The sequence below is a fragment of the Anabrus simplex genome, chromosome 3, assembly GCF_040414725.1.
Source record: "Anabrus simplex isolate iqAnaSimp1 chromosome 3, ASM4041472v1, whole genome shotgun sequence".
Taxonomy (NCBI): Eukaryota; Metazoa; Arthropoda; class Insecta; order Orthoptera; family Tettigoniidae; genus Anabrus; species Anabrus simplex.
The window spans coordinates 510,456,934-510,601,112 of NC_090267.1; the positions used below are offsets into that span (position 1 = coordinate 510,456,934).

The following is a 144,179-nucleotide window of genomic DNA, read 5'->3' on the forward strand; positions in this document are numbered from 1 at the left end:
GCTCACAGCTGCGCGCTCCTAACCGCACGGCCAACTCGCCCAGTAATTAAAAGTTCTGACATAAGTGTCCTCTCCAAACTTAATTCTAAACGCTTTACCAATATTTTTCTTTGCCACACTGTGCGTCTGCGCTTTTCTCTAATTGCACTAGTTAAAATAATGAAAGCGGCAGCTGTAGGTGTTTTCTTCTTCCTGACCCTATCTATTGTAACCTCACAAACAGTTTTTGGTGTGGACACAATGTTAAAGAAGTTTGTTAACAAAAGTTTATTGACATATTGAGAAATGTTTTCGTTAACATCGTTTATTAACTTTGGTGGTAGTTAACATTACCATTTTAAGAATTGCTTGATTTCTAATTTTTGGAAATACGAACTGATCATTATATCATTTGTAACCATTTTAAGAACTCAACCTTTTGATAATGAATCACAGAAGAGGAAACACAAAATTTTGTGGTCAAAATCTCTGAACTAAAGGCTAAATATCCATTCATTCCGGCCATAGAGCAGCCGAAGGTTTCAGAGCAGCAAAGCACTGTGGGGGTGGGGCTGCTTGCGCATCATCGTCATCTAGGTAGGTAATGAAACGAAATAATTTATCTTCTTTATAACAGGAAAGTTGATCTAGAAAAGTGTTAATGTGCCCCCCCCCCCTGGAAAATATCCTGCGGGCGCCCATGCCAGTTTAGATACGAAATTACGTTTTTTATATACTTGTTTCTTGTAACGATTAGACATGAAATATTATTTCTTTCTCAAAGTAAATATAATATTAGAGTAGTTTAGATATTAGATTATTAGACTGATTCGAAACATTGAAAAATAAACATATGTTAACAATTGCAACTGTAATGGGGATTAGAAATCCTGTAGTGCGCAATAAATAAATAAATATTAATTAATAATTAATTAATTAAATTCTCCCGTACCACTGCCGAGGGCCGGCTACCCACAAGCAAAAATAATAGTATACCTGAGTGAAAATCAATAAATGTCATTTTTAGAAATTGTCGGCAAAATTATCCGCACTCCCATACAGTTTGTATCCGCCAAAGCACTAACTTAGCGGATTTCCGCGGATAAATCCCTGTATATCCGCATCAGTGCATGTACGTTCATCGAAGTACTAGCTTCCCGCATTTTAGCTCGATCGGCCGAATAATTTCTTCGTGAAAGAAAGTTAGACAGAAAAACAGACCAAACCCAAATCCAAACCCTGTGGCGCAATAATACCTTTGCTGGCAGGACCTAGTGTTTACAATGCACTGTGTCTTCTGGTATAGGCTAGAGCAATTTTGTTACTTTCATAGACCTGTCTCTGTCTTATCCTTGGCTTTGACAATATGAAAGTGACTGACGTATGAGCGATGCTAATAATGCCAATCCTTTTGCAGCCAGTCCCTGCTATGAATGGTGTGAAAATGTTGCTCATAGGGTCAGTTGGTGTATGCATTTCAGTGGACTTGGGAGACTGATATGTAATAACAACTTCTGGCTCGGTGAGGAAAACAACGCGAAACTACCTCACTCCTCATTTCCCTAGTACGCCTCTTCAGTGATGCCTAGGCCATCTATGACAGCTGATGGCAGAGCTTTTGAGGATCCCACCAGCGTTAGCGCTGACGGACTGAACATACATACATGGCGCAATAGCCCCGAAGGTCTATGACCTATCAAGCGACGGCTGCGCAGTGGGTGTTCTGTGATTTGGCAGGACGAATACTCTCGGCCATTATTCTTGGCTTTCGAAACCGAGTTCACAGTTGTTATCACGTCGGCTTAGTGGACCTCGAACCAGCCCTCAGGTCCATTTAAAAATCCCTGACCTGACCGAGAATCGAACCCGGGGCCCTCGGGTAAGAGGTGGGGCCAGCTAGGGAAACAGACCAACATTCAGATTTGTATGCCGTGTTAATAACCAATGTAATACTGGTAACATGCTGGATATTAAAGTAATACCAGTACCAAAACATAAGAACTAACAGCATTTTCACAATAATATATCGTCATTTTCACGGTGAGTCACACAGCGGCAATGTAACTGGGAATCTTTGTGTAAGATAAGGCTGATAAGATAGTATGAGGGAGTCTGTAGGACCAAGTTCGCCGGGCCTTTTATTGCGTGCCAGTTCAGACATGGCTCCAGCAGCCGAAAGAGCCAACGGTACGAGACAGCGAGGGCTGCAACTTGACAATGTCGTCGGTTCTCAGCCCGAACTGGGTCCTGCGCCACCCGATGGCGGATACGGATGGATCATCGTCATAGGCGTAGTACTATTGCGAGTAAGTAGGCTGATAAATATCTAATCTCTGGAAGCAGGGAAATAGAGTGTCTTGAAAGTTTTCTAGTCTTCTGTTTACTATTTATCCTGACAGCTGTAATGGTCGTAGGCATCACAGTATTTTGCCAACAAAAATCCCTTTCTAAGTGATAGGGTACTTTTTAAAATGTGAAGGAGAAAATTTCAGTATTATTCGACTTTGAAACTGTTATTGAGTGGATATCGTATTGAAGGATGTTGCTGCTTTTAGATGCACGGGTGGTCTAACATAATCTAAATGCTCTAATATTATTCTCAGTGTTACTTTATGTTAACCATGGGATGGTTGGAAAATAATACAATCATTATTTATTAAATTTTCTTTTGTTTGCTCAAACTGATGTACGTCACAGTAATGAAACATGTCCATTATCAGTCAGTTCAGACGCTGTCAGTTTCCAAGTGAAGGGACATCAATTATTAGTGAAAAAGAAACAAGGACACGTTTCGTTCTTGAAAGAACATCATCGGATTCTATCAAATCTTTCTTTCCTCTTTCTTTCTTTCTTTCTTAATCCGTTTCTCCGGGATTGGTTTTCCCTCCGACTCAGTGAGGGATCCCACCTCTACTGCCTCAAGGATAGTGTCCTGGAGCGTGAGACTTTGCGTCGGGTGGATACAACTGGGGAGGATGACCTGTACCTCGCCCAGGCGGCCTCAGCTACTATGCTGAACAAGGGCCTTGTGGGGGATTGGAAGATTGGAAGGGATAGACAAGAAAGAGGAAGAAAGCGGCCGTGGCCTTAAGTTAGGTACCATCCCGGCATTTGACTGGAGAAGTGGGAAACCACGGAAAACCCCTTGGAGGATGGCTGAAGTGGGAACCGAACCTCCCTCTTTCTACCAAATCGCACTCAAGAATACTTACAAACGTACGCACATTGATGTACGTTTCCGTTTAAATCCTTAAAATATATAATCTAGAAGTTATCCACGTGGAGGTATAAATCTGTTACCATGCTTTGTTTTTCACATAGTTTAGAAAGGTATTTATTGAAAATTAGTTTTGGCAGGCTGAAGAACCTAAGATTTATAAATTAACTGAGTCGAAACTCAAAACAGAAAAAAAAAGTTCTGCAAAGTACAGTATAATTTCGTACACATTAACCGTACGAAGAAGGATAACGGGGACACTTGCGATTGTTAGTCTACATTATTCACAAACTTTCAACTGTCTTCCGAAATATTAGTTATCTCTAAAAGTGCACATAACAAAATAAAAAGAAACAAAACTACAATTTCCATTCCTTTGGAGTACAGTCGAACGAAGTCAGAAAATGGAGGAAATATTAGATTAGGAAAGTCTTTTTTCTTGCTTGTTGCTTTACGTCGCATCGACACAGATAGGTGTTATGGAGACGATGGGACAGGAAAGAGCTAGGAGTGGGAAAGAAGCGGCCGTGGCTTTAATTAAGGAACAACCCCAGCATTTGCCTGGTGAAATAGGAAACCCCGGAAAACCATCTTCAGTGGTGCCGACAGTGGAATTCTCTCGAATACTTGATACTGGCCACACTTAACCGACTGCAGCTATCGAACTCGGTGGACTGATGACTCAAATAACAAGAAATTATTTAAAGCATTTTTGCCATACGAGCTATAATAGCGGAGATATTCACGAATTTGTTGTTGTTTTTTTCTTTTTTGCTAGTTGCTTTACGTCGCGCCGACACAGATAGGTCTTATGGCGAAGATGGGTCTAGGAATGGGAAGGAAGCAGCCGTGGCCTTAATTAAGGTACAGCCCCAGCATTTTCCTGGTGTGAAAATGAGAAACCACGGAAAACCATCTTCAGGGCTGCCGACAGTGGGATTCGAATTCACTATCTCCCGGATGCGAGCTCACAGCTGCGTACCCCTAACCACACGGCCAACTCGTCGTATTATTATTATTATTATTATCATTATTATTATTATTAATTATTATTATTATTATTATCATACAGGTAGGTCTTATGGCGACGATGGGACAGGAAAGGGCTAGGAGTGGTAAGGAAGCGGCCGTGGCCTTAATTAAGGTACAGCCCCAGCATTTCCCTCGGAAACCACGGAAAACCATCTTCAGGAGTTCGAGCCCACTATCTCCCGAATGCGCCCCTAAACGCACGGCCAACTCTCTGGGCAATTAAGATTTTAAATTCCGGATCCATCAATGGCGACTTCATGGTAACAATGAACTGGCGATGGTGATTGTGTTTATAAACATGGTCATTAACCCCTGGTAATGAGGAAGATAAGGAAGGTGACTGTCGAAGTGAGAAGAAACACACGAAGGAGCGACCCGAAGAACAGGAGAAGAATGAATCATGATATAAGTGGGGAGAGGATGAAAGGCCAGATTTTTATCGTCAAGCCGGAAGAAAATCGATTGTAGGTAGTGGTGTAGTGTAATGCAAGCCCACTCATTCGTTTTTCATGTGATCGGAATAAAATATCGTGCAAGTTAGTGAAAAACCCTATGGCTCATTCCACGTTAAGAAAACAGTATTGCTCTTATGGGCCTAAAAGGAGTGAACACACCCCCTCTGAGACACCCATAATTTCTCGTGATTAAGGAATATTACACTGTACTTTGTAATGTATTACGAAAGATAAAAAGATGATGGATTTTTACCAGTGTGTTATTATTAAAATAATTACATAACATTTCCTTTCTTCATAAAGATATTCGTAGGGAGGAAGCGCAATGGCAGGAACAGCTATCGCTTCGTTGCCTTCCTTCATTTTCCTCTTCCTGTGTTGCTCTGGCACAAGCATCGTGTAGTCCCTCACTCGTGAACCGCCGGCAGCTCACTTCTGTAGTGAAGTCATCTAACATTATTACGTGTGCAAAAAATCTAACTCACTACTTCGTCCACAAAGTGAGTTCCAGTCAGTGTTGATAACCCTTGTTGAGGACAAGACCACGAGAGTCCCGGGGCAAAAAACTATGTCCCTCTATGCATCTGTTTCTAGGAATGCCAATGAGTCGGGAAAAGTCTCTGTGCTACACTGGAGGAGGAAAAGCGATCTCGCTGAGAGGCGTGATTTGCCTCTTGTCAGAAATGAAACCCGCTCTTCTCTTGTGGAGAAAAATCAAATTTTGAGTCAGAGAGCTATGCTTTACCGGTACGGGAAGAATTCTTTCTTAACAAACGGCACCTTTCAAGGGTTTATTTTTGAGGTATTTAATGAGAGGAGTAATTTTTGGTTTGGAAAAGGCCAAAACATGAGCTTATTTCAAATTAAAACAGATCGTAAGTAGTAGAGATATATTTATTACCTAGCAGAGGTTATCATGGAGTACTAAGACTGGTTGTTGTCTTTGTCTCTTGTTGTCAATAGCAATGGCAAGCCGTCTTAGCTTGTCACTATACACAGCAGAGGTAATCGTTACGTTTTTTGGAAGTGTCAGGAATGAAGCAGTTGCTGAAAGAACAGCACAAAAATGGTTTTCCCGCTTTCGAGCAGGATGGTTTGACTTGTCTGATGATCCACGTTCTGGAAGACCTTCAGATTTTGACGAAAATCACTTGAATGAGTTGCTTCATGAGAATCCTCGTCAAACAACGCGAGAAATGGCACAAGTTTTTGAATGTGATCAGTCAACTGCTGTACGCCATTTTCATGCGATGGGTAAGGTATAGAACTTGGGTATATGGATACCACGTGTGCTAAGTGACAGTAACAAGAATCAACGAGTAAAGATATGTTCGTCATTGCTTGCCCGGCACCAGTTGGCTTGTGATAGGCACGAAGCATTCTTTTTGAACATTGTCACCGGTGACGAGAAATGGTGCCTGTATGTCAACATGAAGAAGAGGAAAGAATGGCTCAGCCCATCAAAAAAAAAAAAAAAAAACCTCCCCGTATCAAGGATAGTGCCCATCTGCAGAAAATCATGTTGTGTGTTTGGTGGAACAAAGATGACATTTTTCATCATGAAATTGTTCTCGCAGCTCCTGCTGCTCTGGATCCTTGGTTAAACTCAAAGAGTAAAATGTGGTCCGCCTCTGTGGTGTAGCAGTTAGTGTGATTAGCTGCCACCCCCGGAGGCCCGGGTTCGATTCCCGGCTCTGCCACGAAATTTGAAAAGTGGTACATAGGCTGGAACAGGGTCCACTCAGCCTCGGGAAGTCAAATGAGTAGAGGTGGGTTCGGTTCCCACCTCAGCCATCCTGGAAGTGGTTTTCCGTGGTTTCCCAGTTCTCCTCCAGGCAAATGCCAGGATGGTAGGCCTACATAACTTAAGGCCACGGCCGCTTCCTTCCTTCTTCCTTGTCTACAATATCCCTTCCAATCTTCCCATCCCCCTACAAGGCCCCTGTTCAGCATAGCAGGTGATGCCGCAGGGCGAGATACTGGTCATTCTCCCCAGTTGTATCCTCCGACCCAAAGCCTGAAGCTCCAGGACACTGCCCTTGAGGCGGTAGAGGTGGGATCCCTTGCTGAGTCCGAGGGAAAAACCAACCTCGGAGGGTAAACACATTAAGAAGAGTAAAATGTGTCGGAAATGCTTACTTTTCTCAACTTGACATTCCATATCCGTTTGTCTGAAATATACACAAATAATACATTCAAACCAAGATAACCTGTGTTTCACAACACACAAACTCCAAACTCAGTTAAAACAATGGAATAACGGTAAGCAGTCCCTTCACGCTGCATTGTTGCCAACCCAAAAGAATACCGCACGAACTTATGCATTGACCCTGTAGTTTTTAGATAATTATTTCGTTTTTCGTTTCCATTTTCGCATTGAGGAGATTCCGCATTATACAAAAGTAAGAACATTATGATGCCGTAAGTTTCGCCGGGACCGAGAAAATATTCTGTAGTGGACAATTTTCCGTTTTATTCAAGTTCCCCTTTGAGCACGTTTTACTGTATTCACTATTACTTGTTTCTGTTGTGGTTGGTAGTGTGTTGTTTTGTGTGTGAATGAAGAAAAGTGCATGGGGACAAATACAAACACCCAGTCCTCAAGTCCGACCTGGCCCCGAATACAATTTGAGACACTCTGAGCCTCAGCGTTGACCATTCAGCCAAGGAGAAACATTTCTCTTCACATGAAACCCTTTGCTTTTTGCATTTTGTCTCTAGATTAAGTCAAATTCACAAATCACTACATTTTCAACAGTACCTAGCAAACTAAAATGAAAATCCACAGCCTGTTTCCAGTCATTCGACCGGGTCAGGAATGGAATGAATGAAGCCCCCATCTAGCGGCGAGGAAAGGAATTGTGCCGGTTGCCAAAGCCTGTCGCTCTCTTCTGGGGCAATGATTAATGACTGACAGATGAAATGAAATGATACTGAAGAGTGTTGATGGATTGAAAGATGACAGGAAAAACCGGACTACCGAGAGAAAGCTTGTCCCCCCTCTGCTTTGTCCAGTACAAATCTCGCATGGAATGACCGGGATTTGAACCACAGAATCCAGCGGTGGAAGGCCAGCGCGCTGCCGTCTAAGCCACGGTATAGACCTTAAATAGAATAGAATATGAAGTCTTGCGAAGAATACGAAATCTTGTGAAGCAGAAGTGAGGAATGACGAGGTGACTCGAAGAGAGCGGAAGCACACACAGAAGCATATAATGTTTCGAGTTTGAATACGAATGTACAGCGCCATCGGTTCTAAAGCACCCTTCGATTATGGAGACACGGCTGAATGGATCCCTCGCTGAACTCCTTATACCGGCCTTGACAATCGCTTGTGAAGCCCAGCCACTGCCTGCTCGATCTGCATCCAAAGCCATTGGGTGCATAGCGAGCAGGCAGTGAGCCCAGCATAAAGCTCTAGTTGGAAAGTTTCACCATAATGCCGCTGGAGCGCTGGCCTCCTAGTCACTGACAGGAAGCTGTATACAGCAAATTAACACATTTCCAGTTTTATTTATATTGTTTTGCTGTCTTAATTGTTGGCAATATGTTCACAATGAGGTGCTTGTTGGCTTGATATTGAGAGCTGATAGTTATGCGCTAGTGAGTTTAATTTTTTTATTGTGTAGTGTGGCAATTATATTTTTAAAAATTATGTTTACAAATCTTGGGATTTGTGACATTATTGTGCGCCTTTTTGTACTTCGAGCAGAAATTTTCTGCAAACAAGAACAAATGTAATGAGTGGCTCAAAGTGATTTCTTTCTGTAATTTCGTCCTAAACAAGAATTTTAATTTATGTGCTAATTCATTTTTTTAAATAGTGTAGTGATTTGCTTTCCTTTAACTGTGTTTGGAAATATTTGAATATGTATTGCTGTGTATCTTTTTGTATTTTGAACAGGAAAAAAAAGAGCAAAGGGACACTATTATTTCATGAATTCTCTGTAGACCAAGACAAAACTACGGAGTGGCTCAAAGCAGTTAGCACTTTCATCTTATTTTTCCGGTTCTATTTTGGGTATTCTTCCTTCTTTCTTTCTCTCTTAATCTATTTATCCCTCCAGGGTTGGCTTTTCCCTCGGACTCAGCGAGGGATCCCACCTCTACCGCCTCAAGGGCAGTGTCCTGGAGCGTGAGATGTTGGGTCGAGGGATATAACTGGGAAGGACGACCAGTACCTTGCCCCGGTGGCCGCAACTGCTATGCTGAACAGGGGCCTTGTCTTGGGGATGGGAAGATTGGAAGGGTTAGACAAGGAAGAGGGAAGGAAGCGGCCGTGGCCTTAAGGTAGGTACCATCCATGCATTTGCTTGGAGAGAAGTGGGAAACTATGGAAAACCACTTCGAGGATGGCTGAGGTGGGAATCGATCCCCCTCTACTCAGTTGACCTCCCAAGGCTGAGTGACCCTGGTCCAGCCCTCGCACCACTTTTGAAATTTTGTGGCAGGGCCAGGAATCGAATCCGGACCTCCGGGTGTGGCAACTAATCACGTTAATCGGGTATTTTTAACCTCGAAATTTTCTTTCACTGAATAATCCTTTAGGCGGAGTCGTATATGCCATACGACAGCAACACAACACATTTTTATCCGAGATAATCTGAACTTTAACATTTAAACACTGACAAGTAAGAACCATTACTGTTTTTTTTTGCTAGTGCCTTTACGTCGAACCAGCAGGAAAGGGCTAGGAGTTGGAAAGAAGTGGCCGTGGCCTTAATAAAAGTACAGCCCCAGCATTTGCCTGGTGTGAAAATGGGAAACCATGGAAAACAATCTTCAGGGCTGCCGACAGTGGGATTCCAACCCACTATCTCCCGGATGCAAGCTCACAGCCGCGCGCCCCTAACCGCAGGGCCAACTCACCCGGTATTTAAAAATTCTAGTGCAAGGTATGAATGAAATGTAATCTGAAACTATAAGTATTGCAATTAAAAATTTACACATGTTTGAGTCAAAATATTTATGTTATCCATACAACGAATATAGAAAAAAGTAAGACTTTTATGTTTTGTCCAGCCCCCTTCCTGAGAGCAGCACTTGAAGAATATTAAAACTCTAACTGAACAATAACTCTTAATCTCAAGATTAACATTAGAAGACAAAAGTATTTTGGTAAGTTCTGCTATGTATCTAAATGCCATGATAATAAAATCAATGACTATTATTCCTCACAATTAAGGAACGTCAGTTGGACTACTCCATCTCTCCGCAGTTTAATTTCATGACGTTATTTTGGCACATATCTATGAAAGTAGCCTTTAGGATTAATCATTTTAACAGTATTAGTCAATGTAACATACTATTTTATTCCCTAAATTACAATAAATCGGCAATCAGAGTCAATATCAGAACGTCAGCTGGACTTCTCCATCTCTCGGTAGTAGTTTCATTTCACGACATTATTTTGGCAAATATCAATGAAAGTAACCTTTAGGGTTAATCATTTTAAGCATTTTAAGAGTATTAACCTATGTAACATTCTCCATAAATCTAAATTACGATAAATTGACAATCAAATTCAATATCTTTTCCATAACGAATTAGGTATTTCTACTGCAAATAGTTAGGCTGCCAGCGCCACGTGTCGAACTGTGTAACTACTCCGATTACAGTGCATGGACCCGATTGTAAGGAGCTGGCTAGAGCGACGCATCAAGTCGGACGTGATGGAGACTAAAGTTGGCTGAAAAAAAGTACACATTAGATTCCAGCACATGCTTATGTCAGCAGCTCCCATACAGTCACAGCGATGCACTGAGACCTCTTTCCATTAGCCTGTGCTAAAAGACAGATGAAAAAATGCCGTGTCAGTCAAGACCACGTCTTTCATCGACCTCACTGTTATTGGGCATCTCCAATCTCTACAACTTCTCCTGTTATATTTGCTCGGCCGGGTGGCTAATCATTTTTACCTACAACTCCCGCCGACTTCAAGCAAGCATATAGGCTGACTCGGGACTGGCAGTTGGCCTCCCCATTTACGATCCTTTCTTTTCCTACCAAAATGATCACTACTATCACCACGACCTCCGTCCGCATCTCTCCTTTTGTTTCTCTCACCTCGTCTACGTCTTCACATCCTTCTCCGATCATGTCCTCCTTTCTCTTAATGCCACTGGACCGCCCCATTCATCTTCAACCGCTTCAAGACGAACCTGCCAGACCACCGGTTATGACTGCCAACGTACATCTACCTTCAACACCCAGTCATCTTCAACATCAGCCACTTCAAGACGCACCTGCCACACCACCAGTTATGACTGCCGACGCAACTCTACCTTCGACACCAGGCATGTATATCTGCGTCATCCTTCCATTTCTGTATCAGCCATACTACGAGAACTCAACACTGCACGCATCCCAACACGCAGAGCTTTTCGCATCAAGAACCCCACTGGACCCACATTCTTGGTTCGACTTCACCTAGCTACAGAAGCAGACATCCACCATCCTCTCATCAACAGAGTATATCTCTTCAGGCATCGACATCGAGTTGAACCCTCACGCTCCCCTCCTCGAACATCACCTAGGCCCACACGATGTCGCACCTGTCCAACCCCTCCTCCTCAATATATATATATTCTGTTTGCCCACCCCCTCCCTCCATTTGTTCCTTCTTCCCACCACATCTGCAAGCTGCCCTTCTTACACTCTTCACCACTTCGTTAAGCCAGATCGCTGCCACACTCCTCTCCAATCAACTGCACCTTGACACTCTTGAATAATCTTCCTCATTTTCTATGCATCCTCCTTGCAAATCCCCTCTCATTCTTTCCTCCAAACTTAAAATCTTCACATCGCTCTACCCACCTCCCACATCTCCACACACCAATGTTTTCATCACAGCTCCGGCCCAGGGTGTTTGCGGCAGTGTTTTGAAACATAGTGAAGATCACAGTTCACTGAATTGTTCCACTCAATTACAGCTGGGAAATATATCCCCGAGTACTTCTAACTTGCTTCAGAGCATCTTTGGGGGTTGGTATCCCTGATGGTCCTTGGGTGAGCCCAGGAGCGTCACCTCGTGCTGCGCTCTGTAGGTACCTACACCAAACAGTACAAGTCCTGGGTGATACCGCACGAGAGGCCGCTCAGTCCACCTGTCTGATAGCAGCTTAAGCCCCTTTGAGGAGCCGCGTCAGCTTGTGGTGCAGGTGCCCTCGTTGGACGTAGAGAGATTCGTTGAGGCCACTGCGTTGGCTACTTGGAGCCACCAGCAGTGCCAATGCACTATGAACGACTTTGTCTCATTACCAAAAATTGATGCCTGCCTGGTCATCAGATGATACAGATGTTGATTCCCACAGGGAACCTGAAATATTTGTCCCGAAAGAGTAAATTTATAATACCAATAAAAATGGTCCATTACTGGACATTATAAATTTTCCAGCTAACTCATTCCTGGTTGCCAGCATTTCATCCCAAGATGCTTCTAAAAGGTGCTGAGTTTAAATGCACACAGAGGGTGTACCTCCGGTACAGTAATATCACCCCCACCACCTCAGACATTGTAGTTAAATAAAGTGCTGGTTGAAAATGTTCTCACAACTGTGGTCATAACACAAAGAGTAAATTTGGTGGAGTTGAAATGAAAGGATAAAACAACACATTCAGAAAATTAAACACATTGTTGGGGAGAGAATTGCTAGAGTTAGGATGTGTTGCACATCAAGTGCAATACGGTCAACCAGTGATTGCTTGCCCATTGATGTTGGAGCTGTGATAACATCAACAGTCAGGGTGGAAGAAGTAAAAGAATTCTGTGCATTTGTGGATGTTGAACATAAACAAATGCTAGGGTACCGGTACAGCAGAACAAGGTGTTTGTCTCTCATGCCTACAGTAAACGGAATCTCAGATGTATATCCAGGCTTACAATCCTACTTTCTCAGTCAAGAAAAAGTGCTCTTCGTTAAGGAGAAGTTTTCTCAAGAATTCTGTCTCTGAACTGTGGCTAAACTTCTTTTATGCACATGCTGCCACATTTCATAATGTTGTTTTGAAAGTAGAGGGTGATAAGAACATCAGCAATTAAATTGATTGATGCAATGAGTTACATAGAAGAAAATCACATTGGTTTATTCCTAATAAAGAAGAGTGACTTCAACTTCACTGGAAGAAAAAGGTTTGGTTAGAAAACAAAGAAAACAGGAAACTCCTCTGATATTTTATTAAAACTGTGTTCAATATTTAAACCAGTAGTTTAAAAACTTCAAGTACTTAGAGATTTTTTCTACTGGGATTCACTGAAGCATGTTCCTGTGTTGTCTTAGAATAAAAAGAGTGTTGAATTCAAAGCCAGATAAGGATTCTTTGAAATGGATAAAGATATTGAATTATTTTATGAGTGTTCCTATTTAACAAAGTATGTAATAGCAGGAGGAAAAAAATCTGGAATAGCTTGGATAATCCTGTAGGTGTAGATAAATGGTGGACAGAAATCTTTGGACCCATCCATCCTTCATCAGCCATTTAGTACATCCTTCTTCTCTACCAAGTTGAAAGGCTATTTTCCCAAGTAAACGGAACTTGGTCAATGCAAACATCTCAATTAAAAGTAAAAATTCTAAGAGCTTTTATGATGATCAAGAATAATTTCCAGCAAACTCGTAATGAGTTCTTGAACTTTCTGAAGTAACCTTCACCCATTTATTAAGGAAAACAGCATAATCTAAAAAGTATAATAAACAGTAACATCACTGTTAAAGAGTCCTAATGACTTACAGAATAAGTAATGTAATAATAGGCTTACTTCGAACATTCATTGAATTCTGCGAGACATTCCACCTGCCAAAAGCTTTGATTATTGACATTGTACTTTCTGCCTTGAAATCATCAATAAGTTCTTTAAGAAACCATCTTCGGTGATTTTCTTTAAAATTCAATATACTTTTATTTACTTTTCCATTACACAATATTACCTGGTGTTAAGTATACTTTGTCTTTTAAGCCTCTAAATTGAGGAAGTTGATATACAGTATATATACTAGCTGATGTACCCATGCTTCGCTATGGAATTCTACATTGTATACAGGATTCTAGGTTTGTGAGTAAGATTGTATTAAATTGCATAGCTCTTAATGTTACCCTAGAAACATGATGGGAAAGTCACCAAACGTCTTTTCTTATGTGAAGGCTGGCTTAGATTCATTGTAATGGTAGGCCCTTTCTCCTACCATCAGTTACAATCAAGTTGGGGAGTTTTCGTTATAATGGCAGACACTCATTCTACTCCTGCTTTTTTTACATCCTCAGAAAGACTGTCTTAGTGGTTTTCCCAACTGAAATCAACATAGGTCATTACAATGATGTCAGTCAGAATCTTGCGATTACAAGCAATGCTATCATATAAAATACTTGATCAAATGAAAAACCGCACATTTTTTTACTTTTAATGAACAGTACTATATTGCCGATCTAACAGTCCAAAGTTCCAGAGCTGGAATGACCAGGACGCAGCCGTGAATACTCTTTGATTTCAGGGGGAAGGGGAGGGGAGAGAACTATAGAATCTCAGGGCAAAAACTATGCCATTTTACTCATCTGAGTAGTCGATGGGTCAGAAAATTTTAATTTACTACACTGGCAGGGGGAAAACTATCTCACTTGGATGCGAATTTTTCTTCCAAGCCAGAGGAGAAACCCCCTCTTTGCTGCTAATTTGGAATAAAGTGAATGTAGAATTTTATAACAGAGAAGAGGAAGAAGCTTTTCTTAAGAAACGGCTCTTTTCAGGATTGAATTTTGAGTTATTTAGTGAATAGTGAGCTATAATTTGGAATAGGCCAAAATTGTAATTTTAGACCAGGTCATAAGAGAGCCTCTGCCATTATTCCGTTAAGTGTGCGCACTGATTATTCCAATCAGTGCATTAGAGTAGGGTTTGAATAGCTGGAATACTATGATGAACCACAGCAGTATCAGAATATGTATCAACCAGAGGAATGGCATGTTAAAGAATAAAGTTATCTAACTTCCCAGTTATTTACTGCTAATATTCAGGCAGGCTGTTATACTCGGTATGCAGCAGTTATCCCATCTATTGGAGATGAGTAGTAGTATAAGAGACAAGGAATACCACAACAAACATTGGTCAATATAATGTTATTGTTGATCAGTTTTATGAGCTTTCGATATTGTAGGCCTTCACAATTGAAGTGTGATACGGACCATGAAACTGATTTTATGTAATTGTAGGCCTTCACGTTTAGTTCTCTTCCGACTCTGAGATACCACTCTTATCATAACTGGTACGGTAAAACTGAATAAAGCAAATGATCAGAAATTGTATTCTCTAGAACTTCTGTTATGTACGGTAGTACTTTTTGACAGTTATTTAAAAATTAAATATTAGGCGCCTTCCCCTAAACTATCATTTCATCCAAGGTGAATAAAATTGTTTATGGCTTAGACTGTAGTTTTGTATTCCCCAAATCTTTATACCGATTTTGATTAAATTCTGTTTACCCATTTTCTCGTGACTCAGCGTTAATATGGACTTGGCAACAAAAAAACAAATTCATGAATATCTCTGATGAATATATCATAGACGTTATGGTAAAAATGTATGTATATGACAAAAGATTGGAAATTTAATTCTGTATAAATTTCATTATGCAGTATTTATGAATAACACTACTATTACCAATATAAATGGTCTGTTATTGGACTACTAATAACAAATATTTGAGAATTAAATTTCAGACCTTCCCCTAAACTACCATTTTACTCAGCATAATAAAATTATTTATAGCCTAGATTGTAGTGGCTCATTCCTCACCTTTACATAACGATTTTCATTAAATTCACTTCAGCCGTTTTGTCGCGATGGGCGTACGTACATACATACAGACATTTTCTTTGCTAGTGGCTTTACGTCGCACCGACCTACACTTCTATCAAAAACTAACTGAACAAGTCCTGGGTGTCTTTCTACCATACTATCTCTTCTTCTTGTCAAATTTAGCCAAATCATTCTCTTTTCACCAATTCAATTCAGTATCTCTTCATTCGTGATTTGATTTATTCATCACAGCTTCAGCATTCTTCTGTAATGCCATATTTCAAAAGCTTCTACTCTCTTTCTTTCCGAGCTAGTTATCATCCATGCTTCACTTCCATACGATGCCACACTCCAGAAGAAAGTCTTCAAAAACATCTTTAAATTCCTATATCAATGTTCGAAGTGAGCAAATTTCTTTTCTTTAACGAGACTGAAACAAAAAAAGTCAAATTGCCTCAGAATCAAAGAATGCATCAGGCAGCATTCAACTGTATATTTGATTTTGCTGTGCACCATTCCACAGGCCAGTAAACCAAGGAAACATGAGTAGCTCTGATGTCACTGTGCTGTAAGCGCTGGGTGTTACAATACGCGCTGCCACTCTCGTTTATTTGAAGTGTTGTTTATTATAATCAAGTGTGATGAATGTTTGTTAAAATACCTACCTGTAGTGTGTATGGCTGTAAAAATCCAACTAGCAGAAATCAAAAGTTCAGAGAGAAAGAAATGCATTTCCATAGATTTCCAAATCAAAGTAAGTCACCACGTAGGTTCAGCAGTTGACCGCAATTTTTCAAGAGGAAACATTTTTCTCCTGGTTAGGGAGTTACTATGTGTTCAGTGCATTTAAAAAATACAGACTATGATGAAACAAAACTTTTAAAAATGAAGTTGATGCCTATGGAAAAGGTACAAGGTCCAAAGTTGAAGCCAGGGGCTGTTCCTTCAACAGGATGTCTGACGCTCACAGATGGATATACTTCTCATGCAGGAATGTTAATTGATATGGAAGCCATTTCATAAAATACACTGTGGGAGTACTTGTCAGTAACTAAAAAGCAGGCTAGAAAGATTTTTTTTTTTTTAACGGTCTGTTTTACGCCACACTGACACAGATAGGTCTTATGGCGACAATGGAACAGGAAAGGACTAGGAGTGGGAAGGAAGCAACCGTGGCCTTCACATTGTCTAATTCACAACAGCATTTGCCTGGTGGGAAATCATGGAAATTCATCTTCAGGACTGCCAACTGCAGGTTTCGAACCCACTATCTCCCAAATAATGCAAGGTGATAAATACATGATCCAAACCACAGAGCCACTTGCTCGGTGGACGGAAAGGTACAAGACTAAAAGATGAAGGGAGTTTGTTGACACTGTATCAGACAAAAGTGATAATGATAAAGATGTAGCCTACACGACGTTCAGAAATATATGAGTGAAAATATATTTTACCAGAGAGACACGAATGTAGTTTAGAAAAGCAGCCCAGCCCTGAACAGTGGGCAATCACAGTTCATCAATTTACCCAGGAAGTGAACTGTTCTTAACAAATTAAATGCCAAGTTCTGTTGGTTGGATTTAAAACTGTCGGTCAACGTTTCTTTGCCGTGTTCATTGTTTCTAAGCTCATGCTATGCCTTGTCATTGTCAACATTTCACAATCTAAAATAAGTCTTGTAAATGAGGGATTTCTTGTTATACACATAAATTCCTCTCAATTCACTGTTTTACATTGTCTAATTCATAATAGCATACAATTTCTTCATTTGTAACCATGACGGTACACTCATAACATTTACACCAAATTCGCGGGCCGAATACACCTGTGCTGTTTAATATATCCATGTCAAGATCGCTATCTGAATAGGCATCCATAAATGTCGTACCTTCTGGCTCAGACTCATGTGGGCAAATATTATTTATATCCACTATAAGTGTCTTTTTTTTTTTTTTTGCTATTTGTTTTACGTCGCACCGACACAGATACGTCTTACGGCGACGATAGGATAGGAAAGGCCTAGGAAGTGGAAGGAAGCGGCCGTGGCCTTAATTAAGGTACAGCCCCAGCATTTGCCTGGTGTAAAAATGGGAAACCATGGAAAACCATCTTCAGGGCTGCCGACAGTGGGGCTCGAACCCACTCTCTCCCGATTACTGGATACTGGCCGCACTTAAGCAGCTGCAGCTATCGAGCTCGGTACTATAAGTGTCAAAATAATCCCACTAATAATGGCAACAAAAGAACACGGCAACAGCAGATGGAGTGCGGGAAAAGACCGCTCGAGTTTATGCTCAGCGTCAGGGCTGCCAGGTAGATTCGACAGCACCATGATGTCACAAGCATGTAATATGGGGTGGACGTAGAGGCACCAGATTAACGGCATTGTTATAAAATGCCCATATTACATATTTAGAAATGAATAAGGAAATACATGTTTTTGTGTTGTGTTCTCCTTTAAGAAAAGTCTTCCTTGCTTGTACTAGTCTACATTTTTAAGTCCTCTTTACTTCGGCTATCCTTAGTTATTCTACTACCCAGGTAACAATATACATCTACTTCCTTTAAGAATTCATTTCCTAATCTAATATTTCCTGCATGACCTCACTTCATTTAATTGCAGTCCATTACTTTTGTTTTGGGCTTGTTTTTTTCATCCTGTACTTCTTCCCGAAGGCTACGTCCATACCATCCAGCAATTTCTCCAGACCTACTGCAGACTCAGATAAAATAACGAATCATCATCTTCATTTCCCATTTCCAGCTTCCTGGATCGGGTTGTGAATCAAGGACCTTCATCGCTGCCTGTCTCTCCAACACTCTCCTGCTTTTTTAACTACATCTTCTGGTTTTCTTCCCCTCTTCTCTATGCACTCCCACACTGCATCTGTCCAACCCTTTTGGGGCCTTCCTCATGGTCTTTTTCCTGTTAACTTATCTGAAAAAGCACTTCTTTTTTTTTTTTTGGCACTCCTATTCTCATCAAATGCCCATACCACTTTAGCTTTGTTGTTTTGATCCTGTCTTGAAGCTCCAAGATTCCTGTACTTTTCCTTATCTCTTCATTTCTAATTCTATCCTTTCTGGTCTTGCCCTGGATACCTCTTTCAGATTTTATCTCCGCTGCCTGTATTCTACTCTCCTCCCGTTTTGTTGTAGTCCACGATCCAGCTGCATAAGTTAATATGGGTTCAAAATAGGTTGAATGTAATACTTTCTTACACTTCTTCAGGACATCTTGGTTCCACAGACTACCCCCTTACACTCCGGTAGGAGCTGTTTGCTTGTTGTATTCTTTTCCCAATTTCCTCGGTTATCTTTCCATCTTCTGTGATCATACTTCCCAAGTACTTGAAACTTTTAAGCACTTCCAGAATTTTACCATTCAGTTTTATCTTTCCTCTTCCTTCCTTCCTTCCCCCTGTCATCACTATTGTTTTACTTTTCTCTGTGCTTACTTTCATCCCAAATTTTTCTATCTCTTGATTCCATACATCTACTTAGTTTTCACTTCTGTTTCATCCTCACCCCATATCACTATATCATCTGCAAACAACATGGCTTTTGTTGCCTGTCTTCCCAATCTCTGTTTAATGTTCTTATGAATTTCATCCATGACTATGATGAATAGTGTGGGGGATAGTACACTTCCCTGTCAGAGACCAGTTTCAACTTTAAGCTGTTTTGTTTTTCCTATACTAGTCTTCACACTACTAACACAACTTTTGTACATAGTTTTTATCATGTGCACTTCCACTCTTTTTACTTGTTTTTTCCTTAAAGTGTCCCATACCAACTGTCATAAGCATTCTCGATATCAATAAATGTCCGCACTATTTTTTTTCCAAACTCCCATCTTTTTTTCCATCATATGTCTTAATGTAAAGGTCAGGTCAAATGTTGATCTGTCTTTCATAAAACCATACTGTTCTTCTTCCATTTCTCCTTCTAGCTTCCTCCTCAGTCTTCCTTCTAATTTACATTCCTTTTTATCACCTTTTTAAAATATCAGGATAATTAAATCCTTTCCCCACTCTTCTGGGATCTCTTTCCCTCCAGATTATTGTAAATAATCTATAAAGCCACTGTATCCCTATTGGTCCTGCTGCTTTTATCATTTCCGTAGTTACCTCATCCATTCCTGCTTCTTTACCGCTCCGCATCTTCTGCATGCCTTCTTCTATTTCTAACATCGATATCTCCTTTTCTTGTTCTTCTTTCCCCATTATTTTTTCTTGCTCCTTCTCCTCTACCAGTTCACTGTATTTAATATTTAGCAATTCTGAGAAGTATTCTTCCCATCTTTTTAGTATGTTGTCTTTTTGTGTCAGTATCTGCCCGGTTTCAGTTTTACAAATTTTGTATCTTCCCTATTTTGTAAACTATTCTTCACCAAACTATACAAAACCTTTTTCCTTCCCTTTATATCCTCCTGTTTCTCTTCTTGTACTATTTTCTTACATACCTTTTTGGCTTCTTTATATTTCTGCCAATTCTCTGTACTATTGCTGCCTATCACTTCCTTCAAGCTATTTGTTTCACTTTAACTGCTTCCTTTACCCTGCTGTTCCACCAAGGAGTCTCCTTTTCCTTTTTCCTCCCTTATAGTCTTCCACAGGTGTTTACTGCACACTTTACTAATCCATTTCTGAAACATGTCCATTCCTCTTCCACACTGTTCACGTCTTTGGGAATTTCTTTCTTCAGATCCTCCGGAAAATTTTCTTTTATTTTTTTCTCTTTTAACTTCCATCCCTTTATTTTTCTTTCTCTTTTTCCTATTAACTCTGTAATTTTACCAAGTCTTAATTTGGCTACCACCACTTTATGGTCTCCTTCGATATCTGCTCTTGGCATTACTGTCACATCTTCCAGTTGTCTACGTTTCTCCTTCTCCACCAGAACAAGATCAATCATTGTCTTTGTCTTTCTGTCTCCCCAACCACATCTAGTTCTTTTTTTCTAAACCACATATTGCCAACAATTAATCCATTCCTTCTACAAACACCTATCTTCTTCATCTTAGTTTCCATAACTATAGTGGCCAATTATCGCTTCTTTTCCCTGTCTGTTCCAACATGTGCATTCATGTCTCCCATTATTAAGTATAACTTCTTTGTCTTCAATACAACTTTCCCATCATCAGCAAGGCTTGTACAGGTTCACTGGCTTCATTCACCTTCGTTATAAGTATACCATAGGACACCAGTATCATCGGCAAATTTCAGAGTTCTGATTTCCTCTCCTTGAATTGTGATTCTTTTTCCATAGGAGACAGGACAAACTGCAGCCTTTCCTAACTCCTCTCTGAATTGCTGCTTCTTTTTCATAGCCTTTGATTCTTATCACTGAAGACTGACTTTTGTACAGATTATAGATAATTCTTCTTTCTCAGTATCTGATTCAGATCACCTTCAGAATCACATATACCATATGTTGACTAATGACAGCATCTGAGTTTAAAAGCTATCAGTACATATTGTACGGATGATGTTATTCTATGTAGAGTAATAAATAAGTTACAAGATTGTGAAAAACTGCAGAATGACCTCGATAATGTTGTGAGATGGGCAGTAAGCAATGGTATGATGATAAACGGGGTTAAAAGTCGGGTTGTGAGTTTCACAAATAGGAATAGTCCTCTCAGTTTTAATTAGTGCATTGATGGGGTAAAAGTTCCTTTTGGAGATCATTATAAGTACCTAGGTGTTAATATAAAGAAAGATCTTCATTGGGGTAATCACATAAAGGGGATTGTAAATAAAGGGTACAGATCTCTGCACATGGTTATGAGGGTATTTAGGGGTTGTAGTAAGGATGTATAGGAGAGAGTATGTAAGTCTCTGGTAAGACTACAGTACAGTTCCAGTGTATGGGACCTCACCAGGATTACTTGATTCAAAATTGGAAAAAATCCACAAAAAAATAAAGCAGCTCAATTTGTTCTCGGAAATTTCTGACAATAATAATAATAATCATATGGCCTCAGCTGCCGGGTGCAGATATTTCAATTTGATGCCGTCAGGCTGTCCGCTCGTCAATTTCAACGTTCTGTTTTACTCTAGGCCCACTAGATGGCAGACCAAGTAAACCGAAAATCTCTTGGGCATCTATGGCCGAGATTTAATGAATTTTGTCGGGTAAACACCAAAGATCTTTTACATGCCGACATCGAACAACATGGAGTGTTGAATGAACTTTCTTTTGCCCTTCAAAAATCCGAATACCTCTGCCGGCTTTGAACCCGCTATCTTGAGATCCGGAGGCTGACACTCTACCACTGATCCACAGAGGCAGCTGATTTGTGACAAAAGAGTAGTGTTACAAAAATGTTGCAAACTTTGGGCTGGGAAGACTTGGGAGAAAGGAGACGAGCTGCTTGACTAAGTGGTATGTTCTGAGCTGTCAGTGGAGAGATGGCATGTAATCATATTAGGAGATGAATAAGTTTGAGAGATGTCTTTATAAGTAGGAATGATCATAATATGAAGATAAAGTTGGAATTCAAGAGGACAAATTGGGGCAGTTAATCATTTACAGGAAGGGGAGTTAGGCATTGGAATAACTTACCAAGGGAGATGTTCAATAAATTTCCAATTTCTTTGCAATCATTTAAGAAAATGCTCGGAAAACAACAGATAAGGAATCTGCCACATGGGTGACTGCCCTAAATGCAGGTCAGTAATGATTGTATTGAGCAACTTCCATTTTCTTTGCCAACAGCTCACTCTTCCAAGCCTTCTACTGGTATCCTATGGTATATTTATAATGAAGGCGAATGAAGCCCGTGAACCTGTACAAGCCTTGCTGACGATGGGACAACCATTATGGAATGGAGTGAGCTTGTGGGTCCCTGTTCTCTTCAGTGCCATCTGGAGCTTCACAGGTAACAAATGCCATTTGTGTAAGATTAACATTTATATTCTATCTACAAGAAAAAATTTTGATTTTATTACTCTGTGTAATGTTCATCAACATCATCAGTTGACCGTTTCCAGCTTTAGCTAGGTCGGGATGATAACCTCTCCACTCCAGTGAAGCAAAAGTAAAATGGCTTGCCGTGCCACTGTATGGAATACTTTCCACTCTGCGCTATCTCACTTGCATTTGTTCATGTTGTTAAGACTCGACAGGTTGACTATTTTAAAAAATATATACAGGGTTATTCAGCTCATTTGCTCACCTCAAATACCAGGTGTAGGCCTATGCATAAGTCTTTTCTGGTTTCACTAAGAGATGGTGCCAGCGAATAGTATGCAGCACATGAATTTGGAACATCTGTTTGTTCGTCTGACATTAACCTAGCACACGCAAGTTGAGTTCACCAAACACTAGCATCTGTGTTGTATTGTTCAGTGATCATGTCAACATTTGTGCCTGAAAAATAACATTTATGGTATGCATTGCTTTTCTTCTTTAATCAAAAGCAAAAGGCTATGGAAAGTCATTGTTTGCTGGTAGAAACATATGGTTGAATGCACTCCATTGATTAGAAGTGTGAGACATGGTTTCGTCAATTTAAACGTTGTGATTTCAATGTAAAAGACAGTGCGCGCTCTGATAGACCACAAAAGTGCAAAGACGAGCAATTGCAAGCGTTACTGGATGATGACCCAACTCAAACTCAACAGCAATTGGCACAAGCATTAAATTTGTCACAAGAAACAATCAGCAGACGTTTACAAGCAATGGAGAAGATCAGTAAAATCAGTAAAGGGGTCCCACACAATTTGAATTAACAGCAAATGGAAAATCTCAAAACTCTTGAAGCCTGGCAAACCTATTAATGAACAATGCTATCGCCAACAAATGATTAATTTAAATCATGCATTGAACGAAAGACAACCGGAATGGACCAGAAGACATGGCAAAGTGATTTTGTTACACACAATGCGCCATCTCACACAGCAAAACCAGTGAAAGACACCTTGAAATCGCTTGGATGGGACATCCCTCTGCACCCGCCGTACTGTCCCGACCTGGCGCCATCTGACTATCACCTCTTCGCATCAATGAGGCACGCGCTCAGAGAACAGCACTTCAGCAATTTCGAGGAAATTGGAAAATGGCTCATCGAATGGTTTGCTGCAAAAGACAATCAGTTTTTCTGGTGTGGTATTCATAACTTACCTGAAATATGGGTGAAGTGTGTATAAGCTGATGGCCAGTACTTTGATTAAACAAAAAATTAAATTCCCTTGAAAATTATGTGTTTCCTTTACCACAAAAACCAGCAAAAACTTATTCATACACCTGGTATCTTCTGATCCGTTGAAGATATAGACAATCTGTTTCCAAATTCGAAAATTGTGTTAAGGGGCTCATAAAATACTGCCCAATTTGTCTCCATAACACATAATTACCAAGAAACTGGTAGATTTTTTTTTTTTTAATGGGACTATAAGAATTTCACGCAACAGAACAACTAAGAAATGAGCGACAATTTCAGTGATGTGCTTATTTTACAAATCTGACAAGTACTTCTGGAGATATTAAAGTGAAGGCATTAGACACTTGCTGTAATATTGCATGCTCACCCTTTGTTGATAAACAGACATACCCTAACCACTGACTGTACATTTCCCGGTGTGATGGAAGTGGTTGATAACGAAATATTGCTCATAAAAAGAAAAATACCTGAACCATATTGTCTAAACAGCAGTGTATGTTAGCATACCAACGTAATTTATTCTCAACTCGGCTACTGCCTGCTGCAAGTACAACGATCTTAAATGTTGACTTTGAGGAGGACAAAAGAGCCCAACAATAATGTTCTCCATTAATTTTTTATGCATTATTTTTCCAGTGACCATGTCATTCACTGGATTTTGAAACTGTTGATTTCATTTCATGTACTGTGTACTCATGAGAAATACAGCAGTTTCACTTTGATCTCTTTCTGATTCAGCATCAACAAAACAAAAGTAATTACATCATTTTTTTTAAATACCTATTTTAAAAACAATTATGATATGCATACTGTCAGATCTATATCAACTGGTAATAGTCTATAACACTGCATATGTGTCTTACGCATACTGGCCATCATTTTGAAACTATAATGTTTTTCCCCTCTCCTGAAAAGTTGCAATAAGTGACATAATGCCTTTTAGCTCCAACTGATTCAGTTGTTTTTGAAAAAAAAAAAAAGTATCTATGATGAACTTCTTTAACACCATACACTTTTATTTAGGGACTGTACAAAAATACAGGATTGAAGCAGACAAGCTGTGATTTACAACTTTTTGGATATAAATAACAGAATTTCTACTCAGAAAAGTAAAATCCCTATTATGCATTCAGTAAAAATACAGTACATAATTCAAAAGGTTTTATGCTTGTGCAGTGTTCTAGTATTTTATGACTTTTCCTGTTTGTTGAGTTTTTGAAAATACCAGATGTATGCATAAGTCTTTTCCAGTTTCACTAAGAGATGGTACCAGCGAACAGTACTCAGCGTATGAATTTGACACATACGTCAGTTTGTTTGTCTGCCATTAATCTACCAACACATAAAAGTTGAGTCACCAAACACTAGCGTCTGTGTTGTATCGTTCTGTGATCACGTCGACATTTGTGCCTGAAAAAGAACATTTGTGGCACGCATTGCTTTTCTTATTTAATCAAGAGAAAAAGGCTGTGGAAATTCATCGTTTGCCGGTAGAAACATGTGGTGAACACGCTCCATTAATTAGAATATGTGGTACATGGTTTCGACAATTTAAACATGGTGATTTCAATGTGGAGGACCAAAGCGCTGTTGTGTATTATGAATTCTAGAAGCCCGGCGAAACCATTAATGCACAACACCATCACCAACAAATGATTAATTTAAATCGTGCATTGAATGAAAGACGACCAGAATGGCCCAAAAGACATGGCAAAGTGATTTTGTTACACAAGAATGTGCTGTCTCACACAGCAAAACCAGTGAAAAGCACCTTGAAGTCACTTGGTTGGGACATCCTTCCTCACCCGCCGTACTTCCCCGACCTGGTGCTATCTGACTATCACATCTTCACATCAACGGGACACGCACTCAGAGAACAGCACTTCAGCAATTTCAAGGAAGTTGGAAAATGACTTTACGAATGGTTTGCCGCAAAAGACAAGCAGTTTTTCTGGCATGGTATTCATAACTTACCTGAAAGATGGGCGAAGTCGATGGCCAATATTTTGAATAACCAAAAAATAATTTCCTTTGAAAATGATGTGTTTTCTTTACCACAAAAACTGGAAAAAACTTACGCATATTTCTGGTGGTATTTAAAATCTATCTTGAGCTATTTTTACTTGAACATCCCCTATAACATCATGAAAATGAGCATGTTTTGCTTTGTACTTTCTGAAATAAAAATCTGCTCTCATAGTAGGCGTTTGCCATGGTCCACTATTAGCACAAGTTCTCTCTGCAGTGAAATTACGCAAGCCCCTTTCTTTTTTTATTAGTTTCTGCCACCATTTTGAACACGGGTATCGCCACAGTGATCGAGTCTGACTGGCAGGCCTTCACCTGGCATTGACATTATTGTGGCTGAAACATACGCTCATCACCTGCCTGCCCACTTACCATATTTTTTGGACCATAAGACACTGCAGACCATAAGAATCACCCTGACATTTTGATGGAAATTTAAGGAAAAATATGATTTCACTCTATTTTCAAACAAAACTTTACAGAAATACATTTTATTTGCATATAAAAACAATACTGTCACTGTAACAAGCAGGTACTGCCCTATTACCATGTAAGTTTGTGAATTCCACAACTTTTAATTTAAAGGCTATGTTGTAAGAAAACCTCTTCTGTACAACTGACATTGTGTACGGTAAGTTGCCACTGCTGGAACTTGCTACTGATTATAATGTGAAAGATTTTATTTCCAACCTTCCTTGAAGGTTACTTGAAATGGTAGTCAAGGTCACAGCTCTCTGTGTTTGCCTGGTACGATCAGGAGACGGGTAGGGAGAGAGTTGCGAGCCGTCTTGTTAGGAATTCCCTGACAACACACATTCCTGCCAGACAAATGCATGTATATGATAGCTGCAGTTATAAAGGGGGTCAACTACTGAGAATATTGTAAGGAAGTTTTTGAGCCATGGTATAGCTAATCACATATACTCATTGTCCAAGTATGACAGACTTTTGGACCATAAGGTGGAGCCATGTTTTAGACATATTTTTAACAAAAAATGATCTATGTTCAGAAAAATATGGTACAATGCTGTGGGCCAGCAGGATGAAAGCCCTGCATGAGCATCTCTGGTATAGAGAAATCAACAATATGATCATTTAGAGTAGATAAAAGCTCCAATAGTAGTGTAGAAATGAAACAATACAGGAGGAGTTGCATGGAAGGCTGCACCAAAGAACAACAACATTGTCACCACCCGTAAAAAGATATTACGTTAAATTAATAAACTTCATTGTTTGTCCGTATTGAACCAAGATTACAACTTTCATTATAATTTGGGACCACCTTATTCAATACATAAAAAGTTGTTGCTTAGATATAATTACAACATATATTTCAATCAGAACTAGTTTCGACGCCCCTCTGCGTCATCATCAGCTGATATAAGTTTATCACCATCAACTTGATCACAATTTAAAAACATACTAACAACATGAAACTGTGTTAAAATTCTACAAGTCCAAGACTTGCAAGTCTTGTGCCGTAAACTGATTAAAACATATGCAAACCGGTTTGCTCACTTATGAAATAACGTGGATTTGAAAGAACAACAACTTAAAAATAAAATAGTCTCGAAGTACTATGTGCTGAATAAGGTGGACCCAAATTATAATAAAAGTTGTAAAAGATATTTCCTCAATAAATCTAATTATTTCCAAATAATAGTCTAAAACTGGATCAATTTGACAGCTCAGTAGTCTTTATGTTCTAGATCCTTGGAGTCGCACACTGGCTGCCATCACAAGCATTCGGTTCACAGCAATTTGTGGTGTTCTTCTGACTTCAGTGGGATTGATAGCAACTAGATTTGTTATCAAGTTGCAAGATCCGACACGCTTCTACCTCTGTTGCTTGACGTCAGGTTTTATGGCAGGTAAGCAGTAAAGTTATCTTCCATATTTTATGTCAAAAATTCAATTCTGTGAAGTATCTCGTGCAGTCTTGTGAAGGTTAAGATTAAGCCTACAAACTTTCTTGGTGTCCAGTACTCATAATATGACTGATCTACAGGATGTATCTGTGATGATAATACAAACTTTCAGGGATGATGAAGGATGGCAAATGGATCAATTTGAGATAAAGAATCATATTCCGGAAACAATCGAGCCAAATGTTATTAATAAACCAAGTTGTTTAACGTCCATTCATTTTTAACAGACGCCTGGGTGTTTGAATTTCATCCTGCAGTAGTTTTTAACATGCCAGAAGCCAACAATGTGGGGTTAAAAGCCACCTCCGACTGTACTGAACACTACATGTGCTAAGAAATCCTCTTTAGTCTCAACAGATGTCTCATACACAAGGCAAGAAGTCTCACTGCCTGCGACGCTGTTCAAACGGGTACGACAGAACTTTGTGCGATGATGCCGTGCCTGCATTGACGCGGGGTGATGCCATTTGTTGTAAATGGAGCAGCTTGTGAAACTTGTGCAGGTAAACGGACTTAATGGGTAGAATTTTGCTTAACTTTTGACTCGATTGTTTCCAGAATTTGGTTCTTTATCCCAAATTGATCGATTTGCTGTCCCCTATCATCCCCAAAAGTTTTAACATCATCATGGATACATCCTTTATTATTACAAGAGGAAACTGTTTAAAAGAAAGGGAATCTTTCCAGTGCTCACTGTACAGATATCAAAGAGTATCTCCAATAGGACCTTTTCCTACTATAATTTATGTAAATGTCCATAACACTCAAGAGCAGAGGTTTTCAACTTGTAAGGACTCGAGGGCCACCTTGGAAAGCTTAGGAATGCCTATGGGCCGCACTTTAATAATAGGCTAATTTTCATAAAATTCTGCAAATAGAACTGTGGTACCAACATAGTTCAATAGAAACAAACACTTTCAACACTATGCCCACACGGGATATGAGCGATTTGCTTTCCTGGTTGTGGACGGCGCCCGTATGGTATATTGGGAAGTTCAAACTGAAACAATAAAAAGGCAAGTTTCTCCTTGCCCTTCACTCTACCGACGCACTCGATGTGCTGGGTGCTTAGGGCGCCAAATCTGTCATGCTGTGAGCTGTTACTGTACAAACGTGTCCTCACACCAGCTCAATGATAGTGATATCTCGGGTATTTTATAGGGAGTAGTGGGTTCAGAAATAGATGACAGTGATGAAGATTCTGCTTACGAACCAGATAACATATCAAGTGATAGTTCGAGAAAGACTTTTATTTGTTACTTCATTTTCTAGTGCAAGTTTTTGGCTGCTTATTTTACTCCAAATTCAAACGTTAGAAATACTTAATTTCTCCAGAAATTAGGGCTTATTTTTTCGTTGAGATAAAGAGACGCTGGCTGATGATTCCCCTGTACCTGTACCTGGTGGTGCAAGGAGCGTAAGTTCGGACTGTGCATTGTGCATTGCCCAATGTTTTCAGAGCTACCATTCCAAAATAGGTCAATTTTGTATTTCAAATGTAATTGAGTTTATCTGTGGCTTAACTAGCCACAGTAAATAATTCATTTTTATTGTTTGGGTAGGCTTATTGGTATACTTTGAATCATAGGATATAAACTTCATGGTTTTGAACCATATTGGATTGTGATCACAATAATAATTAAACTTTTCAATACTATAGTATGCAATCTTTGAATTACATTTCTAAACTAGGAACTAGCTTCGGCCTCGCCTGGCCATCATCAGCCTTAATGCAATACTCTGCAAACATATCTAGTAACTGAAACAAATGTACGAACACACACAAATATGACAACATTAAATTCTTAGATGTGTTGCATCATGTTAAAATGTTCCTATAGTGCTAGTTGTTAAAATCTTGCTGAAAATGCTGTTGGACATTGTCACCACGGCACACGAAGATATGGTTAAAACTGGCACATTCTTAATTTGTGGTTGGTAGACATTTGCAATTCAATGCGGTGTCCATCAAGTTAACCTGAATAAATTATATATAAAATGAATGAACTGAAGGAGAGAGTATGTTAATCAAATGGCATAGGTTACATGAGACTTACCTCTCTCGTTGTGGCCTATTGTTGTGTGCCTCATACTAACGGCTGTGAGAATCAAAGAAAAGGGGAGTAGGCTTGGCAAGGAGAGAGGGCGGGGCAAGGGGAGGGGTTGGGGAAAGGAAAAAGGAGACGGAGACAAGGGGGGGGGTGGGGTGAAGGGGGATTAAGTTGGTGCCGAAGGATGTGGAAAAACAGATGGCTGTTGAGGAAAAGTGCTGTGAATAGTATGAAAAACTGAATTATGATTTGTTGGTTTGATGTTTCTAAAAATGAGAATTAGAAGATCGAATAGGATATTTGGTTTTTCATAAATGTCATTAAGATTATGATTCAGGTTACAATATTGATCTATATGTATTGTACCAGGAATGCCTACGGGCTGGAATATTGTGTTTTTAATTCACAAATTATTTGCGACATGAAGACGCAAACACTTGAATACAGCGTGCAAGGAGCTGCAAGCTATGTGTGTGTGTCACAGGCAGGAAGCATGCAGGATGATGTAATCTCCACGTGCAGCCGCCTCACTAGTCTAGAATGTTCTAGAAAGTTTTTTATACCTTCTAAACTCGTTCAGATACAAAATAGTAAAGTAGATCACTGTGCAGCCCATAATTTAAATGTAACCTTGCCAAAATTTCAAGTAAATTGGCCTTTGGATTCTCAAGATGTTGTTGTTTGAGTCATCGGTCCACAGACTGGTTTGATGCAGCTCTCCATGCTACCCTATCCTTGCTAACCTTTTCATTTCTACATAACTAATGTATCCTACATCTGCTCTAATCTGCTTGTCATATTCATACCTTGGTCTTCCCCTACCGTTCTTACCACCTACACTTCCTTCAAAAACCAACTGCCCAAGTCCTCGGTGTCTTAAGATGTGTCCTATCATTCTATCTCTTCTTCTCGTCAAATTTAGCCAAATCGATCTCCTCTTGCCAATTCGATTCAGTACCTCTTCATTTGTGATTTGATCTATCCATCTCACCTTCAGCATTCTTCTGTAACACCACATTTCAAAAGCTTCTATTCTCTTTCTTTCTGAGCTAGTTATCGTCCATGTTTCACTTCCATACAATGCCACACTCCAGAAAAAGTCTTCAAAAACATCTTTCTAATTCCTATATCAATGTTTGAAGTGAGCAAATTTCTTTTCTTAAGAAAGCTCTTCCTTGCTTGTGCTAATCTGCATTTCATGTCTTCCTTACTTCTGCCATCGTTGGTTATTTTACTACCCAAGTAACAATATTCATCTACTTCCTTTAAGACTTCATTTCCTAATCTAATATTTCCTGTATCACCTGCCTTCGTTCGACTGCACTCCATTACTTTTGTTTTAGACTTATTTATTTTCATCTTGTACTCCTTGCCCAAGACTTCGTCCATACCATTCAGCAGCTTCTCAAGAACTTCTGCAGTCTCAGATAAAATAACAATATCATCGGCAAATCTCAAGGTTTTGATTTCCTCTCCTTGGATTGTGATTCCCTTTCCAAATTCCTCTTTGATTTCCTTTACTGCCTGTTCTATGTAAACATTGAAAAGGAGGGGAGACAAACTGCAGCCTTGCCTCACTCCTTTCTGGATTGCTGCTTCTTTTTCAAAGCCCTCGATCCTTATCACTGCAGACTGATTTTTATACAGATTGTAGATAATTCTTCATTCTCGGTATCTGATCCCAATCACCTTAAGAATCTTAAATAGCTTGGTCCAATCAACATTATCGAATGCCTTTTCTAGATCTACGAATGCCATGTATGTGGGCTTGTCCTTCTTGATTCGATCCTCTAAGGTCAGACGTAAAGTCAGGATTGCTTCACGTGCTCCTACATTTTTTCTCAAGCCAAATTGATCATCTCCCAACTCAGCTTCAACTTGTTTTTCCATTCTTCTGTAAAAAATACGTGTTAAAATTTTGCAGGCATGAGATACTAAACTAATGGTGCGATAGTTTTCATACCTGTCAGCACCGGCTTTCTTGGGAATAGGTATAACATCATTCTGAAGAAAATCGGATGGGACTTCTCCTGTCTCATACATCTTACACACTAAATGGAATAACCTTGCCATGCTGTTTCTCCTAAGGCAATCAATAATTCAGAGCGAATGTCATCAATTCCAGGTGCCTTGTTCCTGTTTAGGTCGTTCAAGGCTCTGTCAAACTCTGACCTCAAAATTGGGTCTCCCATTTCATCAGCGTCAACAGCCTCTTCTTGTTCCAGAACCAAATTATCTACACCTTCACCTTGATACAACTGTTGGATATGTTCCTGCCATCTTTCTGCTTTGTTTTCTTTCCCTAGAAGTGGCTTTCCTTCTGAGCTCTTAATATTCATGCACCTAGATTTCCTTTCTCCAAATGTTTCCTTGATTTTCCTGTATGCAGCATCTACCTTTCCTAGGACCATACAACCTTCGACATCCTTGCACTTCTCCTTCAGCCAGTCTTCCTTAGTTACCTTGCACTTTCTATCTACTTTATTCTTTAATCGCCTGTATTCTTTTCTGCCCTCTTAATTTCTAGCATTCTTGTATTTTTGTCGTTCATCAATCAGGTCTAGTATCTCCTGAGTTATCCACTGATTCTTAGTTGATCTTTTCTTCCTTCCTAACATTTCTTCAGCAGCCCAGCTAACTTCATTTTTCATGACTATCCACTCTTCCTCTATTGTGTTTCTTTCAGCCTTTTCATTTAGTCCTTGTGCAACATGTTCCTTGAAACAATCCGTCACGCTCTTTTCTTTCATCTTGTCTAGATCCCATCTTTTTGCATTCTTTCCTTTCTTCAATTTCTTCAGCTTCAGATACCATTTCATGACCAACAAGTTGTGGTCAGAGTCCACGTCTGCTCCTGGGAAATTTTGCAATCCAACACCTGGTTTCTGAATCTCTGCCTAATCATAATGAAGTCTATTTGATACCTTCCATTGTCTCCAGGTCTCGTCCACGTATACAGCCATCGTTTGTGGTGTTTGAACCAAGTATTGGCAAGGACTAAATTATGATCAGTGCAGAATTCAACCAGCCGAGTTCCTCTTTCATTCCTTTGTCCCAATCCAAATTCTCCTACTGTATTACCTTCTCTTCCTTGGCCTACCACTGCATTCCAGTCTCCCATCACAATTAGATTCTCATCACCTTTTACATATTGTATTAAATCTTCTATCTCTTCATATGTTCTTTTGATTTCCTCATTATCCACTGAGCTAGTAGGCATATAAACCTGCACTATTCTGGTGGGCATTGGTTTGGTGTCTATTTTGACGACAATAATTCTTTCACTATGCTGGTCATAGTAGCTTACCCGCTGCCCTATTTTCTTATTCATTATTAAACCAACTCCTGCATTTCCTCTGGTTGATTTTGTGTTGATAATTCGGTAGTCGCCTGACCAAAAATCCTGTTCTTCCTGCCAACGTACTTCACTTATACCAACTACATCTAACTTTAGCCTATCCATCTCCCTTTTCAGGTTCTCTAATCTACCACAACGATTCAAACTTCTAACATTCCACGCTCAGACTCGCAGAATGTCAGTATCCATCTTCCTGTTGATCACCCCCTCTCGTGTAGTCCCCACCCGGAGATCCGAATGGGGGACTAGTTTACCTCCGGAATATTTTACCCAGGAGGAAGCTGTCATCAGTACATCATTCATACAGAGAGAGCTGCATGACCTCGGGATTCAAAGTGCAATTCCAAGTATTGTTTACTAGTGATTGACTAATATTCACTTGATTATATTATGCTATTTCAACACTCACAATTTACCGTCAATTGAACTTTCTCATGTCTTCATGGTTAATAAATGACACCAGAAATCTTGACCGAGTGTTTAACCCTCATATCAACCTAACTCCTGACTCGACGTGGGAGATGGAACTTGGTACAGCGTGGGAGTGAACACGGTACAGCGTGGGAAATGGTATGTGGTACAACGTGGTGCTCATGACATCGAAGGAGTTCCAGATGCTGTTCGTGGAACCGCACCCCCCACTTCCACATCATGAACATTCAGGTGATATGAGTGCATTTAATATTAAACTTTTTGAACTGTTATGGGCAGTGCTTACTTTCAAATCATTCATAGCACTAGACAATTATGACCTTCATGAAAGTCACTTTATTCTTTTCAAGTGCTAATTTAATTTCAAGTGCTAAGTTAAACAGACTTTAGGAAATTTAAAGTAACATTATTTGAGAAAGATATGTTGACGACATATTTGTTATAATGGATGAAGAAATCAAGAATGCGACCTCTACCCTGCAAGAACTAAACAATATTGACCCCCACATCAAATTTACACTTGAGTCCGAAAATAATAAAGTAATTAATTTTCTGGATTTAAGTATTCTCAGAAATCCATCTGCTCTTTCATATAGAATTTTCAGAAAACAGACACAAACTGCCAATACTATTCGTCAAGATTCCATACATCCTCAAACACATAAACGTGCAGCGTATAATAGCATGGTTCATCGTGCATTCATGATACCTATGTCTAAAAAAGACCTCAATAGCGAACTCAACACTATAAGAGCAATCGCCAAATTCAACGGTTACAGCAGATCATTTATAGAACAGATAATCAATAAATTTAGACACCGGCCCAAGACTACTCTCACTAAAGAAAAACCTATCACTAACGTTTCATCTATTTTTACATTCATCAACGGTATCCATCAAATCACCAATGTTTTTCGAAAACATAACGTAAAAATCTTCTTCAGAACTAATAATAGGACCTCAGAAATTATACATAATTCAACATCAGTCAACACCTCTAACAGATTTTCCAAATCTGGAATCTATAGATTCAAGTGTATCGACTGCAGCACCTCCTACGTGGGACAAACAGGACGCAACTTCATAACCAGATATTCAGAGCACGTCAACGTGGTAAGATATAACAAGTTTTCTGCTATAGGCCAACACATTCACGACTCAAATCATAAGTTTACTGATATAGAACATGATTTTGAAATACTTCAAATAGCAAACAAAGGGCCAATTATGAACATCGTCGAAAATTGTTTCATTCATTGCGATCAATATTTCAACCCTGACTATAATTTAAATTAAATTTCTGAGAAAACTAATATTCTTTATGATCTCTTAATTAAATGGCTAAGAAATATTAGACCACCTAAAAACAATTCGATCTTTCAAACCATACGCAGTACATATCCACATCATTTACCCCCACTACCACATCCTTCCGCTCCACCTTAGCTCCGTGACAGTTGCTCCGCCTCTACCCCTCCCCTCTCCTCCCTTACGCCTCGCCCCTTAACCTTATAATTGCATCCATCAGTCCAGCTCTGTCCGCCGATCACTCAGGCTGCTCGAGGTGAGTTCGTTTCTAGTATTCTCTGGGTTTTTCTAGACTTTTCTTTTTGATCTTTCCTTCCGATCTTTTGCCTAATTCGACTTCTAATTTCTTCCCCAGGTTCCTCAACCCATATTGAAGTGGGAATTAATTCTTTGGATCTTACCAAGTTCATGTTTACGTTTATTTTCCGGAACCAAACTACAGAACACACATAGTGTCAACTTCATATGACAATAAACCTCGCAGCATAATTTAACAGTTTTAGAAAACTAAAGTTATATATAAGCTGGACAAACCGCCATGGGTGTACAACAACGGAGTCATCATTTTAACGGATTTTAAAATGGAATGCAACTTCATCTACCATATTTTATTTTATATTCATCTTTGCAAATGTTATAGTGTGTTTTTAAAGTTGTTTTAAAGTTATATTTCATATTCATCCATGCAGATGTTATAGTGTGTATAAAGTTGTTTTAGGGTTTTATTGTGTTTGCCCGATTTGACTTTGTGGCTGATGATGGCACATATCTGGTGCCGAAACTAGTACCTCATTTGAACGATATGTGATTCTTTCACATTAATAAATATCTTTGTATTGAATAGGAGGAACACTCTTAATTTTTAAATATTGTAATCCCACTTCAATACGGATCATGAAATTCCTAAATATTAATAAAGACTGTAGGCACTACAAGTGAATAATCTAGAAAGACTGTAGGCACTACAAGTGAATAATCTAGAAAGACTGTAGGCACTACAAGTGAATAATCTAGAAAGAGGCATTACAAGTGAATAATCTAGAAAGATTGTAGGCACTACAAGTGATTATTCTAGAAAATTCTAGAGAATTGTGAAGCTATATTTACTTTAAAAAATTAATGAAAGAAATTAAGTTTATTTTCAACTTTCATTCATTGCAAGAATTTATCAGGATTCGCAATATTTTTTGAAACATTCAAGAATAAACCTAACAGAGGATATTTCCAATTAATTTCTAATTTCCAAGGCGAGATAATGATGAAGTTATTTATGCGTCAAGCCAGTTGAATAAATTTAAGTTTTGCAAGATAACATCTATTAATTTGCTCTGCGAACTCCTTTCTCTGTACCGGCTCCTAAGAACTGAACACCGGGCGAGTTGGCCGTGCGCGTAGAGGCGCGCGGCTGTCAGCTTGCATCCGGGAGATAGTAGGTTCGAATCCCACTATCGGCAGCCCTGAAAATGGTTTTCCGTGGTTTCCCATTTTCACACCAGGCAAATGCTGGGGCTGTACCTTAATTAAGGCCACGGCCGCTTCCTTCCAACTCCTAGGCCTTTCCCCTCCCATCGTCGCCATAAGACCTATCTGTGTCGGTGCGACGTAAAGCCCCTAGCAAAAAAAAAAAAAAGAACTGAGCACTACCTAAGACCTCCCTCATGCTCCTTATTCCTGCATCTTTTCCTGGTACAGCATGAAGCAGCTTTCCGTAATGTTAAGGAGGGGTCCTTTGTTGATGGTTTTGAGAATTTCCATATCTTGTTTTATGTCTGTGAATTTGTGATTATAGTCATGCATATGCTGTCCTACAGCTGAAAATTTATTGTACTTCAGGGCATTAACGTGTTTTGAGTACCTTATATTAAAATTCCTCCTGGTCTGTCTGACTTAAGAAGAAATACAACTGTTGCAGATAATCCTGTATACTTCTAATTTCGAAAAACTATTGAACTTGTTTGTGGATGTGGCATTATGTAAGACTTCTGCATTCCTATGATTGGTTTTGAAAACTACTTTTACATCATGCTTTTTAAAAATGTTGGTGACTTTGTATTGAGTAAGTACAGGCTATCTATACATCGGTCTTCTTCCTTGGACGGTGATGTCACTGGCACACAAACACAATGAGAGGATCTGACTTGATTATAATTGTGTTAAATGACGACACATTATAATTGCTACGATCAGAGAAACTCATATACTCATATACTCGACCTCTCTAATCAAGCAGCGGTATTGTTCCTGTTGCCCGCTACTTCATCCTCATTTGCCTCATTTGCCTGTCTAATCCAATCTTGGCGGTTTAGGCCCCTAAATTACACATGTCTGTGATTTCACTGTCACTGGGTGTCTGAGCTATAATCACAAACAGAGTTTTAAGTTGGCCTAATTCAGCACTAGTTTTTAGGGAATACAGATTAACTTCTGCGCTTGGGTTTGTTTAGCCGATACCGCCCAGGTCAGATACATTTTCAATGAGCCATTCTTTGCTCCTATGCTATTCCCTTAGCCTTAATAAGTTCATGTATTGAGTTACAGGATCGCGCAGCCTACTAGCATTCGATTCACATTTATTTCGCTCACGTATAGTTTACTCAATCATTTCACATGTCGCATAATTGTCATAATTAAGATTCAGAAGCTGTCCTCTGCTAATATCGACAAACTTTCATGTCCACTACTATATAATTATTTCACTGACAGTATTTCAACTTCGTAGCCACTGATAAATAATTACTGATTTGCCACTTACTTCGTAGCACTGTAACAGAGAATGCTATTACTGAAGAGTCATTAACAGCATGTACCACCTCACAATGCAACTGGAAGAATCGAAGTACGATACTTGCTTCGGTCTGCATCCCATTAAATAGCAAAACCATGCTAGACTCGAGGGAGAGGGTAAAACTCCTCCTCCTTGTGAAATTCACTCCATTAATTGGAGGTTCTCAGGATCAGTTAAGGTGTCAAATTAAAGCTTGATTACCCCAATTTCCACTGATCGATTCCCATCAAGATCGCTTCGTGCATTTTGCTACAATCTGGAAAGCATCCCTTGGTAGCCCAGTGAGGGAGGGCCCATGGCTCGGGGTACTTTTAACTTCACTCCCGCTGTCGACCTTCACCAGATGGTATGCACCTGCCTGGATGTTTATTTGCTGTTTATTTGATCTCATTGCAATTATGTAAAACACTTCTTGGTGTCAAAAATCACCATAAAATTTGCTGCTTCTAATGAACCTCGAGTCATGGAAATCCGTCTTGTATTACGCAAATTATGTTATTTAGTTCTTGAAAACAGATGAAGACTGTGGATTGGTACTCGTAAGTTTGCAGGGGAAAAGTGAAGAAATAACGTTTTCAGGGTTGAGCGCAGGGCTCCATGACTTACTTCGCTCACTGAGCTCAGCGTGGGTGTCCTCTTCTCTGTCGCACAAGTGAGAGCGCTTTTTCAATTGGAGGCGAAAGTATGACTCGTAGGCATAGGCTACTTGGAGCCACCAGCAGTGCCAATACGCAGTGGCCTCCACGGTATGCACTAGCCATGCGTCTTGGTAGGTGTGCTATGTACCAACTGATGAGCCCAACTTAGCACACTGGGGCAAAACACTAGGCAACCGGGAATGAGTTAGCTGGAAAATTTATAATGTCCAATAATGGACCATTTATATTGGTATTATAAATTTACTCATTTGGGACAAATATTTCAGGTTCCCTATGGGAATCAACATCTACAGCATATGTGGCATATTTCGAGCTGTCAGTGGTGAGTTGGCGTGGAGTGACATAAGTGGAATAATAAGCTTGAGTGGAGCTTTGATCACAATATGAGGACAGATTGGGGCAGATATTCATTTATAAGATGAGGAGTAAAGGATTGGAATAATATTATCTAGGGAAATGTTTGATAAATTTGCAAGTTCGTTGAAAATATTTAGGTAAAGAATTATAAATAAATGTAAATATGACCTAACAATTGATAAAGAATATGTCACCTGGGCATCCGCCCTAAGTGCAGATCATTGATTGATTGACTGATTTAAAAAAATGTGATTCCTTTTCTTGTCTGATCCAAATCCAAAGATCTTCTTTGTGCAGAGAACATTGATATTCATTTGCAAGAGCGTAAAATCCCAGCAGTGTACTTCCAAGAGTATTTCTCTGAAAATTCCTTTTAAAGTGTAGCAGAAGTACTACCAACAAGAGAAGAATGAAGAACTGAAACTGCCTTTTTATTTTTGGTATTCACTGTATGCTTGGTTGCATAAAATTTCCCTGACAGGTTGGTATGGAGTTCAGTATTTGGAATAGATCCCATGGCCATTTTTATAATGGTTGACACCTAATACTGAAATCAGTGAGGGCTCATTTTCCTCCAAATCTTGGGTTTAAATTCTGAAAATCAGTCAAATATACTTTATTTAGATCAAGTGAATATATAAACATAGGAAGTAATGTTAAAGAATGAATTAGTTCTCACTTGGGTGTATGATGGGCATGAAAATTAATACATTTTTCAAAGAACTATGAAATTTTCATAATTTTCTTCATACTTCTTCTCAAAAAGCTTTTGTAGGCCTCATGAACCAGTTGAAAACCCCTGCTCAAGTATGTTCCATTGTACGGAAAGTCCAAACTGGATATATCATCGTAATACTATTGCCAAAAGTGAACAGTGGTCAAAATGTCCTCAAATTTGAATCATTTTTGAAAGCAGTTTAGGAAAACATAAATATTTATTTACTAAGGTTTATAAGAAAGCATAATTGTTCACAAAGATTTAGTCACTTGCAGTCTTGTAGAATGTCAGCGAGAGAATAATCACGCTTATTGTCAATTGGAATGAATAGAAGCTGCACATATTACAGATATATTCACCATAGGTGGGTTGCTCAGAGACAATCTTGCTCATGTGAATTCCTGCAGACTATGAGTCAAGGACTTAGCATAGAATTTAAATGCTGAGGTGAAGGAGCGTCCATTATTTTTGTTCTTCCAGCAAGTGCGGAATGCATCGTCTTATTGGCTTGAATCAGTGAGGCAACAGTTGTCCTTAAGATCTGAAAATGGATCAACAGTTAGAATCTTACCCTACGTAGATATTTTTGGAGGTATCATGACCCTTTGTAATGATAATTCTATGTTCAGGATGAACTCCACATCTATGAATACAGGTTACAATGAAAAGCTTATTCATACACTTATATAGAGGGGGTCTGAGATTGCTCTTGGTAAACTGTCAGAGTGTAGTAAATAAACAATTAAAATTTGGTACATTGATGGAATCTTATGAGACTGATGTGGTGATAGGAGTGGAATCGTGGTTGAGAGAAGGGGTCGATAATAGAGAAGTATTTCCAGAAGGGTAGACAGTCTATCGTAGAGACCGAGAAGATAAAAAGGGAGGGGGGGGGGTGTTTATTCTGGTGAAGGAAACTTATTGTTCACATGAATGGTTTACCGATGAAAGGGATGAAATATTAGGGATAAAATTAATTTGTGATAATATGAAGGAGGTGGGAATTATAGGAACATACAGGCCAGGAAGAGAGGAAAGAGACATGGAAATTTTTGAGAAACTAATAGATTATACTCATAAAAACAATAATAATGATGTAATAATTGGGGGAGATCTAAACTTGCCGGAAGTTGAATGGAATGGAGCTGCAAGTGAAGCCCATGAACAGAAACTCGCAAATAAGTTAATTTGGGAGGGAGGATTTACACAAGTAGTACAAGAACCGAATCGTCTCAATAACTTACTAGATGTGTTCTTGGTTAAACATGGGGAAATTGTTGATAAAACTGAGGTACCGGTAATTGAAAGAATAGGTGACCATAAGGCTGTAATAATGGATGTAGGACTCATACCAAAAAGGCTTAATAAGAGGGTTATACAAGACAAGAAATTGTACAGGAAAACTAAAGTTGATGAATTTGGGACTTACCTTAAATCACAATTCAGTTGTTGGATAAGTGAAGGGAGTAACGTGGATACACTTTGGGCTAAATTTAAAGGAATCATTTGGAAAGGAGAGAAGAGATTTGTACCTGTTAAGAAGGGTAAAATGACCTCAGACCCTGTTTATTATACAAGGGAAATAAGAAAATTAAAAAGAAAATGTAGAATAGTAAACAGGAAAATCAAAGAGGGTAGGGAGAGTAGAGAAACTAGAAAACAGCGAATGAGGGAACTGAATAGAGTGAAAAAGGAAGCAAAAGAGAATTATATGAATGGCATACTTCAAGAGGGTAATGACCACAAAGGGAAATGGAAAAAGCTGTATTCATATATCAGGAATCAAAAAGGAAAAGGAATCCAAATTCCTACAATGGTGGAAGAAGGAGGTGAACACTATTTAACAGATATTGAGAAAGCAAACCTCTTTAATAGGGAATTCAGAGATTCATTAGAAGATTGTCAGGAGTTGAAAACCAAAACAGAAGATAGAGAGGGAGAGAGACAGATGGAAACAAGAAGCTTCTCATTCACAAACGAAGATATTTTCAGAGAAATCCAACTGCTCCAGCAAGGAAAAGCAGCAGGAAGTGATCAAATTACTGGGGAGGTGTTAAAGGCAATGGGGTGGTACATAGTGCCTTATTTAAAATTTCTCTTTGACTATGTCATAAATAATAGTGTAATACCAAAGGAATGGAAGGAATCTATAATAATACCAATTTATAAAGGAAAGGGTGATAAAAGGAAACCAGAGAACTACAGACCAATCAGCCTGACCAGTATAGTTTGTAAAATACTGGAGAGTTTAATATCAAAGTCCATCAGAGGGATATGTGATGATAAAAATTGGTTCATGAGGAGCCAGTATGGATTTAGAAAGAAATTTTCTTGTGAGGCACAACTGGTGGGATTTCAGCAGGACATATCAGATCAGTTGGATTCAGGAGGTCAGTTAGATTGCATAGCCATAGATCTTTCCAAAGCCTTTGATAGAGTGGAACATGGAATATTATTAAAGAAATTGGAGGGAATAGAATTGGACGTAAGGGTTACATGTTGGGTAAAAACATTTCTAAATTCAAGGGTTCAGAAAGTCAAAGTAGGAAATAACGTATCATAGGAAGAGAAAGTTTGAAAGGGAATTGCACAGGGTAGTATAATCGGTCCGTTACTTTTCTTAATATACGTAAATGATTTAGGGAACAATATAACATCAAAAATAAGATTGTATGCAGATGACATAATTGTTTATAGGGGAATAAATACCATTGAGGATTGTTCAGAATTACAAAGGGACCTTGAAAGTATCCAACAACGGGTTGAAGAAAATAATTTGAAGGTTAATGGGGGCAAATCAACTGTTACAACATTTACAAACAGGAGTTTTAAAACTGAATTTGAATATACTTTGGATGGGGTAGTTATCCCTAAAGATGGCAAGTGCAAATACTTAGGTGTAAGATTTGAAAGTAATTTGCACTGGAAGGGTCATGTGGATGACACTGTTGGGAAAGCGTACAGATCGTTACATGTCATAATGAGGGTACTTAAAGGATGCAACAAAGAATTAAAAGAGAAAAGTTACCTAAGTATGGTTCGTCCATTTTTGGAATATGCAAATAGTGTTTGGGATCCTCACCAAGAATACCTAATAAAAGAAATAGATAGTGTGCAGAGGAAAGCAGCAAGATTTGTAACAAGGGATTTCAGGAGAAATAGTAGTGTATCAGAAATGTTAAAGGAACTAGGGTGGGAAACTTTAAGTAAGAGAAGGGAGAAAACTAGACTTATAGGATTATATAGAGCCTATACAGGAGAAGCAGCATGGGGAGATATCCGTGAGAGGCTTCAGTTGGAAAATAATTATATCGGCAGGACTGACCACAAATATAAAATTAGAAGGAATTTTAGCAGAAGCGATTGGGGTAAATTTTCATTCATTGGGAAGGGTGTGAAGGAGTGGAACAGTTTACCAGGGGTAGTGTTTGATCCTTTTCCAAAATCTGTACAGATATTCAAGAAGAGAATAAACAGCAACAGAGAAAATAAATGAAATGTTAGAGGACATTCGAGCAGTGCAGGTTAATATAAAAAAATGTGTGTGAATAAATTAATTCCATCCCCTGGTCTAAGGAGTTGGACAGCCAAAGTAGGGGACTGCCTGTAGGGATGAAGTACAGTGGGGACTTCGAGGGCCCTAGGACCGCTACGGTAGCTGTGAAGAACCTTCAGGAACTCTGAAAAGTGGTGGCAAAAGGGGCTCTGGTTAAGACGCAGCAGGTCGTTATGCCACTTAGGTTCCAGAATGGGTAAAGGAAAAAAAAAAAAGTAAATAAATGCAATGTAAATTTTAATCTTACACCAGTTGTACAGTATCATTTGAAGTAATTCCACATACTGTATATCAGTTGACTATATTTGTAAGTAGTACAGGAGATATTATAAGTAGAATTTTGTAAACAATATAAATTTATTAAGGATGAGCTGTGTGTTTAATAGAAAAAATTGTTAGTGTAAATTGTATAATATTGTATTATAGGAAAATTTTCTTCTCTTGTTAATTTAATATTTAGTGCTTGACAATAATGTATTTTAGTGTACCATTTGCCACCGAGGTAGACACCTCATTTGCAAATAAAGAGATTTTGATTTGATTTGATTTAGAGAAAGTGGATATAATTTTTATTAATAATCGCTGCTGCACTGGGGCGAAACACTGATAATTTCACAACTGAAAAAGCCTAAAGACTTAAGAGCTTGAATGTTTTAACATTCGCATTTGATGAAATTAAATTATGGTTTCCTTCTAGGAACCTTTTTTTTGAATATATAATTTTATCTATTCCAATGACCAGTATATTGATATGTTTCCCATTTATAAAGAAACAGGACAGAACTTATTACAGTTGCAATGCCATACCATAGCAGTTCTCTGAGTACACTACAGCCAAAATTCTGGAACCTTGAGCGACACTTGTATACAACTGGGGCACTTAGAAAGGACACTTCTTTTTGGTACAAAGGCACAGTGTCATCAAAATTTGACCTCTATCCAACTCAGAGAGACCACCTGCTTTTCCCAATCTGACATGGGAGACAACACAACTATCAGCGAGCCCTATATACATCATGCTGTCAGTGTGTCCCATGTACCTCTCCGTGCTTCAGGTGCAATCTGATCTGGATGGTATCTCAATCCTCAAGAGAACCAGATTCTTCAATTATATCATATAATTTTCAAATTCAATGGTCCATGGAGAATAGAGATCTCTAACATTATAGTTTATTATTTTCATGTCCGTATTGATGGATCTCACAATTATGTAATGGGGATAATTCCACCTAATCAATCTTCTTGTTACAAGTACAATGTATTTAAATTAAAAATACACCTTCTGCAGGACTGATTTTGCTCTACAATCGATCATTCTCAGCTGCTTGAGAACATAAGATAAAATAACATATACAAATCATTGAACACCGCTTAATCTAAGGATGTAGTTAAAAAAATATAGTAAAGAACATTGGTAACAGGTTAAAATCAATACTATGTTTTATCTTTCTGATATATTGCCCAACTCTTTGGCTGAATGGTCAGCATTGAGGCCTTCGGTTCAGAGGGTCCCGGGTTTGATTCCAGGCCTGGCTTGGGGACTGGGTGTTTGTGTATGTCCCAACACTCTCCTCTTCATATTCAGACAACACACCACACTACCAGGTGCCACAGAAACACGCAGTAGTGATTACATCCCCCCATATAGGGTTGCCATCAGGAAGGGCATCCGGCCGTAAAACAGGGCCAAATCCACATACATACATACATACATACATACATACATACATATATATATATATATGTGTGTGACACAGTTCGCACCCACAACCCCACAACTGTGGGAGAACCAGTAGAAGAAGAAGATGACGTTTGCGATGTTATTGCGATGTTTCTTCATTTACAGAGCGCGTTGGAACTTGTTAGCTTGATGATTGTTTTCCTTTCTTCTTCTCCTCCCAAAATCTCTTCATGAACTAGCTATGCTGTTTCTTGCGTTCTTCCATCCATTGTTTCTCTGTGGTTCTTTTAGCCTTTTCCGTGAACGTGTGCTTTGCAACCACATTCCCAAAAGCCTTGCGATCCCTGATGATGTCTTCTGTGATGTTCATTTCTTTTAAGTCCTGCTTTATTTCCTCTATTATGACCTTCTTTGAATTAATTATACCAAGCAGTTTTCTTGCATATCTAGTGTCGTCCATTCTACAGATGTGACCATAGAATTTCAATTGTCTCCTGCGTACTGTATCGGTGAACTTGTCGATTGCTTTGTACAAATCTACAGTTTTCCTTTTGATCCATATACCATTTACATGAACGGGGCCATATATTTTCCTAAGAATTTTTCGTTCTTGTTTTTCAATTTCATCAATTTTAGAGTGGCCTCCTAGAGATGTGGTTTTTGAGGCATACAAGGCTTCCAGAAGAAGAACAACAGTCTTGTAATGCCAAAGTTTTGCATTTTGTGACATCACTCTTTTATTGTAGTGGTTCTGTGTTATTCGGTATGCTTTCAGGAGTTTGGCAGCTCTTTCTAAATTATTATTATTATTATTATTATTATTATTATTATTATTATTATTATCGTATGGCATTTACAAGCATAATGTGCAAAAATATACAATGAACACATAAGTTAAAATAGAGAAACAATTAAACTAGAATGTCGAGCTTCGACAACCAGTCCACTGCACTTGGTGTCAATTCATACAGAGTCCGTAAACCGTCCTTAAATGCTGACAGTGGACAGCTCTCAACAACATAAGCAATGTCTGCTTCTTAGCAGCACACTCACACGCAGCACTTTCACAATATCCCCACTTTTTCATCATATATCAGCACCTGCCATGGCCTGTTCAGAAACGGTTGAGTTTTGAGCACTCACGTCGAGGAAAATCGAAGCCTGGCACTTTTTTCGTAGGGTCTTTAATCACAAAGACGTTGGTGGGTGGACATTGTTCCTATTGCTGTCTCCATTCTGCTGTTACACTGAATTTTCCATGGGAGTGTAGATCAGTCCAGAGTGGATTCCGGGATTTTAACCTCATCACAGCTGGATCTTGTAAGATTTTGAACAAGAGTGAGTTCCTATGTGCTAATGTCTTCTTGAGCAACTGTACTTTCACTGCTTTTCTCCTCAGATCTGCAGGAGCAAAGTTTGCTAAAACAGGCAGTCACTGTGTAGGAGTGGACCTCAGTATACCAGTAACAACTCTCATGGTTTCATTGAGCTGTACGTCAATCTTGCTCGAATGTACGCTGTTTTTCCACATAGAAGCGCAGTACTCACCAGCCGAGTATGCTAGAGAAACTCAAGCAGTGCGAAGAGTGTTTGCATCTACACCCCAGTTGCTGCCCGCTGGTTTATGTAGCAGATTTACTCTTGTACTCAGCTTCTTTGACATATATATACAGTATTGATATACCGATCAGCTTATATTGTTCTCGAAGATGGGCCTATATAACGATTCTACGGACTACAATATTTTGCTAGTCATTCATCAGATGTCATGCTTTGTTATACAGAAATAATAAGGAAAAGGCAAAGATGAACTATGCATGCTACTTTTAGTTAACATTAGATTTAATAAAGTATTAAATATTCAATTTATGAAGAAGAGTCCAGTATATTACAATGTTTTACAATGTTTTTTAACTACATTCTTAGATTAAGTGATGTTCAATGATTTGTGTATGTTATTTTATCTTATGTTTTCAAACAGCTGAGGATGATTAGATCAAAACAGTCCTGCAGAAGGTGTATTTTTAATGTAAATACATTGTACTTGTAACAAGTAGTACTGATTAGGTGGAATTATCCCCACTGTATAACCCTAATATTATGTACCAGCAGCAACTACCTGATGATGAAAAATTGTGTTTGGTATACTGTGTAATGAAGGTGCATCATTGGATTACAGTACCATCCAGCAGGACTGGGCGACATGCCACATGTCTCTCATATCCCTGCAGTCAGTCCATGATGTATTTCCTGAAGAATGAACAATTTGCAAAATTTGTGGCTACCATGTTCTCCTGACCTTTCAATCTGTGATTATTCTCTGTGGGGACACTTAAAGAAGAGCAAGGTGTATCAAACAAACTGGCACACAAAATACGGGAGCTGAAAAAGAACACCATCTATGAAATCACTGTCATCCATAACAATACTTTACACCAGGTGTACCTAAACAACATTCTATCTCCAGTAGATCATTTCCTTTATCTAGGAACTATTCTCTCTAGTAAATGCTCAACGCAGAAGGACATGGAGAACAGAATACACTTCGGACGTCTTACACATCGGGTCTTCCTGAATAAAGATCTAAGAATATATATAAAAATAGCTGATGTACCTGTGTTTCGCTACAGAATTCTCAGAAAGACTGTCTTTGTGGTTTTCCCAATTGAACCAGTGTGTTATGTACCAGTAGTATCAGAAAATTTATGAACCAGAGGAATGGCATGCTAAAGAAGAGAAAGTTCTAACTCCCCAGCTACTTCCCGCCAACATTCAGGCAGGCTGTTATACTTGGTACGCATCAGTAATCCCTTTCTATTTAAATCTAAGAATTTCATTTTTGTCCGTATTGAACCGAGATGAATGGCAGCAGAAGACAAAAAGCACATCGCATCACATAACAACAAACAGTGGTCAGTGTAATGTTACTGTTGATCAATTTTATGAGCTTTCTATATTGTAGGCCTTCACATCTAGTTTTCTTCTGACTCTGTGCTATTAGAGCATTTAAGAAAATTATATATAGCACAGACTGTAGTTCCTTATTCCCTGACTTTACATACCAATTTTCATTAAACCTTTTTCTTCTGACTCGGTGCTATAATGGACTTGCAACAAAAATCCAAATTCATTAATATCTCTGTTATCATAGCCGGTATGGTAAAAATGTATAAGACGTAAATGATCGGAAATTTAATACTATAAAACTTTAGTTGTGTAATATTTATTGATAGGACCATTAATAACATAAATATTTGAGAATTAATATTTAAGGCCTTCCCCTAAACTACCATTTCACTCAGCGTGAATAAAATTATTTATGACCTAGATTGTAGTGACTTATTTCCCAACTTTACATACCGATTTTCATTTAATTCTCTTTGGCCGTTTTCTCGTGATGTGCAGACAGACAGACAGACAGACAGACAGACAGACAGACAGACAGACAGACAGACAGACAGACAGACAGACAGAAATTATGGAAAATTAAAAAGTGCATGTCCTGGTTACTATGGACATGACTGATAGAGAAATACCATTCTTTTTAAATTCTGAGCAATGTACAGACAAAACTGTTATTTTATATATATATAGACTGATCATGTATCAAGCAGTCATCATCTTTACCCTGCTCTATGGATGTGAAACCTGCACACTACAGGGTGTATCCGTGATGATGTTAAAAACTTTTGGAGGTGATGGAGGATGGCAAGTGGATCAATTTGAGATAAATACCATATTCTGGAAATGATCAAGTCAAAAGTTAAGCAAAATTCTACTCATTTAAGTCTGTTTACCTGCACATGCTTTACAAGCTGCTCCATTCAGAACAAATGTTCGAAATGGCGACCCCCCCCCCCCTACATCAATTCAGGCACAGCATCATTGCACAAAGTTCTGTCATACCTGTTCGATTTTTCCGGGTGTTGTTTGAACAGCGTCGCAGGCAGCGAGAATTCTTGGCAAGAGATCCTCTTCAATCTTGACATATGTCTCATACATAAGGATTTTCATATGGCCTCCAAGAAGAAATGAAGTGGGGTGAGATCAGGTGAATGAGCAGGCCACAAAACAGGACCTCCTCTTCCTGTCCACTTTGCAGGGAATGTCTGATCCACGAACCCTCAGTCCAGAGTGAGATGGGGCTCCGGCACGTGTACACTTCACAACTGTAGCGTGGGATTCTCATCGGCCCAAACATGACTATTGTGACTATTTAGCATTCTGTCTCTGGTGAAACAGGCTTCATCTGTGAAAAGCACATACGCAGGGACGTGAGGATCGACTGCAAGGCGCTCCAAGACTCACTGGGTGAACATGACTCGAGGTGTGAAGTCAGCAGAACTCAAAGCCTGCACTTTCTGTGGACGTTAGGGGTTTAGCTGCATTTCACGTAATACTCGCCACACAGTCATATGCGAAACCTTCATTTCACGTGCAACTGCTTGCAGGTGCCCCATCCACATGAGCAAGCACTGCATATTCTACCAATTTCCCTGTTTCACTTAATCATTGGAACAGTCACGGAAACATGGTGAGTTGGATGTCTCCTACATGGATATTTGGTCCTGAACAACCGTTCAGCTTCGCTGCTGCTTCCATTTGGATAGGGATGATCAACGTACCAGTTCAACCCGTAAATACAGACTGAAGTTTAGAGTACAGACATTGTACACCGATCACGTGAGTACACAGTATGCCATCTGCATTGGAGTCGTTGAGTTATTATCCTAGGCTCTTCTGCCCGTCGGAATTGTCTCCCCTATTGTACTCTTGCGACATGTAGCGTACAGTACAGTTGGAGTACTGCCGGCTGCAGTGGTGTAATGGTCTACTAATCCCATTTTAACGAGTTCAAACCCAACTGAGGGTGTTTAAAGGTGACAACTCCATGCCGTTGGCTTCCAACACATTAAAGAACTACTGCAGGACAAACTTCTGACACCCCAGCATCTATTAAGAATGGACGGATATTAAAAAACTTGGATTATTAATAACTTTTGACTCAAATGTTTCCGGAGTTCCTTATCTCAAATTGATCCATTGGCGTCCTCCATCATCCCTGAAAGGTTATGACATCATCACGGATAAACCCTGTATATCGCCGTGATATGAAGAAAGTAGAATGCTTCCATGAAGTGAAGCTCAGATATATGATGAATTATGAACAACAAATGGGACGACTACATTCCAAACACAACATTTTTTTTTTTTTTTGCTAGGGTCTTTACGTCGCACCGACACAGATAGGTCTTATGGCGACGATGGGATAAGAAAGGCCTAGGAGTTGGAAGGAAGCGGCCATGGCCTTAATTAAGGTACAGCCCCAGCATTTGCCTGGTGTGAAAATGGGAAACCACGGAAAACCATTTTCAGGGCTGCCAATAGTGGGATTCGAACCTACTATCTCCCGGATGCAAGCTCACAGCCGCGCGCCTCTACACGCACGGCCAACTCGCCCGGTCACAACAGTTTTACAGAGAGGGCAAAGATGAACAGCCACCATCATTGGTCACCAACTCAGATGGACTGGGCATGTCGAGCACATGAATGATGACAGACTTTCTTGAAAAATTCTTTATAGTGAAATCAGTACAGGCAGGAGACCCCATAATGCCCCCCTGAAGACCTTCAGGAGCACTGACATTGATCCAGTAGGAACTCACCTTGTTATCATCCTGCCCCTTGCTTCATTTGGATTAGAAATTTTCAGTCCTAAATTGTTCAGTTTGCCCTACATTGACTTACCAGTTCCAGCAAAGATGCTGATAACCTTGTTAAGAGTACACTAATGGAGACCATATTCCTTCCTAGTGACATTCTGGATTCTATGATTTATTCAGATTTCTATGATTTATTCAGATAAATGGTATAAAGGGTTATGTGTTTTTAGGGCAAGCCTTGCTTCAGTATGTAAACAGCTGAAATATTCTGAAACATGAGGGGAAGCATTATATTGAAGCCACTAGAAATCTAGATGGAGAAATTAATGGGTGCTTAACTGAGCTAAATGTAAATGATAAAACTCAGGATATGAAAAACAGGCACAGTGAGTACGGCACCAAGAAAGTCAGAATCTGAATTTGACCAAAAGTGCCATCTGAGAAGCAAAGGTGTGTCTGTACAAGGAGTTCCCTCCTGCAAACTGCTGGGATAGAAATCACAATGGCCTTTCTAGCATGGAGTGGAAAGACACGCTGATAGTGTTCCACCTGTAAGAGCTGCACCGGGAAGGTCCCTCGATAGTAACCACTACAGAAGACGCAGTGAGACTGAAACTTTACCTCATGTCTTGGGTTCCTATGCCTTTGGTAAAGCTCTTTGAAACACCAGACATCACATCATTAGCACAGTCACTCCATGAAAGAGGACTTCAAGTGCAAGAGGAAGTCCATGGCATTGGAGTAAATGACAGCACAAGAACGATAGACATGATCGCCATTAAAGAGAAGAAAGGATATATATTAGATCCCACCGTAACGCACTCCGACCAACCAGACATTGCCGAGCTGGACAACATACAAGTAAAGGGTCTCATGATCTCTGCGAGAGAGACAGACCCTAAGAAGGCGATAGAGCTGCAAGAAGTTCATGAACTGGGGGGGGGGGGGGGGCTGAAAGTGCTCAGGGGTTCTCTTCTGATACTCAGGCACCACTTGTATTCACCAGACTGAGACTTATAATTTACTTTTATTTTTAAATTGTTTAACAAACTTTATACATTTCCATTTACTTAGGAACAACCTCTTGTATTTACAGGCTGCTACTAAGAACAAGGTAAAATATATTAAAAAATTCTGTACAGTTCTATTAATTAAAGAAACTCTAAATTATAAAGAAACAGTATAATTAGTGCAGCATTTCAGAGCTGTAAAGCTGGTGTCTCAGGATCTTCATGGAGCCTCGGAGGACAAGAGTCACAATTTCAGGGATAAGCTTCATTGGAAATTGGAAGCGCTTCCACGTGGCGAGAAAGTGATGAGGTATGGTACTGTGAGCTCCGACCATTATCCCTATTATTTCAATTTCCTGGGGTGGTATTAGATTTGTAGTAAGGAATAGTGGGTTTGTATTTTTTAACCTTTTTTAGATTGACCTCCTCTGGCTGACCGCTATGGTGCTTGAACTTGACAGTTGGATCTAAAATGAATCCTTGAGAGCTGTTGTCTTTAAAGGCCATGATATCAGCTCTCTGCGAACTACCGTTTATGGCCAGTCTGTGTACCTCATGTACATTGAGTCCCTTCTTTCTCAGTTCTTCGGTAAGCAAGGATCTGATCTTGTGGTGCCGCATGTTTCTTAGGAACTCCCTGCAACTGCAGAATCCCAGGACATGACCGACAGAGGGTGTTGGCCAGGGATCTGCCTGGCACCGAATGCACCACTTTGTCTTACGCAGCCTCCGAGTGGACACAGGAGCTGGTTCTTCTCATGTAAAATAGAGATCATTTTGAAACATCATGAATTTCAAGCAGTTGTTTTGTTGAAGTAGCATAAACTAGAATTAGAAGGTCCAGTACCTAAGGCATTAATATATACCGGGTGGTGCACCAGCCCCTTGAGATCCAGTTTTATGCAGTTGTTACTACAATTCTGAAAGACATCGGTCCACCTCCCTAAACCAAGGTAATATAACGAGATACATGTTTACAGGATAGAAGACAGCAGGAATCCTGAGCGCCACTATTAATTCATTACGGGTACCTCGAATGAACCCGTAAAACGAGTACAGATAGCATGACATGTACTTTAAAACAGGTGGTGGATGCACAGATCGGGAGCACGGTCCTGTATAGGCTGGGAAGTGGGTGCCATAGGTCAAGTGTCGCAGTAGCTCGCATGGCTAGCACATGGTAGGATGTGTGATAGTTGACAGTGCTCGAGGGTTAGAATGTTTAAGTCCCATGCAAGTATTTTTTTAAAACTATTTGCCTGGGATGTGGTAAGATTATATACTTAATACCGGTAGTTTTCACAGGCAACTGGCTGTTAAAATAAATTCTTATGTGGGATTCGAACCTCCTACCTCGAGCACTGTCTACTGTCACATATCTCCCTGCTCGCTTGCTACTGTGACACTTGACCTACGACGCTCACTTCCCAGCTTATACAGTACCATGCTCCCGGTCTGTGCATCCACCTCCTGTTTTAAAGTATGTATTCTGTATATCTGTACTCCTTTTACGGGTTCATTCGAGGTAGCCATAATGAATTAACAGTTGCAATCACGATTCCTGCTGTCTTAAAGCCCGTAAACACACATCTGGTTGTATTGCCCCGGTTTAGTGAGAGGGACTGATGACTTTCAGAATTATAGGAAATGTGAAGGGATGCATAAAACTGGATTGCAAGGGGCGGTGGACCACCCGGTATATGCAAATATATGATAACAACATATAAATGTTTTGTTGCAGGTGTAGGTGGAAGCTTAGCCACTACTCCAGCTGATTATCTGCTGACTCGTTACTTTCGGTTGCGGTTATCAGTCGTGCAGAGTATCGTGAGGATAGGGCAGGCAGTGGGTTACTGCATCATGCCTCTTATCACATGTTTGTTACTTTTACACTACGGCTTTCCAACGACATTACTCATCCAGGCAGCAATTGTACTCCAGGGCTTACTTGGGGCTGCTTCCTTCCGGAAGCCAATCTATTTACAACCTCAGCAGGAAGGATTAACCTACACACTACTACAGGTACCGTAGTGTATAAATTTACTGCAGAAAATTTTATAGACATGTAATTTGAATGTTATGCCTGTCTTGTGGGACAATAGTACATTATGGTATGGGTGCCAGTGGCATAGATATGGGAGAATTTTCAGGACATATCCCCACCAAAATATTTTAACCCCAAAGAACCATACTCTGAAAGTAATTCCATGTATAATAATAATAATAATAATAATAATAATAATAATAATAATAATAATAATAATAATAATAATAATAATAATAATAATAATAATACCCGTGTGGGGATTTACTGGTTACCTCCATTGGGCTCGTCCCATTGGAATTGGGGAAGCTGGCTCTGCTGCCAGCAGAGTCAGAGGGTAGTAGGGAAATAAAATACCACCGTGAAAAAAATATACTGGTCCCTTGCCAGGGTTACGGCGAAGACTGGTAAATGACCAGAAGCCAGAAGACATCTTGAGGCAACCTCTAGGGCTAACAACCCTAGTTGTAAAAGGATGGGTACACGTCCAAAGCAAAGTCAAGTCAAAAAGCATGATGGCACAACATTTCAAGAAACATACCCCAGGGGGTAAATTTTCAGATAAATCCCTCGTCATGAACGCCACGGCGCACGAGTCTCGTTCGGATTCTGGGGGAGACTCGACATCATGCAAGAGACAAGTCGGAGCGTCTCGGTGTACCCCGAAGAGTCAAAAACTCAGGCCAAAATCTAAAACCTTTCTAGCAACTTTCAATATAAATTCACTTACACAAACTGGCAAGCTGAAAACCCTCACCAAAGCTCTTCATGAAAATCAGATATCCATAATGGCCCTACAGGAAACAAGGTACCGAGATGAAGAGATTTTTGAATCCGAAGGCTACCGATTTTTCAAGAGCAAAGCGCTAAGAGGAATCCTCAATAGAGCTGTGATGCTTGGAACCGCGTTTGCTGTTAGAACCAAGATCCTAAAATCGGTTGCAAATTTCAAACCTGTGAATGACAGATTGTCTATACTCACAATTAAATGCGCGAACAAAACCTACGCCCTAGTTAACGCACATGCTCCTATAAACAATAAGAACAAGTCTGATCCAGACGAAGTTGATAATTTCTGGGACCTACTGGATGAAAAATTAAATAAAATCTCCAAACACTATGTCAAGCTTCTTTTGGGTGACTTCAATGGCCAACTAGGTCGTGAACAGAAGTACAAGAAAGTTATAGGAAATTACCCTGCTCACAAAAGAACCAATCCCAATGGCAAAAGACTGGTGTCCATTTGCGAAAATCACAACCTGCAGGTCATGTCGACCCACTTTTGCCATCTACCCAGAAAGCAAATGACTTGGCATTCTCCCGTCCAACTCTCGGAGAGTTCCAAATTGATCATGTTGCAATCTCCAGGAGAAACAGCCCTGAGATTATGAATGTCAAGGTAAAGAAAGGCATCAATGTGGCCTCAGATCATTATATGTCTCTTATCAAATTCAAACCAATTCCCGCAAACACAAGGAAGACAACCAAACAGATCACACGCTTCGACAATGATAAACTTCGCCAAAGGGTCGAGGAGTTCCAGGAGAAGGCTAGACCAAATGACTGTGACTTTAACAACGCCAAAAGTCTCCTTGTTGAGGCTGCCAAAGACATTGCAGAAATCAAGAGAAGCAAAAAGCATGCCTGGTGGAATGGTACCTGCGAATCAGTCCTCCAAGAAAGACTCAATGCGTGGAAACAGTACTACTCTACGAAATCAGAAAATTATTGGGAAACCTACAAAACCCAACGTGCCCAAGCAGCTAGGGTGTTCAGAACTGAGAAACATAAATACAAAACATCTCTCATTGAAAAGATAGAACAAAACTTTAGGAAGAATGAAAACAGAGAGTACTACAGAGCCTTCAAACGCAAACTCACTGGCTATAAACCACCATCTCTATGCTTTGAGCGAAAGGATGGCACACTGGCGACGTCAAATGAAGAAAATTGCAGCATTCTGGCAGATTACTTCAAGAATTTACTTAATTGCTCTAAACCGCAAAGCGCCATTGAGACCAAGGAACCCCTACTCAGGTACCCAGATTCCAGACCACCCGACAGAGATGAAATCAAGCGCCACATTGCCCATCTCAAAAACAACAAAGCACCGGGGGAAGACTCAGTAGTAGCAGAACTATGGAAATATGCCCCAGAGGAATCACTTGAGATCTTGCAAAAGCAAATAGAAGAAATTTGGAACAAGGAGACCCTACCCGAAGATTGGAAAATAGCTTTGATCCATCCATTACACAAAAAAGGCAGCATGAAGAAAATCAACAACTACAGAGGAATATCTTTGCTACCCGTGACTTACAAAATTCTATCACTTGCCATCCTGGAGTGTTTAGAAGCACAAGTCGAACATCAAATAGGTGAATACCAAGGAGGGTTCAGAAAAGGTCGCTCAACAGCTGAACAGATCCAAAATCTCAAAACGATCATCAGATATTGTACACTAAGGTCCAAGCAGTATGTGTCTGTCTTTGTGGACTTCAAGAAAGCGTATGACTTCATTGACCGGGAAGTCCTGCTAAACATCTTAAATGAATTTGGAGTTGATTTGAAACTGCTGACATTAATTAGAGCCACCCTGACTGATACAAAATCCAAGGTGAAGTTCCACGGATGTCTCTCGCATTCCTTTGACATCAAAACAGGAGTCCGACAAGGTGATGGGCTATCCCCGATACTCTTCAACTGTGTTCTTGAAAAGATCATCAGAACCTGGCGGGTGAGATTACAGGAAACCAACTACAGTCCATTGAGAATAGGAACCAAATCCAAGGGGATCGCAACAGACTGCTTAGCATTTGCCGATGATATTGCTGTTCTCTCAAACGACATAGAAACCGCCAGAGCTCAAGTTGAAATTTTAAAGGAAATTGCCGAACAAACTGGTTTGCAGATATCGCTTGAGAAAACAGAAGTAATGACTAACATCAAAGAGGCTCCACCAAAACTCCATACAAAATTCGGGGACATCACCCGAGTAGACAAATTCAAATACCTGGGTGAGATCATCATGAAAAATGCACTGGACAAAGAAGCACTTCAGGAGCGAGTACGCAAACTGGAAATAGCCTACCAAACATCCCGCACAATCTACAACAAAAAATGCCTTTCCCAAAACACCAAGATACGTCACTATGAAATAGTTCTGAAGCCAGTAGTTCTATATGCAGCCGAAACCCTGTCTCTAAATGTCAACAAAGGACTCCTTGAAGAACTGGAGAAAAGAGAACACAAAATTGTGAGAGGAATCTTGGGATCAAAGTACAGAAATGGAATCCATCAAAAGAGATCCAACAAAGAAGTAGAAAATTACCGACACAATCAGAAAAAGACGGGCACGATTTTATGGTCATCTGAAAAGAATGGGCGGAAGAAAGTTAACCAAAGAAATCTTTCACTTTTTTGATTCAAACCCCAAAAGCACAATTCCCTGGTTTAGAAATACCAAAGAAGACCTGCAAATGCTACATATCTCAGCTGAAGACACCTTTAACAGAGATCTCTTCTGCAAGAAAATATTGATGAACGGGCTAAACCGAGACGAGCAACCGAAGAGAAGACACGGTGCCCCTTGGACAGAGGAGCGTAAGCAGGCCCACTCACAAAGAATGAGGGAAATTTGGGCACTAAAGAAGGCCAAGTTCAGTGTCAAATGCAACAAGACTTAACGTGGTCCTTGATGGCCCCAGCGAATTATATATAATAATAATAATAATAATAATAATAATAATAATAATAATAATAATAATAATAATAATAATAATAATAATAATAATACCGAGATCGATAGCTGCAGTCGCTTAAGTGCGGCCAGTATCCAGTAATCGGGAGATAATTGGTTCGAGTCCCACTGTCGGCAGCCTTGAAGATGGTTTTCCATGGTTTCCCATTTTCACACCCGTCAAATGCCGGGGCTGTACCATAATTAAGGCCACGGCTGCTTCCTTCCAACTCCTAGGCCTTTCCTATCCCATCGTCGCCATAAGACCTATCTGTGTCGGTGCAACGTAAAGCAAATAGCAAGAAAATAATAATAATAATAATAATAATAATAATAATAATAATAATAATAATAATAATAATAATAATAAACATTTATGTTTATTTGCTTACTATTTATTTGATCACTAGTATCTGTATAATTGAGACGTGACAGCTCAATGTCAACTGCTCTTATTCCGTAAATTCAGGTAATAAATACTGCACTTGGGTTTTTCCCAAGCAATGACTGCATGTTGATAAATTTGGAACTACATATACTCCATACATTACAACATTTTTTGGCACCTTTTTGCACCACAATGAAATCAACTGTCGACTACTGATCTGCATTTAGGGCAGTCGCCCAGGTGGCAGATTCCCTATCTGTTGTTTTCCTAGCGTTTTCTAAAATGACTGGAAAGAAATTGGAAATTTATTGAACATCTCCCTTGATAAGTTATTCTAATCCCTAACTGCCCTTCCTATAAATGAATATTTGCCCCAGTTTGTCGTCTTGAATTCCAACTTTATCTTCATATTGTGATCTTTCCTACTTTTAAAGACACCACTTAAACTTATTCATCTACTGATGTCATTCCACGCCATCTCTCCACTGACAGCTCGGAACATACCACTTAGACGAGCAGCTCGTCTCCTTTCTCCCAAGTCTTCCCAGCCCAAATTTTGCAACACTTATGTAACGCTACTCTTTTGTCGCAAATCAACCAGAACAAATCGAGCTGCTTTTCTTTTTTTTCCAGTTCTTGAATCTGGTAATCCTAGTGAGGGTCCCATACACTGGAACCATACTCTAGTTGGGGTCTTACCAGAGACTTATATACCCTCTCCGTTACATCCTTACTAAAACCCCTACACACCCTCATAACCATGTGCAGAGATCTGTATCCCTTATTTATAATTCCATTTATGTGATTACCCCAATGAAGATCTTTTTTTATATTAACACCTAGATACTTACAATGATCCCCATAAGGAACTCCCACCCCATCAATGCAGTAATTAAAACAGAGAGGACTTTTCCTATTTGTAAAGTAAAGTATTGTTTAATTCAAACCCTCATTATTGTAGAAGACTTCCTCATGAACAGTCAAGATTTTCTTCTGAAGACGCGGAGCAAAGAGTTTCACCTTTGACGCGACATAAGGCTATATCATGTTTATATAATTCTGTAATTAAACTTGCGTTGTTTAAACTCGCCAAATATGTGGGGGAAAAAGGAAATGGTAAGGAATATGATATTATTTCAATAATTTTAAAGAGAAATATGCAGGTTTATTTATGAAAATAATCTCATATTTGGGTTGCTCTGTACTGACTGTATAGTATAAGAAAAATATACAATTGGTCCACCTTATTCACTACACAAATCCATCTTAAAAATAAAGTATTCTGTGATATCTCTTAAAGTTTTTTTAAGACACATTTGTGTAGTGACTAAGTTGGACCAATTATGTATTTTTCTTCTTTATGAAAATGTATAAGTCAATTGTTCTTCTAAAAGCATTGAATAGACTGCGCTCTGGTGTTACGCGGTGCAGGATCAACGAGAAGAAATGGGGTTTCGAAGTGGACAGTACCTTGTGTGTATGTGGAGCCCATTTGCTGCAATGTAGTTCATGCCCATTCAGTTGCACAACAGAAGACCTGGTTAAAGCGAAGCCAAATACACTTGATGTGTTAGGTTTTGGGCTCACATAGTTTAATGTGGCTCTTCATCACTGAAGAATTTATATTATGATTTATGTTTTACGTTAGTTTGTCACATTTAATTTTAAACTTATGTATGCTTCTGACACGATATAAACATCAATAAATTATTCTAAAATGTTCATATGCTACATTCATGATGAAAACCTGCCAGTTATATGGTGGAAAACATTATGGACTTCAAGTTTTCATCAAAGGTGCTTGTGAAGAATTTTAGACTTATTTTGCCATTTTCAATCAATTAACATTTTTTGACTTATTTCAATTAAAATGTCACTTTATGGTACTTGTTTGCCCTGAGTTGCTTTACAATAACCTCAAGTCCATAATTTTTTCTGCTGCATATTTGGTGACATTACACAATGAAAGTTTGTTCCTCAACAATGTAAAGTAAGTTTCTCTCATCAGCAGGCGCGCCCAGTTTATCTGCCTCCCGTTGACTCATCACTGCCTATTGCACAGCGCAGTTCAGGTCCGTGCTTAAAGCGTGTGTTAAGAGTTGATCTGTTGCTGCAAATGTCCTCAAGTTGTGAAGTGTTACATGTCTCCACATGTGTACATGGTAGAGCAAAGGGAATGTATATATGATAATTATGTGAAAACACAGTCTTGCAGGGAAATTGTTAGGCGATTTGTAACACAATTTCCAAGTGTACGCCCTCCACATAGAAAGACCCCGTGGAAACTCGTAAAAAAATTGAGAGGAACAGGTTCTTTACTCGATAAGAAGCGAAGTTTGAAAAAATGTGTACTTAATGAGGAAAAAGTAAATGAAATTGCAGAAAGATTATAACAAATGCCTACAAAATCCCTAAGACGACTTGGACAAGACGCCAGAGTTTCACAAAGCTCAGCTTCGCAGGCTATGAAAATGCTGAGATTGAAACCATAAGGTACAAGCTTATTGTTATCTCATGTCCTTGTTGCTGAGCGGGGAGTGATGAGTCAACGGGAGAAACTCACTGTTGGTTAATTGCAGAAGCATACGAACTTCATTTTTAGTGACATATGAATCTGATGATATTATTATTGTTGTTATTATTATCGTATGGCATTTACAAGTATAATGTGCAAAAATACAGTATACAATGAACATATAAGTTAAAATATAGAAGTAATTATACTAGAATGTTCAGCTTCGACAACCAGTCCACTGCACTTGGCGTCAATTCATGCAGAGCCCGTAAACCGTCCTTAAACTCTGACAGTGGACAGCTTTCAACAACATGAAGCAATGTCTGCTTCTCAGCACCACACTCACACACAGCACTTTCACAATATCCCCACTTTTTCATAATATATCAGCACCTGCCGTGGCCTGTTCTGAAACAGTTGAGTTTTGACCACTCATGTCAAGGAAGATCAAAACCTGGCACTTTCTTCATCGGGTCTTTAATAGGAAAGACGTTCGTGGGTGGATGTTATTCCCATCGCTGTCTCCATTCTCCTGTTACACTGAATTTTTCATGGGAGTGTAGATCAGTCCAGAGTGGATTCCAGGATTTTAACCTCATCACAGGTGGATCTCGTAAGGCACTGAACAAGAGTGACCTCCTGTGTGCTAAGGTTTTCTTGAGCAACTGTACTTTTGCTGCTTTTCTCCTCAAATCTGCTGTAGCAATGGTTCCTTAAACAGGCAGCCACTGAGTAGGAATGGACCTCACTCTACCAGTAACAACTCTTATGGTTTCAGTGAGCTGTACGTCAATCTTGCTCGAATGTATGCTGTTTTCCCATACAGGAGCGCAGTATTCACCAGCCGAGTATGCAGAGAAACTCAAGCAGTGTGAAGAGTGTTTGCATCTGCACCCCAGTTGCTGCCCGCTGGTTTATACAGCAGATTTACTCTTGTACTTAGCTTCTTTGACAGATTCAGGCAATGCTGTTTGAACAACAAGGATCGATCCAGTGTGACACCCAGATATTTTGGGAAGAAGTTGTGGGAGACTTCTGTTCCGTTATAAACCACATGTAGCTTCCGATTAGCTTCCATGTTTTGAAAGTGGAATGCTGTTACTTCCGTTTTACTAGGATTTTGCTGGAGTCTCCATTTGTGGAAATAGTTACACATGGTAGCTAGGTCCTCTGTGAGTACATCCTCACAGTGTGCCAAATCTGTACTCTGAGTAATTAAAGCTAGATCGTCTGCAAACTGAATCTTCTTTGAAGTTGCTCTTGGCAGGTCATAGATGTAAATATTGAATAGAATGGGAGATAATAGTGACCCTTGAGGTAAACCATTATTTAGAGATCTCCGCCTGCTTCTTTCACTATTCAGAAATACAGCAAGCGGGCAGTTGGATAATATGTTGTTTAGTAAGCATGCTAGCTTCTGACAAGGGATGACTTGAAAAAACTTGAGCAACAGTCCCTTTATCCAGACTGTGTCATAGGCTGGTGTAAGGTCAACAAAAGCTGCAGCAGTCTTCAGTCTTTTCTGGAATCCTGCTTCAATCTCTGTTGTCAGTGTTAACACCTGATCACAATAACTCTGATTCTTTCTGAAACCCCCTTGTTCAACTGGGATGACTCTTTCTATTGCTTCCTGGATACGGTTAAGCATCATTCTTTCGAGCTAAGGAGTGAAATATTGGTCGATGGTTATGTTTTCCATTTGATAAGAATATATTAATGGATTGTTATCTTTATGAATGGTCTGTTCTCCAGAATGAGGAGGACAACTGCACTCCCAGCAAACATGAGCCACAACCTGAATCTCACCACCTGCCTCAGCCAGAAGAAGAACAAAAAGAGGAGGGATCAGATAGTCCACAACCCTTTTACGACTCAATGCCGCGGCCACTGTTCAGTGATGTGGAGCTGGCTGCGTCGGGCCATGATGTGGCATTCTTCATAGAGGATCCTACAGATGAAGATGTTGTTCTCTATGTATATGGGGACCATCTCCAAAGGAGAGTTAAGTATGTCCAAACTGCATTTTGAAATTAATAGGCGCAACTAGAATAAATAATTGAAATTATTATTTGTAGATTTGAAAGGAAATAAGTCGAAAAAGTTGATTGTTTGGAAATGGCATAATAAGTTTTAAAATCTTCCAAGCACCTTTGATGAAAATTTGCAGTCTGTAATGTTTTCATGATGAATGCATCATATTAACTTTTTAGAAGAATAGCTGACTTAAGCCATTTCAATGAATGATATATTTTTATTTCTTTTTTGCTTTTATTTTGAATTTTTCCCACATCAAAATGTAGGCTGGAGACAAGAGATGAGTATAGAGCACTAACAGAACATCTCTACTGTTCACAGGCTGACAGTTGGTGATATCATAAATTTCCAATTTCTTTGGAATTATTTAAGAAACGGCTAGGAAAACAACAGATAGAGAATCTGCCAACTGGGCGACTGCCCTAAATGCAGATCACTGATGACTGATTGATGATTGATTGTTCCTCACTCTGTCTTTCCTTGTCTTTCCTATTAAACTTCTTCAGTATTTCATTTCACTGGCTTGAATTCTACTCTCTTGCCTGCTAGTGAAAGTCCAACTCTCTGTTGCATAAGTCAGTATGGGTACATAGTACATTTTGTACATTATCTCTTTACTTTTCCTTCGTACTTCTTTGCTCCAAACAAGTTTTCTTAAAAAAACATTTAAGCTCTAGGCTTTTTCAATCATGAAATTACCAGCGTTTTGCCCCAGTGTAGCAGTGGGCTCATCGGTTTGACGCTGGCGGCTAGTGCGCCGTTGAGAAACCACTGCAAGCCTCATATGTAGGACAACGCAGTGACGGTGCACTAGGGGAAGCGTAACATTTGCAATCGATGAAATTAAATTATGGTTTCCTTCTAGGAACTTTATTTTTTTAAGTTTTCTTACACTTTGGTAGAATGCATTATTCTCCTGCTAATCTCCATGTCCACTCCAGCATTTTGCATTAATTCACTTCCTAGGTATTTAAAGTTGTCCACAATTTCCAGACATTGATTTTCAATTTTCACAGTGCCCTTTCCTTGTCTTTTTCCTCTTGATATCACCATAGTCTTGCTTTTTTCTGTACTGATTTTCATGCCATATTTCTCAATTTTTTGTTTAGTACATCTAGTTGTTGTTGCACTTCTTTTCTGTTCTTTCCTCAAATCACATCATCATCTGCAAATAGCAGTATCTTCATCTCTTTATCTCCATAGGCTTCCTTTGTTTCCTTTATGATTTTGTCCATGACCATAATAAATAGAAGAGGTGACAGCACACTCCCCTGTCTTAGTCCAGTCTCATTCCTAAACCATTCTGTCTTTCCAACTGGGGTCAGTACTCTGCTAACACAGGTCAATATGGGTGTGAAATACATTTTGTACATTATCTCTTAGTACTTCCCTACTCCAGACAAGGTTTCTTGCACTCTGGCAGGATGCATTGCCCTGTTGCTCCCTCTTGCTAATCTCCATGCCTAGCCTTGTATTCTGCATTAATTTGCTGTCTAGGTATTTGAAACTGTCAACAATTTTAAGGCGTTGACCACCAATTTTCACAATGAACTTCCCTTGTCTTTCTCCTCCTTTTATCACCACTGTCTTGATTTCCTCCGCATGGATTTTCATACCTTAATTTTCAATTTTCTTGTTCAGTGTATTGAGTTGTTCTTGTACTCTTTTTTCCCCAGAGTGCAGCATCATCTGCAAATAGTAAGAACTTCATCTCCCTATTCCCACATGCTTCCTTGTCTTCATCCTGTTTCATTTCTAAATCATTCTATCTTTTCTTTCTGTCTTGTGAGCAATCAATAAACATAGCAAACTGTAGCTCACAATTAGCCAAGTTTCTTTTTTGTGAATTATTTTATTGGTCAGAGTATACAATTACCAGTCCACAAATTGTTTTAATCTCTCTTGTGACAACTTTGATGTATTGCTTGTTTGCAGGTACACTGAAGAATTAAAGATGTTATATCGACCAATGTTTTATGCAGCTTTGTTACTTCTGGCAGCCACTAGGATAACAAACATTACGTTCTGGCTCCTGCTGCCCTCTCTGGCTCGGTCTCGCATGTCCGACATGCAGATGGATGAAGCTGCCGGGCTCATGTCTGCCGCTGGAGTGATGGATGTTCTTGTCGCTGGTGCTGGACACTGGCTGCTCTCTACATCGCCGCTAGCGAAGAAGCGCCTTACAAGTATGTCGTGCTTCTTGGCAGCTGGAGGCTTGTATGGTAAGAATTGTTAACTCTGTCTCATAATGTTGAAGTACGAGGCGTGTTGTTTAAGTAAGGGTCGTTTTGTTGTAGACACTAGTAGTTTGTCCGTGCGTCACAACGAGCATGTGCGTCGTGTTCCGGCATGCCTGGGGAACAACGGTGCTCAGTTGCAGTTCTGTTGCTAACCTGTACGGTTCTGTTCTGTGCTTGCTCAAATGCTCAAGAATATCGACTCACCCGCCCCGTGCAAGGTTCGGTCAGTGATACTGTTTTTGTCGGCAAGGAACCTGTCTGCTGCAGACATTCCAGATTGCAAAGTGTACGGTGCTAATGCTATGAGTGAAGTCAAACTGCGTAAGTAGGTACGAGTCTTCAAAGATGGCTGTGACAACGTCCATGATGAGGCCCGCTCCAGTCACCCATCTGTGATCACAGACGATTTGGTGGCTACAGCTGAAGTGAAGATTTATGTGGAGAGACGCTTCACAATAACAGCTCTCTCAAACACCTTTCCTGACGTGTCTAGGTCAGTGCTTTACAAAATTGTTTCTGAAAACCTAAACTTTAGGAAACTGTGCTCCCGTTGGATCCCTAAACTCCTAATGGAGGACCACAAAAACAAAAGATGTGAGTGTTCGATGACGTTTTTAACTCGTTATACCGAAGAAGGTGACGGCATGTTGAGTCAGACTGTAATGGGAGATGAAACACGGGTTTCACATATCACACCTGAATCGAAGCAACAGTGCATGGAATGGAGCCAAACAGACTCTGTCCCAATAATGATGACGAAGTGAAAATGGCTGTGAACTCTTGGTTATCAGAGCAGGCTGCAAGTTTCTATGAAGAGGGTATTCAAAATTTAGTTGTAAGGTATGATAAGTCTTTAAACAAACTTGGCGGCTAGAGTAAAGTATGTAGAATCTGCAAATAAATGTGGTGTTTGAAAATCGTCTTTCGTTGAGTAGTTATTTTCAAACAGCCCTTTAAAAAACACGCCTTGTATAGCATATTACGCAGGAGACATTAGGGGTGCTCTCCCTGCAAAAAATTCCACAATTAAGTTAACCTGACAATACACCAAGTACCTATGTGCATCTGTTACCTTGATTTTTCTCAGAAATCATTACAAGTTGCTTTACGTCGCGCCAACACAGATAGGTCCTATGGCGACGATGGGATAGGAAAGGGCTAGGAGTTGGAAGGAATCGGCCGTGGCCTTAATTAAGGTACAGCCCCAGCATTTGCCTGGTATGAAAATGGGAAACCACAGAAAACCATCTTCAGGGCTGCCGACAGTAGGGTTCAAACCCACTATTCCCGAATACTGGATACTGGCCACACTTAAGCGACTGCAGCTATCGAGCTCGGTACTCTCAGAAATCGACCGGACAGGGCACATCAAATCGTAACCAACACATTGTGTAGTAGTTTCTGTATAATGACATCAGTCATTCAAAATGTTTGTCAGATGACATCCACTTTGGGATAACAAGGTGTCCATGACTCTGTACAAGTTATACTTTGTGCGACATACAGTCTAGAACAGAGGTGCTCAGCTGGGCTAGCCCAGTGCGGCCGGGCTGGTGTATGTCGCAGTGACGCGAGAGAGCAAACGCACTTTGCACGAAGGGAACGGTGATGTTCGATTGTCATTACCAAGCTTTCCTCTACTACTCGGTGAAATGCTGAGTAGAGTACAGTATTTAAGGGAAAGACTCTATAATCACAAGAAAACTGAACTTTCCAAGATATTCCTGTTTGATTTATACTGCACTCCATGTAAACAGTCAGTTTTATTTTCTTATATTTATACATTCATAGGAAACTAACACATTATAATTTTTGTTTTACAGTTTATGAAGGTACATGGTTTAATCGTACAAGCTATGATTTACAATTCGTTGGATGGTAATGACAGTATATCCACTTCTTAAAAAGTAAAGTTCCTGTTATTCATTCAGCAAAAAGTAATATAATTACATAATGCAATGAGTTTTGTTAGGAAGAGAGTCTTAATTTTTATAAATTTATTTAATTAAAGGTGGCCGTTTCTGAGCCTATTTCTGATTGGTGTGTTGTTGAAAATGGTTATGCATGTAACAGTCATGTTCATCATCAAGTTATCCAAAATCAATCAAAAACATTGGCACCCAACAGTACTGCTCTCAATAACCTGAGATGTTTAATACAAGCAAGATCATGAAATGTGAAATGCAGAAATGAAAACAATGTGTTGCAATTGAGGTTAAGCAGCGAAGTAAAAATACAACACATCTCGAATTTGTGGAATCATTCACGTATATTGCATTCTCGTTCATAACGAAAATCAGACCGCTGAGGCCAACAACTTGAACGGAGTGCATCAGAAATGAGTAATAAGGCAAGTACGATTCGAGGTTACGTACATACAAAGAAGTAAAGACAAAATTTACATTCTTCTCACCGTTCTGTGCAAGAATCTCTGTGAGTCTCTTTTACATATACACCATCCTTGCTATAAATACTCTTAGATTCTTTCTCTTCCCCTTAGTACATGTTTTCGTAAAGGAGTGTCCTCTTTACAGTGATAGCGAGTGGTTACGTTGGTGTTTACTTGTGACGAGGAGTAGTGGACGGATGAAAGTTTAATACTTACTGTGTGTGTAGTGTGACAGCTAACAGTGGGGGTGAGGAGGCTCCTGACCCCTCACAGATACCAGTAGTGCAAGAAGGATTTGTTTGAATGGATACTAACAAACAATTGAATAATGAGTTACAAAACACTAACAACTCAGGTGATGTGAATAGTGATAACTCTCACAGTCCTGTGGTACAAGAAACTTACCCTAGCTCCCATTATGGCCCTTTCATTATCTTTGTTCAGTCGAATACAACTCAGAATATTGGCAATATGCACCCCATGACATTGGGATGTGCTTTCTCTGAAAGCAATATTGCAGGGATTAAATCAGTAGCTCAGCAGGGTAGAAATAGAGTTCATATTGAATTCAAGTCTGCTGTTCATGCAAATTCTTTTCTTAACACACCCAATTTTACAAGAACTTAAAGTCAAGGCTTACATACCAAGTTCAAATATCTTGTGCGTTGGTATAATACGTGGTGTCAAAATATCTTTTACTGATTCGGAAATACTCAAAAATCTTCAATCCCCTGTACCCATAAAATCAATTCAACAACTTAACCATAGAATTGTGACTCAAGAAGGTACAGAATATGTTCCAAGAGGATCGCTCAGAGTAGTGTTTAGAACACAGAACTTGCCTCAGTATGTTTCTCTATACCAAGAATATTTAGATGTGCAACCCTTTATATTTGCCCCGATTATCTGTAAAAAGTGCCTCCTGGGTATGACAGGGCAGGGTATTATAATTTGATAAGGACACCGCCTAGCACGGGAATGAATTCTCAATGTACTATGAATCAATCCTCTCTACTCACCCAGCTACCTTTGTCTACAATGGAAGCATGTGCCATACCTAGTGGTACTCCAATGGCACAATTGATTGCTAATTTTCAACGTCAACATCAACAAGATCATCTCCGAAGTGACATTCAACAAACTTCAATAACTGGGAGACAACCCACTGATAACCCACGTTTTTCTATCAGTTAAGGAATAGAGTCCATAACATTATGCAGTTTTATGATAAAAGTAACCCAATCGAATCCTAGGAATATCGTGAATAAAAGGAATGAACTACAATCAATTATTAATGAAACGGCACCACAGGAAACCTGGCTTGAACCCTCTCAACAAATATCTTATAAATATTATAATATCGAGAGACATGAAGGGCCAGGTTATGGGGGCATAGCTTTTCTGGTTCATCATACACTCACCTATAGACCTTTGCAAACCATTTATTCGATACCTCATACATATGCCATAGGTATCTATTATCGACACATTCTCTTTAAGAATATCTATTGTCCTCCGAATGTTTCTATTACAGAATGGCAATTTTTTCAACAATTTGACACAGAACAATATATTTTTCTTCTTGGTGACTATAATTTACACCATACTTTGTGGGACAGGAACTCTATCATACTTAAAGGTTTCTATCTCCTGAATGATGTAAATAAACATGCCCTATTTATCTTGAATGATGGCTCCCCTACTCGACTTACTGCGCCCGGTGTCCTTCCCAGTGCTGTCAATCTCACAATATGCCGCAGGACTATGTCACCACTTATCACCTATGTCTATTGTAATCACATTCGGCGCTGGCAAACCTAACACACCTATTAAATCCCACATTAATGTCTGCTGTTTACGGCACTTTAACACACAATTATATAATACTTATCTCGCTGAACGTCTTCATCAAATAACTATTAACATGCTAACATACCATTCTTTGTACCAGATCTTACAAGATTACATTCACCTTTATCACCCTCTATAAGAATCCATTGCACCTTCCTATCGACGTCCACAACAAATCAAATGACGAATGTCATAAATTAATTTAAACTCGTAGAAGGTTGTTTCAACAGTATCGTAAGCATCTAACACCGCAAAGTTATTTCTGCCTCAAACATTACATAGCGTATACCCGGCAAATCTTTAATAAAAAATGCTGTTTAGCTTGGAAAGAGTTTATCTCTTCATTAACCTGACAAGTATCCGCCGCACAATTGTGGAATGCTATACGTGCGTTAACACATGTTTCCCAACATATACCTCCGGCGATAATCCCCTATCAAGTTCTAAATGATTTTCTTGCTCAATTAACTCCGGACTATGTATTACCTGTATGTCTGGCGAGAGTTTTGCTTTGCTATGGTATGGAGTAGACTGTATAGCCAGCGACTCCACGCCGAGTGTTAGGCGGCAAGAAATAACCTGACACCCTCAGGGAGCCAACGGCTTTCGGCGGATGAGCTCCTTGAGGAAGGGCGGTGGTCCCTCAGTGGAGGAAATGCCACTGGAATCCACTGAAAACCTGATGTCGGGCAGCAGCGCCATCAGTACCGACTTGATGCACAGAGCAATTCATGCTCGAGATGGTTCACGAGCGGAGAGCCTGAAGCGTCACCAGAATGACTGGTTTTTCGGTTGTGGTACTGCGGTGTGGAAGAGAGAGGGACCTCACTACACTATTTGTTGCTAGGGGCTTTACGTCGCACCGACACAGATAGGTCTTATGGCGACGATGGGATAGGAAAGGGCTAGGAGTTGGAAGGAAGCGGCCGTGGCCTTAATTAAGGAACAGCCCCAGCATTTGCCTGGTGTGAAAATGGGAAACCACGGAAAACCATTTTCAGGGCTGCCGATAGTGGGATTCGAACCTACTATCTCCCGGATGCAAGCTCACAGCCGCGCGCCTCTACGCGCACGGCCAACTCGCCCGGTGACACTACACTATTATTCCCATGAACACTATCATGATACCTGCTTTAAATGGATCTAATTTGTCATGCGACCCGGATGACAACCGGCGCTTTTGCGGTTCCAGGCTGCAAAGTGTGAAATGTTTTACTGGGCATGTGCATGTAGGCAACCCGCCTGCATATGTGAAATTTGCAACTGGAAGAACAAAGCAGAGTGTGGCTACTTGAAATGTGACAGGACTTTTAGTTTCAGGAAAACTTTTCCTGATGATACAAGAGCTGGAAAGGTATAACATAGGAGTGGCTGGGCTAAGTGAAACTCACTGGAAAAACAATGGCCATTTTAAAAGTGGTAATCATTGGGTCTACTTTTCTGGAAATGAAGAAAAAAGCAGTAACGGGGTTGCAATTGTGATCAGCAACAAATTGAATGGCCAAGTGAAAGGATATAAACCTGTTAATGATCGCATTATAACACTAAGTCTCAAATGCAAGCCACTTTCAATCAACATCTTTCAGGTTTATGCCCCAACAGCGGATTGACCGCTTCTATCAAGATCTTGATGCTACTGTTTCAACTTTTCCAAGCAGATAACTAACTATTGTTATGGGAGACTTCAATGCCAAAATTGGTTCAACACAACATGATGAGCATGTCAGAACATCGGTAGGAAGATATGAAACTGGAGAAAGAAATGAACGGGGAAACAGGCTTTTTGTGTTTGCAATTCATAACAGGTTCACTATAACTAATACAGTCATGAAGCATCACATATGTCATAGCCATTCTAAAACCAGGCAAAGATAAAAATTACCCTAGGAGCTACAGGCCAATCTCATTATTATGCCATCTTTTTAAGATTCTGGAGAGACTAATCCTCAATAGGTTGACTGATAAAATCGAGCCACTTCTGATTCCACAGCAAGCTGGATTCAGGAGAGGGAAAAGCTGCACATCGCAGGTGTTGAAATTAAGTCAACACATAGAAGATGGCTTTGAAAGCCAGAAAATCACAGGAGCTGCATTTATAGATCTCTCGGCAGCATATGATACTGTTAATCACCAAATTCTCCGTGGAAAGGTATACAGCATGACAAAGGACTTCCATCTGACTTGTGCCATTAGAAACCTACTTCAAAATCAAAGTTTCTTCGTTGAGTTCCAGGGGAAAAGAAGCAGGTGGAGGATACAGAAGAATGGACTACCTCAGGGAAGCGTGTTGGCACCAATGCTTTTCAATATTTACACAAATGATCAGCCTCTTCCTGCCGGGACGAATAGTTTCATCTATGCTGATGATTGTGTCATCACATCTCAGGGGGATAACTTCGAGGCGAGTGAACAAACATTGTCCACAGCTCTAGACACTCTTGCTGGCTATTACAAGAAGAATCAATTAACACCAAACCCAACTAAGACGCAAACCTGTGTTTTCCATCTAAACAACAGAGAAGCTTCCCGAACTCTGAAGGTCACTTGGCAAGGCATAGCATTACAACACAATCCTACCCCGAAGTACCTCGGAGTCACTTTGGATCATGCCTTAACCTACAGAAAACATTGTATGAACATCAAGCAGAAAGTGGCTGCTAGAAACAATATTGTGCGGAAGCTAACTGGAACATCTTGGGGAGCACAATCAGACACAGTGAGGACATCTGCCCTTTCGCTCTGCTATTCTGCAGCTGAATATGCATGCCCAGTGTGGTACAAATCTTGCCATACCAAAGCAGTTGATGTAGCACTCAATGAAACCTGCCGCATTATTACTGGATGTTTGAGACCTACACCTTTGGAAAAAGTGTATTGCCTTGCAGGGATAGCACCTCCCGATATTCGCCGTGAAGTGGCAGCCAAGAAAGAAAAGAGAAAGGTGTTGACATCGAAAGCCCACCCTTTGTTTGGATATGAGCCACCACGCCAGCGACTTAAGTCTAGGAAAAGCTTCTTGAGAGTAACCGAAACACTTGCAGGAACAGCGCAGCAAGCAAGAATTCAAGAATAGCGCGTCAGGAGTCAACATACGAGGATCAATCAATGGATGACCCCAAAAGAGGAACTCCCTCCTGGCCATGTCACAGATTGGGTGAATTGGAGAGCACTGAACAGACTGCGCTCTGGTGTTACGCGGTGCAGGGTAAACCAGAAGAAATGGGGTTTCGAAGTGAACAGTACCTTGTGTGTATGTGGAGAAGAGCAGACCACAGCCCATTTGCTGCAATGCAGTTCATGTCCATTCAGCTGCACAACAGAAGACCTGGTTAAAGCGAAGCCAAATGCACTTGATGTTGCAAGGTTTTGGGCTCACATAGTTTAATGTGGCTCTTCGCCATTGGAATATTTATATTATGTTTTATGTTTTTCCTTATCTTTAATTTTAAATTTATGTATGCTTCTGACACGATATAAATAAAAATAACATATGGCACATGTACAGATGGACTTCGCCTGATGGTCAATATAAAAATCAGATTGACTACATCCTGATCAGTTCAAGATGGAGGTCTTCTGTAATGGACACCAAAACCTGTCCAGGTGCAGTATGTAGCATTGATCACCAGCTTCTTAGAACAGAAATAAGAATAAAACTTCAAACACCAGTTAAAAGATCACACAGGAAACCACAGATAGTTAATATGTCGTCATTCAAAGAATCATTGGCGCGAAGAGCCTCCATATTACAGGATCCAGTAATACCTGCAGAAGGGCTGTGGAATGTGACTAAAAACTGGATAGAATCCTCTTTGAATGAATCTAGAGTACCAAATACTAGAAGGCAACAGTGGATCTCTGACTTGAGCCTTCAGCTTGTAGAAGAAAGAAGGTGCCTTAAAAAATCTGGCATTAACACTAAAGAAAAAAGAGAGCAAATGTTTGATCTTGATCGAAGGATTCAGTATTCTTGTAGAAGAGAAGAATAATTTCCTTAGTAACATTTGTTCTGAGATTGAACACCATGCAAATCAAAACCACAGCAAGGATCTGTTTGATAAAATTAGAATAATCACTCGAGATTTCAAGCCATATTCCTGGATTGTACAAAACCCACAGGGTGATGATGTTATAGTTATAGAGAATGGAGAAACATGGAGATTGTACTGCCAGGATCTGTACAGTGAATGATGCAATGCATAAGACCAAGTGAAGATAGACAAACAGTCAGATCCTGAACCTGACATCCTCCGAGATGAAGTAGAAATGGTTTTGAAAATGCTGAGAACTGGAAAAGCATGTGGACCTGATGGAATAAGTGCAGAAGTCTTGAAAGCTACAGGCGAGGCTGGAATTGAAATGCTGTTGAAAATCTGCCAAGCAATATGGAATTCTAGAAGCTGGCCCGAGGAATGGGTACAATCAATCTTTGTCCCAATCCACAAGAAAGGATCGAGGGAAAAATGTGGAAATTATTGCTTAATTGCTTTGATTTCACATGCCAGTAAAGTTATGCTTCATATCCTGCATAAGAGACTCTGGGCATTCCTAGAGTATCAAATTCCTGAAGTCCAGACTGGATTCATGAAAGGAAAAGTCACTCGAGAACAGATCTTAAGCCTAAGACAAATCATAGAAAAGGCTAGAGAATTCAATGTTCCGGTATACCTGTACTTTATTGACTACCAAAAGGCCTTCAATACCATCAAATGGAACCATCTTTGGAAAATTTTAGATGTCATAGGTTTGCCACTCCATTTGATTGATTTCCTCAAGTCCTTGTACAAGGAAAATACAGCCACTGTGAAGATTCAAAACAGTCACAAAAGTTTCGTACAAGGGCTGGAGTCCATCAGGGATGGATGCTGTCACCATTACTTTTCAATCTCTATGGTGAATATGCAATGAGAACTGCATTAGATGACTGGGACAAAGGATTTTCCATTGGGGGATGCAAGATCAACAAACTTGAGATTTGCTGATGACACCACCTTGATAGCATCATCTGAAGAGGAGTTGACAGAGCTGATCAAGAGAGTAGAGGAAGCAAGCCTAGAAATTAGATTACGCCTAAATCGATAGAAAACCAAAGTCATAATTGTCGATCATAAGAACAACAACAGTCCACATATCCAACAGATTGGAGGTTGTGAAGTTGTACATCAGTATGTATATCTAGGCTCTCTGGCGGTTCCAAAGATAACATAAAACAAAGAATTGAAATAGCAAAGGTAGCAATGATCCGTCTGCGGAAGATCTGGAAAGATAATAACATCACCATCGATAAAAAAAAGAAGCTCGTTGAATCTTTAGTCTTCTCAGTCTTCTTATATGGCACAGAGACATGGATCATCCTCAAACGTGATCGTGAATGGATAGAAAGCTTTGAAATGTGGTGCTGGAGGAAAATGTTGAGGATTCCTTGGACAGCTCATCGCATGAACACATCAATCCTGAACCAACTTCAGATAAAAGTTTGTCTATCGTGTAAGGTCTCCCAGTGGATGGTACGCTACTTTGGACATATAATGCGCCGAGATGGTAGGCTTCAAAAGTTGATTGTTGAGACAAAGTCCAGGGAACCAGACAATAAGGACGAGTACCAACACGATGGATTGACATGGTGAATGTCCCCTTACAGAGTTCTCTCAGAGCAACCACATTGAAAGCTTTAGATAGGGAAGAATGGCGGAGTATGGTTCACCGGCTAGAGGGCTGAATATTATGATAGTCACGACGCCTCAGTCATGAGGCAAAACAAAGAAGAAGAAGATGAAGGACGATGAAGAAGAAGAAGAAGAAATGTATTACCTAATTTTCTATACCCTCAAACCGATCCCCATACAAAGTTTTCTGTTTTATTACAACCATGCGATTATCAGGAACTGGAAGCAGTACTCAACTCTACCCCGGGGCCTGATTACATCACGTATCAGATGATAAAACTATTACCTTTTCGAGCAAAGAAGGTATTAATAAACACTTACAACAACATCATAAGAACTTTCACGACGCCTATAAACTGGAATGAATTTGTTCTGGTTCCCATTCTCAAAGATCGACAGATACCTTCTGACCCCAACAACTATCATGGCATAGTGTTAGGCTCTTTGTAGCACAACTTTTATAAAAGTTTTCCTTATACGAGATTCACATGGGCACTGGAATATTACCATCTAATACCTACATGCCAATATGCTTTCTTCAAAGGAAGAAGCTCCCATGATGCCTTTAATATTTTTGTTGTAGATGTGTTACTGGCTAGATACAGAAAGCAAAGCACGATCGCTATATTTCTTGATATTAAACGCTACGACTCTGTACCACTGCACATTTTATGGGAAAAAACTTCCATTACAAAAAAGTCCTGAAGGATTTCTAAATATTCTACGGCAATTACTTACGCACCTAACACTGTGCCTTAAAACGACACAATACGGCATATATCCCCCCCCGACAGACATGTCATGGGTTACCTCAAGGGGATATCTTGAGTGATATCCTTTTTGCCCTATACATGAGTGAGTTTGAACAGGTCATTTTACGTTCAGCGCGTCTACTTGCATATGCAGATAATTTCGTGCTTCATTACTCACACGATAATTTACATGAATGTAGACAACATACAACAGCCACCATGCAGGAGACATTTACGTGGCTCGATGCCCATGGTCTTTCCAAATGTTATGCAATGATTTTTACACACCTCCAATGTTACGATCGCTCTCCGATCTCCTTTGACACATATGAAATCACAATAATTGGTAATCAGTATAAATACTTGAGAATAGTCTTAGATAATAAACTCAATTGGACGAAACATTTTCATACATTCACAAAAAGAGTGATAACTACACTCAAGTACTTAAATCAGTTACCCGTAGGCACTGGGCCGCTGACCCGTGCGTCACCCTATCTTTGTATAAATCAACAATACGAATGTACTTAGACTACGATTCGCTCGGCTGGGTGGCTCAGACGGTTGAGGCGCTGGTCTTCTGATCCCAGCTTGGCAGATTCGATACTGGCTCAGTCCGGTGGTATTTGAAGGTGCTGAAATACGTTAGCCTCATGTCGGGAGATTTACTGGCACATAAAAGAACTCCTGCGGGACAAAATTCCAGCACCTCAGTGTCTCCAAAAACTGAAAAAGTTGTAAGTGGGATATAAAGAAAATAACATGATTAGACTATGATTCTCATATATATGATATAGCATAGAGTACTAATCTGATGCAGCTCAATACATGCCAATATAAAGCTTTACGTATATGTATAGGGGCCCTTAAAACCATGCCCACAAATACACTCGTCGTTGAATCTGGTGAGCCTCCTTTGCATATCCGCTGTCAAAAAAAGCTGAAGCTTACTGATTTCCCAGATAGCATCGATATATATACGGATGGTTCTGAGACTGACATTGGAGTCACGAGCAGCTCATTTTGTCCCAACCTCAAATTTACAGGAGCAATTTAGATTACCCACTGAATTTTCTATATTTACTGCAGAAATATTTGCTATACGACAAGCTCTCCTTTTTATCAAAAACCATGCTTACACTAGAATTACAATATATACGGATGCCCTGAGTGCAGAGTCCTGCAGCCAGGCCCACTGCGCAGCACTTCGAACCAGCGGGCTCCGGCAGCCCAGCCCGTGCAGTGCCGTTCTCTTCTGATGCGGCCACGTACTGGCCCACAGCACTGGTCTCATACAGCCCACCGCAGTCCACCGCACTGGGCAGGCTTAGTAGAATAACCTTGAGTATTTCTCCACAATAACATGTGCGCCGTGCACAACGAAATGTTCACGTCACACTACTATTCAGATCACTCACTCTACGAATTCCCGTACACTGATAACATATTTCAAAGTGGGCTAATCGACGGTAGAGATTTCTCCTGCACTGTAATAATAACAATAATAATAAATTTTCTTTTACGAGGGAAGTGTGGGAAATCTTTCATTAGACACTTGTGAGGGTCTGCATTCCACAAGTGTGTGAGATTCCTACTCACTAAAACCCACACACCCTTTTCCCACGACGTATATCTCTGCTCCGGAACCACTCTCGCATTACTTCAGGGCGGTGTCGTGCTAATTTCTTAGGTTTCTTCTTCCTTATTTCTCCTTACTGCCATTCATGAGCATTCATATCTCTCTTTTTCTGACGCAGGATGCCTTCTGCATATAGGCCTACTGCTATCTGATCCCAAGATTCTTGATTTCGTAGCATCGCCTGCACAATAGTTTCTGGCGTCAACTCTCCTTGCTCAGTATATAAACATCTTCTCTGAGTTGACCAATGACAGCATACAAAAAATGTGTGAAATGCATCGTCTATATCATTGCAATAAATACAGGCCGAGTCGCCCGCTCTACCTACTCTATGTAGAAATTTCCAGAAGTATCCGTGACCCGTCAATAGTTGCGTAATGTAAAAGTTAACCTCGCCATGAACTCGGGCAACCCAATCAGCTAGGTGTGGTATCAGCCACTTAGTCCATTTTCCTCGAGGATCTTCCTCCCATCTTTGCTGCCTCCGCTCCATTCGTTGCCTATAAACTAGCTCCTTAGCACGCTTCTTTCCGAACTCTCCTTTAGTTCGCCAGACTTCCTATCTCTCTAAGGCAAGTAAATCAATCGGTGCTACCGCTGCTATCGTAAGGACCGGAGGTTCGGATACTGTGCGATATGCGCTTGTAATACGCAAAGCTGATCTCCGCTGTACCGCAGCTATCATTCGCCGGTATTTTTCAAACTTCAGAGATTCAGCCCAGACTTCGGCACCATATAGAAGTGTCGAGTGAACTATCGACATCAGAAGTCGTCGTTTGCTCGTTGCTCATTAATCTACTCAGCGCAATCGTTGTTTTCACCGCCTTATCTGTCACCCGTTTGATATGATCCCAAAACGTAAGTTTGGTATCAAGTGTCACTCCGAGATACTTTATACTTCTAGATGTTTCGATTTCTGTTTGTCCAATATACATTGGAATGACGGTCGTGATCCTTTTTCTTGTCAAGAGAACAATCTCTGTTTTATGATCTGCAAGCTGTAATCTGTGATTCGCCATCCAATCTTTCACCCGTCGCATTACTTGATTTAGCTTAAAGTGAGCCAACTCCAAATTTCGAGCAACTATCAAAACAGCTATATCAACAGCATAGCCCACTAGCATTGTGTCTTCCAGCATCTCTAACCTCAACAATCCATCATACATTTATGTTCCACAGATTTGGGCCAAGGATGGACCCTTGTGCTGCACCAGCTGTGAGCCGTTTCACTCTCTGCCCATCTTCTGTGTGATATACTAGAGTACGATCTTTCAAATAATTTCTCATTATGCGCATGAGATACTCCGGTAGTTTGAAAGTATTTTGAAGCGCTTCCAATATGTCTTTCCAACTTATCGAGTTGAAAGCGTTCCTAACATCCAGAGTCACAAGGAGCGTCACTTTCCGAGAGTGATGATTACCCATTTGTGCCATTTTAGCTGTATTCAACACTTCCCATACTGCATCGATTGTCGAATGCCCTCCTCGAAAACCATGTTGACGATCAGAGAGGTCCCTAGCTAGTTGAACTGCTGAAAGTATTCTTGGCTGCAAAAGTTTCTCTAATCTTTTACCAGCAGTATCCAGCATACATAAAGGCCTATAGACCCCAGATTTTCCTTTGCTTATTAAAACTAGCCGATCTGTTTTCCAGCGAACACTGAACACCCCCGATAGCAGGCAGCTATTGTACATTTTCAGCAGTAGTTGTGGACAGAAATCTGCTGTCAGCTTTAATATCTCTGCTGGAATACTATCTGGTCCTGGGCCCTTTTTATTTCTAAGGGACCTAATCGCTCTCATCAATTCTTCTCATGTAAAAAGTGGCACATCATCTATGAAGACGACATCATCATCATCATCATCATCAGCAGCAGCAGACCTCTCAGGATGATCTGGGAAGAATGTATCCACAATATCCTTCATTGCATTTGAGTCCATGATCGGGTTCGAGAAACTTCCAAGTTTCTTCATAACGATCTTGTATCCTAAACCCCATGGATCATCATCCACTTCTTTAGCCATTTTCCACCATTTGTCGACTACTCTTTTTGATAGCATTTCTCAATTCTTTCTTCGCCGACTTATACTCAGCTGTGAGTGAGGTATCTTCTTGGCTGACTCATGCTCTCTGTGCCTTCCGTCTAAGTTGCAGACAACGTCTTCTCTGATCAGCAATATCTTTGGTCCACCAGTACGCTGAATGCTTCTTGTTTCGTGATGTTTTATGAGTCATGGAAAGATGACATGCTCTCTGAATAAGCTCCATAGTGAGCTTCTTTCCTTTGTAACAACATATTTGTTCTGTTATACTATCCATTTCATTTCTTAGGATAGCAAAAAATTTTTCTTTGTCCATACTTTCTATATTACACTGCGTTGGTTCATATGATGTAATATTAATCTGTGAAGTGTCAGGAAGAATACAAAAAGTAATGTACTGGTGATCACTTCACGTTTGATTGATATTCTTCAATCACCCGCCAGTCATTGATATTCAACACAATGTCCTCAGATACAAAAGTATAATGATGATGATGATGATGATGATGATGATGATGATGATGATGATGATACCGAGCTCGATAGCTGCAGTCGCTTAAGTGCGGCCAGTATCCAGTAGGCTTTTCCCATCCCATCATCGCCATAAGACATATCTGTGTTGGTGCGACGTAAAGCAAATAGCAGGAGGAATAATAATAATAATAATAATAATTGAAAACAAACAGAAATTTTATAATAAACTAATATTCGTCTGCAATTGACATCAAGTTAACTAAAAATGAATCCAAATAACATGAAACATATTCATAGGACTTAATTCACGTTTACCTCAAAATAAAGTATAAACTGAAATGACGTGCAATATGCCAACAACAAAAACAAACCTGAACATAGCTTTTACTTAGCGTGCGCAGTTTATTGGTCATTGCGAGTGATGGTTGAATGGAATTACTGTGAATGAAAAGAAGAGCATCAACATTGTCTGGTTGTAGAAGAGACCGTCGTGCGTTGAGAATGAAGCCCGCTGAACTGAAATTTCTCTCTGAAGCTGAACTTGATGCTTGCATACATAATCTTTCTTAGCGATCTGGTGAAATTTTGGATAGTTTTGTCCATTTATTCTCCAATAGGATGCTACATCTATCTTCTTCGATTCCACAATTTTGCTTTAAATATCTTTCCAGCTCATCTGTTCAAATAGGAGCATCATGAACGTCAGTCCACGAAGAAAACTTCATTACCTTGGCAGGTTGTGGCATAGTCATGGAGTCTGATGACATGCAAACATTAGAATGGTCGTCATTCAAGCACACCTCATTCACAAGTTTTTTATCTAATCATAAAAAGACAAAAACAGTCCAACTCCTTTAATCTATACTAAAGAGAGAGTGCGAATTTTGTTAGTTTCTGTATATCTGGAGGGTAATCTCAGAAACTATTGGACCGATTCTAAAAATCCTTTTACTAATGTAAATATACATTATCCGTGAGGGACATCGGCTGTATTTTATTTTCAAAATAATTCAAGGTGGGGGGCGATGGGGGGAGATATACAAATAATAGGCTAATATAGGCGAAATATCGAATTTGTCGTGCAAGGACGAGACAAAGCTTATTTTAAGCCCCTTGACGCAAAGAACAAAACTTGGTAAGCTCTACAGTAATAATAATATAAAAGAATTTATTGGACTCCAACCTATTCAATACATTACTGGATGTTAACATTTTTAGTTAAACATCGTTAAAAATGGAGACATGTTTCGCCCTCCATGTGGGGCATCATCAGTCATATCAAAGCACCTCAAAATTAAACCAGACGTCTGGTTGGAAATTATGAGCAATATTTGTAAGAAAGAATACATTAAAAACACGTACAAAGTCCTATCCAAAACAAAATAACAACAGACTAGTTACACATAGTAAAATACGCTAGTGGTTTCTTAATATTAAAATGAGGTTATCATATGCACAGTATAAAAATGGAAGTAATCAAAGTCCGTATGATATTGAGTTCGATGGTAGTTCTGCGTAGTATATACAAATGTTGGCAAAATAAAACACAATTTATAATTACTGTACACTTATTTCTAATTGTTAAAAATGATGAGGTAAAACATTCCAATTTGACTATTTGTAATTTGGCTCCAACCAAAATAATTCGCCCTAGGATTCATGAGGTAGTCAAACTCCGTTGGTCACTCTCTATTTGAATGGAGTGCACAGTGCAAGTGAACAGCTTTTGTTGATTATAAAACGAGGCTGTGCTAAGACAGAGTTAAAACAACACCAGCTTCAAATGAAGATAGTTAAAAACATCATTAGGTTCTTCCTAGTTGACTAAAAATTTGCGTATATTTTGTTGTTGAAGTGTGGGAAGGTCAGTTGTTGGTTGAATGGGCAACGGTCGAAAAATGTTGTGCAGTGCAATCGGTGTTTGAGCTGTCCTACATGTGAGTGAAATCTGAAAATGGAGGATTTGTCTTAATTAGTTAAGTGAAATGACGGAAAAAGAAAAGAAACGGGAAATCATTGAGAAATGAAAAATGTGAAAGTTAAAAATTTACCTTGAAAGCTGTTGAGCTGTTGCCTAATTGTTAGGAGGTTTGTGGAGCACTGACTGTCGCTAATGTCCTGCTCCTCGTGTTGTACGTGTGACGTCTTAGAGGAGGGGAGTGGATTTGAGAAGGCGGCGCTGTGGGTATGTGATTGGCGCTTGGGGAGGAGTTGTGTGTATTGGAGGGAGAATAGGGGCGTGATGAGTTGAGCGGCTTAGTGGGGGTGCTTGGAGAGCTTGTTTTGAGGATGTTAACAAGTCTTTTGTCTTTCAGATTTAAACTATTGAGCGAAAATATTAATTGTTCGTAAAGAGGGCTTCGGTTGTCTATTGGATCATTTAAATTCTTATTCTTATTATATTTTTGGTCCAAAAAAATGTATAAATTTTCGAACTCGGTCATGAGCCTGCCTTTATCTAGTCTTTTTAAAATTTGGAGATCCTGTTCGATTGTGGTAAAGCTATGTCCGGTGTCTTTCATATGGATGCTCATGGCTGAGTGTTTATTGTGCTTTTGGGCATTGAAATGTTCTGCATATCTAATTGCAAAGCTCCTCCCAGTTTGACCGATATATGAACTGTTACATTCAGCACATTTCAGTCTATAAATGCCAGAGCCCGAAAATTTATTGTTGTCCGAGTTTATCTTATTGTGGTTGAAAAATAGCTTTTGATTAGAATTATGGGTCTTATAGGCTACCCTAATATCATGTTTTTTTAAAGGGGTAGCGATTTGATGTATAATGGGGTTAATGTAGGTGAATGATGCATATTTAGGCTTATTAATTTTTATTGGGGAGAGGTTTGTGGCCAATTTCAATTTCACTTTATTGATTATTTTCTGTATGATTGAGGGATTGTATCCATTGAAAACAGCTATTTCTTTTATGGTACTTATTTCTTTTTTTAAATTGACGGTTGACATGGGAATTTTTAACGCTCTGTACACTAAACTGTAAAATGAGGCTTGTTTGTGCGATTGTGGGTGAAGAGAATTTTGTTTTATGGTTGTGGGAGTGAATGAAGGTTTTCTGTGAATCTGGAAATCGAAATTGTTTAAGGTCCTGGTGATTGTAATGTCTAAAAAATTGATGATATTATTGTCCTCGTCTTCTTTAGTAAACTTGATGCAATTGTCAAGGCTGTTTAAGTAAGTTAGTATGTCTTCACTATTATTGCAGCTTTTGTCTATTATTGCTAGTGTGTCATCGACATAGCGTAGCCAAAGACACAAACCGTTAATGCTGTTTGTTATTTTACTATTTTCGAGGTTGTCCATATAAATTTCGGCGAGTATTCCCGAAATGGGATCACCCATGGCTAGACCTTCTTGTTTGTATATCTTATTATTGAACGTAAAATAATTGTTATGAAGGACGAAAGTTAGTAATTGTAAGCATTCTTCTATTTCTAACTGACTTAAGGTGCTGTGTTTAGAAAGATTAGTTCGTATGATTTCGATAGTTTTTTTAGCGGGAATGTTCGAGAACATATTGGTAATGTCAAATGAGCACATTATGTGGTTAGGCTGCAAATTAAATTTATTTAAAGTTTCGCATAATTCTATTGAGTTTTTAATAGGGTGTTTATTGTGAAATGTGAAGTGTTTCTTAAGGAATTTTTGGAGGAACTGAGAAGTTTTGTACGTTGGGCTATTTCGGCTATTTATGATGGGTCGAATGGGAACATCATTTTTATGTATTTTTGGCAGTGATCTGACGGTGGGTAATTTGGGATTCATATTGATGAGTTTTTGATGTTCGTGTTCATTAAATAAGAAAGGTGAATTTTTTAGGATTGTTTTTAAATTACGCTGAGTTTTTAAGATAGGATCTTTTGAAATTATTGAGTAAGAATTATCGGAAAAGAAATCCTCCGTTTTTTTGACGTAGTCGTGTTTATTCATTAGGACTACGGCATTGCCTTTGTCGGCTTTCGTTACTATAACATTATTGGTGTCTACCTTTTTTCTTAATTCGTGGGTTTGTTTGAGAACGGTGAAATTATTGATGTCGGAAACTTCTTTTATAAGGGTGGGTAATTTCTTTTTTATCTCATATCTCACGTCATTTTGTCTGTCGAAGGGAATTTGTTTATTTATATTGGATTCAACTTCGGCTATTGTGGTAATTATATCCTCGGCTTTATTTGGACTAGGCCAATTATATTTTAGGCCTTGGTCAAAGAAATTGATTTCATTATCCGAAAATGTGGTGTTAGATAAATTGATGGTGGTTGGAGTGTTTTTCCATGAGGGGGTGAAAGTTTCTCTATTTTTGTTTTGGTTTATGGATTTAGGTTTCTTTTCTAATAGACATGTCAACTTGTGGTCTAAGGTTTTTTGTTTTTTGTCTAATATGTTCTGCAATTTACGTGCAATGTGTCTTTGGTATGAGCTCCATTCGAGAGGTGATAATGATTGAGCAGTGATCAAATGTTCCCGGTAAAGCTGCAGGTTTAATAGAGATTTTTTTCTATACATTAGTTTAATTTCATTTCTAAGCCAGATGGTGTTGACTTTATTTTGGACGTCTTTAGATTTGAGTGTTGGAATGTTTTTCCTTTGAGTTGATTTTAAGAAATTCGGCACCAGACCTAATCTTAAACATTCTTTTAAGAATAAGATATCTTTTGAAATTTTACCGATTTTGATTTTGAGGTTTTGATATCTATTTTTATTTTTATTAGCCTGGTTGGCTTTATCATTGCAAGTAATGAAAATCATTTTATTTTCCGTATTGAAAGAATCTCAATAATAATAATATAAAAGAATTTATTGGACTCCAACCTATTCAATACATTACTGGATGTTAACATTTTTAGTTAAACATCGTTAAAAATGGAGACATGTTTCGCCCTCCATGTGGGGCATCATCAGTCATATCAAAGCACCTCAAAATTAAACCAGACGTCTGGTTGGAAATTATGAGCAATATTTGTAAGAAAGAATACATTAAAAACACGTACAAAGTCCTATCCAAAACAAAATAACAACAGACTAGTTACACATAGTAAAATACGCTAGTGGTTTCTTAATATTAAAATGAGGTTATCATATGCACAGTATAAAAATGGAAGTAATCAAAGTCCGTATGATATTGAGTTCGATGGTAGTTCTGCGTAGTACAGCTCTACAGGCCTGAAAACCATGTTTTAAGCCCTAAAACCAACTGTTATGGAGATATTGGCACCACACTAACCCTGCTCTCGGAATCGGATGAAGAAATGAACTGCCGTAACCATTGCAACATCAGATCCAGGATTCTACAGCAGCAAGATTATTCGTGTACATTTGGGCATAGCTGCCAACCAAAATTTGTACACATAATCCCTGAGCATTTCTACAATATATCTCAAAAACTTCACATGTTACAGACGTAAAGTGGTATTTATAATCTCTTTTAAAACTAAAGAGACATGTATTATTTTGTTTTCGGAGAAAATACTTAAGGGGGGCGAGGGGGTAAAAAGGAGTGAAATGTGGGTTGGCGTGAATTTTTAATATGAGCATATCTACTGTATATCTCAAACACTTCACATGTTACAGATGTGAAAACTGATATTTTTAATATTTAAAAAATAAAAAACAGGTATTATTTTGTTTTTGGAAAAACCACTTAACGTGGGAGGTAAAAGGGACTGAAAAGGGTGTTGAATTATTTTTATTAGGGTACTGATATCTCAAGAACTGAAGTTGTTACAGACATAAAAATTGGTATTTAGAGTCTCCTTTAAAAAGAAAGAAATATGTAATCTTTTGGTTTCAGAAAATCCACTTAAAGGGGGATGAAAGTTGAATTATTTGTATGAGGATACTTATATCTAAAAAAACCTAAAAATGTTACAGACATGAAAATGGGTATTTGAAATTACCTTTAAAATTAAAAAAACACTCATTTTTTGGGGGGGGGGGGTTAAATCAATCTGGCAGGGGGAAATTGAAATAGGTGTTGAATTTTTTTTATGAGGATACAAATATCTCAAAAACTGAAGATGTTACAGTCGTGACAATTGGTATTTGGCAGCTCATTTATCAATAAACACGTATTTTTTGTTTTCGGAAAACTTCTTAAGGGACTAAAAGAATTGAAAAGCAGGTGAATTTTTAAAATGAGTACCGGAATATCTACAGTGTATGTCAAAAACTTTACATGTTACAGACATGGAACTTGGTACTTGGGATGTCTTTTAAAAATAAAGAAACATGTCTCTTTTTTTGTTTTCAGAAAATCCACTTAGGTGGGGGTGGAGGAAGGGATGATAAAGGGGTTGAATTCTTTTTAAGCAGATACTTAGATCTCAAAACCTGAAGGTGTTACAGATGTGGAATATGAATTTGGAATCTCCTTTGAAAATAGAGAAACTTTTTTTATTTGAGAGAAGATGTTCTCACGTGTACAGTTCTATGTCGCATGGTCATCTAAGCCCCAAAAGGCAATACAGCAAACGTGGTTTACAAAGAGTCTCTGGGGGTAGATGAAACTCAGTTTTTCAGTGAGGTTTTATACTTTAGGGATTTTCAGACAATGTCTTAGTACAGTGCCGAGGAACGATTACTTCTATCAAATTATGAAAACTGCGCGAGATGTAGCGGGTAACTGCTAGTGTGTACATAAAGTTCACCGCAGATCGTACAGCACACAAAATTAACGTATTTTCCATCACCGTCAACTGCAGGCTTGAATACCAACCAAATACGACTTTTAAGTTTAGGATCCAGTTCAAAAGTCTTGTATTGTGCGGTTTTTAGTTTGTTTGTTTCTTTTTTTTATTTCACAGTTTTTTGCCACGGTTTCAGCAAACTTGATCGTCTCCACTCGACCGTAATGCAACGGACTCCGCTGACACGCAGTACACTGTACACATTGAAGCAGTCAGCCCATAGAACTACCACAGCGCTGTCCTTGGCTCACCAAGTACGAATGACATAGTGCTGGCCCAGACCGGCCCGTGCGATGACGTCACGGGCTTCGTATGTTCGAGCCTTTCAAAGCCCATAACGGTCTATTGTCGAAGCAGCTCATAGGTTGGGCCGCTCTGCAGGACTCTGCCTGAGTGTCTTGCAAACTTTAGCTTCATATACTCTATCTGCAAATTGGTCAAACCCCTTGAAAAATTCAGAGTTTACTTAACACTAGTGTGGGTGCCTGGACATACAGGGATTCTGGGCAATGAACAAGCCGATCATTTAGCAAAAAAGCTACTTGACTTTCAACTCCTACATTTAATATTGCAGTTCCCCCTACAGATTATATTCCCAGGATCAAAGGTGTCACTCATAATACTTGGCAAGCAGATTGGCAACATACTGCTCAAGTCAAGGGTAACTTTTATTATCAACTACAACTGAACATTATACGAAACCTTGGTATATGAGAGGATCGATCATACTCCCAAAGACACATCACACATATCATCCGTTTACGGTTTAATCATGCTCTCACCCCTCAATATAAATTCCGTTTTCATCTCACTCGAGTGCCTAACTGCTCGTGTGGTAATAGAGATGGAGACGCGAATCAGTTAATTTTTCAATGCCCGTTAACTCTGATTGCGCGTCAGATGCTTCTTCGTACGTTTCAAACATCCCCTTCCAACCAGTGTTTCCTGTCTGTTACACAATCCTAATGCTAATACGATAAACGCAATAAATAAATAAATAAATTTCTTGATGGTGCAAACATTGCATTATAATGCAATGTGCTGTTCTCATGATGGATTCTTGAATTATACTCCTGCTTCCATTGGTGTTCTTGTGTATACACGTTGAGTGAACTACAACCCTATATTACAATGCTCTAGATGTGTGAATGCATCAGTTAATAAGTGTTCCATAGCTTGGTGTTTTGATGTCTTGTGAGTGTTATGGATAAAATTAGGAATTTTCAACTGGGCACAATAATAAGAGCCCAAAACCATCAAGAAGCAGAAGAAGAAGAATAAGGAGAAGATGAAGAAGTTTTTGTAACATAAACATGCAAAATAATAATTGAAGTCCATTAATCCTCCTGTTGTCATAAATGTAAAAGATCCAGTTTCCTTTGTCATATAACCTCAATTCAGCAACACAATTCCTTTGAATTTATACATAACCTTCATGCAATCCCTTAAAACTTTCACAGCATAACTTTAATTTCAATATGTTGCAACTAACAAAATTGAAATAATCACGTGGTCGAGCAAAAGGCACGTTAACAAGAATAATGAAGTCAATTACAGCTGACATGTCAAAATCAGAGGCGAAGGTTAGAATTAAAACATGTGAAGAGCTATGGAATTCTTTTGAAGAAGTACAAATTAAAATAGAGGAAACAGAGATCACTGATGAAACAGCTGCACTACAGTTTCAAGAGGAATGTGAGGGAGAGCGAGAGCTATTTAAATCTATTTATTTCCGCGCAGCTACACAACTGCAAATGATAATAGATGAAGCAGAGGATGTTCAAAATAATTTGCTAGCTCGAATGAACACGGCCGTAAACAACACCATTCATCAACAGGAAGTTCCACAAAATCATAACAGAAGAATACAGAAATTACCAGAAATTAAATTACCAGAATTCAATGGTGAATTCACAAAATGGTTGCATTTTAAAAACAGTTTTGAGTCATCCATTCATAATGATACTCCACTAATAAACATTCAAAAATATCAGTATCTGATTGGTCTTTTGCAGGGAGAGGCACGCAAAGTCATTCAAGGTTTTACCATTTCAGAAGAAAACTACACAAGTGCGTGGAACTTGCTTGTAGATACATATGATAATCAAATGATGATAATCGAGACACATCTAGATTAAGTTTCCTACAGTTTTTAAAGAGAATAAATCTGAATCAATCAGGCAGTTACTATTTCATATTCAAGCTCACATGCCTTCATTACAAGCAGTGAAGCAACTGGTACAATATTGGGACACATTGGTTATTCATCTAGCAAAGAAGCAGCTGGATTTCATTGAGCAAAGAGACTGGCAGGAAAGGGTGAAAGGCAACACTCCAGAGAAGATGCCAACATTGGATGATTTCTTCAAATTTTTAACTGAACATTCCCAATCATATATGCTGTTAAATCACAACAAAACCAAGGCATTGAACACGAAGGCAAATCCGAAGGACAAACAACCTAGCAAAAAAGTTATTATGACGATGTCTCAGGCAATCTGTAATCTGTGTGGTGGAAGTCATCCCATTTTTACATGTCAAGAATTAATTAAGCAACCAGTTGAAGACAGAAGAAAACTGCTCTGAGAAAAAGGACAGTGTCATAACTGTTTGAAACCAGGAAATATTGCAAAAAAATTGTAGAGGATCAAAATGCAAGAAATGTGGACTTCTACACAACACACTTTTACATGCTGAGGAAGATAACAAACAAAACAAAATGTTAAAGAAAACCAAGTGCCCATAAACCTTTGTGTCGAATCTCAGCATTTACCTGCTTCTCTCAATGAGAGCTCGGCGAAAGAAATAACATCACAAATATTTTTGTCATCAGCTTTAATTGTCATCAAAGATGCTCATGGAAGAAGAATGACATGCCGAGCCTTATTGGATCCAGAATCTCAATCGAATCTAATAAAAGAAGGTCTGTATAAGAAGCTTGGTTTACCGAATGTCAAGGCAAACACACTAATCATTGGAGTAGATTGCTCCAAAGTGGAAACAAAAGGATAATACCAATATAAATGTTCCATTATTGGACATTATAAATTTTCCAGCTAACTCATTCCTGGTTGCCAGCGTTTCGCCCCCGTGTGCTAGGCTGGGCTCATCAGTTGGTATCTAGCACACCTACCCAGAGGCATGGCTAGTGCATATCGTGGAGGCCACTGTGTAGGCTAATTGTAGCCACCGGCAGTGCCAATGGACTATGAAAGACTTTGCCTCACTATCAAAAATTGATCTATATCGTCTGATGGCCAAGCGGGCAATAGTTCTTCATCCTCATTATGTAACCAAAAATGTATTTCTTCTCTTTCTGATCATGTATAACAGCCTTTCATTTTCTTCATCCTTGTGTAGATCTTTATTCCTCCTATGTCTAAACTCTCCTTTCTTCGTTTTCACTGGTCCCCAAATTTTCCTCAATATTTTCCTTTTTTCTTCTCTATCTCTTCTGTTTCACCAGTTTTCATAGAGAACATATATTCTGTGGCATACAGACTCTCTGGTTTGATTACTGTGTTGTTGAGAGATTCTTCTTCTTGCTAGTTCCAGTTCTTCATCTGTTTGCTTCCTCATCGAGTCCATTAACCTCAATTATTTCATCTAGTTATTTAAAATTATTCACCTTCTTGATTTCTCTTTTTAGTTCTGTGGGTCAATCCTATGAATATTTGACATGAATTTCGTCTTCTCAAAGGATTTCTGAAATCCAACTTTTCCTGCTGTTTCTTTCAGAAGGTTGAATTGCTTCTATGGCTGTCTCTACACTTCCAGAGAGGACTGCTATGTCATCAGCAAAGCCAGACAGTTTACACCAACCCCTTTGTGTTTTGAACCTAACATTACCTCATGATGGAGTTCCCTTCCTGTAAGTCTTTCTTCCCATACTCTTATTACCTTTTACAGGACGATATTGAAAAGAATCGGGGAAAGCCCATCTCCCTGCCTGACACCGGTTTTAATTTCAAATTCATCTGAGATCTCTCCCATAAATTTGACTCTGGACTTTGTTTCAGTCAGAGTTTGGCTAATAATATTGACTGATATTGTGTTAACTCCAAATTCGTCTAAAATATTCAGTAGCAAAGTTCTGTCTTCTGAATCGTACACTTTTTTGATGTCCACAAATCTATGACATATTTCTTGTTCTTTGTAACCCTGTCTCGTATTATAGTTTTCAGGTTTAGAATCTGTTCTGCACATCATCTGCCTTTTCTGAACTCACCTTGGTTCTCCAATTTGTTTGTCTATTATTGGTTCAATTCTATTATGAGGAGCTTTTAACAGTATTTTATATGTAACTGCTACTAGGGAGATTCCTCTGTAATTGTCCACATCTGTTTTGTCACCATTCTTATATAATGGGTATTTCAGTGTGATCTTCCAATCATCGTGGATTTGTTCCGTTCACCAGATTTCTTGTATTATGTTTGTCAGTTCCTGTCTTGCTTGACTGCCTACCTCTTTCCACAGTTCTGCAACAATCAAGTCTTCCCCTGCAGCCTTATTGTTTTTCAGACTTCGGATTATGTCATATATTTCTTTCTCATTTGGTGGGTCCGAGGGTTTAGCTTTTGTTTGTGGTTGACTGAATTCTAATCTTTCTTCAGGTTCTTCACAGTTCAGTAGTTTTTCAAAATAACGTGCCAAAATTTCACAATTGAATGGATGAAAAAAATGAGTTAAGTGCAGAATGTAACTCTGAGAGGATATATCCTTTCACCAGCAAAGAGATACAAGTGATAGCAGTAATATTCTGCGCTCTAGTGATGGGTGGTATAACTACAAACAGCTCGCTTTATATGAGTGTTAAGATGTTTAAATGCCTTTTTCTCTGAATGACCAAAATGCAACTTATACCGTTATGGTTTCCATCCATTCAATTGCCATTGTTGTTTAGTTGGATTTTTCCATTTTCACCTTTAAAACCGAGACTGGGTGGTTGATACTTTGTTATTTCCTCTTTCAATGTTGTAATTGTAGTTAATTATGTATATTATACAAATATTTGAGGTTATAGGCCTAACTCTTTATTGTATCCTGTCAAAATACATAAACTGCCATGAACATAAATAGCTTATTTCTTATAACGTAAATTGAAATTGACGTGGATTTCTGTCCTCTTTCTTTAATTATTTTCTGCCTCCATTTCAAACTCACGTATCGCAGCAGGGATCGAGAGTGACTGCAAGAACTATCGCCCAACCTTCGCGGCTTGTGACGTAGCCACAACGTCACTGTGGTTGAATAGCATACGCTCACTCATCGCCTGCCAGCCCGCCCACTTACAGTGCTGGGGCGCCTTCGGGACAGAATGCCCAGCGTGAGGACCTCTGGTTGAGCTTAACTATCCAGCAAACTTTTGCAAAATTTGGTGCCAAATGGAAAAACTAATTGTGATGTCGAGGACTTTTTATAACAATGGTGATAAAATGAAAGTTAAAATATTGTTACTCGAAAATTTTTATAAATACAATAATGAAAGCTGCCAACATTACTGTTCCAGAAGAGATATATCTCCAAAAAAAAAGGTTAAAATTCATTGAAAAATATAGATATTCAACATTTTACAAAAATGGCCACCAGGGGCGGGTACCAGAAACACTTACTCTGTTGTGAGAACCATAATTATAGATATCAACTCAACACTGAATTCAGAATATGTCAAACTATTATATAAGGTGTGTCTTAAAAGTACGGTGAATGAATCAATATCACAATGGGAACATCGTGAAACTGCGTAAATAGAGAATCATCTCGAGTATTGAACACACGGAGCTGAAGCAGGTTAGTCTGCTGTGGTCAGTGCGTGTGAAGATGCTTGTCATAGTACAATGGAGTAATGAATTAACATCAAGTTTTGTTGTATACTGTGATAAACAGTGACGCAGATGCATACGATGTTGGTGCAAGTGTATGAAACAGAAGCCGTAAGCAGAATTTGTGTTTATGGGTGGTTCAACACTTTCAGGGTGGTGTTTTCAGTGCCAAGATGGTTGCAGTTCAAGAACGGCTGTTAGTTTGATATGAAAATTAATCAATCAATACTGATCTGCATTTAGGGCAGTCGCCCAGGTGCCAGATTCCCTATCTGTTGTTTTCCTAGCCTTTTCTTAAATGATTTCAATGACATTGGAAATTTATTGAACATCTCCTTTGGTAAGTTATTCCAATCTCAAACTCCCCTTCCCATAAATGAATATTTGCCCCAATTTGTCCTCTTGTATTCCAACTTTATCTTCATATTGTGATCTTTCCTACTCTTAAAAACGCCACTCACATTTATTCGTCTACTAATGTCATTCCACACCATTTCTCTGCTGACAGCTCGAAACATACCACTCAGTCTAGCAGCTCATCTCCTTTCTCCCAGTTCTTCCCAGCCCAAACTTTGCAACATTTTTGTAACACTACTCTTTTGTCGGAAATTACCCAGAACAAATCGGGCTGCTTTTCTTTGGATTTTTTTCCAGTTCTTCAATCAAGTAATCCTAGTGAGGGTCCCATACACTGGAACCATACTCTAGTTGAGGTCTTACCAGAGACTTATAAGCCGTCTCCTTTACATCCTTACTACAACCCCTAAACACCCTCATAACCATGTACAGGGATCTGTATCCTTTATTTACAATCCCATTTATGTGATTACCCCAATGAAGACCTTTTTTTTATATTAACACCTAGATACTTACAATGATCCCCAAAAGGAACTTTCACCCCAAAATGCAGTAATTAAAACTCAGAGGACTTTTCCTATTTGTGAAACTCACAACCTCACTTTTAACCCCGCTTTATCATTGCCTGCTGTCCATCTCACCACATTATCGAGGTCATTTTGAGTTGCTCACAATCTTGTAACTTATTTATTACTCTATAGAGAATAACATCATCTGCAAAAAGCCTTACCTCTGATTCCACTCCTTTACTCATATCATTTATATATATAAGAAAACAAAAAGGTCCAATAATACTGCCTTGAGGAATTCCCCTCTTAATTATTACAAGGTCAGATATTATACAGATGATGTAAGAGTAAAGAGAGTTTTCTTTTTTTTTGTTGCAAGAATGGGAGTCTTGAAGAGATGCACAGGTAAAAGTCATTAAGAAAAACTGTGAGACAGATTCAGTCCTAATGGGGATTACATTTTTACCAAACTCATTTAACTTACTATGAGAACGTAAGAATTTTGTCAACTTATAATTTGAAAATCTTACACAAAAGAGCAATCAAAATCCTCAAACTGTCATAAGAAGTTTTTTCAGAGTCAAATATTCTGCCATTCCATAAAGAAATTGCATTTTCATCACCAGTCTTTATGTATAAGTTAGACAGGAAATTAACTCACTCTGCTGTTAAGTTCTCCCATTTTAGTGAAATTCATAGATATGAAACTAGAGGATCAATAAGAATATGTTCCTCTCACTCCAGTTCAGTAAATTATGGAGTGAAAGGCATAGAATCATCAATGTTTAGGGAATAAAATGTGTTGCCTCCTGTTATAAAGAACTCTAAATCGGTTAAATGTTTTAAGAAAAAACTGAAGGAATATACTGATATATTAATATAATGTCTATATAACTTGCTTTAAATAATACATTAATATATTGTCCATATTTAATATCGTACAGCCATGCGATATCTGAATATACTTCTGAAAAACTATTATGTTAACATGTTAAAAAACAACAACTATGTCTCAGTTATCCAAAAATGTACTTGTCACGTTATTGAAAAAGCTGTAGTATATTAAATGTAATTTTTGTGTCACCTTAAGAAAAGTATGTACTGTACTTTGAAGTCAAATCTAGTAATGAAAGTATTGTCCCCCTCAATAGACACCACCCAGCATTAGAGATTTCTTTAGATATAAATGAGCTATACAATTCCTTACCTGCTGATAGTTTTTATTTTGACTTTTTAAATGGTGACTATAAGGGAGTAAATTATTACCTGTTACAGTTCAGCTGGAAGGTGATGTTTCAAAATGTATCAACTGATAAAGCAGTAGAAACCTTCTATTCAGTACTACAATATGGCATGGAATTTTACATCTCTCTACAGAATTTTAAGACTCCCAAATTCCCAAAGTGGTATAATCATAATTTGAAGTCACTGATTATTGAAAAGAAGAAAGCACACAAGTGGTACAAAATATCAGGTCTCAATAGTGATTATCAGCATTTCTTGAAATTAAAATGAATGCAAATATAAATCCAAATCTTGCTATACAATGTATGTCTCCAACTGTGAAAAAAGTATTACTTCCAATCACAGAAATTCTGGCAATATCTAAGTTCTAAAAGGTCGTGTAATAATATTCCTTCAACGATGCATCTTAATGAAGTTACAGCAGATACTGGAGAAAATGTTGCCAATCTTTTTGCCAACCACTTTTCATCTGTTTATTCTTCTTATCAGAATAGTAGTAGTATGTCATAAGATTATCCTTTCTCTGTCAATCTGTCAGTTATAAACATTAATAAGGCAGAAATTACAACAAACTGATATCTCTGGAATTAAAGAAAAGTGAAGATATGTTTTATACACTAATTTTAGGACCTCAACATAATATTTTAGACATACAGTTGCAATATTGTACATACTGACATATATGCCAATTCACGATAAGACATGCCCCATTTGTATGTGACTAAATGCACATCATCATATAACATTCCTTTGACAATGCAATTTAATCAAAGCTTCATCATATAAATATGTATTCATGGTTCAGCCAAAGATGACCTTGTATATGGGGTCGAAACCGGTCCTGTAGCTTAATATAAGCAATAAAAAAAAACAAGTATTGATTGGTGGAAATTCTTTCCTATTTTTAATTAAAGAAAACTGTCGGACCTGATGGTGTCTCAACGTACCTGCTCAAGTACTGCTCATTTATTTTATGTGAAGCACTCTTTTATCTGTTCAACTTATCATTAAACCAAGATGTTTTTCCAGTGGAATGGAAGAAAGGATTTGTTAGTCCAGTTTTCAAAAATGATGATAAAACTGACATAAAACTATATGGACCCATTATAATTTTTTCCCATATTTCCAAAATTTTTGACTCAACAATTCTTGACAAGATCAAGATCAAGACCTCTCTTTAGAAACATCATCATTGATGAGCAACATGGATTCTTTTCAGGATGGTCAACCTGTAGCAATCTTCTTTTATACTATCAGTTCCTCTTGGATGCAAAAGAGAACCACTCTCAGGTGGACTGCACTTCTCAAAAGCTTTTGACACTGTCGACCACGATATCTTGCTGCAAAAATGAACGGGCTACGGAATTAATGGGCCTCTCCTCTCACGGTTTGAATCGTATCTTAAAAATCGCCTGCATATTGTTAAAATGGGGAACCATTTATCTGCGCCTATTATTGTTACCAGTGAAGTTCCTCCAGGGTCTCATCTTGTGCCCTTACTTTTTACGCTTTACATAAATGATATTTAAAATATACTTAAGAATTCAGAATTGCTTTTGTTTGCTGATGATGCAAAAGTTTTTATGCAAATTAATTGTCCACTTCATTGTTTAAAACTTCAAGAAGATTTACATCATTTGGAAAAGTACTGTATTCAAAATGGGTTAAAACTTAATCATGAAAAAAGTAAAATAATGTTGTTTTTTGAAAACCAGAAGAAAATATCATTTCAGTACAAATTTAGTAATAACAACATTCTAACTCCTGTTTCACAAGTTAATGACCTTGGTGTTTTATTCAGTTATAACCTATCATTTAATGAACATACTGAAAATATTTGTAAGAAAGCATTTCAAAGATTGGGTTACATTACTAGATATTCTAGAGAATTTTCAAACTTAGCTACCTATCGATTGTTGTATGTGTCTATGTTACGCCCTATACTAGAATACTGTACACCTGTATGGAACCCTTCTTTTTTTTTTTTTTTTGCTAGGGGCTTTACGTCGCACCGACACAGATAGGTCTTATGGCGACGATGGGATAGGAAAGGCCTAGGAGTTGGAAGGAAGCGGCCGTGGCCTTAATTAAGGTACAGCCCCAGCATTTGCCTGGTGTGAAAATGGGAAACCACGGAAAACCATTTTCAGGGCTGCCGATAGTGGGATTCGAACCTACTATCTCCCGGATGCAAGCTCACAGCCGCGCGCCTCTACGCGCACGGCCAACTCGCCCGGTGGAACCCTTCTCATCAGACCTCTATCCATAGATTAGATTCAGTACAACATAAATTTCTTAGTTTATATTCATTTAGAGCAGGATTCTCATATTAAAATGTTGATTATACAGCCCTACAACAGTACTTTAATCTGCATAGTCTGTCACAACGCCGTGAATTCCTGGATACACTCTTCATTTTTAAATTGCTTCATTCCTTGGTGAATTGTCCACAACTCCTTGAAAAAATTAATGTACATGTATCAGACAGATACACGAGATTCATGAATACATTGTCTACAAATTGGCATAGAACTAACTATGCATTCAATGGGCCAATTAAACGAATGTCAAGATCTCTAAACAAAATAAATATTGATATGTTTAACTGGTCATTGTCAAAATTTAGAAATCACTTACATAATCTCCAGAATTGACTATTACTTACCTGTGATTACTTGTAATATAACCTGTGTATATATCTGTACATATTTTTCTACTTATACTCCACTGAACTTTCTTTTTAGGGTGTTTTGTTTCATTTTTCACTATTGTTGTGTAAAATGGTATTACCATTAATAAAGTATTATTATTATTATTATTATTATTATTATTATTATTATTATTATTATTATTATTATTATTATTATTATTATTATCATCATGAGCCAGAGCCTCATGGGACATTTTGTCATAAATAAATAAATAAATTAATTAATTAATTGTTCCTCTGGATACACTGCTTCGAGGTAGGGCTGTAAATATCCTTCTCTTTCTTACTGTTAGCCATGTAATTCACAAGTTATCACGGCTAGCAAATACAAAAATTGTGCATGTATGTTACAGCACTGAGTTACGACAGGAAACTGTTCTGGCTGGTATGTGCTTCTGTGATTCAACGACTGGGTGCAAGTACTGCAGATATTATCAGTAAACCCATGTTGAGAGAAGAAATGGGACATCTTGAATTCAGACATGCACACAACCTGCTCGATGTGTTCACAGGACTTCTACTTTTGCTGTTTACACTAGCTCTAGGTATGTTATCAATCAATGAACGATTTGCATTTAGGGCAGATTCTCGAGTCTTTTCTTAAATGATTTCATAGAATGTGGAAATTATTCCAGTCCCTAGTTCCTCTTCCTATATATGAATAATAATAATAATAATAATAATAATAATAATAATAATAATAATAATAATAATAATAATAATACAGATGAACCTCTCTTCTGCAGACACCGAGGGTTCCGGGGAAAAATATCTGATACAAGAGGTGTCCACTCAAACAGGGTTATAAAAATTAATCAAACATTTTCAATGTTCATATACAACAGGCAGTAAAGGAAATCAAATAGGAATTTGGAAAGGGAATCAAAGTCCAAGGAGAGGAAATCAAAACCTTGAGATTTGCCGATGATATTATTATTTTATCTGAGACTGTGGAAGATGTGGAAAAATTGCTGAAAGAAATGGACGGAGTCATGGGGAAGGATATTGCATTCACAAAGACGCACACACGAGATACTGACAATTGTGTACACTGTTTTATTTACAAATTATATACACGCTAATAGCTGCACAAAAAGTGAACCACCATCTTGAGCTAAATAGAAGAAGAAGAAGAAGAAGAAGAAGAAGAAGAAGAAGAAGAAGAAGAAGAAGAAGAAGAAGAAGAAGACTGCCACATTAGCATGTCAAACAAATACAGAACACTACCAACACAATATAACCACTTCAACAGCAAAATCACAACATGATTTCACACACTTAACTTGACTAACGATTCTCACTAACAACTCAACTACCCAAGACTGCCCTTTTATATATCTTGCCTGGCCAGGCTTCCAGAAAAGTATGACACAACATGCTTTCTTGAATCTTCTCTAATCTCCAATAACTTATATACAAATGAATAGAACATTCTGTACAACTCCACTGACAAACGTGTGTTGTTCTAAACTATTATCCTGTGTTGCACAACATTATATCGTATTTATACATCATATTTACAGGTAATAATAAATTATATACTATTAATTACATGTTCTTACATTAAATAAAGTCGTATTAATAAACGTACAGCAGAAGTATCGTGACATAACCTCACATGTTCTGTAACACAAGACATCTCATACAACACACAAATAATAAATGATACGACCATGATTTATACCAAATGAAATCCGTACATAACTACGTAAATAATAATAATAATAATAATAATAATAATAATAGATGTAAACAACTTCATAGCCACACCTCACAAGTAATAATAACAACAGCAACAACACCTACTAACTGAGCTTGATATTTTCACTATTTACCCACAGGTTTAGAGCATTGTTTCCAAGTTATACTAGTCCATTACATACTTGCATCAAGGAGTACAAGATGAAAATAAATAAGACCAAAACAAAAGTAATAGGGTGCAGTCAAACAAAGACAGGTGATGCAGGAAATGTTAGATTACGAAATGAAGTCTTAAAGGAAGTAGATGAATATTGTTACTTGGGAAGTAAAACCACCAGAGATGGCAGAAATAAGGAGGATATAAAATGCAGACTAGCAAAAGCAAGGAAGGCCTCTCTTAAGAAAAGAAATTTGCTCACTTCAAACATTGTTATAGGGATTAGAAAGATGCTTTTGAAGACTTTCGTCTGGAGCGTGACATTGTATGGAAGTGAAACATGGATGAATACTAACTCAGAAAGAAAGTGAATAGAAGATTTTGAAATGTGGTGTTACAGAAGAATGCTGAAGATGAAATGGATAGCTCATATCACGAATGAAGAGATAGAATGATAGGCCACATCTTAAGACACCCAGAACTTGTGCAGTTGGTTTTTGAGGGAAGTGTAGGCTGTAAAAACAGTAGGGGTAGACCAAGGTATGAATATGACAAACATATTAGAGTAGATGTAGGATGCAGCAGTTACATAGAAATTAAAAGGTTAGCACAGGATAGGGTGGCATGCAGGGCTGCAATCAAACCAGTCTATGGACTGATGACTCAAACAACAACAACAACAACAACAACAACAACAACAACAACAACAACAACAACAACAACAACAACAACAACAACAACAACAACAACAACAACAACAACAACAACAACAACAACAACAACAACAACAACAACAACAACAACAACAACAACAACAACAACAACAACAACAACAACAACAACAACAACAACAACAACAACAACAACAACAACAACAACAACAACAACAACAACAACAACAACAACAACAACAACAACAACAACAACAACAACAACAACAACAACAACAACAACAACAACAACAACAACAACAACAACAACAACAACAACAACAACAACAACGTCATCATCATCATCATCATTTGACAGCAAAGAACATCCCCCTTATATATAAGCATGATAATAATTATTATATCTTTATTTTGATTATTCTAAATCATTTATAACTAAATATTTGCCTGGGAGATATTACAGTGGTATTATAGCCTTTATGTTCATTACAACTTTGGGAAATAATTATTCAGCTGAGTGTACAAATTTAGCACATTTTTCTTGACTGCACTATTCTCAAAAAAGGGATTAATGACCCAGTGTGGCACACAAATTCTATATTCAATTAATCTCAAATTTCAGGTTATTTGCAATTTCTCGTGCTTTGTCTTGTAATCTTGGCCCCACTCACTAACAGTTTTTTTGCTCAAACACATTGGAACCACTCATTTACCGCAACGTTCACTTCTGTGAAAACTGACTTCCACTCCATTTTCATTCATCAATTCCTATTTTCCTTCCACTCACTTAAAATCAATAGCAACAATTAAGCGATTAGCCAGCTGAAACTAGGAACTATAGGAATGATTATTTTAAAAAAACAATTTGTACAGCCCTGTTGTCGTAACAGCTGCTTCTTTCCTTTATTTTATTTAACTATTAACAAAATTATTAGCGGAAATACACACACAATATCGTTCGTTGCGGCTGACTGATTTGTATTGCACCACAGCAAGTAGCGTGCTGTGAGGAAGGATAGCAGGGATATATTTTTTGCCAAGATCATGAACACTGAGGTACAATTCACGCACCTGCCACGCAGTCTCCTTAGTGTTTGTTAGTTTCTTAGTGTGTAGTCAAATACTAAATGATTTTTAATTGTATTAATAAATTAATTTCGTGTGGCTATTTCTAGCCGGGTGCAACCCTTATAAGGCAGACCCTCTGATGAGGGTGGGCAGCATCTGCCATGTGTAGCTAACTGTGTGTTATTGTGGTGGAGGATAGTAATAATTATTAAATTAATGTCGTAATGGTCCACCTTTCAGTACTGTAATATGCAATATTCTAAGTTACATTAAGTAGGTACTAGTTTCTGTAGCACCTAACAAGATATTTGAGCATACACAAACTTAATAATAATAATAATAATAATAATAATAATAATAATAATAATAATAATAATAATAATAATAATAATAAAAATAATAATAATAATAATAATAATAATAATAACAACAACAACAACAACAACAAAAACAACAACAACAACAATAATGTTTGTGGGTTACTGTAGTCACGTCCTAATTCGTGAACCATGGGCAACGGCTGAGTGGCCTAGTAAGTGGTCTTGAGAGTCGGGATACCAGTTGCTATGGAATGGGAATGGGCATCTCGGACATATTCTGAGTCATGGCCCTCCTTGTGCTCAGGCAGCTAGGACTATACAATTCACCGGTGGTCCATTACCCGTTAGAGGAGAAATCCTCACTTGGACTATGTGCAAGTAGGGCAGCATCCTGCTTCATGAATTTACCGAGCTCAGAACGTTTTAAGCAAGCCTCGGACCTATGGGAGTAATGGAGTCCCACTCCCATTTGACAGGCGAGGGACTCCTTGGAAACAACTTGGCGAACGAAATGGAATTCGATGGGGAGCTATCAATATTAATGGGGCTTATGGAAGAAAGAAGGTAGAACTGGCTGAGTCAGCAAAGAGGATGCATCTGGATGTGCTAGGAGTAAGTGATAATCGGGTAAGGGGAGATAACGAGGAAGAGATAGGAGATTATAAAGTGTACTGGACGGGTGTTAGAAAGGGAAGGGCAGAGTCTGGGGTAGGACTCTTTATCAGGAATATCATTGTACGCAACATAGTTTCTGTTAGGCATGTAAATGAGCGAATGATGTGGGTAGATTTGTCAGTTGCAGGAATTAGGACAAGAATTGTGTCCGTGTATTCACCATGTGAGGGTGCAGATGAGGACGAAGTTGACAAGTTTTATGAAGCATTGAGTGACATCGTGGTCAGGGTCAACAGCTAGGATAGAATAGTGCTAATGGGCGATTTCATTGCGAGAGTTGGGAATAGAACTGAAGGTTATGAAAGGGTGATTGGTAAATGTGGGGAAGATATGGAAGCTAATGGGAATGGGAAGCGTTTGCTGGACTTCTGTGCTAGTATGGGTTTAGCTGTTACGAATACATTCTTCAAGCATAAGGCTATTCACCGCTACACATGGGAGGCTAGGGGTAGCAGATCCATAATAGACTATATCTTAACAGACTTTGAATTCAGGAAATCTGTTATGAATGTACAAGTTCTTCGCAGATTTTTTGATGATACAGACCACTATCTGATCTGTAGTGAGCTAAGTATCTCTAGGCCTAGGGTAGAGAAAGTGAAATCTGTCTGCAAACGAATAAGGGTAGAAAATCTCCAGGACAAGGATTATGATTTGAACGTCAATAATGGAACACTAATGAACAACCTAGAAAACATCTACATTATTCTTGATAAATTAGAAAATGGGGAACGGAATCTTAACGAAATGAATGAGCAAAAAGACCTCTTATATGAGCACATCAGTAAATACATGGAATGGGTCGACAGACAACAAATAAGACAAAAAAAGTGAAATAATCAAGCATGACGTCACGGAATCACTGCTAAGTCTCCCTCCTCCCTCAAATGACGTACTAGAAGATGACACAACTCCACTTCCCTTTTCTTCTGTGGATTGCACGAACAATCAAACCGTGTCACATCGATACTACACTAGGTCGTGCACAAAGACAGATCCTCAAGGTAGCGAGGAATAAACATCTTTCCAAGATATGATAACGTGAGGCAAGCTGCCCTAACTAGATGGCTGCCATTTTATAACAGAGAAGATACCAAAGAACTTTTACCAATCAAACAATCAAGACAGCAAATATTTTTTCCTTAACCTAAAGATTAATGCTTGTGCTTATTGTCCAATATTTTTCATCTAAGTTTTTCCTATACAGCTGATGATGACCACTAAGTGGTCGAAACATGTTCTGTGAGTGATAATGTATATTTAATTTTGCCCAATGCAAAAAATAAAGTATCGATTAGGTGGTTCTTTAATTATACTTGTTGATTATACTCATCGATACGGTCATGAAGTGGACAACTTGCAAGATGGGAAAAGGCGAACATCTTGGTGGAATGATGAAATGAGAGCAGCCTGTAAATGTAAAAAGAAGGCTTATCAGAAATGGCTCCAAACAAGGGCCGAGGCAGACAGGGATTTGTACGTAGATGAAAGAAACAGAGCGAAACAAATAGTTGTTGAATCCAAAAAGAAGTCATGGGAAGATTTTGGTAATAACCTGGGAAGGCTAGGTCAAGCAACAGGGAAATCTTTCTGGACAGTAATAAAGAATCTTAGGAAGGGAGGGAAAAAGGAAATGAACAGTGTTTTGAATAATTCAGGTGAACTCATAATAGATCCCAGGGAATCACTGGAGAGGTGGAGGGAATATTTTGAACATCTTCTCAATGTAAGAGGAAATCATCCTGGTGGTGTTGCGAACAGCCAAGCTCATGGGGAGGAGGAAAATGATGTTGGTGAAATTATGCTTGAGGAAGTGGAAAGGATGGTAAATAAACTCTGTTGTCATAAGGCAGCAGGAATAGATGAAATTAGACCTGAAATGGTGAAGTACAGTGGGAAGGCAGGGATGAAATGGCTTCATAGAGTAGTAAAATTAGCATGGAGTGTTGGTAAGGTACCTTCAGATTGGACAAAAGCAGTAATTGCACCTATCTATAAGCAAGGGAACAGGAAGGATTGCAACAACTATCGAGGTATCTCATTGATTAGTATATCAGGCAAGGTATTCACTGACATCTTGGAAGGGAGGGTGCGATCAGTCGTTGAGAGGAAGTTGGATGAAAACCAGTGTGATTTCAGACCACAGAGAGGCTGTCAGGATCAGATTGTCAGTATGCGCCAGGTGACTGAAAAATGCTACGAGAGGAATAGGCAGTTGTGTTTATGTTTCGTAGATCTAGAGAAAGCATATGACAGGGTACCGAGGGAAAAGATGTTCGCCATACTGGGGGACTATGGAATTAGAGGTAGATTATTAAAATCAATCAAAGGCATTTATGTTGACAATTGGGCTTCAGTGAGAATTGATGGTAGAATGAGTTCTTGGTTCAGGGTACTTACAGGGGTTAGACAAGGCTGTAATCTTTCACCTTTGTTGTTCGTAGTTCACATGGATCATCTGCTGAAAGGTATAAAATGACAGGGACGGATTCAGTTAGGTGGAAATGTAGTAAGCAGTTTGGCCTATGCTGACGACTTGGTCTTAATGGCAAACTGTGCCGAAAGCCTGCAGTCTAATATCTTGGAACCTGAAAATAGGTGCAATGAGTATGGTATGAAAATTAGCCTCTCGAAGACTAAATTGATGTTTGACCTAGTACAGGGTCTCTCTTATAAATCCTTATTTATTTATTACCCATGCTAAAGCCCTACTTTGTCTAGCATATTAGGGCTGTAGGTTATAACTAGTTACCTTAAATAGTACAAACATATAATACAAAATTTTTGAAGTGAGTGATTACACACACAAATTAACTAAACTGGGAGAAAAGGAAAAACTATTCTTAAATTTTTTCTAAAATAAACTGCATAAACTTAAAAAATTTATTCAAACAACAGATCTTGTGAAATATCCTAATAGTAGGTTTGACTAACATTACTGTACAACAATTTAAGTGTTGTTCCAAAATATATGTAGCTTTGCTGAAGAATGGACAATCAAAAATAAGATGAGTTGTAGTTTTGTCATCTTCGCAAACACAACTGTTATTACTACTAATTTTGAATTTAAATAAATAAAATTTAAATTTTCTGTGACCCGAAAGAAACTGAGTGCTGATGAAGTTTGGTTTCAATAAACTGCAGTCCAAATGGTCCTGAAATTGTCATCCTTCACAATGAGGGACTTCATAAACACCATTCGGATTTTCTGCACACCAATAGCAAGAGTTATGACTGTTCACACGACCATTAAGATGACACCAGGCCCCATCCAAAAAGAACACAAGTTGTGGGTCGAATAAACGATCATTCAATGATGCAATATACCACACACAATATCTCACTCTTGTGGCTGGATCAGCAGGTTTTAAACAATGGGTCCGTGTAAACCTGTATGGTTTGTAGCTTTGTGTGCTCTTGTTGTGCTAAGTTTGTGAGTGATTTATTGGTGACCATTCAGGATTCACACCAATGTCATCTCTGTTAAAACTGTTCGTGTGCGTGCATGTTTTTTATTGAGCACTGAGCCAGTAGCTTCAAATTTGTTTACAATTATGTTAACCTGTGCTCATGAAGGTACGAATGTATGGTGTTGCAATGATAAATGCCTCACCATGTTAACAACTGAGATTCAGTTGGCTATTGCTGCTAGTTGAAACACGTGCACACTCCTTGCATGCATGCCTCCCATACAGGTGCTTGGGTGTGGGAGAGGTTTGAGTTTATAAGAAAAACCCTGTACCTGTTCCTTCTGCTGCTCCAATATCCTTTTACATTTGACTTAAAGTACTTTAGTTTTTACTACTGTGACTGCTACTACAGTGGTTACACTAAACAAAACACTAAACTCAATAAAGGGAGGAAAGTAAGAGCAACTACACAATACAAAAAACCACTCCGCACTCAGTGAAACAGCTGAAACTACGCGGATCTCCGCCGATAACAACTTTAGTAAATATCAGTAGGGCCAACTAGATGACAATAAACTAGGAAGGTGGGACAGAGCAGGGAACCTACCAAGGGCATGGATATGGCTTAGGTCGCAGATTCAGAGATAATCAACCGTGATCCTTAAAATATTATTTACAAATGGATTTTACAAATAAATTCCAAACAAATTCTGCCATGCGGAAGGTACCGACACATAACGATAATAAAATACAACCTACATGTTCGGCTGACCAATTATTAATTCACGTTCTTGACAATAGTTTCCTACAAGTTCAAAGATTCAAACGAACTATACATCTAGTTACAAATCCAGTTGTACAGTGCAATTTAGTAAGTAAGAAGAAACGTAAAACGCTATTATAATTTACAGTGAAGTTAAACGTACTTTTCAAAAACTCTGGCATACATCAAGTGACACAGAACTACCAGAGGCAAAACCCCAAGGTAAATATATTAAACTACAATTTACATATTTAGTGAAACAAGGAAAGGGGAAAGCCTTGAAAACAACCAGGCAAGCTCAGTTGAAAAGCTAAGGCGTCATACATAATTAATTTGGCGAATCTAGGTGAGGTTAGGGCAGACTCCTATATGAAAAGCAAGCAAACATTACAGGCAATTTAAGCTGGAACAGAAATCAAGAGTGCTTACCCGAAGGTGGCCCATCCCGGTAGCGAAGCGACGTCAAAACTTCGGACAACCAGATAGGCTGCTCACAGACCACAGACAGACCAAGACCGACTAGTCAGTCTTTTAATGTCGGAGTATCACTCTTTACGCTCCAGACTTTGTGCGTACTTGTATATATGTTTATATGTGTTATTTTACGTTGTTTCTTTAGTACGAGGACTACTGACATTCACGAGGTTATATTTTTACAACTCTAAGCACCTCACTAGTACTTTGTTCCAAACTTGTTTGTATATATATTATTATTTACTACTCACCTGTACCATACTAACATTTCTCATCTCATTACCAAACTTCACTTCATAAATTATAAAATCCCTACGATGATTACAGTTAAAAACAACATGTTTTAGGATTCGACAAAAACTTATGTATGCTTTAATATGGCTGATGATGACCCCTACGTGGGTCGAAACTAGTTCCATGTAATTTATAACATTGTAAATACATATTAGTACTGAATAGGTGGAAACCTTTACTGTGTTACTATTCATATGTTATTCTCAGTTCAGTACGGACCAACAACATGAAATTCATAACCCTTGACACTACTATTAGACGGAAGAAAGAAAATTCTTCTTTCTAATCTGTGTTTAATTTCTTTATTTCAGGAAAAGATTATAGCTTCTCCTTTTGGATCTTGTCTTGGGTCCAAATAGCTGCTGGTACTGTGTGGGGAATGCAGCCTATAATTGGGATGCTCTGCATGAAAAGGACTGGCCGTTGAAACATCTTTACCATTCGTGATTATTCCTTCCCCATTATGCTGGGAAATTCTGTAACTGTGAAGTATCATCCGAACCACAACTGATGTATGCATATGGAGCCCATTTGAAAAATAACTGAACTTTGAAAATAAATCTTTAGTGGGCTCACCTGCAGCCTCGTTAGCTTTGTACACCCCTTCCCTGCTAATACAACGCTCGCATGGAAGCTATCTGGTAGACAATTTGGCAATCGTGCTCAGCGATACAATGTCATGGTTGAGGCTCCCCAGACCTTTCAAGACACTGAGATAATACCAAAGCCTCAACGTTGACCCAGAGGCAGGAAATCATGGTGCACAACACCACTTATATCAGTATAGCCCGTCAACAACATTTTCACTTTGGACCTGACCTGCTGCACTTTCTTTTGTCTTGGCAAATATTTTTCCACACAACTGTATGTTTGCATAACAGTTTTCCCCAGTTTGATATGCTGCTCATAATATTTGGACATCTCCCTATCACAACACAGCCAACACACTTTCAAAGAAACAGCTGATGTATGATAACTAATTGTTTCAGAACTGCCTGGCAAGTGCCTAGTTACTGCACAAAAACTGCTAAGATACCTATTTTTGAACTCCAGTTATTTGTTGAACAGGCTGTAGATTCCAACATAAGACTGAAACAAATATTCTCTCTCCAAACCAAGGACCTCCACAGTTTTCTCTCTCTCCACAAGTCACTTCTTTCCTTCCTCCAATATTTCTTCTATTTTTATTCCTCTCTTCTCTATACTCTCCTTTACTGTATCCATCCACCCCTTTGTGGGCCTTCCCCGTTGTCTTCCTCCTATTATTTTCTTCATAAATACTCACTTTGAAACTCTATCCTTTTCCATTCTCATCATGTGTTCATCCCATTTCAACTTATTGGTCTCTATCTTGGCTTGCAGTTTACAGAATGCAATTTTCTCTCCGATTTCTATGTTTCTGATTTTATCCCTTCTTCATGTCTTCCCAATTATTCCTCTAAATAATTTAATCTCAGCTGCTTTTATTCTGCTCTCATCATGTTTTGTTGTTGTCCATGTTCCTGCCACTTACATCAAAATTGGGTGAGTGATACATTGAATACAGAATTTTCTTGCATTTCTCTGCGAACATCATGCTAGGAAACCATCAACTAGAAAGTGTGGAAAACTTCACTATATCTCTCACACACTGGGCTTGGATTCTCTCTCCAATTTCTTCATTTCCCCTCACACCCTCCCCATCTTCTGCAAGTCATCAACATCATCATTTTACAGTACCAGTTTCCCGGGTACTGTTGGCGAGCCTCTTCCATTCTCTCGTATTGAGATACGTTCTGTTGTTAATGACGTCCTCCAATGTCCTTCCCCGATCTGCAATGTCCATCTTTACGTTGTCTATCCAGTGGGTTCTTGGTCTTCCCACCACATGTCTCTCCAAGTTAACATATGCTGTCTTTGTTGGCTTCATCCTCATTACATGCCCAAACCACCTCAATCTGGATATGCTGACCCGATCTAACAATGGTGTAACAATCCCAGCTTCCACCACATTGTTCCTTAACTTGTTCAGTTCGGTTTTATGAATTGTGGACTTAAGGAACTTCATCTCAGATGCCTGCAACCTTGATGAGTCTTTCTTAGTGAGGGTGCAGGTTTCAATACCAGGGGTTAAGATTGGTATGAAGTACTGATTAAACATCACCAGCTTTTATTTTGTTGGTACTTGGGATCCCAGATGAGTGTTTGTACTTGCTAGTAAAAGTGAGAGCTCTTCTGCAATCTATTTGCCAGCTCCTTAGTGGTTAGTGTATCTCGAGAAATTACAGGTATGTAAATTTTTCCACACTTTCTAGTGGATGGTTTCCTAGCATGATGTTCGCAAATCATCCCTCTCTGTTTATTGCCATCACTACTGTTTTGTGTTCACTTATCTTGAGATTGAACTCCTGGAACTTAATCTTCCATTCATTGAGTCTCGACTGTACTTCTTCCTCAGTTTCTCCCCACATCATAACATCATTAGCGAAAGCCATTGCATTTAGTTCACCAGAGGTTTTCTTGATGTTCTTCATTATGTCATCCATGATGGTGATAAGCAATAATGGGGATAGTGCACTGCCTTGGACTCCACATCTGGTCAGGAATCAGGATGAATGTCCGTCACCCATTCGCAAGTATACTTCTGCAAGTATATTCCCCAAATATTTGAAGATTTCACTACTCGTGATGGTCTTCCATTTACTTCAGTATTCCCTCTTCTTTCTCTATTACCTCTCATCATCACTACTGCCTTACTCTTTTCCACACTTACTTTCATCCCATATTCCACTTCTCCACATATTACTATGTTGTCTGCAAACAGTAAGTGCTTTGTCTCTTTGCTTCCATTTTGTTGTAGTACGCTCTTGTGGATTTCATCCATGACTATGATCAAGAGGGGATTATACACTTCCTCGTCGAAGTCCTGTTTCTACATTGAACCAGTTTGTTTGTCCTATCTTAGCTGGGTAATGGCCAAGTGCACGAACCTGCAAGAGCTCTTCTGCAATCTATTTGCCACCTCCTTTGTGGTTAGTGTATCCTAACCCTTGTTTAAATTAAAATGCAGAGCATCGTTCCTGAAATCCCTGATTATTATTGGTTAAAGTTAAACAGTCAATTTCGAGCAGATACCAAACATAAACAGTGATCAGCAATGGCTGCTATTTGTGGAGATGGTTTTGAAGATGATTTGTTATATCTGGAGCAGAATGGAAATAAGCATGAAGGTATAATAATGGAGAGAAGAAGAACTAAGTGATAGGAAATTTGTGGAAAGGTTTTACTTATCTAAACAAACAGTTTCATTTCTTCTGAAAACAATGCAAAATAACCTACAATTTCCAGTGCAGAGAAATCATCCTGTTTCTACAATCAACGGACTGCTCAAGTACACCACTGGTTCCTTTAACATACTTGTAGGTGATAGTACTAATATGCACAAAACAGTAGCAGCTCCGATTATACATGACGTGAGTAATATTATAGCTTCTACAATTATGCCACAATATCGGTTTCAAAATCCAAAAAATTGGATGACCTATTTCTCTTTTGTTTTTCCATGTTTCTACTCTACTGTACTAAGTACTGTCAGCAGAGTAAAAATGAATATTCCTCCTTCTAACAAAAGAAACACGAAATCACCAAAACGCACTCACTGTTCTTTGCTAGCTAGTTAAACATCATGCTAGTGTTTAATTCCACTGCCAGCTAAACATGCTTAACTAAACATTGATTAAGAATGGTGCTCCACACTTCCTTCTAACCAGGCCTTAAATTTAAACCATGTTTATATGCACACTGGTTAGACCAATCTTAAACAAGGTTGGTCCACTTAGCCATAAGTGTTATATTAAATTCATAGAAATCTCTAAACTTTTCAGTTCCTTTATTTAAAAAAAAAAAAACAAAAAAAAAAAAAAAAAAACACACACACACAAGTTGTGTAGTCCAGAAACATTGTTTATGTTACATCATGACAATGAATTTGCAACTCGCATTCTGTACCAGCACACGATAATCTTGTGGCAAATACATTCTCTCTCGTTTCCTTTCTTCCTTCTCGATTGCACCAAAGGTCTGGTCGCAGGGGAGGAAGCTGTGTCCAGGCTCTGGATACAGTGTATTATATTCTCATATCTCCCAATCCTTTAACAAGTGTATACAAAAAATGCCGAGGTTCTTATTCTGTTTAAAAAAGATTACTAAAATTTATTAGGCTCAACCTATTCAATACAATTGAGTTCCAATAGAGTCAATGGTTCTGGCACCACACAGACAACCAGTTCACACCACAAAAATCGAGAGGATTCTTCACTAAATATCCTTCAACAGTAAATCTATATTTAAAGCTACAGCCAACAACAAGCAAGAATGTTCCCATTTAACTACCAGTATAAGAGAAAATAACCATTCCAGCTAGTAAAGACGTACACGGCAACATTCAGTTGTGAACTTTTTATTACTTCTTCAACAAAAGTATGAAGACCGTGGACCCACTTCGTAAACAATGAGATTAATGGATCCAACCCAGCACCATACTACAGTTTAACATCACAAGTTTTCAATAAGAAGGTTTCAATGTTATCTTAATTAAGCTACTAAGGGTCCTAACCTTTTCTTCAAATCTAAATCGAGTTGCTTTTAATCAAATTTCACTCCTACATTGATACTGCAACTCAAGATTCAACTTTAGCTATAAACCTTCTTATTATTATCTGGATATGGACTAGTTGTATATTTTATAAAATATTTTAAATTACCAGTGCAGTATCACACCAACATTATTCATTTCTTCGCAAACATTTTAAACAAGCTTTAACTGTAAATTATCAATTAAGAACTCGTAACAATTTCACATTGTGTAATACTCATTCTTAATGTTATATGTTGACCAAAACAATCAGGATCTTAATTTTTGTCTTTTAGGTATGAGTGTAAAAAGTCTGATGATGCCCTTATAACGGGCGAAACATGTCCCATCAAATTTTAGTATAATAAGATGTAAATCCTAACTTTAGGAACTCAATTGTATTGAATAGGTTGATCCTAATAAATTTTAGTAATATTTTTTAAACTGATGTAAATTTCAATACGGACCAGACATCAAATTTGTAACATGTTCTTATTCTGTGCCGAGAACAGACACAAGACTGTGATGTCATCACTTATATCGCTTTGTAAGAAATGATTAAGCACGTTAATCACCTCATTTTGACCCTTTCTACCAATGGTTTCATCGTACATATAACAGAATGATTTGCATGGCTTTCCAGGGTGTATACAAAAGTTATACAATTACATCTGCCTTTTATAAAATATGTCTCCACTCGGACATTGAACTATAGCCGCTGCAAGAAACGGACAGCTCCAGGAACTGTCTGGGTTCATTCGCCGCCAGATAGAGCCTTGTTTTTATGATAGCTTACAGCAAAACTGACCAGAAAGTGGAGCTGTCTGGTTCTTGCGCCGAGGTCTTCAATTCTTCTACATATATTTCTTCTTGTTAGGGCTGATAACCTAGCTGTTAGGCCCTTTAAACAACAACAACAACAACAACAACATCAACAACAACAACAACAGCAGCAACAACAACAACAACAACATCTTCTGGTTTGGAGGTAACTTGTTGCTAGGGATGGGAAATCAAACTCGAATTCTTGAGATATCTTGGGCTCATCTGAGAGAATGTGTTTGGGAGTTCCATCCTCATGTTGGAATTAACGGAGGAACTGAGAACAATTGTGAAACTCTCCCTTGTTAGTCTTTTACTGGTCAACAAATTCCCTGCATTTACCAGAACACTGCAAGTAGACGCTCATATATTCCAGTTCATTCTCCACGCGCCTTCTTTTCTTAACGATGTATGGCTTTTAAAATAATTCTACAGAGTTGACAAATCTAGAGGAATGGAAAAACAGATTAGTGAGAAGGAATTTTTCTAGTGTACTTCTCTTATTAGAATATGAATGTGTGTAATGGAAACAGATATACAGTTGAACCTGAATTGTAACGTTTTCAAGGTGAAGAGCAGATTCTATGTATTACTTACAAATCAGGTTTTGATAATAAGTCATAATTATTATTATGTTCATTTACGGCCATTTGAGACCACGTTAAGCAACAATCGCACGTTACTGGAAGCCTTTCTTGCAGCCCAAAATCTTTGCGTTCTTCCTTTATTCATTTTCTGTTCATCATGGAACCTCTGAAGCTGTTAATCACTGATCTATACACTACTTTGAAAATTGAATTTTCACGACCGCACTGTAATCGAAACCGACTTTCAACCTATTAGGTCGTGATACATACATTTAGTACATGTTGAAGAGATGTTAAGTACAGAACAAAAATGGCCAACTAGACACCTGTGGGATCCAGGAGGTTGTGGGTTCGTGATCATAGACCAAACAGGTACGAGATAAGGCTGATGATGCCCATACAAGGGCGAAACATGTCCCTATAAGACTTTATGATATGATATAAATCTTAACTACAAGAAAAGGTGGTTATTAATAAATATTGTAACACTTTTGACTTAGGATGCCTTCCCGATTTAATCCAGACTGCTTAAGATCCTTTCTTACCTCCCTGAACCATTTGTCGGAAACTTTAGGTCTACAGTCAAGTGGTTCAAAAATCTGTTTTGTCAGCCTCTTCTCGTCCATTCTAAAGAGATGTCCATAAACTTTGAGTCTTCTTTTTTTTTCATTTACTCAATCAGTCTTTCACTTTCGTGGTATATTTCTCCCCTTCTTTGTAACCCATAGCGATCATCCACGATTTTTGGACCCATTACCTTACGGAGGATATTCCTCTTAAATTTCCTGGCTTATCTTAGTCCCAACATTCCCAGCATTCACTAGCACACACACACTCTCACCTTGAGATGGCTTTCCTCTTCTACAGAGTATGTGTCCTACGGACATCTTCTGTCACCTGGTGTAGTTTGCTTCTCTCTCGCTAGTTTTCAGCTGTATGATTTCTCTGAGATACTTGCTGTTGATTCTTTTTATCTTATCTTCAAGTGACGAGGGGCTGTTTTAATCTTGGTCATATATTTGGTTTTCAAAGGAAATTTGGAGTTCTGCATTATCTGCTTCCTGCTTGAGTATATTTATCTGCTCTGTAGCTGTGTTAGTTTTTCTAGACAGGATCACGAGGTCATCTTCAAATGCAAGGCAGCTGATCTTGATACTATTTTTTGATCCTCCAATATATACTTGGTTGAGTAGTCCTTTCTTGTCCAGTTCTATTTTGCCATTCATGAATGATCTTCTCCAAAACACACTTGAAGAGAACCGGAGATAGCCCATCACCTTGTCTGACCCCTGATTCCATTTCAAACTCATTCAAGAGTTCCCCCATGAATTTTACTTTTGAACGGTGACTGATGATGTCTGTGAAGGTCATAATTATCAAAACTTTTTCCCTATTTTCAGGAATGAGATTAAAAACAGGTTATATCAGAGATATAAGTTAACAATGTAATTTGTATTGATGATTCTTTTACTATATCGGGTTCAGAACATTAATAATCAATATTGTTGATTTTGCACCCAATTTTAAAATTTTTTCTTAAACAGTGGTTTTTTTCTTCTCCAAAAACTGTGGAAAGTGAGGTATAAGCAATTCCTAAATCTCCAGCTACCGCAAACTCTCAATTAGCTGGGTTAATGTGGACCAGAGACTGTACAGACTACCAAGAAATATGGATAATAAATGTTCATACCGGAAACTGGGCATTTACTATATTAACAAAACATGCTACGTATCACATTTGAAAGCCCACTCTATTACTTACGTGTAGCTTGCCGGAAACTGACTACTTGTTGACAAAATTACATTTAAAAACACACTGTATTTCATACGACTTGCTTTCAATTTACATTCGGGAAAGAATCGTCCAATATTTGTTTGTTTCTGTTTTCATTCTTTTCTTTTACTTTTGGTTTAGGGGTGTTGGAAATTATCTACGTTTAGCTCCTGGCGAAATAGATTGTCAAAGATATAACATGAAATCGGGCACGTACAGTTGCGAGGTCAGAGTCATGCGTTCACCTGTAGATAAAATGGGAAAAAACGGTAAATATTTCACAGATGACCGATGATGGGAATGGTGTCTGTAGTGTCTTCTGGCAGTAGATGTAAGTCACATTCTAAATGAAAAGATTCGCTCTAATTATAACAGAACACAGTACTTCAGGCTTCGGTTTTTATTTTTTTAAATCGCCGAATTAAGTACAGATAATCTGCATCCAGATAATTGCGAGTTTGCTGTATTTCAGTTTTAGTTTTATGAGGATTATTGTCCGCTCCTCCTTCTCATCTAGCATCTTTCTGTTTTCCAAGGCTGACTGACAGCAATGTTAAATTTCTTTCGATAGAACAGCAGTTTTTATTACTCAAATTACAGCAAATGTCATCTGTCAGCATCATTTTAAGGTGTCTCATTTAAATAATCTGCTTACAATTAAAATGTAAGCATGTCCTGTGTCCTGAACACGTCTCGTAATCCTTTTACTTTATGCTGCGTGGGCAATTCCCACGACTTTCGCTATACCACCGCACCACATACCTCCTACAATATCCACCACTGACAATGCCGACATTCATCATCATCATCATCATATGCAGTTTCCAGCTGTTGCCGGGTCTGCTTGGAACATAAGCCTCTTCATTTCTTTTTGTCTTCCCACCACTTCTCCCTTGTCACTCTTGCCCAGTCCTCTCCTCTTCTCTGTACACTCTTTCACTTCTTTTATCCACTTGTCTCTTGTCTTCCTCTCGGTTGTTTTCCTGTTATCTCTATTTCATGCATCCTCCTGCGGATCCTTTCCTCTATCATTCTCTTTGTGTGTTCGTGCTGTCCAAGTCTAGATGCCTCTATGCTGTTCTGTAGTGACTCTTCTTTTACTATATCTATAACCTTCTTGTTTCTCACCTTATCCATTCTTGTCGCTTGCCTGTATCCAAGTCACAGCTCTCTGCCTCATTACCCAAGTTTCTGCTGCATACATCAGGACAGGTACATCACTCTTTTGCTTCTCTAAGGGACATCCCTGCTCCAAGCCAGGCTTCTGACACTCTTCAGCAACGCTCCTGCTTGTCTTCCACACTTGATGATTTCCTCATCATTTCTTCCACTTTCCTCTTATGATACTTTCCAGATACTTCAAACTCTCTACCTTCCTAAGCTGTTCCCCTCCAAACGTTATTTCTCTCATATGTCTCTCCTTCTTTCTAGTTGTGATCACTATCTCACTCTTTTTGGCATTAAATTTCATTCCATATTGTTTCACCTCCTCTTCCCATGAATCTAACTGTTCCTGAATGCTGACCTTAATGGTCACATTTTTAACTTCCCTGTATTTTGGCAACATCAGGAAACTGATACATCTGCAGCATTATTTAAACTCTGTTATGTGCAAATCAGGTGCCTGGCTCGTAATCTTTCTCTTTTAGCCGCGCGTCACTTCCCACGTCCTGCGATACACTACCGCACCGCATCCCTCCGACATCTGCAGCTGAATTCCCACAGTTAACAGAGCCGACTCTTAATGATCACTCGCCTCTGTTTTCATCGGAGGAAATGCATACTTTGGCAACATTATTTTAACGTCTGTTACGTACAAATAAACTGCATTTAACAAAATGAATACATATAACACTGAATTAAGTATAAATGGCTTACGTACAAATGTTTAACGTGTTTTTTAGCAATATTTTGCCTGCAATTACAGAAATGTACATATACAAGAGGATTACACAGGACAAAGTTATGTATAAACCAGTCTCAGCTGTATTATCATGATAAGCATTATGTTATAGTGGTACTTGTAATTTATAATAACAGAATTATTAACAAATAAAAATGTCACATTTTGTTATTTATCTTTGTATTTGTATCTTATAAATAAATGTGTTTTTCTAATCATTAAATATTTTCATTATGTATTTTCTTCAGAATTTCTTAATCATCCTTAGTAACTGAAGTACAAAATGACCACCGTATCTCCAGAATATACACAATACATTTTAAGACTGTTCAAACTGCTAATGGTCTTAACCCTTGAACTGGCAGACATGCGATATCAGGCATTTCATCCGTTCCTTCTGTGGCGGCACCTGATATCAGGCGTTTGGATTGTTCTTTATTTTATTGCATTAATTAAATTATTAGTTATTGAAAGGTGTTAATTATGAATCAATTGAAAGAGAAAATATTAATCTTTATCGAGAAATAGCTGATAATTTGCATATTGCACTGATGATATGAAAAGGTCATATGTTAAGAAAACAGTATTGCTCTTATGGACCTACAAGGAGTAAACACACCCCCTGTGAGACACCCATACTTCCTCGTGATTAAGGATATTATACTGTACTTCGTAATGTATTATGAATAGAGATAAAAAGGATGAGGCATTTTTGCCCTGAGTTATTCAAATAACGACATAACATTTCCTTTTTCATAAATATATTAGTAGGGAGGAAGCACAATCACAATGTGATTATCAGTTCAATACGGATCAATCATGAAGTTTTTAACTTTAAAAGGAAGCACAATGGCAGGAACAGCCATCACTTTGTTGCCTTCCTTCATTTTCCTTCTTCTGGTACAAGCATCTTGTACTCCCTCACTCTGTGAATCACTTCTGTAGTGAAGTCATCTACAGTATTTATTTGTTATGTGTGTGTGTTCTTAGGTTTGATATCAGTGTGTACTTGTCTTGTTTTGAGTGAGAGTTAGTTGTATATTGCATAGTATTTGTGTGTGTTCTGTTATTTTTGTACTGTACAGAAGTCGTTACTGAAGATTTTGGTGTTGTGGTGTACAGCGATACGTCATGGCATAACTTATAATGTAGAGTTTGAGGGATGTTCCACCATTCAACACATTGCAAAAATATATTAAATTATAAGAAGACCGGTTTCGACTCCCTTGTAGTCATCATCAGTTCTTGATGAAAATTAAATTAAGGGGAATCTGATAATAATCATCATAACGAAAAACCATGTACCTATAGGTGATTGCATGGAAACACATTATTGAGTTGATATACATTACCTTGAAATGCAATATACACTTGGCAAGCAGAACTTGGAGCTTAGAAAGTTCCCAGTTCTGGCTCTAACAGTCTTGTGTTCATAGAACACGGAACACTGGAATTACATGTATTGGTTGAAAATATATACAAAACACAGTAAGGACACTTATAATGGTGTGGGAACTTGGCTCTCTAAGAGCATTCTTGGATTTGACAGTCCTATTCTTGTCTGAAAAAGATTGGATGAAATACACACAATGAAGCAAAATGTATAAAGACATAGTTCTAGCCTAAACTGTCGCGCGTTCATGTACGCGGAACACTGGGAATACATGTATTGTTTGAAAACACACACATTCAAATGAAAACACTATAACCATATGAAATATTGGCGTTATAAGAACGTTTATGGGTTTGGTTGTCCTGCTTCCCATGACCAAACTAGTGAAATATATATACATTGAATGTACAAAGATAAACCACTTGGTATTTAAGAGTTCTGGTTTTTGGTTTCAAAAATTGTCACGTGTTCGTGGAACACAGAATAGAACTGCTGGTCCTGCTTCTATCTACTGGAAACTAATGCATTAACGCACTTGGAATTAATTGATTGAAAGTTTATACACGAATGCGAAACACTTGGTACTTTAATGTTCTTGGATCTGAGTAAAAATGCTGTCGTATATTTACTCAACTTGGCATAGACTTGTCGAGCGGTCTTGTCGCAATCAACCGGAATATGTGAACCTTTAAAATAAAAAAATAAAAAAAAGAAGACTTGTTGACTATTACAACCACACATCTCATGAAACGTTTGGTAAACAGCTGAAATTATACACTGGCCTGAGATGCTTAGTATTTAAGAGAGATCTTGGGTCTAAATTAGAATTGTTACCATGTGTTAGTGGAACACGTAACTTGATTGTCGGTCCTGATTCAAACTACTTGCTGGTTTTAGTTTACATGAGCTTGCAGTGTTTTAGGATAGATGGAATGAACTTATTAGTAGATTTAAGTTGGTTGAAGAGCTGGGGGAACATCCTTCAATATGGAATGCTTGCTATTGTAGTTGACTATTGTTGTTGTAGAATGGTGATGGTATGGCCTTGGCTTATGGAAACGTGCATTGAAAAAGAGAAAGACAGAATGAGAAACTGTTGTGTGTGTGTTCAAGTTAAATTGAAATGTTGTTTGTATTAATTTACTCACTCTGTATCCGCTCGCGCTGACCAGCCGTTTCATATGATGTGTGGTTGTAATAGTCAACAAGATTTTTTTTTTTTTTTTTTTTTTTTTTTTTAAAGGTTCACATATTTCGGTTGATTGTGACAAGTCTATGCCAAGTTGAGTAAACATACAACGGCATTTTTACTCAGATCCAAGAACATTAAAGTACCAAGTGTTTCGCATTCGTGTATAAACTTTCAATCAATTAATTCCAAGTGCGTTAATGCATTAGTTTCCAGTAGATAGAAGCAGGACCAGCAGTTCTATTCTGTGATCCACGAACACGTGACAATTTTTGAAACCAAAAACCAGAACTCTTAAATACCAAGTGGTTTATCTTTGTACATTCAATGTATATATATTTCACTAGTTTGGTCATGGGAAGCAGGACAACCAAACCCATAAACGTTCTTGTAACGCCAATATTTCATATGGTTATAGTGTTTTCATTTGAATGTGTGTGTTTTCAAACAATACATGTGTTCCCAGTGTTCCGCGTACATGAACGCGCGACAGTTTAGGCTGGAACTATGTCTTTGTACATTTTGCTTCATTGTGTGTATTTCATCCAATCTTTTTCAGACAGAAATAGGACTGTCAAATCCAAGAATGCTCTTAGAGAGCCAAGTTCCCACACCATTATAAGTGTCCTTACTGTGTTTTATATATATTTTCAACCAGTACATGTAATTCCAGTGTTCCGTGTTCTATGAACACAAGACTGTTAGAGCCAGAACTGGGAACTTTCTAAGCTCCAAGTTCTGCTTGCCAAGTGTACGTTGCATTTCAAGGTAATGTCTATCAACTCAATGATGTGTGTTAAGAGAATTTTGATTTCTATCCTGTTATGTGTTTGTAGTGGTTGGTATCATGACAGCCCTCACTTAAGTTTTGTTTAAAAACAGATGACAGTCGTGAAGTGCGTAAGTGCGTGTGTTTTTATGTTCCAGTGAAAGTGCTTTTGTCAATAATGGTGTTAGGAAATATTCCTGTACAATAAATTATTTTCCTTATAGATTAAGCTCCAAATTTATTATTACGGAACATTTTCTGGCGACCGTGGCAGGACTTAGTTAAGATGGAGGAGCTTAAACAGTATAATAAGGAAAGATCACAAATACGTAGACTGTTTACGAGAGCACATGGCGAGTTTCAAACAAAAATATCTGAAGCAGTCGTAGATGCGGAAGAAATGTTGACATACTTCCGTATTTTAGAAGATAAGGCAATGCGGATGTTATCTTTGGATGAAAAGATTCAAGCACTTAGGGGTGTCGAAGAAACGACAGAAGAAGACGACGCCAAGGAATTCGACACGGCAGAAACGTACCGCGAGAAGTGGCTACAAGCTAAGGTTAGGTTCGAAAGTAATTTTCAAGTGAATTTATCTGTTGGTGGAGGTGAAGCCTTAGCGAGTGAGATCGAGACGACGAAGAAAAGGAATTTCAGTTTACCCAAGCTACAGCTTAAACAGTTCGACGGAGATATAAAAAACTGGATTGGTTTTTGGGGACAGTTTAAGAAAATAAACGACGATAGTGATATCGACCCGGAAGATAAATTTCAGTATCTTCTACAGGCTACTGTTCCAGGTTCCGTGGCCAGGGAGCTAGTTGAGAGTTTCCCTCCGTCCGGAGCGAACTATCAAAAAGCAATAGATCACCTGAAATCCAGGTATGCCAGGGAAGAATTACTTATAGAAGTATATGTCCGAGAACTTCTAAATCTTGTTCTGCTTCAAGCTACCGAAGGTAGTACCCTTAGTATTGGAAGCCTCTATGATAAATTAGAAACACAACTGAGAGCTTTGGAATCTTTAGGAGTCACTAGTGATAAGTATGCAGCAATGCTGTATCCTTTGGTGGAGTCTGCATTATCAGAAGAGGTTATGAAGGCATGGGAGAGAGTTCGTGTATCTCATATATCAGAAAATGATCACGATCATCACCTAAGCAAGTTGTTACTGTTTATAAAACAAGAAGTGGAGAGCGAAGAACGTTTGTCACTTGCTCGCTCTAGTTTTATTGTCAAGAGGGATGACATGTTATGCAAGCCAGGTAAACAAGAGAGACTTCCTACTGCTGCTGCTTTGTACTCAGGTGACGGTCAGAAAACTGAAACAGGTTGTATCTGGTGTGACAAGAGTTCCCATAGATCTGCTGATTGTTTTAAAGTGAGGAATCTCCAGAATGGAGAGAAGAAGGATATTTTGAAGAAAAGGGGTGCTTGCTTTCGTTGTTTGAGGAAGGGGCATAACTCGAGCAAATGTAAAGCATTTGTGAAGTGTATGATTTGCTTAAAAAGGGATCATTGTGCTATATTATGTCCTGATTTAGTTACTAAGAAAGAGGAGAGGGAAAGTTCAAAGGGAAAGGATAATCAATATAATCAAAACACTGAGACTTTAACTGCCTATCAAAATGCAGAGACGCTATTACAGACTCTTGTTGTGAAGGTTTCTGGTAGTGAAGGACCGGTCAAGCTTGCACGAGTTTTATTAGATTCTGGGTCACAAATGTCTTACATAACCAAAGAAAGCGCTGGGAAGTTAGGACTACAAAAACTGGGAAAGGAAGTGATGTCTCATTGTTTGTTTGGGGGTGTAGAAACTAGCAAAGAGACCCATAATGTTTATGATGTAACACTACAAGCGCTAAAAGGGGATTTCAAATGCACAGTCTCGGTGCTTGATAAGAAGAAAATATGTGGTTATGTTCCAAGGTTAGAAACTCAACATGTTTACCCTGTTCTTGCAACTAGAAACATTCAGTTAACAGATGTTGGGGTCAATGTTCCAGAGGTGCATTTGTTGCTTGGAGCAGATGTTTTGGGGAAGCTGCTTACAGGAGTTCTGATTAAGCTGGATGAAAATATGTATGCACTGGAAACCAGGTTAGGTTGGACAGTGATGGGTCAGCGAGATCTGGCTCAGGGCAATCAGTCACTAGTCAGTCTCACTTGTGGTAAAGCAATGGATATATCAGACTTGTGGAAGTTAGAAACTATTGGCATAAAGGACCCTGCAGAGTCTCAGTCAAAGAAAGAGATGGAAGAGGAAGTCGTGAAACACTTCAATGAAACTGTAAGGATGAATGAAGAAGGGAGATACGAGGTTCGTCTCCCCTGGAAGGATGGCCATTCAGAATTGTTGGATAACAGGAAGTTGGCCGAGAAGAGGTTGGAAGCAGTCACTAGAAGATTGGTAAACTTGGACAAGCTTAAAGATTATGATGGTGTGATTCAGGAGTGGATAGAATGTGGAATCGTGGAGACTGTAAATGAGAATGACGAGGCGTCAGGCCACTATTTACCACACAGAGCAGTAATCAAGGAATCAAGTTTAACTACCAAAATTAGGCCCGTGTTTGATGCCTCGGCAAAGGACAGACATGGCAATTCGCTGAATAAATGCTTGTAGAAGGGACCAAATCTAATCGAGATTATTCCCAAACTTTTGTTGCAGTTTCGAAAGCATGCCATAGGGGTCACGGCTGATATTAAAAAGGCATTCCTGCAGATAAGCCTCTATGAGGATGACAGGGATTTTCTGAGATTTCTCTGGTGGAAAGATTATTCCAAAGGCGAGGTCATCACATTGCGGCATTGCAGAGTAGTGTTTGGGGTTACGTGCAGCCCATTCCTATTAGGAGCAACGATAGCGCATCACCTGAGTAAAGTTTCAGCTGAAGATCTGAAAACGGCCAAGAAGCTGCAGAATTCTTTCTACGTGGACAATTGTGTCACTAGCTGTGAAACCGAAGAAGAGATGAGAGAGTTCATTGAAAAATCTACTAAAATGATGAGTTCAGCACATTTTGAATTAAGAGGGTGGATAAGCAATTCACCAGAAAAATCAGAGTCAGAGAACATTGTTTCAATACTTGGTCTTATGTGGGATGCTCGGTCAGATGAGATGTTCTGTATCATTAATACAGTTGAGCTAACCACACTTTCAACTTCTAAGAGAAGCTTACTGTCAATTGTACAACGTATTTTTGATCCACTTGGTTTCCTGTGTCCAGTAACATTAATCCCTAAATTATTGATGCAGGAAGCCTGGAGAGAAAAATGTGGATGGGACGAGGAATTACCAGAACAAATAACAAACAAATTCCATTCTTGGGTGAAACACTTACCTTTGTTGCGACAATGCAGGATTCCAAGAAGACTTGTACCATGGGAATTTGATAGCAGGGGATTAACTATTCATGTATTTGCTGATGCCAGCAAGTTGTCATATGCTACGTGTATATTCCTAAGGGCAGAAAAGGACTCTATTGTGTCATTACAGTTGGTCCAAGCTAAAGCTAGGGTTGCACCTTTAGGACCAATAACTATACCCCGCCTAGAATTGTTAGCTGCGGTCATAGCCACTCGGTTATGCACACAAGTGAAAGGGGCATTAAACCTCCAAGACTGTAAAACATACTTTTGGAGTGACTCTACAGTGGTGCTCACCTGGATCAAGACGAAAGGAAACTGGAGTGTATTTGTAGGAAATCGTTGTGAGGAAATACGCAAGTTCAGTAACCCGAAGGATTGGCATCATGTTCCAGGGTTTTTAAACCCTGCTGACCTACTATCCAGAGGCATGAGCACAAAGTTTCTGGTAGAAAGTAAATGGTGGGAAGGTCCCACATGGCACTGAACGATGGCCTAAATTGGACATTGCGGCTCCTGAGGATGAAGTCAACAAGGAGAAGAGGAAGATTCTCGTAACAAATGCAGTATTTGATAAGGAAGAGTTTACATCGAGACTCTGCTATTTTTCTAGTTACCATAGAACGTTATGCATGATTGGCTGGGCACTGAGATTTGTCTACAACCTACGAAACCGAGATGCAAAAAGGAATGGAGAACTATCTGTAGAAGAAGTAATCGAGGCAGAAAAGTGTCTGATAAGATGTGTTCAAACAGAGAACAGAGAGATCATAGAGCAAAAGTTGAAAAAGAAAACTCAGATTTTTGAAGACAGTCAGGGAATTCTAAGGCTGCGAACAAAGTTAGCCTACGGTGATTATACAGAAAACTTCAAGTGTCCCATTGTGCTGCCTTCAGATAACATCATCGTTGAGAGAATGGTGATGGAAAAACATTGCCTGTCTAAGCACGTTGGACTTCAAACTTTATTAACAATGCTTAGAGAAGACTTCTGGATCATAGGAGGAAGAAAGTTGGTTAGGCGAGTCATAATGAGCTGTGTCAGATGTAAGAGGTATCGGTCCAAGTCAATGGAGACACAATCTGCCCCACTTCTCAAGGAGCGAGTTAACTGCACCGCAGTATTTCAAGTCACCGGGGTAGATCTTGCTGGACCATTGTATCTGAAGACTGGAGAAAAGGCGTGGCTCGAGTTATTCACCTGCGCCGTCTATCGAGCAATTCATATTGAGCTTGTCAGGTCTCTGACAACAAACGCATTCCTACAAGCCCTACGAAGATTCATTGCTCGCAGGGGCAGGGTGTCTGTTATCTACTCCGACAATGGCACAAACTTCACAGGGGCTAACCATGCTTTGCAAGGGTTAAACTGGGAAGAAATAGTTTCCAGTTGTGTTGTAGAAAGAATAACTTGGAAATTCAACCCTCCCACTGCTGCATGGTGGGGAGGGTGGTGGGAAAGGCTTATTGGAATGGTGAAAGAGCTACTTCGTCGTAATTTGGGCAAGGCTTCGGTTACTTGCGAAGAGTTAAGCACGATACTGTGTGACTGTGAAGCTATTATAAATTCACGGCCATTGACATATGTATCCGATGAGTTACACGATCTGAAACCACTGAAACCAGCTGATTTTCTTCATGAGATACCCAGCACTGATGTGCCAGATTTGGATGCCATCGACAGAAAAGGAATAGAATTAAGATGGCGTTATCTACAGAAACTGCGGGACGATCTTCGGCAGAGGTTCCGCAAAGAATACCTGGCTCTTCTTATTCAACAGGGAGGTAGGACATCCAACAAAGTGAACGTTGGAGACGTTGTGCTGATCGGAGCTGATGACATCAAACGAGCCGATTGGCCACTGGGTGTCGTCCAGGAGGTGTACCCTGGTAAGGATGGCGTCGTCAGGGTTGTCAAACTGAGAACGGCTGCAGGCGAGAGGGTGCGGCCAGTTCAAAGGCTTTATCCCTTAGAAGTCACCTCATCAGATGAATCTGCAGTAGTGCAAAGCAATCGGCCAGATTCTATCCTAGAGATACATCCAGAGAAGGCTTCGCACGGATCATCGGATGCAGTGGCAAATCCACAAGTGAAGTCTACAAGAAGTGGTAGAATAGTGAAAACACCAAAACGTTTGGACTTATAAATACTCCAGAAGAGACAAGCATTGCATGAGAATCGGTGTCAAATGAAGGGTTGTAGTGTTTTATTGTAGAATGCTGCTGTCTATTTTCATTGTGTTGCAATTTTTTCTGTGGATTAGTGTAAACAAAATTGCAAGGTGGGGAGGATGTTAAGAGAATTTTGATTTCTATCCTGTTATGTGTTTGTAGTGGTTGGTATCATGACAGCCCTCACTTAAGTTTTGTTTAAAAACAGATGACAGTCGTGAAGTGCGTAAGTGCGTGTGTTTTTATGTTCCAGTGAAAGTGCTTTTGTCAATAATGGTGTTAGGAAATATTCCTGTACAATAAATTATTTTCCTTATAGATTAAGCTCCAAATTTATTATTACGGAACAATGTGTTTCCATGCAATCACCTATAGGTACATGGTTTTTCATTATGATGATTATCAGATTCCCCTTAATTTAATTTTCACCAAGAACTGATGATGACTCCAAGGGAGTCGAAACTGGTCTTCTTATAATTTAATATATTTTTGCAATGTGTTGAATGGTGGAACATCCCTCAAACTCTACATTATTAGTTAAACGTGAACACAGAAATGAAGATCATAACTTACGATGGCATAACTTGTACTGATAAAATAAATTGCTGTGTGTTTTATTTGAGCTTGGGTTTGTTATTTGGCTGTTGTTTCTTAAGCACATTTTATAATTTTATACCTTTTTTTTTAAGACCGCATTTAATTTTTACTAACGTTTTTATGAGCAATAAGGCAGCATAGTAGTACCTCTGATTCTGTACAAACCAAAAATAGCCATGCTTTTTATATTGAACTTAAACACTGAATTTTACAAATTTATGTGCCGCCGTTTTCCTGTGAGGGTGTTGAGCAGAGCCGTTTGATATCGCAACGCTGTTGTCATAAGAGCAATACTGTTTTCTTAACATGGAATGAGCTATAGTAGGTAGGCAATCACTTGCAGGCACATTTAGTTACTAAGTTTTCCTTCTGATATCAAACTGAAGCGTCGATATGTACTCATATAAGTAATATCCAGTAATATCAAAACATTTCTTGGGTTATCAGACGAGCTGAATTTGCTGGCTGGCGAGATAAAATTAGCGTCGGTGCTTGCAAGGAATCTTGTTGACTTCTCGAACAGGCTAATGTTTTGAGTTGTTGTAAGCAACCCTAAGGCAAATGAGGGGTTGAACCCACTCCGTCCCATTGAACTGTGCGCCTTCTAGAAGGTCATCTGTGCTATAAATCTTGAACTAATGTAATACGAGGGGTGTACTATATTGTTTTTCACTTTATTTTTTGTACGGCCAGGTAAGATTCACATTTCACTTTTGAAGGTGGTGACGTGTAACTAGTGTCTTGTTCCACTGTTTGGTAGCAGCACACGCACAGGGGCCAACGAATGCACTTGTCATAGCCAATTCATAACAACACTGTCAGCGTAGGAGCAGACAACATGGAAAGCAACCGTCAGGGACAGCGCTATACAACTTGGTTCCTATGGAAAGAAGGCGTGACCACTGCAGAAATTCATCAATACTTGGTGGCAGTCTGTGGAGAACATGCACCGTCATGGAAAACAGTTTACAACTGGGTGGAAGGTTGGAAAACAGGGCGCACATTGGTGGACAAGGGAACCAGTTCTGGAAGGAATGCGATAGTGTCAACACCACCAATACTGCCCGGGTCGAACAGGCCATCCATAGAAATAAATGCATCACATTTACGGAAATGGAGGCAGCCACGGGCATTAGCCGAAATACCCTGCAGCGGATCGTGCATGGCCACTTACAGTTGGGGGTGTCGTCCATGTCGGTGCCTAGACTCTTGTCTGTAAACTAAAAGCAGAGGCGTGTGGACGTGTGCAGAGAAAATTTTCAATGCTATGATCAAGATCCAGCCGACTTCATGGCTAGGCTTGTGACTGGTGAGACCACCGCTGCGATTGATCAAATGGGATTCATGGTGCTGCCACACCCACCATACTCTCCCGACTTGGCACCAAGTGATTATCACCTGTTCGGGAACATGAAGAAACCTATGCGTGGTTGCCATTTTGCGTATTTTGCAGAACTAGACTGATTACAAGATATTAGAATCATTCTGTATTGATGGTTTTCACTTTACAAAGGTAAAAAATTGAGTGTATCCTCCTAAGTCAATACATCATATATTCCATCATTAGATGGAGTAATCGAATTCAAACACGTTTCGCCTCGTTTTGAGCCATCTTCAGTGAAAAAAAAAAAGGATGGGGGCGGGAGTTGAAATAATTTACATAATACAAGCCAAAAATGCCAAAAAACATAATGAAGGAACAAATGAAAAAACAAGAGAGAGCCTAAACGGAAACAAAATTACCACAATATACCTCATGTGGAGCAAACAACAACTCACTGTGACAGAATTCAGTTGAAGAGGGGTTAATATAAAACATAATTGAAACTAAAAACTGTGTTAACCTAAGAAGAAAAGAAATGAAAACAAATGATACAGATGGAAAGGAACAATAAGTATACATAGTGAGGTTGCGGACCTCTTAGTTTACAAAATATTCGTTTTGTAACAATACAAAACAGGATGAAATCACTGTCAAAAATTCAGGCCTTTGTAGAAACCCATCACACTGAATGGCTAGGAGGGGAGCGGGAGCGAAACCAAGCCTGAGATAACGTGCAGGCAAAATGCTGGTGACAAGGAAAAACACCAATGTATCTTCTCAATCTAGCAGTTCCATTCTTGATTATTGTTTCATAGTGTTGGCTGGTCGGTTTGCACTATTATAAAAGGTCAGAAGGGGCGCGGCATAAAATTGAGAAGCTGTGTAAGAGGAGATGACAGATGCATGGTAAACTGTGAGTGACCTAGTGGAAACTGTCAATGAAGTTCCAATCTGTAATGGAAAAAAATGAGGTTGTGTGAGAAACTTGGGCTGATAAGTAAAAAAGTGTGAAATAGGTGTGTAGAAAGCTTAAAATTATGGTGTTTAGAAGGTGGTTGTCCTCTCAAAACGGCCTGGCCTTCTCAAAGTTAATGGTCCCGTTCGTACGATCGAGTCTGTTGTTGGCTCAGCTGTGTTTGCGAGGATGGAAGGAGCGGAGGGGAAAGGGGGGGGGGGGGGTTGCAGGGCTGGTGGGGAGAAGGGAGTGGTGGTTTGTTGGAGAGATGCAGGTGGGGTTTGTTTATATTATGGAAGTTCAGACAAATATATGGAATGAATGTTTCAAATAGAATGTTCTTTTTTTCGTTGACTTCATTTAAATTGTGAGAGGGTTTCATAAACTGATCTAAATCGATGTGGATGCTCTCGAGAACATTGAGCAAGGTGCCTTTTTGCTCATAATGCAAGATCTTAAGATCTTTATCTATTGATGTGTATTTGTGGCTAGACGCCTTATGATGTTCACCCATAGCTGAAAAATGATTATATTTGAGAGCGTTGCAATGTTCGGCATATCTTATGACAAAATTGCGGCCTGTTTGACAATATAGATGGATTTACAGGATTGGCATTCTAATTTGTAAACTCCGGAGTTCAAATACTTATTATTAATGTTATTATTGTTGACAGTGTGTGGATTGAAAATGATTTTGGAGTTGGTGTGGGAGGTTCTATATGCTATTTTGATGTTGTTTTTTAAAATATTAGAAATTTGGTAAACGGAGCTATTATTGAAAGTGAATGTGGAAAAATTTTCTTTAGGAGCAGAATCTTTTTCTAGGGTAGTCTTGGGCCTGCTCTTATATCTATTGATGATTGTGCTGATGAAGGTTCTACTGAAACCATTGTGTTCTGCTTTATTGTGACAAGGAAAAACACTGATGAAATTTAAAACTTAGATTGGTTACTTACTTCTTGATGCTACGGTCCTTGTAGAACCTTGGTCTCCGCAACAATCTTCTTCCAAAGCTCTCTGTTGATTGCCTTGGTCCTCCATCTCCGGACTTCCATGGTACGTAGATCAGCCTCTACCTCTTCTATCCATCGTTTTCTTGGTCTACCTCTACATCATCTTCCATCTGGATGCCCCTCCAGCACTTTCTTAGGTTCTCTTGTAGTCTCCATTGAATGGACATGTCCTAGCCAACGCACTCTAGCAGTCTTCATCAAAGATACTATATCCTGCTCTTGGTACAGGTCTCGAAGCTCCTGATTAGATCTAATACACCATTCCAGTTCAGTTTTAACTGGCCCAAAAATCTTCCTCAATACCTTTCTTTCCCATGTCATTAACCTATATTCTTCTGTTTTATTTAATATCCAGGTCTCAGCTCCATATGTAACCACTGGTCTGCTGACAGTCTTATAAATGATCAACTTAGCTTTCCTGGATATGCATCGATTTCCTGCATCCAGTCTAGAGCTTATTTACTTTTTTGTTTCATTTTGTGAAGTAATCAGAGAGCCTAGATATCTAAATTCCTCTACCCCTTCAAAACACTTTTCTCCACACCTAAGTGCATTTGCAGGTTGACTAGATCTGGAACTCACTAGGAACTTAGTTTTGTTGTTATTCACTACCAGTCCAATTTGCTGTGCTCCCCTCTCCAATTCTTCATAGGTTTCAAGAAGGGCATTCTTTGTACGAGAAATTATGGCCACATCATCTACATATGGTACGCACAGCTGTTTCTAAAGCAATATTGAAGAGGACAGCAGACACTGGATCTCCTTGCTTCAAACCCACTTTTACATCGAAGGTTCGCGATACTTTCCCTTGTACGCATACCTTAGATTGACTTCCGCTCAAAGCTGTTTTTACCCACCTAATCAGCTTCCCAGGATAATCAAGGGCTTTCATTTCGATGAGTAGTTTTCCTCTTTGCACTGAATCGTACGCTTGTTTAAAATCAATGTAGGCTACAGTTGATACAGTGGTTTGTTATATTCATTGCACCTCTCCAGGATGATCCTCATTGTAAAGATATGATCTATTATTGAACGGTTTGCACGAAATCTACACTGATATTCTCCCAGATCCTGCTCTGCTTTGTGTGTTAGATGCTTAGATATTATTATGGTTATGATCTCGTACCCTATGCAAAGTAGAGATATCCCTCTGTAATTTTCACATTTCAATTTATTTCCCTTCTTAAGAATTGGGTACACCAAAGCTGTTTCCCATTCTTCTGGTAATTTCTCTGTTCGCCAGATTTCCAGTATCAACTTATACAATGTTTGTATCAATACCGTTCCACCATTTTTTTTTTTTTTGTCGCACCGACACAGATAGGTCTTATGGCGACGATGGGATAGGAAAGGCCTAGGAGTTGGAAGGAAGCGGCCGTGGCCTTAATTAAGGTACAGCCCCAGCATTTGCCTGGTGTGAAAATGGGAAACCACAGAAAACCATTTTCAGGGCTGCCGATAGTGGGATTCGAACCTACTATCTCCTGGATGCAAGCTCACAGCCACGCGCCTCTACGCGCACGGCCAACTCGCCTGGTCCACCATATTTTAGCAACTCAGCTGTTATTCCATCTCCTCCTGGTGACTTATTATTCTTCATTGATAAGAGGACACCTTTTACTTCTTCCAAAGTGGCTGGTTCACTATTGCATTCCTCAGATTCATCATCATTAGATTCACTATTTGGCAATTCTAATTCATATTCTTCATTTTGTATTTTAACTGGATTCATAACCTCCTCAAAATATTCTGCCCATCTATCTAATATTTCCTGGGTATTTCCGAGTAGTTACCCATCCTTATTTTGTATGCAGCTTACTCTTGGTTGAAATCCATTTTTCTCTGCTTTACGTTTCTATAAAACTTTCTACTTCTCTCATGCTCATAATCTTGTTGCATCTCTTTTATCAGATCTTTTTCCATTTCTCTTTTCTTTTTTCTACAAAGATTCTTGGCTTCCCTTCTGCATTCCACATGTTTGGTGAGTAGCTCTTGTTGCCCACTGCATATATATCATCCTTGCTTTATTTCTTTTCTCCAAGGCTAGCTTTACTTCCTCATAATACCAATACTTCTTTGGCTGTTTCTTTCTTTCTCCTAGTACCTCCTAGGCTGCATTCGTGATGGCTTCTTTAATCACCCGCCATGATTCATCCACTGTTACTGCATTTTTATGGTTTTTCAAACCTTCTTCAACCTGTCTTTCATACTCCTTCCTCCTTGCATCATCATTAAGTTGTTCTTGGTTAAATTCTTTCCTCCTTTCTGCTTTACTCTGACTCTTACCGCAAGCTTTTGTTTCGATTTAGCTTTCACCAAATAGTGGTCTGAATCTATATCCGCACCTCTATAAGTACGCACGTCCTGTACATCTGACGCATGTCCTTTATCAATCAGTATGTGGTCGATTTGATTCTTGGTGTTCCCATCTGGTGCCTCCCAAGTTTCTTTATAAATTCTCTTGTGCTCAAATGTAGTGCTACTGATTACCATATCCTTTGCTGTAGCGAAATCAATAAGCCGTAACCCACTGTTGTTACTTTCCAAATGTAAACTCTGTGCTCCTATTGTGGGTCTAAATTCTTCCTCTTGTCCCACTTTTGCAGTGAAGTCCCCAATTACTATTTTAATCTCATGCCTAGGTGCCTCATTGTACTGTTTCTCAAGCTCTTCATCCTCCATTTCTTCTGTAGGTGCATGTACGCTTATAAGTGTATAATTGAAGAAACGGCCCCTGATTCTAATGATACAGATTTTTTTTATTTACTGCCTTGTAAGACATTAAGGTATGCTTCAGTTGTTTAAATATCATAGAGCCTGTTCCACAGATGTTCTCGCTATTTCCACTAGATTGAGAAAATATTGAGAATGCTACTGTTCTAAAGCTTTCAATTTCATTGGTGTTTTTCCTTGTCACCGCCATTTTGCCTGCACATTATCTCAGGCTTGGTTTCTCAAACGTTTTCGCTCCCGCTCCCCTCCTAGCCATTCAATGTGATGGGTTTCTACAAAGGCCTGAATTTTTGACAGCGATTTCATCCTGTTTTGTAAACTAAGAGGTCCGCAACCTCACTATGTGCACTTATTGTTCATTTCCATCTGTATCATTTGTTTTCATTTCTTTTCTTCTTAGGTTAACACAGTTTTTAGTTTCAATTATGTTTTGTATTAACCCCTCTTCAACTGAATTCTATCACAGTGAGTTGTTGTTTGCTCCACATGATGTATATTGTGCTAATTTTTTTCCGTTTAGGCTCTCTTGTTTTTTCATTTGTTCCTTCATTATGTTTTTTGTCATTTTTGGCTTGTATTATGTAAATTATTTCAACCCCCGCCCCTGCCTTTTTTTTGCACTGAAGATGGCTCAAACGAGGCGAAACATGTTTGAATTTGATTACTCAATCTAATGATGGAATATATGATGTATTGAATCAGGAGGATACACTCAATTTTTTACCTTTGTAAAGTGAACTAGACACAGCTGTCAAGGCATGGGTATGCAGCACTCCGAAAGAATGGTTTCAGGAAGGTCTGGAGAGACTGACACATCGATGGCTAAAGTGTATACAGTTACAGGGAGATTATGTTGGGAAGGTGGACGTAACAACTGATGTGTACTGTACTTCATTTCGGTAGAAAAAAATTATTATTATTATTATTATTATTATTATTATTATTATTATTATTATTATTCTTAAAGCGTCTTTATTGTGGCGAAGTTAGGGCTCCCGGCCCTTTCTTACACTTAACCACTTCATGTATATACAATGTATATTTTACATAAAATTTAAACATATGAAATCTTTACAACCTAAAGTATAACTAAAGCAACTAAAGTATCACTAACTAAACTAAGGTGAGTAAAGTATAACTAAATTATATACAGGAACACATTGCAATAAACAACCATATTCACTCTCATTCATGCATCCCATTCACACTCAAGAAAGACTGGAAGTGCTTAAAAGATGGCGCTGGCAAAGGATTTTAAATTTTGTCTTAGATTTAGCTTCCCTGATGTCATTGGGGAAAAGTGTAAAACAAAATAGTATGCCCTTCATACAAGATACTTGGACCTTCAACCATTAGATATCTCTACCATCGGCCTAGGTATGTGCCCGCTCTGGTGGGATTAAGGACAATTAATTCTCAAGGGAATTTCAATCTTTCGAAGTTAGCAAACCTTAAGTTCAGGAAGATTGTTTTTTTCATGTGTCAAAGTTGTCAACACTCCTATGGCTTCCTTCATCCTTAGTTATTAACCACCGGGCGAGTTGGCCGTGTGGTTAGGGTCGCGCAGTTGTGAGCTTGCACCCGGGAGATAGCAGGTTCGAACCCCACTGTCGGCAGCCCTGAAGATGGTTTTCCGTGGTTTCCCATTTTCACACCAGGCAAATGCTGGGGCTGTATCTTAATTAATGCCACGGCCGCTTCCTCCCAACTCCTACGCCTTTCCTGTCCCATCACCGCCATAAGACCTATCTGTGTCGGTGCGACGTAAACCAAACAGCAAAAACAAAAGAAGTTAACCAATCAGGAATTTCGTGTATATTTTTCTAGTCAATTAAAATTGGGGGTGTGCACAGGCATGCTGACTATGTGAAAAGTTTTCTGGAATTTCTGCTCGGAAATGCTACAAAAGCTGGGCACTTTAGAGCCTATTGTCATCTTCATCGCTCTGGTCTAGTGAGAGAGGCGTGATTAGGAGGCAGAGGCTGCAGAATGGCATTCGGAAGGCCTAACAACTCGAGGTAATGGCAGAAATTTCTTAACATGTGATAGCTCCAGGCAGATAGCTTGAGGGGAAGGTTTCAAACTTCTTTAATGTTATGTAAAGTCATTATTTTAGGTTTTAAATGTAGATTTTGGCACGTTTGAGGACTCTTCAAATCCATGCTGGGAAACATGTAAATTAAGGGAACGAAGAGTGATCACCTTCTGCTGATTCTCATTCAACTTGGTATGGAGTGACTGAAATTTTCTATACCTCTAAATTCTTAACACTCTTTCGGCATTTAATATTCCTCGTTTAGTCACTCCTCTGCAGTATAGGCTTAGTCTCTGCAACCTTGGGCTGTAAGCCCGTTTAGCGTTTTAAGAGTTTTTTCTAAAAGAAGTGCAAGTGTTTCGCCTCCTAGTCTTTTGTCCATGGCCAATCGTGTTAAAACTTTTATTTTTTACATTAAGTCCATTTAGAATGGGTGCTCGTTCCCCTGTTTATTTGGTAATTGTTTATAGACGAATGTGTAACAGACTGTTGAGGAGAAGTGACTAAACACAGTATTTGAAATTTGTCTGGCATAATTTTGTAAGAAGCTTGTGCCTCTTAGAGGCTGGACTACAGTAACCTTTGGAGTTCAGTCTCTAAGGATGTGAGTGGGGCAAACATGCTCTTGTGTACGTGTTCAGAGCGATTATGCTCATTGTCCTGTTGATATTGCGCCGTTCCCGGCTCCCTGAGGGGACGCATAAGATCCAGGCTAGCATAATTACGATCCTTCCGACTAACATAATTCTATCATTTGGGCTATGAGTTCCGGATAAGAGAAAGACATACCATACGGAGCCAAAGAAAACTTAAATTACACATAGAAACAACTTTCATACGTTGCTTATTATATTTCTTACCCTACCAAGTTGTTGCAGCATTCATCCACTTAAATCTAAGTCTCTATGCTACGAAACACATTGAAAGAACTGTTTAAACTTTTACATATCTTGTTTATTATATAATTGTTTCAATCCAAAGGTCGAATGTTAATCTACCCTCCTAAAAAAAAATCTGATAGAGGAAACTGCATGTTCATCTGACTATTTTGTCCATTTCTAGCAAACATGGCCTTAATTTCTTAGGTCTACCTATTTCTTTTACTCGATTACATAACTAATCATTTTCTTTCCTTTTCTAGCTTCTCCATGTCACCCTTTCACTCAATACTTCCACACTTCTGGCGTAAGAAGAAATCGAAGAAATGTCAGTATCGGGTAAAATATATGCAAGCGATGTTTATCTAGAATCTGCCGGTAATTGACCCGTCCGGCACCCACTATGCATTAAAAAGGAAATGTTGCTCGATTTAGTCATCCTTTCAACTAAATCTACTGAAATCTATTGCACTAAGTGCTTAAATCTTGATTGCCCAAAAAAAAAATCAAGGACAGAATGTAATATTCGGCAAATTATTGAAGTCCGTATAACCAATTATTCAGCTGAACATTATTATCATCCAGCCCGTAATTAACAACTTAAAAATCATGAGTCCAAAATGTCAAATTCACCATCTTAGACCTTTAAAGAAATGATCAAATCGAAATAAAGTGTAAAATTAATAGATTGAAACGATTAAGTTAAATATGTTTGGATAATTAAAACTTGTGAAATAGTTTAGAACATATTTGAGTAGTTAAAACTTGTATGAGTAATTAAAACATATTGAGTAACTAAAACTTATCTGGGTGCACCCTAGCAAAGAAAAAAATATTTACAACATGAGTCCTTACAAGCTAGAGTGTAGACTGAGGGTGGTTTCAAGATATACAGTATGCATTTTAGGCCTAAAACCATATCTCATGAATTGGAATTCTCCTCTATTGCCTATGAAGTTTTGAGTTAATTATTAGCTCTCCCTCGGAGCTCATATTAATCTGCTGACATATAGTTATTCCTATCTCTCGCAACATATCAATAGATACCTATAAATATCAACCTGGGAGGATAGTTCCCTAATATTTCTACAAGTAACTGGTTTGGTTTACAATTCTGAATATTCATACTCCTTATTGTCTTTTCTTCTTCTGCGTGAATATCGATAAGTCCTCTTTTAAATTAATGTAATTTTTATAAATGGTTTAATAAGTACCAGTAAGATCCACATACCATTCTAAGATCTGAATCTTCTCATCATTTAAGTTGAACATACGTGCGACATTATATATTCTCAATTAAGTATTTATTTATTTTCCACCTAGTCGATACAATGATTGCTTAAGGCAATTTTTAATGGTCAAAAGTGGTACATGTTTCGTATATTATCAACATCTTCAGCCACATAACACTGTTTAGATGAAAAATATATAAAATTGACAAAGAAATGCTTTAGAGGAAGTGTCCTTAAAATTAACATAAGATTGACAAGATTAAAACAAACAAATAACTCAAGAGAAAATATATAAATTATTTCTACAATAGAAAGCAGTCGTCAAGGAAACACTTGTACAATATTCCATAGAGAAATTGTCCTAATAAATATTCTTTTCTTAATAATTCATGAAAAAAGATCAATTTGGACAATTTCTCTATGGAATATTGTACAAGTGTTTCCTTGATGACTGCTTTCTATTGTAGAAATAATTTATATATTTTCTCTTGAGTTATTTGTTTGTTTTAATCTTGTCAATCTTATGTTAATTTTAAGGACACTTCCTCTAAAGTATTTCTTTGTCAATTTTATATATTTTTCATCTAAACAGTGTTATGTGGCTGAAGATGTTGATAATATACGAAACATGTACCACTTTTGACCATTAAAAATTGCCTTAAGCAATCATTGTATCGACTAGGTGGAAAATAAATAAATACTTAATTGTGAATCTATTGAAGTGCGATACGGACCATGAAGCTGATTTTATGTAATTATATATTCTAACGACTACTCTAATAGTTTCATCTGAAATATACTAGCTAATGTGGTCATCAAATATAATTCCTACATTTTCAGCCAGTCATCAGTGATAGGATGTTGCTTAAGAAGTTATTACATTTCCTTTCGCCTGAGAATAGATCAAAATTAGAAGACATCTGTGACACAGTGCATGTGTTTAATTCATCCTCCTAACTGAGATTTCGTTGACACTACCAAGTGTGCACGCTAACCAACAGGTGTCACTCCAATCTTACTTGAACTTTTATGCTTGCTCGTAAGAGAAATATTACATGAATCTGCTACATATTCATTTCCCTTTTAGTAAAACTCAACATGAAAACCATTAAGTCCACTACTACGTCACCGTGCTCACCCTCGCGAAGAATCAATAACTATCACCATTCTAAATTATCAATCTCATATCAACTTCTCTTAAATAATCATTATTATACTTTCAAACATATATTCCGTCTCCTTTACTAAATACATGTCCACTTCCTTCAATCGTGGCCCTTATTATTTAAATCACGGTTCATGGACATATTTCACGATATTATGACCTTCATGCCATCATAACCTTCAATTATCGTAAACACATTTGTCTATTTAGCAAGCATATCCTACTGCTGGTTCCTAACTTGACATTCATTGGTCATAACCAATGTACACACGTACCTAAATCTCTCTTTGACATAGCATACAATTCATTGTCACCTTAACAAACTCAGTATTTCACACTACATGGATCACATCTCGAACGTAGGCTTTCTTCACTGATTGACTACCTATCTATGGATTTGACATTCATATATGAAGATTACCTATCCACCTTTGCTCTAATTCAATACACCACTTTCGTCGCTTCATTATTTCGCAAGGAACCAATTAACAAATCATATTACACTTACATATGAATATATAAACATTACTACACTAATTTAAAAGTAAGACTTATCTGAATTCAGCAGTTCCAGACGTCGGCATATGTCCAGCTGACAGGACATACGGATACACCTCCTTTTATTTCCCTAGGTGAATGGGAAATATTGGCATAATTCTCCTCTGGGCTTAGTCATCTCTCGGCAGGCAACGTCATCCGACGGCACCCATTTGGGCAGTCTGGCCTTTCATCTTCTTAGAACATCTTGCTCATCTCTGGACTAGTTGGAATAGAATAGCAAACAAGATCAATTAGCATTTCCATCATGAACAGCTGTGATAATCTGTCTAATGCGAAAGATTGTTTCTTTTGAAAGAGCTGATCTACTTGTCAAATATTCTTCTTGGGGTAGTATATTTCTATGATTTGAAACAAACAGATTTTCTTTCTTCTATCTATCCCGGAGTTATTACAGGATTCCCACTTCTGTAACTCTTTAACTTTGGTGATATCGAGTAATACGTCAGCAGAAACTGCCGTGACGTAAGCTTGTCGTAGTTTATTCTCAACTTGCCACGTATCTTGAAGTTCGCAGAATGAAATTACTAATCTTCTGCTTAATTTGCGACGTAGCTTCTAAAAGTCTGTTCTTTGTTTCCGCTGAGCTGATCTTTTGTCGATGCTCTTTAAACTCTGACGTAGTTGCTTTCGTCTTCAACTCGGATTTTAAAAGTAGCAATTCAATCTCGTTTTTCTAATTTTTCCTCAATAATTGTTAGTAACAATCTTTACATTCGTTCTTTTTCACTGCCTTCTAGATCTAAATTCCTTTCTCTAGCGCCTGAGGTGAATACTTTTGCCTTCGCTTGCGGTGTGGTCAGACATTTTGACATTAATTATTCTAAGATACCTGGGCTCCATCTTTGTCCTTCTTACGAACGGAACTTCTTATAACAGTGAAATGGCACTATATTGTACCTGATTTTCGGACTTACAGTCCGCTGCTGTTATCAGAGCTGAGAAGCTCATTTCTATTTAACTGTTATTTGTTCCAAATCTTCGATATGCCAAATTTTAATATTTAAAAAAAGGAAAGAAATAAAAGAAAATTCACCCTTTAGTGCTTTAACTTATGTTCTGGTCATTTCCTTGTCTGCCCATTCACCCCACTACCTTCTTACACCTCTCTGTTCCACAATTTTCCCAGCACAATTATCACCACTAGGAAACTGACATTACAAGAATACTGAAGGATTATTATTTCACAAATGAACACACACAAAAAAAGGAAAGAAATGAGAATGGAAAGCCTCCAGTTACTTTATTGATTAGATGTACACATCACAGTTTGAAGCTCCAAGCACAACATTTGTCACCAAGATCAAAAGTGGAAGAGCTATTAGAAACCTAATCTATAATTCGTTCAACAGTGCAACATATTAAGAAAATAACTTAAATCTACCTGTACATGGAAGTTTGCCAATACAGCATTTAACTAGATATAGAAGATATAGTTGTTATCCTTGAAAAATTGTAATTACACATTAGCACATACAAAGATCACAAAGAAGTACAAAGGTGCTTCAAAAAATAAAGTACTGAGAATCTTTACTTCCCAGGCAGATATATGGATACACAACAGGGGCACTAATATGCATTACTATTCAACACGGTCGTTATTCTTGTCAACGCACTTGTTCCAACAGTATACAATGGTATCCACGCTGCCATGGAAGAAACCTGTGTCCAATCTCTGGAATCACGTCATGACGCCATGCTGAATGGCTGTATTATTGTATCACTACAGCCTGGAAGTTAGGCAAAATGCCTTTTAGATTTGCATGTTTATACTGAAGTGTTAAATAGAAAAATATATTTCCATATATTTGGGAACAGTAGGACCAGTTATTATTTTGCGTTTTTTGTGTGCCTATTTTAGCTTCCCTTGCCTGTTTAATAGTTTAATGCCTTTTTTGCCTTTCTCAGTTGTTCTGGATATTTTCTACTGCTATTTATTAATCAATTGGAAGAAAAGAAAATATCATATTGATGTATTATTTCATTTTAAGTTAATAGATAATAAACAAGTAGATGTACGGAATCAACAGAAAAATTTGGGATGAAAGTAAGCACAGAGAAAAGTAAAGCAATAGTGATGACAAGGGGAAGGAAGGAAGGAAGGAAGGAAGGAAGGAAGGAAGGAAGGAAGATAAAACTGAATGGTAAAATTCCGTAAGTGGTTAAAAGTTTCAAGTACTTAGGAAGTGTAATCACAGAAGATGGGAAGATAACCGAGGAAATTGGGAAAAGAATACAACAAACAAACAGCTTCTACCAGAGTGTAAGGGGTATTTTGTGGAACCAAGATGTCCCGAAGAAATGTGAGAAAGTATTACTTTCAACCTATTATGAACCCATACTAACTTATACAGCTGGATTGTGGACTACAACAAAATGAGAGGAGAGTAGAATACAGGCAGCGGAGATGAAATTCCTAAGAGGTATCGAGGGCAAGACCAGAAAGGATAGAAACAACAAAGCTAAAGTGGTATGAGAATGGGAGAAGAGAGAGTGCCAGAAAAAGTGTTTTTAGAGAAGTTAACAGGAAAGAAATCACGAGGAAGACCCCAAAAGAGATGGGCAGATTCAGTGTAGGAGTACACAGAGAAGAGGGGAGAAAAACCAGAAGATGTACTTTAAAAAAGAAGAAGAGTGGTGGAGAGACAGGCAGCGAAGGATGTCCTTGATTCACAACACAACCCGAGAAGCTGAGAAATGAAGATGAGATAAAACATGGCATTTACAGAAATCTCTACTGAAAACTCACTCCATAAGCCAAATAGTTGAGAGGGTTGCCAGGTCCTGTCCCTGCTGCATAAGATTAAGCAACTTGGTAACCATCCTCTAGTAACATTAAACAGAAGGAAAATGGGAAGACGTCTGACACTTAAAAAAATGAAGCTATCGGAGGGAAGGGCCACCAAGGCATGAAAATGAAAGACTCCCTCCTAATACTGTTGGGGTCGAGTTGACCAAGGGAGTTTGGGTAAGAGCGAGGAGCAACGTCAGACTCAGCTAGGGGAACTGCGGTTGCAACCCACACTTTTAGTCACCTCTTGCGACAGACAGGGTATACCGTTGATGTTATTTTATCACCCATACCCACAGGGAGATGTGAGATGTGTGTTACGTAGCTCACATTAAACCATCTTTATTATTTTAGTGCCCATTTTTATCATTATAAATGCCTATATAAATTATTTTACTGTCTATTTCCTAAATGTTCCTGCCAAACTTCCGGCCTCTATTTCTCATCCAGGTGCTTCTTCTTGAGGATGGAAATCACTAGATCCCTGGTCAGAACTGTAGGGAGGATGGTATAGATGGTCAATTCACTCCCCAGGGTAGCAACAGTGAATGCTGTCAGTTATTATGACACACTGCATCATTAACAGATAGGAAGTAGCAGGAAATGACCTGGACTTCTTTCAACAGGCGTCGTGTTGCTGAACAAAACCACCAGACTGCATGCAGCCAACAGCACGCGTGAACTGTTACGGCGCTTCTGGTGGGAGGTACTGGACTGTCCTCCCTATTGTCCTGACCTGGCATCCAGCGATTTCCATCTCATCGGACCACTGAAGACTCATCTGGATGGTCATTGATTCAATGATGAAATGGCCATTCAACATGCTGTGGCTTGACGGACAGGATGCAGATTTCTTGATGGCTTAATGAACCGTTGGAACAAGAGAGTGTGTTGAATAGTACCGGTAATGCCCTACTATTTTGTATCCATGTATCTGCCTTTAAAGAAAGATTTGCTGTGCAGTCCCTTATCATATTTTTTGAAGCTGCCTTGTATAATCACCTATCTGAAGTGTTCAGACAGTGGACAGTTATTCAAGTTCGGAAAGTAATGTATTACACAGTGAATGTTCTGGTAGAAGTACTATTCATTCTTAGACTGTGGCTGTTTTTGCTGTTTCACAGATATTGAACAACTACGTGATTACATGGTAATTACGTTGTATAAAACCGTTCTATTCAAGGAGGAGGAAAAGGAACAACGTGCACCTCAGGGAAATTTTCTTTCTATGATTTGAAAAAACTAGTCATAATTTCAACAGGGATGGGAAAGAAGGACTTCTCTCTATATTTTCCAGACACACAAGTCTCTTGAGAAGACCAGGAGCATTCATTACGTCTTGTGCTACACACAACATGCTGTGACGCAATTGGCTTTACGTCGCATCGACACAGACGATGGGATAGGAAAGAGTTACGAGTGGGAAGGAAGAGGCTGTAGCCTGATGTGCAAATGGAAAACCATCTTCAAGGCTGCCAACAGTGGGGTTCGATCCCGCTATCTCCCGAATGCAACCTCACAGCCAACTACCTCAGTGCCCAGACTAAGATAGCTGTAATCTTGGAAAGAAATGCCTCAAGAGGATTGATGTTCTGGTTCATCTTCTTGGCTGTCCAAGGTATATGCAAAATTCTTCTCCAGCACCAGAGTTCAAATGCATCAATGAGCTTTCTGTCATGCTTTTTTATGGTCCAGCTTTCACATCGATATGTTACTATGGGCACAGCCATTTTTAGGCATGGGCCTTATGGCCCCGGGTCCAGGGCGGCAAATTTAGGGGGAGAAAAAAGTGAACCTCTAAATAAATTCTTAGAATGCATGCACTTTTGAAGTATTCAAAAGCAAAATCTCCCGACATGAATAATGGAATTTCCTTCCACTTATGTGAAAATTGTCGATTTATTATTATTATTATCATCGTATGGCATTTACAAGCATAATATGCAAAAACATACAATGAACATATACGTTAAAATAGAGACATATTTAAACTAGAATGTCCAGCTTCGAAAACCAGTCCACTGCACTTGGTGTCAATTCATGCAGAGCCCGTAAGCCGTATTTAAATGCTGACAGTGGACAGCTCTCAACAACATGAAGCAATGTGTGCTTCTCAGCACCACACTAACACACAACACTTTCACAATATCCCCGCTTTTTTATGATATATTGGCACCTGCCGTGGCCTGTTCTGAAACTGTTCACCACTCATGTTAAGGAAAATCGAAACCTGACACTTTCTTCATTGGGTCTTTAATCAGAAAGGCGTTGGTGGGTGGACATTGTTCCCATCGCTGTCTCCATTCTGCTGTCACACTGAATTTTTCATGGGAGTGTAGATCAGTCCAGAGTGGATTCTGGGATTTTAACCTCATCACAGGTTGATCTCCTAAGGCATTGAACAAGAGTGAGTTCCTGTGTGCTAAGGTCTTCTTGAGCAACTGTACTTTCACTGCTTTTCTCCTCAGTGCTAAAACAGGCAGCCACTGAGTAGGAGTGGACCTCAGTGTACCAGTAACAACTCTCATGGTTTCATTCAGCTGTACGTCAATCTTGCTCGAGTGTACGCTGTTTTCCCACACAGTAGCACAGTACTCACCAGCTGAGTATGCTAGAGAAGACTGTCGGTAATAATATTATAAATACCACCATAATGTTGAAACACAGCTCACTCGGTTCTGCGTACGTGTATCAAGATTACTTTGGGCTGAAACTTATTCAAGCAGGCAGCGAATAACACCATCTACAGACAACCGTGGTGTTGAGTAAATAGGGAGGGCCACTAATTTTCCATAATACCAAGAGTTCCGGAGAAGTTCATGAAAGTGAAAGCCTTTTTTATTTATGTTTGAGAGTTTTATTAAGTGGTTTTTGTGTTGTGTACACAACATGGATGGTTGAAAAGAAGAAGAAGAAGAAGAAGAAGAAGAGGGAAGTGAATTTTGTCTCAAACATCAAAATTACACTAGTTTTTCCACAGGATCCAAACTATAACTCAAACAAATTCTCATGCAATGACAAAAATAAAAAATTATGGTACCGGCACAGAAAACTTTGATGAGTGTACACCCAGTTTTAGTTGACTTTTCACTGGTCTGCTGTTATGAATAACTTTATTAGAGACCACTATGTACGGATGTATCCAGACAATTAGCGATTTCTGACAAAATTGCTGTTTGGAAGAAAGCTTTTAAATGGAGACATTATGAAACTTGAGTATCTGGTTAACTCCTGCAGCCAACTATCTCTTTCTGTGCTCCTTGTAAACTTTTCGGAGGGACATCCCGATTTGCAACGACTGGCTTCAATCATTGGAAGCATGGAAATCAGCTGTTACTGGAACATGAGAATTTCCATTCTCATCATGATTACATGTTAATGTTTAAAAGAGAACGTACAAAGATAGGATTAATTTTCATAACCTCACTTCGACAGAATTTTGCGAGTGTTTTCATGTAACCCCAATAATGTTATATATTTTACCTTGTGGAGGCATTCTACTGTATTCATTAAATAAAAACAGTAATTACAATTTTGTCTTACCAAGTTTAAGTAAAGGGGGGCAAAAAATTATTTGTGCGTTGCAGTATTTGGCCCTAACTATCAGAAAGACTAATGCTTTGAACATTCTGACCTTAGAATGCACAGATATGTCTGAAGATCAAACTAGCCCCATATAATTAATGAGGATTTACTCTTTCGTCTAGCCCTGTGCTTGTATAGATCAGGTTGGGTCGGTGTTGACCTCCACACCGACTAGTGACCATTCTGAGGTTGTGTTGGATAGGAGAAACAAGTTCTTTTATGGATCACTGTTTTTGTATATGTCTTTCATCTATGTGTTATTTTAGTTGATGATGACCTCTAGGCTAGTTCGAAACATAACCTATGTAGCTTTTTAGACAGACCATTTATCAAATGGAAAAGTTGTATTGAACAGATGGACTTTATACAATTAAATTCTTTTAGAATTTTATCTTAGGTATTATTATTATTATTATTATTATTATTATTATTATTATTATTATTATTATTATTATTATTATTATTCATGTCAATTATCAAACATAAGTCATCACAGGTGGTTTTATAAGACAAGCAGACACAGAAGATTTAAGAAATTATAAAAGGGTGTTGTGCACATTTCATGATAGGTTAACTGAAAATGCCTGATCTTCTAGAGAGAAATGTTAAGAGCATGTTGTGCCAGGAGAGTGCAACATTATTCACTTTGATCCGAGAGAAGTAACGAGATTCACAAGCGAGAAGACTTCCCATCCCTAGACAAACTCCTTTAAGTAAAGAACGGGTTGTACCAAGTCAATTTTCTCTACCAAAACAAAACATTTAATCACAAAATTCCTGAGAAAGGAATAATCATAGTACAGTCAACTCTGGATAGAGTGAACACTGTTAAGATGAACATTCGGCTTTAGCGAGCCTAAACCTCTGATTCCGATTTGCATTTGTTTGAATACATTC

General features: G+C 38.8%; 1 protein-coding gene across 2 annotated transcripts; it reads left to right on the top strand.

Moving 5' to 3' along the window:
• The first annotated feature begins 2,109 nt into the window (after positions 1-2,109).
• Positions 2,110-106,500, top strand: LOC136867498 (monocarboxylate transporter 7). Of its 2 annotated transcripts, XM_067144707.2 has the most exons (8): positions 2,110-2,285; positions 22,196-22,358; positions 27,380-27,541; positions 52,918-53,198; positions 61,612-61,865; positions 63,829-64,115; positions 96,647-96,838; positions 106,138-106,475. In XM_067144707.2, the coding sequence occupies exons 1-8, from the start codon at positions 2,139-2,141 to the stop codon at positions 106,251-106,253; spliced, it is 1,602 nt and encodes a 533-aa protein (XP_067000808.2). In that variant the 5' UTR covers positions 2,110-2,138; the 3' UTR covers positions 106,254-106,475. The 2 variants fall into 2 exon arrangements, with proteins under 2 accessions (XP_067000808.2, XP_067000809.2); XM_067144708.2 differs by lacking the exon at positions 96,647-96,838 and having other exon boundaries at positions 106,138-106,500.
• The last annotated feature ends 37,679 nt before the right edge of the window (positions 106,501-144,179 follow it).

Bases quoted from the DNA above. Each gene is read 5' to 3' on its own strand.
- LOC136867498 (XM_067144707.2), top strand. From the start codon at position 2,139: ATGGCTCCAGCAGCCGAAAGAGCCAACGGTACGAGACAGCGAGGGCTG. The intron at 22,359-27,379 runs GTAACAAATGCC...TTTATGTTCTAG, and splicing joins TGCCATCTGGAGCTTCACAG to ATCCTTGGAGTCGCACACTG. The intron at 96,839-106,137 runs GTATGTTATCAA...TCTTTATTTCAG, and splicing joins GCTGTTTACACTAGCTCTAG to GAAAAGATTATAGCTTCTCC.